Consider the following 121,896-nt stretch of genomic DNA (forward strand, 5'->3'; position numbering starts at 1 on the left):
TCATATTTTTATTTTAGAAAATGTAACAGAAAGCTAGCCAAATAAAAAAAAAATTAGATCTAATATAACATCAGGATCAGTTGTTTGAAACAACCGATCCTGATAGTTACTATCAGGATCGGTTGTTTCAAACAACCGAACCTGATAGTACTATTAGGATCGGTTATTTAACCGATCCAGATTAGTGTAGTATCAGTATCGTCTTCATCAGGATCGGTTGTATTCGGATACTAATATGCGTATATAATCGATCCTGATTCCATATTTTCCACTAGTGTTATAAATTAAAACTCTAATTACTAAACTGCATGTAAACATTTAATATTTTATGAAGAAAGTTAGATTATATAAAAAAGTTATAAAAAAAATTAATTCAATTAAATTTCTATATACATAATTAAATTTTTGAGTATGCTTTAAATCTGCTCCTCTAGGAGACAGCCAGGGAGTGCCGATTGTGCTTCCCGTAGCATATAAAAAAAATAAAACAAATTATTTCAGCCAAATTTCGGAATGTAAAATAAATAATATTGTTAATGACTGCATTATTTTTTTTTCACTGAATGAAACGTTATCATTTCTGTAAGATTGAAACTCTATCATTAATGGCGTTTTACAATTGTGTAGGGTGCAATATGTCAATATGGAGAAATAGTTACCGGAGGTCAATATGGAGAAATAGTTACCGGAGTGAGGAAGGGGATTGGTTTTAAGTTCGACAGAGTAATTAAAGAGGGAGGACAGAAATGAAAAGTATGACCTTCGGCCGAAATTTTTATTAATTAATATCCTCAATTAAAAAAAAAATTTGTTGTAAAATTAAGATAAAGTTACAACAAAAATAAAATAAATAACAAGAGAGATAAAGAGAGCAATAATATAATTTTATTTTCCACTATTGTATATAATATGTGTGTCAATTCTCTATTTACAAAGTCTCTATTTATAGGCTAGAAAGAGATGTTACAATAATAAAAGAGAAAATGAATGCCCATAGTAGTGGAGGTAGTGGGCAATAAAATGAGAATTAATATTGGAAGTTATAGAATGAACATCCACATATATATATTTTATATATTCATACTTAATTTACTTAATTTACTTAATTTTAAAAATCTCGAAATTTTAACGCGGTTTCGATTCATACTTAATTTACTTATTTCTAGGACCTTAATTAAGGTTTAAACTTCCATTTTGTTAACATGATTTATTGATTCTTTCTTTTAAATCATTTGAATTTAATTGTAAAAATTTCGTAACGTAACAACACTCTTCTAGAGTTTTTGACACATTATCTTCTTTGTTCATAACATTGTTTGCTATAGCGAATGCAAAGATTTCATCAACATGCGTTTTATTTCTATTTAATATAGTACAATTTATTGCATAATTTATAGAAATCTCATAATCATTTAGTACTTGAGTTTCTTCTGGAACTTCATCAACCTCTTCTGGGGTTTTATCAACTTCTTCATGAGTTCTACCATTAATCTCTTATGGGAATTTATATACTTCTTCAGGAGTTTTACTGTCAACCTCTTCTGGGGTTTTATTGACTTTTTTAGGAGATTTACCATCAACCTATTATGGAGTTGGACCAACTGTTTTATTATGCTCTTTCCTTTTACGTGGATTTACATCCTTAGAACCAAGTGGTCTTCCATGTTTTCTACGCACATTAGATTCATTAGATATTTTTGTAATGTCAATTCGAGCAGGTGCGTTTATAGCTGGAATATGTGATTTAGTAACAATATTCATATATGTGAATGCATCAGGCAATTCATTTGCAATTCTTTACATATTTATGATCTTTTGAACTTCGAGTTCACATTGATCACTTTAGGGGTCAAGATAAGATAACGATGAATTCCAAGTTACTTGTTTATCCAGCTTTTATTTTTCTTCCCCTAAATTTGGGAATATTGATTCATTAGAATGACAATCAGCAAATTTTGCTGTAAAAACATCTCCTGTTAATGGTTCTAAATATTTAATAATAGAAGGAGAGTTAAAACCAATATAAATTCCCAACCTTCTTTGAGGTACCATTTTTGTGCGTTGTGGAGGAGAAATTGGAACATATACTGCACAACCAAATATCTTTAGATGGGACAAATTTGGTTATCTTTTGGAGACCAATTGTAATGGAGAATATTTATGATAAGCAATTGGTCTTAATCTAATTAGTGCGGCGGCATATAATATGGCATGTCCCCAAGCGGAAGATAGTAAACTAGACCTCATGAGTAATGGTCTAGCAATTAATTGTAATATTTTAATCAACGATTCTACCAGACCATTTTGTGTATGAATAACCGTAATTTCAATAGACATGCAATAATCATTAAAATTTTGAAAAGTGAACTCACCTGCATTATCAAGCGGGATTCTTCTGATATGATAATCCGGAAAGTTAGCTCTCAATTGGATAATTTGTGCTAATAGTCTAGCAAATGCAACGTTTCTTGTTGCTAATAAACTCATATGTGACCAACGTGTTGATGCATCAATTAACACCATAAAATATCTAAACGGTCCACATGGAGGTGTAATAGGTCCACATATATCTCCTTGAATTCTTTCTAAAAATAAAGGAGCTTCAGGTCCAACTTTATTTGGAGATGGTCTAATAATTAGTTTTCCAAGAGAGCATGCTTTGCATGTCATATCTTTTGATAATATGATCTTCAAGTCCTTTAGGGGATGCCCATTTGCACTTTCAATTATTTTTCTCATCATTATATTTTCTGGATGACCCAATCTGTTATGCCATAATGTAAATAAATTTGGATCAACTAACTTCTGGTTAATAACAACTAACTTCTGGTTAATAGCAACTAACTTCAGGTTAGCAACCATATTTGATTCTATTCTACTTATATAAGTACTATATAATCCAGATGACATTGCTTGCATCTTTTCAATTATGATCTTCTGGCCATTCTTGATAGATGTGATATAAAGATACTCACAATTTTTCTCATTCATAGTTTCAATATGATAACCATTTTTTCGAATATCTTTAAAACTTAGTAGATTTTTTCTGGATCTACTTGAATATAATGCATCATCTATTATTAACTTTGTTCCTTCAGGTAACAAAATACAAGCTCTTCCAGAGCCTTCTATTAAATTACTTGTGTCAGATATAGTGTGAATATTATTCTCACCAAGATGCAATTGTGAAAAGTATTTCTTACTTTTCAATATAGTATTAGTTGTTCCACTGTCTACTAGACATGGATCTTCATTACTTATCATTGTATCAGTCATTTTCCTTTAAAATGTAAAAATAAATTACTTTTATTCATTAAACTTATTTACATATAAAAAATTAAAGTAAACTAAACTTTTATTAAACATAAATATAAACTTCTATACTTCATTTTTTCCCTAAGTAATAATATATATTTTTTCATTGACATTATGGAAGAAATTTGATACATCAAGATGTGTATCCATATAGCATCCATTTTGGGGTCATTTTCAATAAAATTAGTTTCCTCATTTTTTTTCTTAATTGAGGCTTGATAAATCTCTACAAAATACTTTGACGTACGACAGGTACGCGACCAATGATCTGTCATCCCACATCTGAAACAAACATCTTTAGGATGTTTTTCTTTCTCATTTTTCATTAATACGTATTTACAACGTTATGTTGTTACCACCATAACTTCGAGTTATGATAAATAAAAAAAAAAGATAAATTCAAATTTTGTGAGATTTGCCATATGTACTACAAAATAGATACAAATTAACTTGAGGTTATTAATGCCATAACTTCAGGTTATTAATATCATAACTTCGTATTATGAAAAATGAGATAAATGAATATAAAATAAAAGAATATGTAAATTGCATGAATAAATAAATAAATAAATTTAAATGTATTAATAACTTCAGGTTAATATTATATAACTTCAGGTTATAATAAAATATTTTATTTAATAACTTCTGGTTATTAAATTGCTTAGCTGTTCAATTGTATAATTTAATTTGAAATAACTTTGGGTTATATTTTCATCCAGTGACCTATAATAACTTCTGGTTATTATATTGATTTTATATGAAAATTTCTAATAAAACTTCAGGTTTTTATTTGAGAATAACTTCAGGTTATTATTCATCCAGTGGCCTATAATAACTGCTGATTATTATATTAATTTTATACTAAAATTTATAATTGAACTCCAAGTTCCAAACAAAAATAGTTCCCGGCCAAAACATATAGTTCCTGGCAGAAACAGAAAATGCAGAAAAACAGTGTGTTTGGCCAAGGCCAAAACTGAGGCCGAAACAGCTGCGCAGAAAAATATTTATAACAATAACTTCAAGTTATTATTTTATTCGGGTAATACGAACTTCGGGTTCTTGATAAACTTTTAGTTGTGATAATAACTTCAGGTTATTACTCTTATTATTATATTCAGGTAATACGAACTTCAGGTTCTTGATAAATATTTAGTTTTGACAATAACTTCAGGTTATTATTCTATCATTCACTTCAAGGAATGATTCTTATAAACTAAAAACAAATATAATCAAAAATTTAAATAAAATTTAAATTAATGAAAGATATAATAATTAATCAAACAAATTACTTACGTGATTACTTAGCAACTTCTTCCAAGCAAGTCATGCTAATAACGTGTTGTAAAATTAAGATAAAGTTGCAATAAAAGTAAAGTAAATAACAAGAGAGATAAAGAGAGCAATAATAGAATTCTATTCTCCACTATTGTATATAATATGTGTGTTCATTCTCTATTTATAAAGTCTCTATTTATAGGCTAGAAAGAGATGTTACAATAATAAAAGAGAAAATGAATGCCCATAGTAGTGCGGGTAGTGGGTAATAAAATGAGAATTAATATTGGAAGTTATAGAATGAACATCTACATAAATATATTTTATAACAAATTCCACATATGCTCTTCATTTTTTCACTTTTAAAAATGCCCAAACCATCAGCAATCCTGGTGGTTCTCGAAGAACCGCCAAAAGTTCGGACAACTCTGTTTTTTTTTTTTTTGAAAATTTCTAAAATAAAAACAATAAACTAAAGTTTTGATAAATCACTAAACTAAATCTTAGTGATTTTTTTATAGCATACTCTAGATCATCTGAATACCAAAAACATCAAACTAAATTTCAAAATAAAAATATTTACATGAAAAAATATTTGAACTAAAATAACAAAAAAAAACTCTAGATGTGAGACTTTATACAATTTACATGAACAAAATCTAAAAAAAAGTATCACACATTATTATTTACATTAATAACATTCTAACAACAAAAATGAAAATACAACAAAAAAAAACGTAGATATGATACTTTATACATTTCTATAAACAATCTCTAAAAAAAAGTAGTACAAAATAAATAACTTGGTAAAGGAGTACAAAATCATAAATTAGAAGGAATTAAATAAAAATTCAATTCTAGTTTTGAGAGGTTCTTCTCCTGGCAAAATTTTTGAAAAGTGGTCATATGCTAAAATTGGACACTCGAGCACCAAGATACATCTGTTTGAAGTTTCTTCATCAAAGATCACTTTCTCGGTGAAGATACCGACTCTCTTGTCTTATCCTTCGCCCTAGCATCGCATGTTTATGAGACACTACAACAGAATGGTTTATCAGCGACCGGTATCAGAGACCGGTGCTGACGCCGGTCGCTGATACTCAATTTTTTCCAAAAAAACAGAAAAAAGAAAAATCTGCGGCGACCAACACTTTCAGCGACCGGTATCAGCGACCGGCGCCATCACCGGTCGCTGAAAGTTTTTTTTTTTTAAAAAAAAAAATCGGTGAAATTTTTCGCTGAAAAAAAAGGCGCCCACGCCCTTCTTCTCCGCCAAAACCCTTCTTCTCCGCCAAAAAAATAGGCGCCAGCGCTGATACGAAATCTATCATCAAAACCCTTTGAAATCGATTGCCAAAACCTCAAACCTCTCTCTTCTAGAAAATCAATCGCTGAAATCGATCGCTAAAAAAGGCACCTCTTCCACTTCTCTTGTGATTGCGACTCCCCAGTAGAGATGGCATCTCTTCCACTTCTCTTCGCTCACTGGTATGATCTCTGTATAACGGGCTTTGATCAGTGGGTTCAGTTCAGCAACTTCAGCTAGCTGTGCTTCTTTTTTTACTTTTGTTTGTTAAGTGTTGAGTGCATATGAAATGATCAATCTTCGTTGTTTGTTAAGTGTTAAGTGTTTCTTCTCAAATTTCTCAATTTTGGGACCAATTTTAGTTTGATTTGGGTTTCTAAACAACTAGGTTGTTTAATTTCAGTGGAGCAAAGGAAAACCCTGACTTGATTTGGTAAGTCCCTGCCTCTAATTGTGCCAATTGCAAAAGCCCCCCCTAATTATTTCTTTATTTTGCAATTTCAGTCGAACCAAATACAAACATAAAATCTTTTATGAACAAGAGATACAAGAAGTCTTTCAATTCCCCATTAAAATTTAGGTATGTTGTGCTTCACCTTTAATTTATATCCTTTCATGTATCATATTGCATAAATTTAACTAATTATGTGCTTGTTGTAGGCCATTTCATTAATATATTTTAAGAGGTTCTACTTGCAGTGGTCGGTCATGCAACATCACCCTAAAAGTATCATGTAAGCTAATATATGGTATATTTATTTATGACATTAGGCTCAAATCCTTTACAAATCATGTCATGTAGAAAACTCAAGGCTTATCAATTTGACTTTTCTTGCATATTCCATCTATAAGAGTGTAATAGGTCATGACATTAGGCTCAAGCCCTTTAATGTACCTGCAAAGTGCAAAGTGCAATTTTACTTAATTTATTTGCTTGATTTTATTTGCTTGATTTTTTTTTTCTTTGTGTTTATCTTCCTCCTGGTAATAACTATAGATTGCAAGAAGCCATTCTTTCAATGATACTGGTCATGCAAACTCTTCCAATGAACTCACTGCACAGGTAATTAAACCATCTTATACTGAATTATTAATATGCATAAATTGTTTGGTATCCAAGAAATGCCCTCTATGAGAAAACAGACAAATCAGAGGGCATAGGCCATGTTTCTGTCAAATCCAAGTTCACAAACAGAAAGAAGACTCTTTTTCATGCAGTTTAGACCCAAATTTTGTATTATTTGGATTTTTATACTATTTTCTATGAATTTTTGAATCTCAGCTTTTCAAATTGCTTGATATATTTATAAAGAAAGGTCCATGAAGGAAGGCTCGGATCGTGAATCCGATGGTCGGATCGGGCTCAAAAGGAAGTTAGCTTGGATTTTGGGCTGTGGAGCTCCTGTCAAAATTTCAGCTCGATCCGACAGACGGATCAAAAGTTACGCCCCTTTTCGTGAAGCATGCACAAAAAAAATGCTGATATAAGTATCAGCGACCGGTATTTAGGTATCAGAGACCGGTTACACCAGTCTCTGATACCTTTTCATGACGTCAGTAAAAAACAACTGCGATCAAAAAATTTGGTCGCAGAAAAAGTATCAGCGACCGGTGACGTCATCAGAAGGGTATCTGCGACAATGCTTTCAGCGACCGGGGTATTAGCGACCGGATTGATTTTCTGAGACCGGCGCCAATACTTTCTGCGACCGGTTTTCCGGTCGCAGAAAGTGGGATTTGCTGTAGTGAGAGATGTCTTAGAGAGAAATACATGTACTACTTACTGGACTTTCAAAATGAGATAAATAACTTAGAAAAATAGATAAAGATATATTATAATAAGAAGGCATAGATCAATGACATGAAAAAGTTTATATTTCTTTATTACACACGGATCATACAGTAAAGTCATGTACAATTGTTGAAGAATTCATATATGCCCGTCTAAAATAATGATGCTCAATTTTTTCATTGACTAATACAGTGTTTCTGTTTCATTCTGTCATTTAGTTTGAACTTTATATTGTCAGGTTTATATTAATCATTAAAAATTTAATTGATGAACAATTTTACTCCTCAATTTTTCCAAAAAAAAACAAAAACAAAAACCAGAACTGTCAGGAATCTTGACGATTCGGACATTTTTAAAAATAAAAAATGGAGGGCATTTGTGTAATTATTTTAATTGATAATATTTTAAAGAATAATTATAATTATCCCCACACTTTTGTCCCCCCTCTATCCCCCAACAACATTAAAGAAAAATTGTACTATAGTCCCCACTAATTATATGGTTCTCTCTTTCAGTTAACACACTCATCTTGTATTAACTTTCATAAGTATAAATACTAAAATATAATAAATTAATCCTTGCAAAATAAAATATTAATACTTGCATGCATAACGATATGACCATCCTTTTTTAGACTTCAATGGTCCCGGGTCAACCTTCATCAAATGAAGTAGTGGGGACCTCGCATCCTCCGCGTCAACCTTCCCTATCCATGCATTAAAATTTCTCTAACAAAAATAGTTGACAAAATAAATATAAATACTCCAGTGCATAGGTATAAATACTTATAATACTTAATATTAATACTTTCAGATGTTAGCTAGTGTCATATGTAAAAAATACTTGCAAGTATAGATATAAATACTTTGTGACGACGAGTCCGAGAGTATGTCATCATGGATTTCATTTGAAAGATAAAATTGCATAGAAGACGTTCATGATTTTAGATTTGCAAAATTTCTTATAGATCATCAGAAATGTGAACGAAATTGAATGAATTAAAAAAAATTCACCTCTAAAAACTGTATGGTTCGCCATGTACTTTGAGATTTGGTTGGAGAGATAATTATTTATGTATAATTATTCACCTTATAGGTATAAATACTTATGTTCTTAGGTATAAATACTTCCCGGCATAAAGATTAATATTTTATAAAAAAAATTAGTACTAGAGTTTGTGATCTCTAAGACAATTATGAAAATTAAATACGGTGATAAATGAGAGATCGATAGAGGTTGGTAAACAATTATCAGAATTCTATTTTAAAATTTTCGCGACCTGTAGGCTTTTTTGTATTATTTAATATGACATTGCAAAGTGTGACTAACTAATTCTCTAAATTTGTTTACACAGATATCTGGAACTGAGGAATAGCATCGAACGGTTCATATATATTTTGTACGATTTTATTCAAGAAAATGTAGAGTAATATGGAGTGTCAAAACATATTAAGCAACAATTCCTTCACAAAATTCATCAAGTTTCATTTTTAGTACACAATTAAATTTTTTATTTGTTAAAAGTGGGAATAAAATCCACCGATCTCATTCAGATCAGAATCAAAAAGGGTCAGTACAAGCGTATCAGATGTACATTGAATGACTCCAATTTAATTTTAAAAAAAATGTTCTTATACATGAATTTTTATATAATTTATAGTAAAATGCTATATATGCAATTTCTAAAATTGACACTCATATAAAACATGAAAATTTTATATGATTGACATTCATTTATGTTTAAAAGTCTGACTCTATCATGACAGATGCTAAACCATCAAAACACATAAATTTAGTTCTGAAGAATAAACACTTCATCATAATTATTTTTATACGTTAAAATAATTAAATTTAAATATTTTTGCATTTTCCGCTCTTCACATATTACAGTTTCGATGATTTTGATATTATAAGTAATCAAATTCAATGATAAATTCAAATTTTGACAGATGTCTCATCATGAGAAAGGTAAGCTCAAGACCTTTTTGAAAGAAACGGTAGTACAGTTGGTTAAGGCAGTGCCAGTCTTGATTGAACAAACGCTATTACAAATGTATAACATAGTATCTACCCAAAAGATTATCCAATTATTGCCACCGGATAGGTGCCTAATAAAATGCTCATTTGATTTCTTATATTTATTATCTTTATTAAAAAGTTGTAATGAACTTAATTAAATTGTTTATTCTCAGTACAAAAATTGTGTGTATATTTTATCTACTGTTGTTTCTTTTTTCTTGTGCACATGCTTGATAAATATGTTTTGGAACTAGGATGCTAATGCTAAATATGTTTTGTGCATGTACACTATTTTAGTGTCATATTACAACTTTTGATGGATAACATAGTTGGCTAGAAGAATAAGTTCTAAGACTGTGATTATTTAAAAGTTAGAGAGTTCAAACGACTCCGTTTACAACTTTTCAGCTTTTACAAAGTTTTCAAAAAAACTAAATAATCATAATGAAAAACTCAAAATAAACTAAAGTCAATTGAAGGAAACAGAAGGAACTATATATCCTCGAAATTTTTATTAATATCCATAAAACTTATTAAATTTCACATTATACATACCTTCCAAGAAAATTTGGAAAATATAACAAATTTGTCAAATAATTTAGCGTGCTTTTCCGCTGAATTATTTGTTGAAGATTTTCTGCTATTATGTTAAATAATTCAATGGAAATATGATTTTCTAATTTTTTATTTTAATTAAATAGAAGATATTATGATTTTTTATATTTTTTTTATTGAAATATTAGAAAATAATTTTATATTTTTTTGAAAAATAGATGAAATACTATAAAATTTAATTTGTTAGAAAGACTTCGACAAATAATCTGGATCAGTATTTTTCAGGCCGAATTTTTGTGGCTGTAAAAAAAAATTAAAATATTTTTTTGTGTTATCAGAAAAAAAAAGTAAAAACATTTTCAATATCAGTTATTGATTTCAGTCCAAAAATTATTTCTGAATAAATAAAAAAATTATCATAATACTTCAGTACATTCAAATTCTAAAATACTCATCTATTTTTCTATAAGTAATTTTATAAAATTATCATCTCACATGGATGTGGTGTCGTAGTTCAGATCCAATGAAGTAATTCAATTTTTGAGTTTTAAATCGAGACCGTAAATTCGAATCCGTAATAATATAACAGGATTGAAGCACACACATTCCGAGAGATAAATTCGAATTTCGAAACAATCTCGAGCGACAGATTCGAATCGGATGGTCTTGATCCAAAACCCAAAGATTGAATTACTTTAGGAGATCCGGACACCATGGTCTCACGTCTCGATGGGAATTCGTATCCTCTGAGATACCACAAACTTTACGTGACTTTATGAAAAATCCCAACCGTTTAAATACGTTCTGCACGAATCTCAAAGAACACATAATACTGACCCCATACATCACCCCCGAAAAAGCACCGGACACGTCGGTCACGCAAAAGTTGAGATATCTCAGAGGATATGCACTCGTGGTCGGGTTTCATCCAAAGCGAACGGGATCAGCCACATTAGAATTTAAATGGTGTGGCCCTTGCGTAGTCGTGGTCCATGTGAGACGATAATGTTGATATCTGTCAGACCACGTCCATCCACCTTTCATTCTATTTATTCCAACGCTTTTCAATGTTTTAGTCACTGACTTGTGGTCCCCACATGTCAGGCATCCTGTTAGATGTTCCCAGATTGTACCCTGTTATCTGTTAGTGTTTTTCTAGGTGTACCCTATTTTGCGCACCCATAAATATCTCTTGAACTTATAAAATCAGATAGATTCATTTCTTTAGAAATATCAGGGTTTCTTTACATCAATCTGTGTTTTAAAATGCGGTCGCATAGGCCGCATATGCCTATGCAGTCGGCAGCCGTGTTCAGAATGGCGATGCGGTCCTCCCGTGTGGTTTTGAGCATGTGGCCGCATATGCGGTCCAAATATGCGGCCATGCGGACTGAAAACTGCCATGCGGTCCGAATATGCGGCATATGCTTGATTAATTTGATAATTTGATTGTATTTTAATTAGAATTTATGTGAAAAGACTATTGTTGGTTATGTTATTATGTGGAATATAAATTCAAATATATGAATATATATATGTGTGTGTGTGTGTGTGTGTGAATTTTTATTTTAAAATCCGCATGAAAATCCGCATATGCGGTAGCAGTGGCCTTCCGCATGCATGAACAAAACCGCATTTTAAAACACTGATATCAATATTCATGATTTTTCATGTAGAATTTTATCATGAATTTTATTTCATGAAAATCATTGTCTATTCTTAATGATTCTCAACAAGATGGGACTTTGGAGTATTTTCTTCATCAATTTCTAAGAAATTAATATGGTAAATTCCTTAGATTAAATCTCAAATATTTTAGGATCCAAAAATTGTATCGACACTTTCAAATAGGATGCGCGGACACAGTAGCCTCTTCTATAGTAGTGTTTAGTGTACAAATTTTTCAGTATATTGATCTTTCCGCAAATGAATCATAATATATTATAAAAATTTATATGACTCGATATTATTAAAGAAAAACTGAAAAACAAAATCAATCAAATTGGCCATTTGAATTTTGAATTCTGAAATACTAATTCATAAAAAGAGGTACGGTAAAATGTGGTGTCAGAATGCTCCCGTACCAAATGTACCAAATTTTAATAGCATAGCTACATTTTTAGCAAATTGCACAAACCAAATATGCAATTGCATTTTTTATGTGGAAACGCTAAGCATATGACTCCATGGTTATGAACACTTGATTTTCTTATGACAACAACATTTTTTGTTTTTAAATTCAATATATATGATCAGAGAACAACAAAAACTCTATGAAGTAACTACTATTTAACATAATCGATTGCATAAATAGAACTATTATTGTAACAAATTAAGACACATTTTCATGATTAAACTGCCCAGAATGGACCATCAAATTTGTGTGATCTTTTTTATATTTAACATGAGTCGTCTATTATCTTTCCAAGATATATAAGTTATGAAAAATTTGAAAATATAATATATCAACTACATCTTTCTTAAGCTTTATAAAAAATAAAAATTGTATTACAATAATTCAACTAATTAAATAGATTTAGTAGAATAAAATATTGGAAGAAATCAACATTAATAATATGAACTTGAAGATGTCATTAATCTATCAAAGTTTTCCTTTTTTTCTTATTCAAGTTTACAAAGTGCAAACAGGAGATAACATCCATTATAAACCTCTCACCAATAGTTTTGACATATAAATTTTCCAGTTTACATGAGAGAAAGAAGAAAATGGGCAAATGGGAAGGTGGAACACAACAACAGATAAAATCTAAGATAAGCTTGGACAAAACATTTTGTAAAATTAATGGGTCAGGTGCAACGATGTAATCGGACAAAACATTTTGCAAAATTAATGAGCTCAATGTGAAAAACATTTGAAGACATAGAAGAGGTTTCTTCTGTAACATTCAAATCTCTTCTGGTGAGAAGGATGTATTTGAGAAGGTAAAGGCCCCGTTATTGCGCCCAATTTAACGGACTTCAGCTCGAGACACTTTTGCCTGATCCGAAATTGCTAATTAATTGAAGAAGCATCACATCTAGTAACCGAACTTTTCTGATTTGAAGTAACTGAATTAGTTATAACAGAATATAGTTAGTGAATGTAATGGGTTGTTAGGACCATAGTTAGAAGATGTAATTCTGTTAGGACCATGGTTAAAGTTGTAATTAGAGATGGTTGGCTATCCGATTAGCCTATTGAGATTTGCTATATATAGACATCTATAAACGCAGTGTAATACACACAAGAATCAATAGAGATTTACAATTTCATTCTATCTCTTTCTCAAACTCTATGAGGGGGACATTGATCGTGAGAATTGAGGAGAAGACAGTGTCATCCTTTTGATGGTTTATTTAAATTTTCATTTGATTTTTCTTCTTCTTTGTGAACAGTTATAATCAACTTAATTAAATTGTTCATTCTCGGTACCAAAAACTATAGTGTATAATTTTATCTACAACTATTTCTTTTTCTTCTGCGCATGCATGCATGAAGGCCCGTCTTGAAGTTTCACTGTCTTTTTGAAATTAGGATCCTAACACTAAATATAGTTATTCCTGTGACATATCACAATTTTCTATGAGAACCAATTTAATTTTAAGAAGAACTCAAGAAAAATTAAAGTCGATCGAAGGAAACGGAAGGAACTTTTCTTCCGTTAATAATAAAAATTACATTCATTTAAAACAAAAATATATATTCCATTTAGGAAAAACGGATTAAGTTCAAAATAATATATGTCATACATGTATATAACAAAATTATAAAGAAGAATAACCTCAGTAGTAAATAAAAATTCTGAATATATATTGTCTTCTTAACAACAATTTGTCTTTCCTTATACGGGAGATATCTAATGAGATTAGATAGAAAAGTCTTTGATGATTAATTTGAAAGTTCTTTTAGGGTATTACTGAATAAGAAAATTATGCTTGCTTGCTTAATTTAATGATACAATTATATTAGCAATTACTTTTGTGTCAAAATTCAAAATCAATTAATTTTGAATCAATAACTTTTTTTTTTTTAAATGCAATATCTTCGTTTCCAAAGTTCTAACTATCGACTTGAATCATCCATCTTGATCTCAATGTGAAATTTACTTAGCAGACTAAAGTTCATATTTTGTTAATACATAATTTATTTCTAGATTATATTTTGAAAAATAGTTAAGTATATATGTTGGTAACTATACCTATATTAAAAGTGATTGTTGATTTATAAAAAAAATTGGGTCAAAAATTCAACAATTAAAAGAAAGCTACTTGATTTATTTTTTCTGTCGTCTTTTGATTTTTGAAGAGAGGACCTAGAAGAACTATTTCCACGCAAGGAAAGCAATTTGAGCACAAGCAAAAAAAAAGTTTTACTTTTAATTGAAGTTGGATGAAGCCCAAATGCTGCTGTATTGGTTTTGTTCATATTGTTTCTATATTAACTTTTTTGGATAGAAAACTAATGCTTAAAACACATACACAATAATATGCACTTCTAACTGCTTTCTTATGAAAAAAATGTGATGCATATGATATATACTCTACGGTGCTGAATACTTGATTTTTTTATAACAACATTTTATTTTTCTTTCTCAAATTCAATATGCATGACCAGAAAATAATTATATGTATTTTTTTGGCGTATTCCCTTCGTTAGCATATTTCTTAATTTAAAAAGTACATTATTCTCCAATACATATTTTTATTTCTGAAGCTTATTAAGGAAAATATTCCTAGTAATTATAATTTCTACAATGTACGATGCAAGCTACATTTTAGCAAATTACATAAATTAAATGGGCAATAATATGCAAATTTGGAAAAATAATACTTGTGACATATGCACATGATGCATATGAGATTTGATTCCATGATGATGAATACTTGTTTTTTTGTGGCAACAATTTTTTTTGTTTTCAAATTCAATATGTATGATCAGAGAACAACAACATTAGGTGAAGCAACTATCATCTAACATAGTTGATTGTGTAAATACAACTATTATCATTTAAAAGACACAAATTTCATGAGTAAACTACTAAGAATTGACAATCAAATTTGTATCATCTTTTTATCTTTAAAATTAGTTACTTATTATCTATCCAAAATATACATTGTCATAAAAATACAACAGATCAAATATTTTTGTTAATGAGCTATATATATTAGTAAAGATTGTAATATATACAACAATTAATTCAACTAATTGAACATATTTAGTAGCATAAAGTACTAGAGGAAATCAATGTTAATAATATTGATCTCCATTCCTTGCCTTTGCCTCCTCCACTAGCTGCAAGGAATGGATTTGTGAAATCTTTGCTTATATATATATATATATGTTTATTTAGGATAGAAAACTAGTGGCCAAACCAAATAGGCAAAAATATGCACTTCGATTGACAAGTGTTTCTATTGATTTTATATATGTTTATTTAGGATAGCAAATTAATGGCCAAACAAAATAGGCAAAACATGCACTTCAAACTGCTTCCTTATAAAAAAAATATCTTGCATATGACATTGACTCTAATACTTGATTTTTGTAGCACCAATTATATATATTTTCAAAGTTCAATATGCATGATCACATAACAACAAAACTCTATAAAGTAAGTACTATCTTACATAACTGATTGCGTAAATACAACTACCATTGTTTCAAAGACACAAAATTTTCATGATTAAACTACTAATAATGGACATCAAATTTGCAAGATTTTTTTTTATATTTAACATGAGTCATCTATATAATATATTATATGTCCAAAATATACAAATCATGAAAATACAATATATCAGGAACCTCTTTGTTTTGTTTTACTAAAAGTAAAGATGATATTACATCAATTGAACTAGTTAAACATATTTAGTAGAATAAAATATTAGAAGAAATCAATATTAATAACATGGACTTGCATAGTCCATTGCCTAACCTGAAATTGCTCATCAACGATGCAATTTAAAAGTTTGCAAGGTGTCATATCTGGCAGAGACGAAAATGGTGAAACTAGTGAGAATTAAGGAGAAGATGATGTCATCCTTTTGGACCAATTAACACTACTATATTGTAAGATTTTGCAAAATACGTATATGAAATTAATAATTGAAAATAATATACGAAACGTTTAAATATGTAGCATTAAACAAATAAATAGTATTTTCAAAACATATCAACAAGATAATTAAGTTAATTTAAATTGAAGTATATATGATAAATTAATTATCTGAAATTATATTTGACTGAAATAATAACGAGAGTTTTGAAATATTCATGTTAAAAACCGATATGGAAAATGTAAGAGATTATAATTTGCAAGAATCTGTAATTTAGGATAATTGCATTTTTTTTTATGATTTATGGATTGTTCTTCAAAATTAGAAAAATGAAGGGTTAAATTGTAAAAGAAGGAATTTTCAATGACAGGTGGGACCCGCACCCATCCTTCTCCCATATTCCCCTAGTAAGATTCGTGCAGACTAAATATGAAAGGAACTAAATGAATATTGATCATTCGATCTGCTTTAAGATTCGTGCAGACTAAATCTGCACTAATATTAAAGAGTCCTTTAAATCATAAGCAGAGACCAAATTGACTCTGTTTAAAATTAGACAGTTGAGATTTATTAACTAAAAATATTCCTTTTTGAGTTAATGCAGAGGATATGCATTCCTCTATTTTCTTTTTCCCCAAAGGCCAATGCCTACTCATTTCCACATTTGTTTCTTTCATATTTTCTCTCTTCGAAAAATAACAGAGAGATTCCATCTCTCTTACTGACTTGACTTTTGCTATTGAATCATTGGCCATGGTATTCTCTTCCAGAGAGCAGTGAAATTATTGGTAATCTCTTTCTACTCTCTTGGCTGTGGCTTCGGGTATGGACATGTTTGGCATAGTACTAGGATTTTTCTTTTTCCTACATAAACAGTAAAAAAAGTTCAAAAAACAGGCCAACCCATTTCTATTCCTATTCCATCAGATCCACTGAGCAGACCCTAAATGAATTAAAAGGGAATTATACTTGGACAGTTGGATTCGGACTTGATTGAACTTGATGATTAGACTGGAAATAGATTTGAACTGTCAACTGTTGAACAATTTAGTCATGTCGACAAAAGAATGGATGAAAATTTTAAATGGACTGTAGGATTGGACTCTTATTATTTGAGTTGTTTGCACTAAAAATAAACAAGACTGGTTTGGGATTTAATCTCAAACCGTAAAGATAATATTTTGAGTTGTTACAATATAGTGGTGTTAATTGGTCCAAAAGAATTACACCATCTTCTCCTAAATTCTCGCTAGTCTCACCACTTTCTTCTTGGCCAGAGATGGCACCTTGCAAACTTTTAAATTGTATCGTTGATGAGCAATTTCAGGAGAAGATAATATTTTTCCAGCATCATCTCCATTAAATGTCAGGTAATTCTTGCAAATTATTTGAGATGTACATGGCAAAAAATGTAGGACAGTGATAACAATTCCCGTAGGTTTATCCCCGCATTTATCCCCGCAGATACTGCCAAAAAAACATGGGGGGACCGCTCAATCATTAATGAGCGTTTAAAAAACTGCGGGTATTTAACTTGAAGCATTAAAGTATTTACCTTGAATTTCTCAGGTATTAAACCCTATGCAATGATCTCTATTTATGAAAGAATAAATCAATCGATTAATTGTCCCCGTACAAAATTTCCTTTTTTTTTGAATCGTCCCCGCACAACTGGGAACCATTAAACATGGGGGGACCGCTCAATCATTAATGAACGTTTAAAAAACTGTTAGTATTTAACTTGAAGCATCAAAGTATTTAACTTGAATTTATCAGGTATTAAACTCTATGCAATGATCTCTATTTATGAAAGAATAAATCAATCCATTAATTGTTCCCGCACAAAATTTCTTTTTTTTTGAATCGTCCCCGCACAACTGGAGACCATTAAATAAACAATCCTCTCACCCAATGATAAATACTCTGAGACATAATGATAAATACTTTATGTTACATGGGTAAATACTTGACATTATATGGATAAATATTTTATGTTACATGGATAAATATTTCTCAGGCATACTTGCAACTTTCAGTAAAACATCAATGATAAATACTCTCATGCATAATGATAAATACTTTATGTTACATGGATAAATACTTTGTATTGCATAGATAAATACTTCTCAGACATAATTGCAACTTACAGTAAAATATCAATGATAAATACTTTCAGACATAATGATAAATACTCTATGTTACATGGATAAATACTATATGTTACAAGGGTAAATACTTCTCAGAAATAATGATAAATATTTTTTTGAACATCAATTAACAGATAAGCATTTATTAACAGTGATTGTTATTAGATAACAGTATAATTAATGAGCATATTGTTTTTAAAGCAATAATTAACGCGGGAATTGTTATTAGAGGAATGCATAATTAATGCGGGGATGAGAGTGGGGGGGTTCTTATAATTAGTGGGGGGGATAAAAGGAAACTTTTAGGGAAATTAGTGGGGGGATATATGACAGTTAAGGAAGAGAGAGAGTGCAGGGAAAATGGGGGGATGGGAGTTGGGGGTTTGTTATAATTATTCAAAAATGTAATGAATGTTATTGGCTATGCATATAAAAAATCCGTATTTTACGTTATATATATTGAATGAAAAATTATATGCAGTAGGTTGTTACACTTCCGGCTTGGGGTGTGACATAAATGGATGATTTACGGTATTGCCACTGGATGGTTGCCTCAAATATTCATTAGATTATTTTCCTTTATTAACAGTTGTAATAATCTTAATTAAATTGTTCATTTTCGGTACAAATAAAAAACCATAATAGTGTATAATTTTATCTACAACTGTATTTAAGTGTTAGTATCCTAATTAAATTTAATTAAGATAATGAATATTAAAATCTTAAATAAATGAACAATTAAAAAAGATTTTTAATTAAATTTAATTAAGATTTAAATTTAATTAAGATTTTCCTTTATGAACAATTTTCCTTTATGAACAATTTTCCTTTATTTAAGTGTTAGTATCCTAATTAAATTTAATTAAGATTTTCCTTTATGAACAATTTTCCTTTCGGTACAAATTAGGATACTAACACTTAAATATATTTATTCGTGTGTCATATCATATTTTTTTATGAGTAAATATTTTAAATAAAAACTCAAGAAAAATTAAAGTCGATTGAAGGAAACAGAAGGAACTTTTCTTCCCGTTAATTAAAAAAAAAAGATTTAGATTCAGTTAAAACTTAAAACAAAAATATAAATTCTATTTAGGAAAAACGAATAAAGTTGAAAATATTTTTTTTTTCTTGATCATCATCGCTTAATTATTGAACTTGAGAACAATATTTGAGATTTGTCTTACATGTAAATGACAAAATTATATATAAAGAAAAATAACCTCAGTACTAGAAAACAAAAAAAATTCTGAATTGTCTTCTGAACAACAATTTGTATGTTTCCTTGTACGGGAGATATTTAACGAGATTAGATAAAATCGTTCATAATTAATTTGAAAGTTCTTTCAGGGTAAAACTGAATAAGTAAATTATGTTGTGTGTTCATTTTAATGATACAATTATATTAGCAATTACTTTATGCGTCCAAATTCATAATCAATTCATTTTGAATTTCGAAAAATAGTGAATTTGAATGTCGACTTGAACCGTTCATCAATGTGAATTTACTTAGCAGACTAAATTTCATATTTTGTTAATACATAATTTATTTATAGATTAAATTTCGAAAAATAGTACTTAAGTATGTTGGTAACTAATACCTATATTAAAGGTGATTGATTTATAAAAAGTTTAGGTCAAAAATTCAACCAATTAAAAGAAAGCTACTTGATTTATTTATTCTGATACTGTCGTGTTTTGATTTTTGAAGAGAGGACATAAAAGAAACTATTTCCACGAAAGAAAAGCAATTTGAGCAGAAGAAAAAATAAATGTTTTACTTTTGAATCTGGATGAAGCTCAAATGCTGTATTGCTTTTGTTCCTATTGTTTCTATTTTAATTATTTAGGATAGAAAAATAAGGACTAAATTATTTAACTTTTGAAGCTATTTGATTTAATTATTCTGATATTATTGCCTTTTTTTTATTTTTGAAGAGAGCACAAAGAAAATATATATGAAAGAAAAGCAATCTGTGCAGAAGCAAAAAATTATTTAACTTTTGAAGCTTAAATGTTGCTGTCTTTGCTTCTGTTTCAACTGATTCTATGTTAAGTAGAAAACTAATGTCCAAACCAATTAGGCAATAGTATGCACTTGGAACTGCTTTCTTATGAAAAAATATAATGCATGTGACATAGACTATGGTGATGAATACTTTATTTTTGTGGCACCAATTACATATAATATTATATTGTTTAATTTCTTTTCAAAATTCAATATGCATGATCAGATAAGGCAAAATTCTATGAAGTAAATCTAACATAATTGATTGTGTAAATACATGCAATTATTATTGTTTCAAAAGGACACAAAATTTCCATGATTAAACTACTAATAATGGACAATCAAATTTGTATGACATTTTTTATATTTAATATGAATCATCTATATAATGTATTATATATCTAAAATATACAAGTCATGAAAATTCAATATATCAGTTACATCTTTGTTTATTACTAAAAGTAAAGATAGTATATCATTTGAACTAGGTAAACAAATTTAGTAGAATAAAATATTAGAAGAAATCAATATTAATAATATGGACGTGCAGAATCCTTTGCATGATCCGAAATTGCTCATCGATAATTCAATTTAAAATTTTGCGAGGTGCCATCTCTCACTCTGACGAAAACGTACATGATGACTTGGTGAGAATGGTGAAAATTGAGGAGAAGACTATGTCATCTTTTAATTTGGATCAACACTATCATAAATGGATGATATACGACATTGTCACTTCATGGCTTTCTTTTCCTTTAATAACAGTTGTGTAATCAATTTTATCTACAACTGTTTCTTTCTTTTTTCTTGTGCGTACACATCAAAAATGCCTGTCTTGAAGTTTTTGCAAACTGTCCAATGTGCTTGGTAGGCCCGATGGAGACTTCTTTCCATTTGTTCTTCGAGTGTTCTTATGCAAGGCAGGTATGGGGATGTAGGGGCAGTTTGATTTAGATTTCGCACACAATTTTCAGCACTTGTGACTCTTCGTGGAGGCACTATAAATCAAGCATGCATGGTGACAAGAGAACGCGGGTGTCTTGTTTCGTGGGAGTGTTGTGGGAGATTTAGAAGCAACGAAATGAATTAATTTTCAGAGGTAAAAGAATGTCGCCGCAACGTTTGGCAGGGGAGGTAGGGGTAATAATTTTGCTAGTGGTGTTGTTCATTTTGTAGAAAAAATTGTATTAAACACATTTATATTTTTGTAACTTGGTAGTCACTACCAAGGATTTAAAAAAAAGTTTTTTTTTTTTTTTTTTTTTGTCTTTTGAAATTAGAACACTAACACCTAAATATATTTATTACTGTGTCATATCAAGAAAAAAATTAAAGCCGACTGAAAGAAACGGAAGGAACTTTTCTTCCATTGATTAAGTTTAAACTATTGTTTGTCTTTATAATCGCTCAATTATTAACTTGAGAACAACATTTCGGATATATATCTTAATTACATATTTTCTGAACAACAACTTTTGTTTCCTTATAGGGGAGATATATATCTAATGAGACTAGACAGAAAAGTTGTTGATAATTAATTTGAAAGCTCTTTCAGGGTAGTACTGAATAAAAACAAAATATGCTTGGCAGCTTGGGTGCTTAATTTAATGATAAAATTATATTAGTAATTACTTTTGGATCAATATTCTCGATTTGTTTTCAAAGTTTTAATAATCAAACAAAACCGTTCATCATGATCTCAATGTAAAAGTTTACTTGCAAACAAAAAAACCTATATAATTTTTAATTTTTTTAGATAGAAAATAAGATCTAGAATTTTTATAACAAATGATATTCTACTAATCTAAAAAATAGTAACAAAAAAAAGAAGTAAACTTGAATCTACAAAATTAGATAAATATATTTTTGTATAGAAATTATGTTAAACAGTTTAGATCAATTATATGATATTTAATAATAGATATATTGATCCATAATACCGACAATATGTGTTATGCATAGTACCATTACCACACTACTCTATTACTAGCTAGGGTATCCAAATGGTCGGTTGTGTTGAAATCGAAAAAATAGTCAAATCAATTTATTTTGGTTTTTAAAATCCAACAAAATAACCGAAACCAAACAAATAACAACAATACCATTTAAACCAATTAAATATTGATTTAATCGGTTGACCCGAGTAAGAAAAATTAAACTTCAAAAAATCAAAACTCATTACATATACAAATACATTAGTAATTTCATATAAATAAATATCAACATAACATTACAAACATTGTTTTATTTCATACAAAATATGAAAATATACTAACTAAAGAGAAAGGAAGAAAATAATAATTAAACCAAATAAAATATAAACAATTATAATTTGATATCAGTTCAGTTTAGTCAGTTTTGAAAAATCTAAACTGAACCAATCAATTTTAACCAAAATAATAGAAAAATTCAACCGAATCAATCCATTTAAATCAAAATTTTGTGATACGGTTATAATCCAAACAAACCGGACGTACCGTTTGAAGGCACACTATTAAAATGGTTTTCATTTTTTTTAATGGTTGACTTTAAGATCTCTATACATGTCAAGTCACTAAGTATTTATAATCGTCAGCCAACATTAATTATTGTTAAATTTCTGATGAGTTTGCCGATTTATATATATAGAAGAAAGGAGAAAAAGGCTCGTATATATGTCATTGGATCCGAACTAACGGACTTCGGCTCGCTGCCATCTAAACTATATTTACAACAAAACAAAATAATACTTAGAAAAATCTTTACAAAAGGGAAGTTCCAGAATAAAATTTAATTAGCATGCATGCGTTTCAAAAAAATCAATTTGGGCAATGGAACTTGCAGCCTCTCAGGAACAAGCAATATATGAACATGAACAAACAATGAAGTAGAAAAGGAGCATAGAAAAAAAAAAGTATGACATGTGGGCCTTAATTTGTATTCACTACAACAAAGTAGACATTTTTTTTGAGGAAAAAAACGTTTTTATGACGGTCGTCCGTCGCAAAAAGAAAAGGCTGAACAATGAGAGTAGTCCGTCGCAAAAAATCACTTTTTTATTTTCGCGAAAAGTGTCTCATTTTTGTTGTGATTGTTTAATATAATATTTGCTATGTGTCTCTTAAATATTTCTTTAAATTAGTTTTCTCACAAAACTGGAACAGAGAATTGTATCAAACGGTTCATATTTAATTTGCAAGATTTTATTTAAGAAAATATCCGACTAATGAATTTTCAAAACATATATTAAGCAAGTTCAGAATTCACTAGATTTTATAATCAGAACACAATAAATTAATTCAGAAAAAAAAGAAAGTGCTTTATCATAAGTTCTGTTTAACGCTCCAAGAATTGAACTTAAATACAGTTTTGGTCGTTTTCTGCTTTCACTTTACACAGATTATAATTTCGATAATTAATTTTATACGTAATCAAATATTTTGTCAGTAAGAAAATTCTTGCGAGAGGTGCTGGGAGAAAGCATGTATCTGTGTAACGCATGTGTTATTTTCAAATTAATTATTAATATATGTCAAATAAAATTAATGTCTCTAAAGCATTTTAATTTATTAATTAAGTATTTTGAATTATTATATCTACATTAATTATTAATAATTTTAAACAGATGACTAAAATTATTTATGCTTTTACTAATAAATATCATCAATATGTGGAGCATACCTAATTTGTATGTATGAAATTAGTTATCTCATATTAATTATGTGACATCTGGTAAGTTTTTATATATATTTTCATGTTGCATTATAGTTTATAGTATTTATCTCAATAAAAGAATTTCATTCTTTCTTAATATATAATTTGTTTCCAGAAAAGGACAAATTTCTATATTAAGTATGTTGGTAACTGATACCTATATAATTAAAGTTAGTTGATTTATAAAAAGTTTAGGTAAAAAATTCAACTAATTAACAGAAAGCTAATTGATTTATTTATTCTGATACTGTCGTCAATAAAAAGCAATTGGTGCAGAAGCAGAATTTCTTTTTTTACTTTTGAGGTGCAGGGTAAGAGCTGAAATGCTGGTGTGTGTATATATATCAGTATGTTCCTATTGTTTCTACAATTCTATATTTATTTAGGATAGAAAACTAATTCCCAAACCAAATAGACAATAATATGATGCATTTCTAACTGTTTTCTTATGAAAAAATGTCATATAATATTTATCCGTGGTGATGAAATACTTGATGTTTATTATAACAGTTTTATTCAATTTCAATATGCATGATCAGAGAACAAGAGAACAACATTAAAATTCTATGAAGTAACTACTGTGTAACATAATTGATTGTGTAAATACAAATATTATTGTTTGATAGACACACAAAATTTTCATGATTATACTACTAAGAACGAACAATCAAATTTGTATGATTTTTTTTATCTTTAGCATGAGTAGTCTATTATATATACATCCAAAATATATAAGTCATCAAAATACAATACATCAAATACATCATTAATTGTCAAGCTTTGGCAAAAATAAAGATTATATTACAACAATAATCAACTTATAAAACATATTTAGTCCAATAAAATATTGGAAGAAATCAATATTATTAATATGAACTTCCCAGTACTCGTTGAGATCTTTCCAAATTCAAATTACAAAATTATAAATTTTTAAAAAATAATTACTCAGTATGTACCATCTGTTTGTACAATCAAAATGCATCCAACATATATTATATAAATACCAATTTGCATTGTGATGACGAATCTGACTGAAAGCTTATAGCCACTGAATTAAAGTGGAAGAAACACAGAGATATTTCTCATCGATCCAACATTGAAGGTTTCTGAGAACAAACGCAGAGATATTTCTCATCGACCCAACATGGCAGGTTGCCGATTCAAAGGGTTCGATAGTTCTCCCTCCTCTTCAATGGATGACACTTTAGCAAGGATCAATTGATTTAAAAGTAGATTAGACAGAACATTAATTTGTTGATAATTAATTAGAAAATTAAGTTTACATGCTTACTTTGAAACAATTAAAGATAAAATTACACTGGTCATTACATTTGAGTCAATATTCATAATCAATACTTCTCAATAAAAATTCATAATTTCTTTTAATTATTTAATCAATCTCAGTTCCAAAATATCAGGGTGCGGTAATTTGTGTTAAATTTTATGGTATGACTCACATATTCATCAATATGTGGGGTCTAACTAATTTATAGGTACATAATTTGTTACTTCATTGTGTGACATCTATCAAAATTTCTGTATGTTTTAGTATCTTACACTCTATTTGATATAGTATGTTTCAATTTAAAATTTGATTTTTTTTTTCTCAATCCATATTATTTTTGACACGAATTCCGAAAAATAGTACATAAAGACGAAGTTATAAATTAATGAGATGCTCCCACTAGTAACTTTTATACATAAAGTAGGGATTTAGTCAATTTCTCAAATCATATATATATATATATATATATTAATACTCCATAGAGGTGGTTGGATTTTTAGAACACTAAAACAAGTCGAGTCGAGTCATTAAGTATTTTCAATGGTTAGATGAATCATTACTTACCATCAAAGTTAATTGTATGGGTGAAAATAACTCTTTACTAATAAATGTTTATCAATATATATGTGATTCAATGTATGGAATTAAATACTTTATTTTGTGATCATCTATCAAAAAATTTATATTTTTTTTTGTCGTATTCCTACCATATTTCTTAATTTAAAAAGTACATTATTCTCCAATACACTTTTTTTATGAAGCTAAATTAGAAAAATATTCCTAGTAATTATAATTTCTACAATATGTACGTGCAAGCTACATTTTAGCAAATTTGGAAAGAATACTAATAGAAGTGCTTTCCTATGAGGATATGTGATGCATATGACATATGACTCCATGATGATGAATACTTGTTTTTTGTGGCAACAACATTTTTGTTTCCGAATTCAATATGTACGATCAGAGAACAACAAAATAATGTAAAGAGATATCATCTAACATAATAGTTGATTGTGTAAATACAACTATTATCATTTCAATGACACAAATTTCGTGAGTAAACTACTAAGTTAGGGCAATCAAATTTGTATGATCGTTTTATCTTTAAAATGAGTTATTATCTATCCCAAATATACATTGTCATGAAAATACAACAGCTAGATCAAATAGATCTTTGTAAATACAACTATTATTGTTTTAAAGTCACAACTTTCATGAGTAAACTATTTAGAATGGACAATCAAATTTGTATGATATTTTAATCTTTTTGAAATGAGTCAACAATTACATATGGAATATATATATGTCATGAAAATACATTAGATCTAAGTACATTTTTTTAGATATATCAAAAGTTAAGAATATAATACAAGAATTCAACTAATTAAACAGATTTAGTAGAATAAAATATTAAAGGAAATCAATGTTAATAATATGAACTTTCACATATCTCGATCTAATCCATTTCATTTTTCATTTCTCCCTTGTTCAAGTATTTGAGAATGTAAAGACCTATTATTGGCACAAAATAACAGATTTTAGTACAAAAACTCCTTGCTTGACCACATGTTCTTCATCAACCATTGGACTTCTTTGATCCGCAAATGTTGAATCCGAAGTTCTTCAAAGTCTACGATGTTCTATATACAACAACAGATCTAAGTTAGAGGACGGTGAGGAATAGATCAATTAGGAAGAAATGCTATCATCTTTTTTAACCAACACTATTATAAATGGAGATCGTGATCAGTTCCACGACAATCCAAATATTTGCACTTGATCGATGTGTGCTTTCAATTTTAATTTGGTTTAATATTTACGGGCATTTTTAATCAATTTAAATAAATTGTTTATTCTCGGTATAAAAAATTGTAGTATATAATTTTATCAACTAATGTTGTTTCTTTTTTCTTGTGTTCATGTATGACAGCCAGTGCTATAAAGTTTCTCCTATCTTTTGGAACTAGGATCGCAATGCTAAATATGTTTTGTGCATGTACATTACTGCAATGTCATGTTACAAATATTGATGAGTATATAACTAATTAATTTTAATGAAAAATTCAAGACAAAATAAAGTCAATTTAATGAAACGGAAGGAACCTTACTTCCATTACAATAAAAAATAAAGATCTTACATACAATTATAAAACAAAAAGAAAAGAGAAAAGGTAATGTCCCCCTCCTTCCAGTCCCTGTAAAATCCGTCCAACTATTTTATCCACTATTTTATTCATTATTTAACAGAATTCTAACGGTATGTGAAATCATTGAGATTATTTTTTGTTTCGTTCCACGACTCCACAATTTAATTGCCAAATAAGAACGGAATCGTTTGTCCTTTTTACTTTTTTATATTAAAATAATATAAAGTTTATGGTTTGAGATGTTGAATCAATATTTTAACATAAAATTTCATCATGACATTTTGCTTTTTTTCACAGAACTGTTAACTTATTTGAAAGGTTGAATTATAATATTTTAATATAATAAATGTTAAAATATTAGAAAACGATTCAATAATACAACAAAACAATACAGCGAAACAATACGGCAATCCTTGTGTGTTCAACGAATTCATTTTGATGGTCAACGTTTGAAATAATACGGCAATCCTTTTTTTCAACGAAATCATTGAGATGGTCAACGCAATTTGGCCTTCATACCTTCTTCTAAGATACCTCACCTAGTGAGTAGAGAAGGTTAGTTTTGTAATTTTTCATTGTTTTGTATGTACAAAGGATTGCAGTACTGAACACCTCATGATTGAATATTATACTTAATTTATTTATTTTTTCATAAAAAATGTGACCATTTTAGGGTTTTAAATTCAATTATGTGCGGCCACTAGTGGAAAAACAGGAATCAGGATCGGTTATATACACATATCAGTATCGGAATCCAACCGATCCTGATGAAGGCGATACTGATACTATCAGGATCGGTTTTATATTTTTCAAGAACCGATCCAAATAGAAACTATTAGGATCGGTTTTTTAATAAAACCGATCTTAATAGTTGTTATCTAGATCGGTTTTTGACTAAGAACCGATCCCGATACGTACTATCAAGATCGGTTTTTATATAAGAACCGATCTTGATAGTATTTTCGAATTTTTTTTTTAAATTACATAACAACCGATCCTGATACGTACTATCAAGATCGGTTTTATATTAAAACCGATCTTGATTGTATTTCAGATCATAATTCCAAAAAAAAAAAAAAAAAACTTTTAGGATCGGTTTTTATTTAAATACCGATCCTAAAAGTTTTTTTTTTTTTTTTTTTTTTTTTTTTAATTATGATCTGATAAAAAAAAAAAACTTTTAGGATCGGTTTTTATTTAAAAACCGATCCTAAAAGTTTTTTTTTTTTTTTTTTAGAATTAGGATCGGTTATTTTAAACAACCGATCCTAATAGTAGTAATCTGGATCGGTTGTTTAAAATAACCGATCCTGATGTTTTATTGAAGCTAAAAAAAATATTTTTATTTATTTGACCAGCTTCCATATATATTTTGCTGGCCAGCATCCTAAATTTTTTTTTGTTGCACAGTAAGAAGCAATAATCAATTAAATATCATATACACATTCTAAATTAATTATCATACACATCTTAAACTATTACAAAAAATTCATGTACTTCATAAAAAGTTTTGTGAAGCATTACATGTTATAACAAGAAATTTAAATCCAAAAAAAAATTAATTAACAAACATACAATTGACTAATTGGGCTATTTCTTCAATTAACACACATTTATACAATATAAACATTTATGCAATTAATGTAAAGCACAACAATAAAAAAAATCAATAATTACCTCTTTTGCAATCACATCACTTGAGATTAAAAAAGACCCTAAAAACAAAAACAAAGGTAACAATTAGATGGAAAAATATTTTCCAATAAAAAATACAAAAAAATGTGTTTTAAAAGTATAATAATGAGAAAATTAGATAAAGCTAATACCATGATAGTTGATCGGCCGGATGATTAAGTAACTTGAGAGAGATGTCCTCAAAACTGTAAAACAATATACAAACACCATTAATTAATTTTTGAAACAATAAAACAAATTAAAAACTGGCACAATTGAGTCGGAGGTGCGAGAGGCTCGGATTTGAGAGGAAGAGACGGAGAGAAAGAGAGAGAGAGACACGGAGGAGAGGGAGAGACGGAGACGGAGACAGAGAGAGAGAGACAGAGTACTGAGGATTTGAGAGGAAGATACGGAGACAGAGACAGAGATGCTAAATTGAAAATGAGAGGCGCGAAATGAAAATAAGAAGAACCCTAGCTAAGCTGGTTATATAGAAATTATCATTAGGATCGGTTGTTTATAAAGAACCGATCCTAATAGTATCAGGATCGGTTTTATAATAAAAAAACCGATCCTGATACTAATTTTTTTGTATAAAAATAGTATCAGGATCGGTTTTTTATTATAAAAAACCGATCTTGATACAAATTTTTTTTTCAAAATTGATTCTGTAAAAAAAAAAAAAAAAAAAAAAAAAAAAAAAAAAAATCAGGGTCGGTTTTTTATAAAAAACCGATCCTAATAGTATCAGGATCAGTTTTTTATAAAAAACCGACCCTGATTTTTTTTTTTTTTTTTTTTTTTACAGAATCAATTTTGAAAAAAAAAATTTGTATCAGGATCGGTTTTATTGCTAAAAACCGATCCTGATAGTATCTGGATCGGTTTTTAGCAATAAAACCGATCCAAATAGTTTTTTTCTTTTATTTGGAAACTCTTTTCATATGGTTATGTTTAAATAAATATAAAAAATTACATATTAGAAATATAAGTTAATTATTTAATAGAAATTTTATTTAATTTTCAAATTCTACTTAAATAATATTAAACAGGAGATAGGTACTATTTGACATTGACATTTCATTAATGTAATTTTGATGAAAATTAATGTAATTTATATTATTAAAATTTATGTGATAATATAATTAATTATTTGACATTGATATTTCATTTTGAAGTCATTTTGACTATTGAATTTTTTTATACAATCATGCATGATGCATCAATGACTTGTGCCATATAATAATATACATAGGACTTGAACCCTTGTTGTGTGGGGTTGTGAAGGAACGAATACGAACATTAGCATTTGGTCGATCGGAACCGTTAAAATGAAAGAATGTCATATTAATTTCACCATTATAAAATTTGATACAATTCGGGATTCATTTACTAGTTCATCAAAGCAAAACAATATAGCAACATCGCACGGCCGTAAATAGTTTACGTTGGATCTTAATATTATTTAAGTAGAATTTGAAAATTAAATAAAATTTCTATTAAATAATTAACTTATATTTCTAATATGTAATTTTTTATATTTATTTAAACATAACCATATGAAAAGATTTTCCAAATAAAAGAAAAAAACTATCAGGATCGGTTTTATTGCTAAAAACCGATCCAGATACTATCAGGATCGGTTTTTAGCAATAAAACCGATCCTGATACAATTTTTTTTTTTTCAAAATTGGTTCTGTAAAAAAAAAAAAAAAAAAAAAAAAAAAAAAAAAAAAAATCAGGGTCGGTTTTTTATAAAAAACCGATCCTAATAGTATCAGGATCGGTTCTTTATAAAAAACCGACCCTGATTTTTTTTTTTTTTGCAGAACCAATTTTGAAAAAAAAAATTGTATCAGGATCAGTTGTTCTAAACAACCGATCCTAATAGTTTAACTATTAGGATTGGTTTTTTAGAACAACGGATCCTGATACTATCAGGATCGGTTTTTTAGAACAACCGATCCTAATAGTTTAACTATTAGGATCGGTTTTTTAGAACAACCGATCCTGATACTCGATCCTGATAGTATCAGGATCGGTTTTATAAAAAACTGATCCGGATAGTTCACAAATTAGGATCGGTTGACTAAAAAACCCGATCTAACTAGTTTTTAGGATCGGTTTTGTTCAGAAAACCGATCCAGATAGGTATTAGTATCGGTTGTTTCATATAACCGATCCAGATAGGCCGATCCTGATTCATGTTTTTCCACTAGTGGGCCTCGATTTGCTTTTCAGTGTTTTCATTTTGCATGTTTAACATGTCGTTTTCTCATCATTCTGAATTTTTTTCTTTTATATGTAATTATCGTCATCTTCATCATGATCATCGTCAGAGTTATTAATTTAATTTTGGAAAATAGGCCACTGGTGAAATACACTTTTGTTACGTTACGAAATTTTAAATAATTAAAGTCAAAGGATTTAAAAGCAAGAATCGAAAATTGTGCTAATAAAATGGAAGTTTAAACCTTAATTAAGGTTCCTCTAAATAAGTAAATTAAGTATGAATCAAAACCGCGTTGAAATTTCGAGATTTTGAGATTTTATAGGCTGAGTGCGGATGGGTTGACCCGCACTGCGGGTGGGTGCGTCCGCACTCATGCAAACATGTGTTGATTTGAAATTCTGAAAAATTGACTAAGTTCTGAGTGCGGGTGAGTGACCCGCACTGCGGATGGGTTCAGCCGCACTCATGAATTCCTGTATTGAACTGAATTTCCTGAAATCGGCTAAGTACTGAGTGCGGATGAGGTTGACCCGCACTGCGGGTGGAATTCATCCGCACTACGCTCGGACTTTTCCTGAACTCTTGCCTAAGTCCCGAGTGCGAGTGAGTGACCCGCACTGTGGATGAGTGCGTCCGCACTGTGTTAAATTTCATGTTCTGAAAACCGACTAAGTCCCGACTGCGGATGGGTTGACCCGCACTGCGGGTGAAGCCACCCGCACTGCGTATGATTTCTGTGTTAAATTTCACTTCCGAAAACGACCAAGTGCTGAGTGCGGGTCAAGCCACCCGCAGTGCGGATGGGTGCATCCGCATTCAGGGTAATTTTAACCCTAAAACTCAAATTGAAGCTTCTCTCTCTCTCTCACCTCACCATTTCCCCATTTCTTTGTGACTTTCGCCCTAGGAGAAGAAAAAAAGAGTGTGAGAACCTTTCGTTCTTTTCAAACCCCTGATTGTTGCGAGAAATCGAAATCGGAACCGAGTAAGCGCCCGTGGATCTCTCCTAGCTCTCCTATTTGGTATTTCTTTCTCTCTCCATTTCTCTCGAAAAACTCAGATTTCTCGATTTCTCAGATCTTCGTTTTAAACCCGAGATTTGTGTTCGAATTGCTTGTAAACTAACTCCTTGAACTTCTTTGACCGTTTGTTTGCCGATTCTTTCCCGATTTCGTCTCGATTTCGAATTTCTTATTTTAGGGTTTTCATGCCAAAACCTAAAATGAACATAATCGTGAATTGACTAGTTTAATCCAACTGATTAGACTTATAATCGGTAAGGTTACCTTTTGATCCTGAGTTTTAGAACGTTTAACGGTTAATTTGAGGTTTTGACCGAATTAGGGTTTAACCAATCGGTAAATTGAATTGATCCGAAAACCAAGGTAGTGAAACGGTGATGGATTGTTACCAAAGTGGAATTGTATATGGTCAAGAGGACCTAGAGGCAAATGTATGAGATTTTTAATAAGAAAGAAGGAACCGAAAAGAATCGATACCAAAACATAAGAATTGATTTAGGACCGTACAAACCATAAGTAAACGTATAGACCACTGAACCCGAATTAAACCAAGTAAACGTATAATATAGGTGTAGGCTCGGTCGAGCAAGATATCGCGAGGCAATTCGAGACGCCTGATCCGTAACTAAGCGGTACGCTCGTCTTAAACAGGTGCGGGATTCTTGGACTTGTTTGATACTTTATTTTCAGGAATTAAACTGTGTATTCGTTTGTCATGTTGAATATCATTGATTGCATCATTGAATTGTGTAGAGCATTTGCATAGCCCAATCAAATTAAACTCGAATTGATGTGACTTGAGTGATTTGCATGCTGGTATGGTTGTAGGTTGTGTCGATCTATTATGATCTGATTTGATTGAAAGTCACCACGATTGGATTGAATATGTTTGTGAATGGATTTACGAAGTTAAGCACTTGGATCCAATGAATTTGCCAAGTCGGGTTGTATGCTGGCTTGGATTCCCAGGATCCTAAATGGCCTTAGGTGAACGGCCCTCGATATTCCCAGTACCGGTTGGGACGAGGGAGGGTGATTATGTTATGAGATGTGATTGGAAATCGTGGGTGACTAGTGTGTAACGTCTATGGCTCGGTGGCATTCTCCTATGTGTTAATGCATTTGGAAGGTCAATTGAATATTACGACTATTGGAATGATTCCAAAGAGGATTTTCTTTATATGATTCGAACCAGACCTTAATAAACTGTTAAGCCAAGCGATTGCAGATGGGTGTCAGATAAAGGGTCCAGCGGTTGGCCATCTGTAGGTGTCAGTAACCCTACAGATGTGGGTTTGATAAAGGGTTCAGCTCGAAAGAACATCTGCAATTGCTACAAGCCCTAATGAATTGAGTTAAGCCAAAATATCTGTTGTGTTTGAAATTCATCTTGGAAATTCCGTGAACTGTGTTTCAGGTTGATTAATTGTTGTCGAGTATTGGCATTCTGTTATTTATGATTATATATATCTGTTTGCATTGCTATTGTTTGGGTTTCATTTTTGAATATAGAGTTTGATTGCAAGTCCAATAGTCTAAACTGTGGAAAATTCGCACTGAGAATTTATTCTCACCCCCACCCTCCCGGTTATTTTACAGGTACTGGTGCGACTGATTCCGGAGAGGCACGCGAGTAGTAGGCCATAGTAGCTTACCATCTCATGACCCTAGATATATTTTGGTGTATAGTTTTAGGGTAGGCCTCATGGTTGGTATCCGGATGAGATACTTTTGTTGTATTATTTACTGTCCAGACTGTGTACTCTGATTTTATATTAGAAACTTGTTTTTATTGCTTGTTATGTTGTATGAATTGTTAATTGCCTTGTAAGCATACACGGCGTTGTATGCTTACGGCGGGGGACTATTACGACCCGTGGCCGTGGGGTGTGACAACTTTGCATCAAAGTTTTTTATTTGCATTTGAGGCCTGAATTCATGCTATTTAGTCAGCTCGAACACCAGGAATATTTTGTAGTTCAGGAAAATAAAAAAAATTGTAAAAACAAATTGAATTTTTTTACGGGTTTATAGTATTCAATGAAGTTGTCTAGAGAGTCATGTGATAAGGTTTATAGAATTCCAAAAATATATAATTGAATTTTTTTATTGGTTTGTAGTATTCAATGAAAATGTTTACAGAATTATGTGATCAGGTTTACAGAATTCAAAACAATTGAAAGTATCAATTATATGCAAATTTGAAAAAATAAAATTTGAAAAATAAAATAAAATTTTGAAAAAAATTAAAATGTGAATTTTTTTTACCGGTTTACAGGATTAAAGAAACTATTTACAGAGTTATGTGATAAGGTTTACATAATTCAAAATAATTAAAAGTAGTATCTAGAAGGAGATTAGAAAAAAAAATTGCAAAAAAAAAATGTGAAATTTTTTTTACATTTTAAAAAAATAAAATTTGAAAAATAAAATAAAATTTTGAAAAAAATTAAAATTTGAATTTTTTGTTTACTGGTTTACAGGATTCAACGAAACTATCTACAGAGTTATGTGATAAGGTTTACAAAATTTAAAATAATTGAAAGTAGCATCTAGAAGGATATTTGAAAAATAAAACTCGAATTTATTATATAATTTTCTTAGATAATTTGACCTTGAGTAAATATCTGATTTATTTTATTTTATATGTAATATTCAGCATCATATAAGTAGTGTTATGCTATACTTTCTTAGGTGGGCTAGAAAATATCTGATTTATTTTATTTTCATAGGTGAATTTGAGTAAATGGAGGCATGCTACAAACATCATTCGAATATTATCCAATGATAAGCAGTGTTATGCTATACTTTTATAAGTAGTGTTATGTTAGATTTTTTTTGTTTTTCATGTTTTCTTTGATTTGTATGAAATGTTATATTTGGTGGAAACCATTTATGTTATTTATTTGTAATTAATTTTGTTTTGTGTAAGAATCATGTCTCATTGTTAGACATAATAGTATGTGTTTTTTGAGATTAGTTGTTATGTTTACAGTATTTAGAGTACCATTTTATAAAGTTTTACAGTAAGATTTACATAATTCAAAACATAAAATTTCTGTTTTTGGATGCAGAACATCAAACAAGATAAAATTCACAAATTACAATTTAGGTTTACATAATTCAACACTTAAATTTACAGAGTTATGTGATAAGATTTACATAATTCAAAATAATTGCTCCATTAGTTTACAAGATTTAGTATTGAAGTTTACCGAATTTGCTCCATTAGTTTACATGATCTTTGAAAATATCTGGGGAATTTTTGGGGGACTGGAGTTGGGGGATCTTTGAAAGGTAACGTCCCCCGGGCTACAGTCCCCCGAAAATCCCCGTTTATAAAAATCTTCCCTTTTAGCTTAGTTCTGACGCGCTTTCAACTATCATAATTTCAACTTCCATAATTTCAAGTACAATATGTATGTTCACATGATAATATGTGTATGTTTACAGGATAATATGTGTATGTTTACAGGATATTATGTGTATGTTCACAGGATAATATGTGTATGTTCACAGGATACTATGTGTATGTTCACAGGATAATATGTGTATGTTTACAAGATAAGATGTGTATCTAGAAGGAGATTTGAAAAAAAAATTGAATTCTTTTTTACATTTTTTAAAAAAATTTGAAAAATAAAATAAAATATTGAAAAATTTTAAAAATTAAATTTTTTTTACCGGTTTATAGGATTAAACGAAACTATTTACAGAGTTATGTAGTAAGATTTACATAATTCAAAATAATTAAAAGTAGTATCTAGAAGGAGAAAAAAAAATTTTGAAAAAAGTTTTGAAAAAAAAATTTGAAAAAAATTCCGAATAAAAATTTCGAAAATAAAAATTTGAAAAAAAAATTTGAAAAAAAATTCCGAATAAAAATTTCGAAAATAAATTTTTGAAAAAAAAACTCAAATATTTTTTACATATTTTTGTTTACAAAGTTTTAATGTAGTCATGGTTAGTTTTTAGTTTTGAAAAGCTGTTAGAGATCTTCTAGATGTGATCCTGATCAAAGGTTTAAGAGTGGTCTCAGTCAAAGTAGTTAAAGTGGTGGTTAAAGTGGTAGTTAAAGTGGAAGTTATTGGGGACCACACAGAATTGAAAGTTTTATGTTGACAGGATTTGTTGAATTAGTTTACAAGATTTAGTATTGATGTTTACATAACTAGTTGAAAATATCCGGGAATTTTTGGGGGACTGGAGTTGGGGGACTGTTAGCTGCTTCCAAAAGAAAATTCTTTTTAGAAAAACGAATTAAGTTCGAGAATTTTTTTTGGTGATAATTGCTCATGAATTATTTAACTTGAGAACAAACTTTGTGATATGTCATGTACATGTGTGTGTGTATAAAGAGGAGGTTTCAATTGCACTATAATTTTGTACTCCAATTATGCTCCACATACTTATGTTTTTAAAGACCAAATAGTAGATCTGAACTACTTAAATAATGTTCATAATAACATATGTTTGGAAATCAAATTTTCTATTTTTTGAAAACTCTTATTATTTTTTAGATAGATACACAATCACTAGGAGATTTTGGACCATAAAAAGTGATATTTTACCTATCTAAAAAAATAGTAAAAAAAACAAAAATATAAAATTTGGTCTCCAAGTATATTTTATTATGAAGATCATGTTGATCGGTTCGGATCAATTGTTCGGATGTTGATAATAAAATTAAAATGTTGAACATAATTAGAGCACAAAATCATGATGCATTTGAACCCTCCTTGTATATAAATATACCTTAATAGTAAAAAGAACAAAATTATGAATTCTCGCCAGAATAGCAATTTGTGTTTCCTTATACGGCAGAAATCTAACGACATAACAGAATATTCAATGAAAATTAATTTGAAAGTTCTTTTAGGGTACTACGGAATAATTAAGAAAATTAAGTTTGATTTGTTATATTGAAACAATTAAAAACGAAAATTATATTGGTCACTATTTTCAATAAAATGTCACAATCTTCTTTTAATTAATTTAATTAATTAATTCCAAAATATCAGTGTACGTACGGCATAAACAAGCTATGACAACCAAACAATTAATTAATGGCAGCCAAAATAGAGCACATCATTCATAACGAATATATATATGGTGAGCTTGTACGTACCAATAGGTCCAATACCGAGGTCCAATTATTTTATTATATTATAGTTTAATTACTAATGGAATAACGCAGTACAAGGAATTAGTGTAAATTTTATTTGGATTAATTCCTGATCAAAGTATAAACAATTAATGAAGTTATCCCGTGCAATTCAAACAATTAATGATCCGTTGTCATCATGCACAACTTAATGTCAAGAACAAAAACAACATGCTAAATGCAAAATACAATAGATCAAATTCAATTTTTTATGAAAATACAATTCGTGCAGTAATTACAATTATCTAGCTTTCTTATGAAAAATGTCATGGATATGACATATGACTCCATATGGTGATATCATCGATGAATACAATTTTTATGTCAATATTTTTTTTTCAAATTGAATATGCATGATCAGAGAACATCGAAACTCTATGATGTAACTATTATTTAGCATGATTCACACAACTTTTCATGATTAAACTACTAAGAACGAACAAGTAATGAAATTTGTATGATCTTTCATCTTTCACAAGAGTCATATATTTTATATCAAAAATATATAAGTCATATAAATACAATAGATCAAATACATCTTTGTTAGCTTTATTAAAAGTAAAGATGGTATTACAACAATTCAACTATTTGAACATATTTAGTGGAATAAGATATTAGAAGAAATCAATGTTAATAATATAGCTTCCCACAATTCTATAATAAATCATATTTTTCCTTTTTCTTTTGTTCAAGATTACTAAGTACTAACTGCAGAGAACATTTGTTATAAATTCCTCTATCACTATGTTCTCTTGTTGACATCTAAGTTTGCCGGTTTACATATAAAAAAGGAGAAAAATGGTAAACCTAGAGGTGGAAGAGACCGGAAGTGTAGTTGAAAAGAGCAACAGAAAACACAAAGATGCAAAGGGAGAAAAAAATCTGTTAAATTGAAAGGATCGGGCGAATAAAATCTTTGAAGACGAAGAAGCTACTTCTTCTAGAGCATTGAGACATTGCCCACTAGAATGACTCAGTTAGGATTGAAGCATTTGAAAATGCAAAAGCCCGTGATTGTCGCCATCATATCCATGTAAAAGTGTGCGAGGTTCTCTCCTCAGATGATCAAGTAGTACGTAGGAGAAGATCTATATGAGCTGGTTCAATTGAGAAGAATTGGGTGTAAACCTTCTATGGCCAAGGACCATCCAACTCTTGCCAATGGATGGTGACCTTAACCTTTTACTTGATGGTGACCTTAAACTTTTACTTGATATTTTCTATTTTTTTTCTTTATTGGCAGTTGTAAACAACTTGATTAAATTGATTATCCTCGGTACCAAAACTGTAGTGTATTATTTTATCTGCGTACTGTTTCTTTTTTTCTTGTGCACATGCAGTACGAAAGCCCGTGTTGAAATTTCATTTGCCTTTTTTAAACCGAAGTCCCAGAAATAATCATATTAATTACACGTCCTCTGATAAGTACAGTACGTGTCTAGCTGCATTTTAGCAAATTGCACAAACTAAATAGTCAATAATATAAACATATTGAATGAAAACTTCTAAATGTTTTCTTATGAGGAAATGCAAAGCAAATGACACACCTGACTCTATGGTGGTGAATACTTTACTTTTTTAAGAACAACCTTTTTTTTTCCAAAATATGTATGATTTGAGAACAACAAAACTTTATGAAGTAACAGCTATCTAACATAAATGTTAGCGTAAAATGGACAATCTTTTTTTTTGAAAAATAGTGGTATTTTACCACCGATTTTATTGAAATCAAGAATTATAGCATATTTGACCTAGTACTTAAAATTAGTACCAATATCAAATATGTCAAGTCTTTACAGCTGTTCAAAACATAAGCAAAAATAATAGAAAAAACCAAACATCTTATCATGACCACAACACAAGAAGGCAACAATCCTAAGAAAACACAAAAAACATCATAATATGCATAAAACTAAGTACTACAAATCTAATAAGTCTTCATCCTCTTCCTCGACGCCAAACATTGGAAATGGGGGGTTGCCACCCCCAGAAACCTGCACCAGGATGCCCAAAGTTTGGGTCGTGTCTGAGCTTCTTCCCTCCTCTAGCAGAAGGAGATCTGGAAGGTTCTTAACATCAAAATGCAATATAAGATTTAATTTAAAGAATGAATCATCATTTCTAGATTTACACCAAAATTGAGTCAAAGCTATAATCTTAGTACCAATAACCTTAATAGAATAAGGGGAACTAACATTAAAACATAATCTATTGCGTTCTAACCAAATAGTCCAAAGAACAGCACCGCGTAATAATTCAATTAATAATCTATCTTTTAAAGGAATAGAAGCATCAATCATCCATAAATCCTCCAAAGTGTGACAATCATAACTAAAGTTATTATAATCTGCTATCCAGTTCCAGATTAAGCTAATGAAAGAACATTGAACGAAAAGATGCTATGTACTCTCTATTTGATCACAAAACATACATTTCGTATCTCCTTGCCAACCTTTATTTACTAAGTTAGTTTTGGTCAAAATCTTGTCTTTTCGCACAAGCCACAAAAATATTTTAATTTTTAATGGAATATGAGATTTCCATATAGTGTTATATTCAGAATTAGGCATGCCCCCATATTCTAACCATTTATAAAAGGAATGAACAGTGAAGTTATCATCGGTGGACCATCTCCATATGATCATATCTTCTAATTGGTCAGATAGAGTAAAGTGAAAGAATCTATTTTGTAAAGCTAACCATTCAGTCATATATATACTAGTTAATTGTCTTCTAAAACTAAGTTGCAAATAAGAAGCAGCAAAAACCTCAGCCACAGACACAAATCTATTAGTAACAATGGAAAACAGATTTGGATACTGATGCTGTAGAGCATGTTCATTGCACCATCTATCTAACCAGAAAGCCGTAGACTTACCATTACCTATTTCTTTATTTAAACCTAAGTTAATCATTACATGGTCTTTTAAAATTGATCTCCAGAATGGAGAGCACACTGAAGGGTTGGTTCTACATCCATACTTACTGAAAAGAATTGACTTCCATGTACCATGAACAGAATTATCTAGAAATCTAATCCACCATTTAGCTAAAAGAGACTGATTCATTAACTTTAAATCCAATACACCTAAACCCCCTTGATCTTTACTTTTGCAAACTTCTCTCCAAGCTACCAAATGATATTTTTTTCCTTGTGGAATTTCCACCATGCCAAAGAAATTTGCGTCTAATTTTATCTATCCTATTCCTAATTTTAGCAGGTAATCTATACATGGACATCCAATATAAAGGGATTGCAGATAACACGGAGTTTAGGAGGGTGACTCTACCTCCTAAAGAGAGTAATGAGCCCTTCCAACTTTGAAGTTTTTTTTCAATCTTATCGATTAAAATTTGCCAATCTATATCAGTTAATGCTTTATTATTAATGGGTACCCCTAAATAAGTAAGTGGTAAAGAAGCTACTTTACATCCTAAAACAGTAGCCAATTCCTCACATTGAAGATCAGACAAATTGAGAGAGAACATTTCACTTTTGTCATAATTTATTTTGAGTCCGGAAACATTTTCAAAGGCAAGAAGAAGTCATTTAATATGAAATAGAATATCCTTATCAGCTTTAAGAAATAATAAAGTATCATCTGCAAAATGCAGATTCATAATATTACCTATATTACGGAAATCTCCTAATCCATCAACATATCCTCCCAATCTAGCTCGCTGTAAAATTTTATTAAGTACATCCGTAACTAAAATAAAAAGAAAAGGAGAGAGTGGGTCACCTTGTCGAACCCCCCTCTTACAGGAAAAATATTGACCTAAAGTACCATTTAAATTAACACATGTTCTGCTGCCTTCTAGAGTTAATCGAATCCATGTAATAAAACGTTGACCAAAGCCCCTAGCATGCATAACTTCTAAAAGAAAATCCCAATTAACATGATCAAAAGCCTTCTCAAAATCTAATTTAAACAAAACACTCTTCTGTTTTTTAATCTTAACTTGATGCAAAACTTCATGTGCACTAACTACATTATCAAGGATGAACCTTCCTTTAATGTATGCGGTCTGAGATGGATCAATAATAGAATCCATGACTAAGGCTAATCTATTAGCTAGTAACTTAGTAATGATCTTATAACTACAATTAATTAAACTAATAGGCCTAAAATTCCGCACAGTAACTGCATCATCTTTTTTTGGAATTAAACAAATAGTAGCTAGATTAAATTTGGATACATCTAACTCATGATTATAGAAAGCCGTGAATATTCTAAGTAAATCATCTTTAATGACTTCCCAAAAAGATTGATAAAATTGAAAAGACATGCCATCCGGGCCAGGTGCTTTTGAGGGATTACATTCAAAAACTACATGTTTAATCTCTTCTAATGTAAAGGGAGCTTCTAAAAAGATACGTTGTTCCATAGCTAAATTATCAGAAGCGGACCATAAATCCGCTTGTAAAGAAAATATCCTAGTGGAAGAAGAACCCATAAGGCTTTTATAATAATCTGTAATATGTCGTAAAAGTATAGATTGATCATATATCATAACTCCATTAATTTCTAAGGAACTAATAGTATTTTTCTTCTTTCGAGAAAAAGCAGTGACATGAAAAAATTTAGTATTAAGATCTCCTTCAAGAAACCATTTCAACCGAGATCGAAGTTGCCAATATTGCTCTTCTTCCAAATATATTTTATGTAACTCAGATTGACAGAAACGCCAATCATCAAGATCCAAATCTGAAATGGTATCATCATCTACTTTATGTTCATAATTGTCTATTTTATGAATTAAACTAGCCTTAAGTCTCCTTTTTTCACCTCTAATATTTGAACTCCAACCTCTTAATTTTCTCCTTAAAAATTGTAGTTTTAATTTCCAACTTAAACCAATATCATTTGTCAAAGGGCTATCGAACCACCAAGAAGAGAGCAATTCATAAAAACCCTCATGGTCTAACCAAGACTTATCAAATCTAATTAATTTTGAAGGAGGAAATAATATAGCTTGTGTATCTAGAATGATAGGATTATGATCGGAATATGTTCTAGGTAAAGAAGAAAGTCTAGCTGAATTAAAATGAGAATTCCAAGAAGTAGAACACAATACTCTATCTAATAAGGCTTGGGATGGTGAATTTAAAGACCGTGCCCAAGTAAATTTTCTATCCGATAAAGACAGCTCCATTAATTGATTATGTCTAATAAAAGAATTAAATCTACTACTAATTATATGATTAAAAGTGGAACCAGTCCTTTCAGACCTTCTTCTAATCATGTTAAAATCTCCCATAATAAGCCAAGCATCAATACCTAAATTACCTATGTCCTGCAATTCCAACAAAAAATCTCGTCTAGATGCAAAATTTAGAGGACCATAAACTGTAGTAAAACACCATTCAAAATTATCTAGCTTATTCTTAACATGCAAAGTAATAGAAAATTGTCTAACATGAGAGGCAATCAAAGTAAATAGATTATCATTATATCAAAAAAGCAAACCCCCAGATGCTCCCTCAGATGACTTAAATTCCCATTGATTTATAGAGGTACTTGAACCGGAAATGCCTGAGATGGTGGCTGAACCGGAAGTGCCTGAGATGGTGGTTGAATAGGATGTGGCTGTTTGAACCCTCCTTGACGACGCACAGACGGTTTCCGTCCCTCTCCCTCGACCACAAATTGGATCCAGTGATACCTAGAAACTCCACTCGGATCAGTAAACAACATTTTACGGCAAGGGGGAATATCTGCTCGATCTGAAACTCCTATCTTAAGTCGCAAATACTTGAAATTTTCCTTATTCATGGAAAGAGGATCAACTTGAAGTAGAAGCCCGCCAAACTCACTAATCAACCTCTTAGTCTCATCCCCTTGAAGTAATGGAAAAGGCAAGCCGTAAACTTTTATCCAGAAAGGCAATGGCTCCCATCCGCCATCAAACTTGTACGGATCAAAAGCTTCCAATGGAAAAACCACATCGCCCAATAGAATACGTCTTTCCTGAATGGCTATACGGTGCCACTCCAGGTCAGGAGGATTAATCAAGAAACACTCCTCAGATAAAGGGACAACCTTCCATGTAAAATCTTGGATCGGGAACCTCACTTGCAAACAAGAATTGATAAAAACAGCCCCTTTATGGTATGAATCTGTAATCACCACCCCTCGACGCAATAGCTCATCAAAATCTCTAATAGCTTGAGTACTGACAAAACGCATAATCGGCAACGAACTACCGACCCCTTTCATCTCATCTGTCAAGATCGGTTTAGACAGAACAGATCTCATTTTGAGAGAATGACAGGTATTCGAGCGATGGCCAATCCCTTTACAAACAAAACAGACCACAGCGTTATGGCAAGAACGAGCCAAATGACCTGTATCGCCACACCGAAAACATACGGGCATACCTTTTCTGGAAAGAGAATGAATAGAGCGCAATTTTGAATGGAGGCGAGAAGAAGAAGAATCTCGTGCGGCGGGATCTGATGAGGTAGCAAGAGGTCAAAAATTCTGTTTAGAGCGGGGAATATCAGATGGAAATGCCGCAACCTTCACAAAAGATCTAGGCCCAATTCGCCACTTGTGAAAAGCATCGGTGGAGGAGTCTTGAGCGGATGGCCCAGCAACAGGCACAGAAGGGAGAATTGGCGGCTGTGAAGAAATGGAGAGAAGGGGTTGGGTTAGAGGCTGTGCTGAGGGAATCTGAGAAGGGGTAGTACGGATAGATTCCTCAAAATGTTTAGCACAAGAAATGAATTGATGCATAGAAGACTCCATCGAGGCAAGGACCGAAGATAAAGCCATCGGAAGAAAGAAACCCAGATGCAAGATTGCACAATCTTGAATTTCCGACGGAAGCTGGCCCAAAGCTGGCCCAAAACTCAATATACTTTACTACCAGACTTGACCTTTACAAAACAATGCACGCATCGTTTGAAACGATAATGATGAAGATACATGTAAAATGGACAATCAATTTTGTATGATATCTTGATCTCTTTATCATGAGTCATATATCTATTATATATCCAAGATATATTAGTCAAGAAAATATAATAGATCAAATACATCTTTGTTTAGCTTCATTAAGATTAAAACATGTATTACAACAATTCCACTAATTAAACAGATTCAGTAGAATAGAATATTGAAAGAAATCAATATTAATTAATAATATGGACTTGCACAATTATTTAATCTATATTAAGTACAAACTGCAGAGACCATCCATCAGAAAACTCTCTCAGTGTGTACTCTCGCGCCAATTGATTTTCCATCTGAATTTGTCTATTTACATAAACAAAAAGATAATAAGGTTCGTAATTGGACCTAAATTAATTAGCAAACTTGAGCTCAAGACCTCCTTTGCTTACCCAAAATTTCTCTTTGAAGAGGTGGGCTTTGATGCGCTGCCATCAGATCCCAATTTTTATATAAGTGGATGAGTTTCATGTTTGACGAGGAGTATGAAGGAATGGCGATCGATGAGGATTGATTGGAATATTAAGGCAGTGTCATTCTATTGAACAAACGCTATTATAAAGGGAGATACCATATAAGATCTAGCCAATTATCCAATTATAGCCACCGGCAGGTTTTGCTAGATAGTTATGTTTCAAGGCGTCAAGGCAAGTAATCAAGTATTTTTATAGTTAGACGAATCATTAATTACTATCAAATTTAAGCATATGGCGGAAAATTATTTAAATCTTTATTAATAAAGGTTTATCAATGTTTGAGTATGTATAAATCAATCTATGAAATTAACTACTACATTTCGTGATCATCAAACAAAATTTGTAGATCTTATATTACGTTCCATTCTTTTTTATGGTATTTCTCTAATATATATATATATATATATATATAGAGAGAGAGAGAGAGAGAGAGGTTGGCTAAGATCAAAGTGATAGTTCCTGAGCTTTGGTGCTATCAATTCGTTTTTTAATTTTTAAAGTTCAAAATGTCGATCCGAACCGTTCAAGTTGTTCTCCATATTAAATTGTGCTTGGAGACCAAATTTCACATTTTTCTGAATTTTTTTACTATTTATTAAGCCACTTTGAAAACAGCTGATCCAACGGTGTCTTCTGATTTTACTGTTTTGTTAAGCCACCGTTGGATCAGTGATTTTCAAAGTGGCTTAATAAATACTAAAAAAATTCAGAAAAATGTAAAATTTGATCTCCAAGCACAATTTAATATGGAGAACAACTTGAACGGTTCGTATCGACGTTTGAACTTTGAAAATTGAAAAAAGAATTGGTAGCACCAAAGTTCAGGAACTACCACTTTGATCTTAGCCAACCTCTATATATATATATATAGAGAGAGAGAGAGAGAGAGAGAGAGAGAGTCAGAGAGACGACGGCTCAAATACTCCAATCATACCCCACATCTTTATCTCCGATTTCAAAATCTAAACAAACTATAGGAACCGCTCAACATGATATCTACATAACTACATTAAATAATGTTTGGGTTCCAAATTTTATATATTTTGAAACTTTTTTTACTATTTTTTAAGATAGGTACAAATTTATTGTTTTTAGATGGTTCAAAATTTTCTGAAAAACAATCATTTGTATTTATCTTATAAAATAGTACAAAAATTTCAATAGCATTCCTCTAAATTCAATAATTCTATCTAATTTCATTCTATCTAATAGCATTCCTCTAAATTCAATAATTATATTTATTTGTCCAATACATATTTCTATTTCTGAATCCAAGTCCGAAAAATAATCATATTATTACAATTATTGCACTATGTAGTGTCGATGTTCATTTTAGCAAATTGCACAAATCAAATAGGCAATAATATGCAAATTTTGAATGAAAACTTGTAAATGTTTTCTTATGAGGAAATACAAAGTATATGACATCTGACTCCACGGTGATGAATACTTGATTTTTGTAGCACGCAACAGCTTTTTGTTTTTGTTTTCAAATTCAATATGCATGTATGATATGGGAACCACAAAACTTTATGAAGTAACTACTACCTAACATAATTGATTGCATTAATGCTATTATTAATTGTTTCCATGATACAAGTTTTCATGATTAAATTATTAAGAATGGACATTCGATTTGTATGATCTTTCGATCTCTTTAACATGAGTCATCTATTATATATAGATCCAAAATATATAGGTCATGAAAATATAATACATCTTTATATAGTTTTTTAAAAGTAAAAATTGTATTACAACAATTCCACTAATTAAACGTAGAATTAAACAGGTTTAGTAGAATAGAATATTGGAAGAAATCAATATTAATAATATGGACTTTCATAATTGTCGAATCCATATCAAGTGCACTGTCCTTTGTAAACCTGAAATGAGTCAAGCCAATAAGAAAAGAACATAACAGTAAGATCTAAATGAGTAAACTTTTCTGACATGCTCTTCTTCTCTGTCTGGATTGTGTTTCACCCGAATTTCTCATTGGCGAGGGAAATTACCTGTCGTCAGATCAAAAGTTTATAGAAGTCGGCAACTTCTCATGTCAAATATTTGAGGAGTATGAAGGGAAGAGATTAGACTAAGGCAGTGTCATTCTTTTATAAATTAATATCATCTATACTATCTAGCCAAGGATTATCCAATTTTGTGATGTTGTTTTCTTTATTAGAAGTTGTAATGAGTTTATTGAAATTTTTGTTGTCAGTACAAAAAAATTGTTTGTAATTTACTAATTTTATCTACTGTTCATTCTTTTTTTATTGCGTGCACATGCATGATAATCCGTCCTGAATTTTTTTTCTGTCTTTTGGAACTAGTATACTAATAATAAATATGTTTTGTGCAAGGACATTGAGACATCGTCCACTAGAATGACTCAGTCTGAAGATTGAAGCATTTGAAAATGCAAAAGCCCGTTATTGTCGCCATCATATATATCCATGTGAAAGTGTGTGAGGTTTCCTTCTTTGACGATCGAGTAGTACGAACTAGGAAGGAGATGACTGACAAAATTACTTGTATGAAATTAAATAACACAGAACTCCCATGAATCACCCTTCCCTCTCATATTTTATTGATCAAACAATATTTGTTATTATTTTACACAGCACCAGCCAAGGGTATTAACATCAAGATTGAATCATATTACATCTTCTAATTTTAGAATATAAAGCTAGATAATACAACAAATCAAATCCTAAACCATCTAACACTACTACAGAAATGGTCATTGTACACTGCACATTCTACACGGATTTGAGAATTTTACCTGAAAACCGTGAATAAATTCTAATTTTTTGGAAGTCCGAAATATGTGTGGGATCTCTACACGGATGTTTACTAAAGAATCAGTGTAGAAAGCCGTGAGAGAGCTACACGGACGTTTATTAGGAAATGTACACGGATTATTATTTAAATAACAGTGTAGAAAGCCTTGAGAGAGCTCCACAGATATTTAATTAAAGACCCGTAAAGAAAGGTCGGGATTGTATACGGATGTTTGTTTAAATTAAAGTGTAGAAAGCTTGTGAGAGCTACACGGCCGTTTCATAAAATGCCGTGTAGAAAGGTGTCAATTATACACGGTTTTTTGTTTAATTAATAGTGTGGAAAGCTGTTAGAGAGCTACACGGACGTTTAATAAAAAAAGCCGTGTAGAAAGGTTATTTTAGGGTTTTGGAAAGCTGTTAGGCGCGTCTTTTCCATCACCAAGTTGGTTATATAAAAGGCCTTCTCCTTCCAGCGCCGATTTGATCAATTCTCTCTCTCTCTGTGATCTGATAATTTCAGAGGTGGATGAAAATCATGTTTTAATAAAGAAGGAGCTGATCATATAAAGAGTTGGATGAAGATCTTCGAAAAAAAAGGAAGAGGTGAGAGGAAGTACCTTCAGAGCCGGATGTAGAGTCGACTCTGAAAGTTCTTCCTCCATCTCTTTCCTTTTTTTCCGAAGATCCTTCATTCAACTTTTTATTTTCACCTAGCTCTTTTTTTATTAAAACATGTATCTTCATCCTCCAAAAGAAAAGAACCCTACTGGATAATTTCAGAGCCAGCCGGATGAAGAGTTGGAGAAGGACCTTCAAACCGGATGAAGAGGTGGATGACGAAGGACCGTCAGAATCGGATGAAGAGTCGAATGAAAAGTCGGATGGTCCTCATTTGGCTCTTTATTTGACTCTTTATCTGGCTCTGACGATCCTATTGATGAAGAGTTGGTTATATAAAAGGCCTTCTCCTTCCAGCGCCGATTTGATGAATTCTCTCTCTCTGTGATCTGATCATTTCAGAGGCGGATGAAGATCATGTTTTAATAAAGAAAGAGCTGATCGAATAAAGTGTCGGATGAAGATTTTAAAAAAAAAGGAAGAGGAGAGATGAAGGACCTTCAGAGCCAGACGAAGAACCGGATGAAGAGTCGAATGAAGAGTCGGACGACTCTTCATCTGACTCCGAAGGTTCTTCATCGACCTCTTCCCTTTTTTTTTGAAGGTCCATCTAACTTTTTATTTTAAGCTAGCTCTTTCTTTATTAAAATATGTATCTTCATCCTAAAGAAAAAGAACCCTACTGGATAATTTCAGAGCCGGCCGGATGAATAGTCGGATGAAGAGTTGGAGAAGGACCTTCAAACCGAATGAAGAGTGTCCTTCATATATCCACCTCTTCCAGTCCTTAATAGAATTTTTTAGTTTATATGGATTTAGCTTTTGTAATTAATGCTCAATAAGAATTTGTAATTTTTGTATAAATTAGTGTTATTGAATTTTTTGTTCAAATTGCTATGTATGTTTTGGAATTGTGGATTTTAAATGTTTTCCTCTGTTTTGGAAATTGTTTGTTTTGCTATCCGAAAAACATTTTTAAAAAAAAATACAATGCTACACGGATGTTTAATAAAGCGCCGTGTAGAAAGGTAGAATAAAAAAAAGTTTTTCGTTTTAATTAATAGTGTGAAAAACAATTCTACACGGCTGTTTATATAAAAGTCCGTGTAGTTCTCTCGACTTTCTACACACATTTATAGCTAAATGTCCGTGTAGAAAGGTTTAGGGTTACAAAAAGCTTCTTCGAGCAGTCTTCCAGCGCCGTTTTGATCAATAACTCTCTCTCTCTCTCTCTATATTGAATTGGTCTGATTTCTGCGCACAAGGATTGAGACCGGAGCTGAGATCTTTGAAGTTAATTTGCATTTCTCCTCTCTATCCTGCTAGGTTAGTCTTCCTCTTTTCTGTCGCTAATTTTCTGGTAGTTATTATTGCTTAATTATTTAGGTCAATTATTTATTAATGCATGCATGCTTGATCTGTTTAGGTAATGTCAATAATTAGTGTATTGTGATCCAATAACCGACCTATTGATGCTTTTAGGTCCATGCCCGTTCAAAATAAATCTAATAGAGATTAATTTTGGATAGTCCCCCGTTTGGGACTGCTCTTTGAATATTGTGTCTCATTTAGGATGTGAACACATATTAGCGGGATTTAATTAGTGTTTGAGAAAAATTCGTCAGCATTTCTCCTTATTGCTCCTACGAGTATGTGGTTTTTACGCATACTTGGGGAGTTAAGGGGAAATGCTGCCGAATTTTTCTCAAATACTAATTAAATCCCGCTAATGTGTTCACATATGAGGCATAATATTCAAGGAGTGGGTTAGGATTGTAAACCGGCCTCTTTGTAAGCAAATAATTTGTAACAATATATGTTGATCGACCACCATGATTAATTGGAACCATTATTTTAATTTAATTTACAGATGGATCGAAGTTGGATGTACGAATTGCGACGTGATAGTGCAGAATATGTGGCTCGTGTTGATGAGTTCATAAAATGTGCCGAGAGTTATAGAGCGAAGACAAAGGATAACGACATCTTGTGTCCTTGTAGAGATTGTAGCAATTTTAAAAGATTTGGGGACTTGGAAGAAATTAGAGCTCATTTGATTTGTCGGGGATTTCAGAAGAGATATACGTGTTGGTTTATGCATGGTGAGAAAATTGGGGAATGTAGTGCTACCAATAGAAATTTTGTTTTGGAAGACAATGTTGATATTAATGTAGAAGTTGATGATAATTTTGAGCTTCATTCCAACGATGATTTTGAGAATGTCGAAAATTTTGATAATCTACTTGAACTTAATTACAACGAGGATGATTGTGTGAATATTGATGAAAATGCAGAATACGATTTTATTGAAAATCTAGAAGACATGTTACGTGATGTGGAAGATGAAATTAGTGATAAAATTTATAAAAAATTTCAGTATATGTCTAATGAATCCAAAAGGCCGTTATATCCCGGGTGTACCAAATTTTCAAAACTGTCAGCTGTGTTGAAATTGTTGAACTTAAAAGCAGACAATGGTTGGAGCGACAAGAGTTTCACATCCTTATTAGAGCTCTTACGAGAAATGCTCCCAGATAACAACGAGTTACCCTGTACAATATATCAGGCGAAGAAGTTGATCTGTCCAATGGGCTTGAAGGTGGAAAAAATACATGCCTGTCCGAATGACTGTGTATTGTACCGTGGAGAGTACGAGGCCATGCATGTTTGTCCTAAATGCGGTGTTTCACGGTACAGACGTAAGAACCAGGACACTGACGATGGTAACGATGAAGGAAACAAGGGTCGGGCTCCGGCTAAGTCGGTGTGGTATTTTCCGATAATACCGAGATTCAAACGGTTATTTGCAAATCCCAAAGATGTGAAATTATTGCGTTGGCATGAAGACGAGCGCAAAAGGGACGGTAAACTAAGACACCCAGCTGATTCTCCTCAGTGGAGAAACATTGATAGAGATTTCACAGAATTTGGTGGCGAATCAAGAAACCTTAGGCTAGGGTTGAGCACAGACGGAATGAGTTCGTTTGGAAGCATAAGCAGTCGGCACAGTACTTGGCCAGTTCTTATATGCATCTACAATCTTCCTCCTTGGTTGTGCATGAAACGCAGGTATATAATGATGTCATTACTAATCCAAGGACCCAGACAACTCGGAAATGACATAGATGTATATCTCGCACCATTAATTGAGGACCTCCAAAAATTGTGGAGGGATGGCGTCCGGGTGTGGGATGCGTACGGTAAAGAGCAATTTGAGCTGCGGGCCATGGTATTTTGCACCATAAACAATTTTCCCACGTACGGAAATTTATCGGGCTATAGTACTAAAGGAGCAAAAGTGTGCCCTATCTGTGAAGATGACACGCAGGTGCTGAGGTTGAAAAATTGTAAAAAGAATGTTTTCATGGGGCACCGTAGGTTTCTTCCTATTAATCACCCATACCGTAAGAAGAAGAAAGAATTCAACGGGAACACTGAGCTTGGAGTGGCACGTCGTCCGTTAGACGGGAAGGGTGTCTTCCTGCTGGTTAAAAATCTTAAAGTTGTTTTCGGAAAATGTGCCAAAGCACCACAGAAAAATATTTGGAAAAAGAAGTCCATATTTTGGGAGCTACCGTACTGGGAATATTTAGAAGTGAGACACTGCCTAGATGTCATGCATATTGAGAAAAATGTCTGCGACAGTCTGATCGGCACATTGTTGAAATTGTTCAAACAGTGGAAAAAAAGAAAAAAAGGAAAAAAAAAACCAATGTATAATATTTATTTCGTTTAACCGTGAACAATTTCATATTTATATTCCAGAAAAAAACAATTTATAATATTTATTTCTTTTATAATATTTCAGAGATGAATAGCCGAATAGATAAGCATAGTTTATTTGCATTACTGATGAGATCTTTGGATGACTGTAAACCGATAATATTTTACTGTGTTTTTGTATTTTATATTTTATTTGTTTATTTATTCCTTTTAAATATAAATTTTATGAATATAGATATCTGATAAGCAGAACCGATGGTGAGAGAACCCATCGAACAGCCCCCTTTTCCTTTAAGAAGAGTCGTTTTAATGACTAATTGCTTTTCTACACGGACATGTAGTTAAATGTCCGTGTAGCTCTCTTTTAGCTCTGAATTTCTTTTTTTGAATATTTTAAAATGTTTAAAAACCTTTCTAAATGTTCGCAGCCATTTTGCATTTATTCTTAAGTTTTTACATTTATTATTTAAACTGGAAAAGGAAACTACGCTCCAAACTCAATATATTTGCGATCAAATAAAGAGAAATACACTTCTTATATACAAAATGGCTGCGAACAATGAAGAACCGGTGGCGGAAGCGAACAAAAAAGAACCAGCACCTGTATACGGATATTTCCCGAAAAGCTGGCCGTGGCCACCCCTGTCAAAGCCAAGGCGGAGCCCTAGGGGCCATCCTGAACCAAAGCCCTACATCCGTAGGGCCAAGCGTCAGCAAGCTCTTCTTCCATTCTAGCCTTGATGATTTTTTACCCTTTAGTAATTAGTTTTTACTGTTTAATATGGTTTTGTATGATCTGTTATTCAATATTATGATTTCGTATCATTGTTTATATGTAGTGTTTTTTTTTCAGTTGACATATTAAGTGCATCATTTAAGAATAAAAAAATAAAGGCAACTTATTATTTATGTAAGTACCAACAAAAATCCGTTTAGAAAGGTTTTCCACACGGACCTTTAATCCGTTTGGAAAACCTTTCTAAACGGATTTTTAATTAAAACTCCGTGTAGAAAGGTTTTTCACACAGACTTTTAACTAAAAATCCGTGTAGAAAGGTATTCCACACGGACTTTTAGCCCTACTCTTTATTAATTAGTTTTTACTCTTTTACATGTATTAATTATGAGCAGGCTTTTGCATCGTTGGAACTTATGACTATTAAATAAAAGAAAATTGAAAGGGCACCATATTCATTCCCTAACCCTTTAGTAATTAGAGCCATATTTATTGACCAAAACCATTAGAAAGAATCGTACACGGACGTTTAATCAAACGTCCGTGTAGAAATAGTTATGCATGAATCCTGTAAAATGTTGCATTTATTTTGAAGCGCGGAATTCGAATAGTTGCCTTTCTATTTAATTATCTGAGAAGACGATCAAAACAACTTCATAATTCTTTTGAACTTACTTCTTTAATTTGTTCCCAGGAAAAATGGATCCCTACTCATCCGATGACTCACAAAATAACAGTGACTACTCAAACTCTAACGATTCAAATAGTTCTGAGAGTGAGTTCTTCCAGCAAACTGAAGGTTCAGACTCAGATGACTCACAAAAGGACTTACCCACTGGAGGCATACAGTGCACAGTATGCGAAGAGGTCGGAAAATATGAGTGGTTGTTCCATTGCAACCACTGTGGAGACTCATACCACCCGTTATGCGTCTGCTCATCGTCTTACCAAGGCAGCAGAGATCCGAGATACAATTCATGGATCTGCCCTGGGTGCGAGAACGATGACCAAGAAGAAGAAGATGATGACGAAGACGACGATGAAGAAGAAGAGGAGGAAGAGGAAGAGGCTGCTGGAGAAGATGATGAGGAGGAAGGAGAAGAGGAAGACGAGGAGAAGAGAAGGGCGAGGAAGAAGCAGAAAAAAAAATGAAGAAGATCAAGAAAGCAATAAAGACAAAAAAGATGAATCTTCAAATAAAAACAAGAAATAGATTATTTTTATTTTTAATATAAAATAATTTATATTTCATTTGTCTATATTTTAATTGTTTATATTTTATTAATCTTTACTTAAATATTAATATTAATATGAGATTATTAATATAAAATATAAATATGAGATTATTAATATAAAATATAAATGTACTAATTTAAATATCAGATTATTTAAAAATATAAAAAATAAAGAGGCACTTTTTCGATGGATTCGTACGCGGACCTTTAATTAAACATCCGTGTAGAATACTTTTATACACGGTTTTTTAATTAAAAATCCGTGTATAAAGGTATTTTAACACTTTAATTAAATATCCATGTAGAAAGGTATTTTAACACTTTAATTTAACACGTTAATTTATATCTATAACATTATTAATTATTTAGATAGCATCATTTATTTAACAAAAAATAAAAAATTATAGAAAACAAAATGTTGATTAAATTAAAGCAAATATATTACATCAAAAAGGATCCTGGCTAATACATCATATAACACAAAAAAACTGATTAAACAAAATACAGAAGAAGAAAACAAAAAAAGCTAGCTAAATTAATGAAACATGCCTTCATAAAGGCCCTAGCGCGACCCCGGCCTCCTCCTAATCCAGGGGCTCTTTGGCCTGATCCAGTGATCGCCCCTCCTTATGTACGGCTTTGGTGGTGGGTGCTCCCTTCGACTTCGGCGTGGCACATTTGAAGGCGGCCACGGCCATGTCCTCCTGTAGTTGGGAGGAGGCCTGAGATAGCCGGGAGGGACTTCGAAACCGGGGGGGAGTTCCAAATTAACATCAACCTCTTCGGGCGGGACGTAGCCGGAGGGCAATGGCCACGGCACATTTGAGGGGTGAGCACTGCCGGCCGGAGGGACTTCGGCCATTTCTACTTGCAAATAAAATTTATATAAATATCTTGATCGAACTAGTTTTATATAGAATTTTGAAGAGCCGTTTCGTCTTCTAAGAATTTTAAATTAATAAATATTTGCACACGGACGTTTAATGAAATATCCGTGGAGACATTCTCTATCATTTCTAAACGGTTTTTTACTTAAACATCCATGTAGAAAGTTAAAAGCGTGCCCTATTTAAACTGAAAATGTGCTTTTTAAATAATTATCTAATCGAAGTCGGAACGACGTCGCTTCAAACTCTAAAATTTTATTATTTATAAATATTTGAGTTTAGATGAAAATTAAGTTTAAATATAAAAAAACATAAAAATATGTCTTTACATTTCGAACTTCCCAAGGCGCGAATTTGTTTCCGCGAACGCATAGAATTTATACACGGATTATTAATGAAATAACCGTCTAGAAATGTCTTCCTTCACGGATGTTTAATTAAATATCCGTGTATAAATGATTTGCGCGAAATAAAATGCGCGTTGGGTCGGCCTGGTCACTTTATTTTCAAAATCCCTTCGTCTCCTCTAAACCCTAAACCCACGTGTCTCCTCCTCTCTCTTTCCGTGGTTCCTCTCTCTTGGTGCTGCCACTGTTGGTGTTTCGCTCTGTCCTCCTGTAGTTGGTGAACCTCTAAGCTCATCTCGCTCGCTCGGTAGATTGTAGAAAGAACGATGACACATTCAGGTGAGGATAATGTAGAGAATGTAGCTGTGATGGATAATGTAGAAGGAGAGAATGTAGCTGTCATGGAAGAAGAGGTCTCGCAGGCTCGGCCTGAAAAAAGGAAAAGAGGTCCGACAACGTGCAAGAAGATCACTGAGCGAAAGGAAATATTGCCAATTGAATTCCACAAGAACGGCTGTGCGAAGGGTGATAATCGGGCAAAGTACTCAAATTTTTGCGCCTCCACGGTGAAGAAACATGCATCTATCCTGGTTGAGCGCTGGGATCAGTTTGATCAAAAGGAGGACAAGGACCAATGGTGGAACATTGTGAAGGTAAAGTACCTAACAATTCTATTTTTTTTTGGGGGGTAGATGAACTTACATGCAGTAGCTTCGTTGTCAATCAGGACCAGTGGAACATCGTGGACGACCCAAAAGGCAAGATAAAGGGAGTGTCTTTGAAGATAATGAATGAAGCTTGGAAGCAATTCAAGAGCAGGTTGAAAACAGTTTACATGGATCAAGGGAAAGATCCGTTGCCAGTGTATCCTTGGCTGACACAAGAGGTGTGGGAGGAGTTCCAAGCTTTGAAGAAAACAGAAGAATTCAAGGTATGTAAATTTAGGTAACTCATTAGAGCATCTCCAACAGTGATTGCTTATGGATTGCTTATGCTGATGTGTCAATTGTTTCTGTAATTGCTGGGTTGGAATTAATTTCATAATTGCTAATTTAGCAATTAATTTCAATTGCTGGATTGGAGATGCTCTTAGTTTTTGTTCTTTCTCAATCTGTACTCATCTTCCTTAAGTAATAGATTTACTTTGATGTTCGAAGAAAAAAAGTGAGAATGGCAGGAAGATTGCCAAAATGAACAAGTACCCGCACAAATTAGGGTCGGGTGGTTACGAGGGTAAGTCGAAAGAATGGGCAAAAGTTCTTTTGCAAAACCAACAGTCTGACTCACCCGTGGTTAAGATCAAAAATCCTAGGGGCCAAGATTAGCTCATGGGAAGATCTGAGGTAACCGTTGAGGGGCGGATAGTATTCCAAAAGACGTGGAGCCCGTTGCTCATAAAATGGTAAGAGCCTTTTGTTATAACTGTGTCATTCAAACAAAATCATAACTCTGTGTACATTACTTAGTGTTTTGTTATAACCAATTTTTTAATAAACAGTTGGAGGTGGAGGAGGAGGTCAATTCTGGTACCCGGACTGTCGCAAGACAAGAAGATTCCTTGTCCTTGGCGCTCCCGAATCCAGAACACACCGGTCGAGTTAGGGGCAGAGGGGTCTACACGGGCTGGAAGGAGGAATTCAATGGAGCAAAACCCCGGAGAAGACCTCGTGCCAAGGTCAACAAAGACGAGATGGAATCAAGGTTGGCACAGGTGCGCCAGGAGGTACGCGAGGAGCTTTCAATGGAGTACAACCAGAAGCTGGCTGAGCTGGAATCAAGGATGGTGAACCAAATGCACCAAATTAGGCAGCCATCCGAGGACCGACCTCCCGTTTCTCCGGGAGTTCGGCGAAGCAGTCAGGCATCCGGGACCAAAGTGATAGGCGGCTTGGACAATCTAAAGGTAACCACTACTTGTTCATAATCGAAAGGTATTGTTGATTCTCGCGGTTAATTCGCTAGACAATATTATTTCATTCTAAAGACAACTAATTGCTGATAATTATTGCAGGAGGCCACAGCATGCGACCTCGTCATGTATTTCGGTACTACTCCTCTGACCATTGCTAATTGTATATCCTCCTGTAGCCGGTGATCAGTTGAGGCCCAACTATCTCCGCGTAGCGATTGAGAAGATCACGCAGGATTGGGCTGTGAGAATACCTCTTCCTGTCCCTGTCGATGAAATGGTGGTGCTTGATGATGCCCGCTATTCGACAGTCCAATGGCCGAAAAATCAAATTATTTTGGACAATGTACGTAAACTCCAAATACAATAGGATATCTTATTCAAATCATTCTTTTTTAATACTTGAAAAAGACATATACAAAATTTGATACAGGCACGAAGAGGTGAAACAATCAATGAGGATGAAGCGTTGTCACCGGTACGGGACATGGAATTAGCCTTGGTGTCTGTTGCGCCAGAAGTGCCTGATGCGCCAGTGGATGCGCCAGTGGATGCGCCAGTGGATGCGCCAGTGGATGCGCCAGTAGATGCGCCACTAGACCGTACGGGGCTCACAGCAGAAGAGGTTAGCCGTTTGCCTGATCAGTTGCAGACTCTGCACGCCCACTTGATCAAGGCACCCAAGGACATGACGGCTGTTACCTTCAGTGTCCCCCCAGGTATGTTTCTACACGATGGTAGGGAGGTCGTGCTGCCTTTCACAGAATTCAACGACTTTCTACAGGGCGCCTCGTCAAGCGATAAATGGCTCGATGTGGGAGTCATCACCGTTTTCCTCATGTTAGTGACCAATCAATTATTTATATCATGTGTATAGCACTCAAATATATACTCTAATGTAAAATGATGATTTTTCAGGTTCCTAGTCCAGAAATGTCGTGAGACCGCATCGAAAGGTAAGGTGAACTTGTGTGCACTTTTGGACCCCGGCAGAATTAATGGAAACATGTTGGACTGGTATGAGGATGATTGTGTCGACTACTTGCGTAAAGCGATGCATCATGCTCGTGGGGATCAAAAGAAATTCCTTCTCCTGCCATACCACCAAAGGTAGGTTACTTGTAACCCTTAATTGTTTATATTTTCAGTTAAACAATTACACAATGAACCATAGCAAACACTTGTGTCACCATTACATGCTGAAATATATATGTCACCAATTTTATGCTAAAGTACTACAATTCTTCTCCCCCCACAGCTCCCACTGGTGTTTGTTGGTGATTGTGCCACTTGAAAATACGATTTATATCATGGATTCAAACTGGCCCGACGAATCCATCACCACTCAGCAGTCCAAAAGAGTCATGACTGCTATAATTAAGTAAGTTATATAAATATCACTTGGTTTGATTTTTTTTTTATAATTGTGGAATTGCTAATTACAGTCACTCAATTTTGTAAGGGCTTTTCGGCAATATCTTAAAGAGGGTGGAGTGCAGAGCACGGGTAAGAGCAGAAATAAAATGAATGGGAGGTGGATGGAGGTGAGCACACTATAATTTTATAATTTCATATTTTTGGGTTCAAAAATTTATTGTCATTCTGACATAGGCTGCTGAATGTAAATTTCAGTGCCCGCAACAGATTGGCGGTTGGGAATGCGGTTATTACACGATGATTTTTATGTTTCACTTTGTTGAGAGCATACAATTCAAATGGCCAGCATATCCGGTATGTAATTCATATGTTTTGCCTTGACTTGTCCATACAATTAATATTGATTTCCTCTAAACTTGTTTTATTAGTTGCATTGTTATAATTGTAATAATTTATTTCTATAAAGCAAAACAGAGATGTAGTTGCCATATTTTTGTAACTTGCATGTTTCGAATTTTTTGTAGTATTCACCAGAGTCAAAGAGTTACTCCAAGGAGCAGTTAGATCAGTTTAGATGTATGTGGGTAGATTTTTTTATAAAACAATTTTGTAAACCAGAATATGGATTTGTATGATCTTTGTATAATTTAGTGTACATGAATTTTGTATTAATTTTTGATATAATTTGGAAATTTCAAAAATTTAGGGGTTTTGGTATTCTTAATTTGGAAATTCTCTGTTCTGGAATTGATCTGATTTTAAATGGCTGGCAAAACTGGAGGCTAGCCAAAAAAAAAGCAAAAAATTTTTAAAAAAAAATAGTTCAATTATACACGGACATTTTAAAATTTATCCGTGTAGAAAGGTTTTTCCAAATTAAAAAAATAAAGAAGAAAATTAATACATAAAATTATATATTAAAAAAATATTAAAAAATAAGAGAGGTACACGGATATTTAATTATACATCCGTGTAGAAAGATATTTCCACAATAAAAAAATAAAGAAGAAAAATAATACATTAAATTATACATTAAAAAAATATTAAAAAATAAGAGAGCTACACGGATATTTAATTTTACATCTGTGCACAAAGGTCATTCAATATTAAAAAATATTAAAAAATAAGAGAGGTACACGGATATTTAATTATACATCCGTGTAGAAAGGTGTTTCCACAATAAAAAAATAAAGAAGAAAATTAATACATAAAACTATATATTAAAAAAATATTAAAAAATAAGAGAGCTACACGGATATTTAATTATACATCCGTGTAGAAAGGTCATTCATTATTAAAAAATATTAAAAAATAAGAGATGTACACGGATATTTAATTATACATCCGTGTAGAAAGATGTTTCCACAATAAAAAAATAAAGAAGAAAATTAATACATTAAATTATACATTAAAAAAATATTAAAAAATAAGAGAGCTACACGGATATTTAATTATACATCCGTGTAGAAAGATCATTCAATATTTAAAAAATATAAAAAATAAGAGAGCTACATGGATATTTAATTTTACATCCGTGTACAAAGGTCATTCAATATTAAAAAATATTAAAAAATAAGAGAGGTGCACGGATATTTAATTATACATCCGTGTAGAAAGGTGTTTCCACAATAAAAAATTAAAGAAGAAAATTAATACATAAAATTATACATTAAAAAAATATTAAAAAATAAGAAAGGTACACGGATATTTAATTATACATCCGTGTAGAAAGGTCATTCAATATTAAAAAATATTAAAAAATAAGAGAGGTACACGGATATTTAATTATACATCCGTGTAGAAAGGTGTTTCCACAATAAAAAAATAAAGAAGAAAATTAATACAAAAAATTATACATTAATAAAATATTAAAAAATAAGAGAGCCACACGGATATTTAATTATACATCCGTGTAGAAAGGTCATTCAATATTAAAAAAATATTAAAAAATAAGAGAGGTACACGGATATTTAATTATACATCCGTGTACAAAGATATTTCCACAATAAAAAAATAAAGAAGAAAAATAATACATTAAATTATACATTAAAAAAATATTAAAAAATAAGAGAGCTACACGGATATTTAATTTTACATCCGTGTACAAAGGTCATTCAATATTAAAAAATATTAAAAAATAAGAGAGGTACACGGATATTTAATTATACATCCGTGTAGAAAGGTGTTTCCACAATAAAAAAATAAAGAAGAAAATTAATACATAAAACTATATATTAAAAAAATATTAAAAAATAAGAGAGCTACACGGATATTTAATTATACATCCGTGTAGAAAGGTCATTCAATATTAAAAAATATTAAAAAATAAGAGATGTACACGGATATTTAATTATACATCCGTGTAGAAAGATGTTTCCACAATAAAAAAATAAAGAAGAAAATTAATACATTAAATTATACATTAAAAAAATATTAAAAAATAAGAGAGCTACACGGATATTTAATTATACATCCGTGTAGAAAGATCATTCAATATTTAAAAAATATAAAAAATAAGAGAGCTACATGGATATTTAATTTTACATCCGTGTACAAAGGTCATTCAATATTAAAAAATATTAAAAAATAAGAGAGGTGCACGGATATTTAATTATACATCCGTGTAGAAAGGTGTTTCCACAATAAAAAAATAAAGAAGAAAATTAATACATAAAATTATACATTAAAAAAATATTAAAAAATAAGAAAGGTACACGGATATTTAATTATACATCCGTGTAGAAAGGTCATTCAATATTAAAAAATATTAAAAAATAAGAGAGGTACACAGATATTTAATTATACATCCGTGTAGAAAGGTGTTTCCACAATAAAAAAATAAAGAAGAAAATTAATACATAAAATTATACATTAATAAAATATTAAAAAATAAGAGAGCCACACGGATATTTAATTATACATCCGTGTAGAAAGGTCATTCAATATTAAAAAAATATTAAAAAATAAGAGAGCTACACGGATATTTAATTATACATCCGTGTACAAAGATATTTCAATATTAAACAAAATTAAAAAATAAGAGAGTTACACGGATATTTAGATAAATAACCGTGTAGAAATCTAATTGTACACGGTTTTTTATGTAATAGTCCGTGAAGCTCGGTTATGGAGAGCGCCAGTGTCAAGTATTTGTAAACGGCTGTGTATGTAATAATCCGTGTAGCTATTCAGTAATTGTACGCGGTAAATATCCGTGTGTATATATACAAGGATTTCTAAACCTTGACAGCCTACGCGGCGGGAAATCCGTGTAGCTCGCTTGTTTATGTCCGTGTATAATCACTTATTCTGTAGTAGTGTAAGGAAGGTGGGCTAGGAAAAGGAGCTGCTGGATTGATTCTTTCCTTCTTTGCTTAATTGATTCTTTCCTTCTTTGCTTGATATCAATTTATTTTCCCTGCTGAATATTTTGTTTCCCTTGCTGATTATTACGATCTCATGTGATTATTTCACAATGACGATATGGACCGGATCAATTGAGAAGAATGCAGTGTAAACCTTATATCTGGCCGTGGACCATCCAACTCTTGCCAATGAATGGTGGCCTTGAACTTTTTCTTGATATTTTCTATTTTTTTTTCTTTATTGGCAGTTGTAATCAACTTAATTAAATTGGTTATCCTCGGTACACAAAACTGAAGTGTATAATTTTATCTACTACTGTTTCTTTTTTCTTCTGTACATGCACGAAATCCCGTGTTAATTCATTTTGCAACGTCTGAGATCCAAATCTATGAAATTAACTACTTTATTTTATGATCATCTATAAATATATATATATATATATATATATATATTTATTTTGCTTTTTATCTAGTAGCATTCCTCTCAATTCAAAAATTATATTCTTAAAAAAAGCCTCTGATTTAGTGGCAAAGACAATGCTCCATGTGGGAGGTCGTAGATTCGAAATCCAGACGTCGATCTTTTGTGGATATTAAAATAGTTTGGTGGTTTAACTTCCAACTTAAATAAAAAAAAATTATATTCTTTGTCCAATACATATTTTAATTTCTAAACCGAAGTCCAAATAATAATCATAGTAATTACAATTTCTCCAATATGTACAATGTCCAGCTAAATTTTTGCAAAATGCACAAACCAAAATAGTCAATAATATGTATAAATTTTGGTGAAAATTTCTAATGTTTTCTTATGAGAAAATGCAAAGCATATGACATCTGATATTATGCATGGTGATGAATAATTAATTTTTGTGACCTGGGAACAACAAAACTTTATGAAATAACATAATTGATTGCATAAATGCTATTATTGTTTCAAAGACACAAGTTTGCATGATTAAACTACTACGAATGACAATCGAATTTGTATGATCTTTTGATCTCTTTAACATGACTCGTCTATTATATATCCAAAATATATAGGTCATAACAATATAATATTAATATAATATTTCAAATACATCTTAGTTTAGCTATATCAAATGTAAAAATTGTTTTGCAACAATTCCACTAATTAAACATATTTAGTAGAATAAAATATTGGAGGAAACCAATTTTAATAATATGAACATGCAAATACTGTACTTGTCTCTTTCCCTGTTTTCAAGAGCAATGCTTAAAATGACATTTTCTGATTGCAGATACTGCACTTGTCCCTTTCCCTGGTTTCATGGACTTCTCCAATTCATTGATAATGATAACGCCTCTAATCTCCTTAATAGAAACCAACATCATTTCAGCCGAAGAATTTATATTCCACTGTCCTTTGCAAGCCTAAAATGAATCAGCCTGTCTATCATGGTCTTCCTTCTCTGTCTGAGTTGAGTTTGACCCCAATGTTTCTCAATGACGAGGCAGGCTACATATGATGCGCTTCTGTCGTATCCAAAGTTGTATAAAAGCCGGCGAATTCTCATGTCAAATGTTTGATGCGTATGAAGGAACGATGTTGCTTGGATGTTGCTTGGATTAAGGCGGTGTCATTCTTTTCAACAAAGGTTATTATAAATAGATATCATGCATAGTATCTAACCAACTATTATCCAATTATTGGTACTGGATAGGTGCCTAATTAAATTTTCATTTGATTTCTTTTTTTTTTATCAGAAAAGTTGTAATGAACTTAATTAAGTTGTTTATTCTTACTACCAAAAGATTGTGTTTACTATTTTTTTTCTGTTTTTTGGAACTAGGATTCTAATGCTAAATATGTTTTGAACATGTACATCATCGCAAGATGTAATAAAAAGAGAAGTTACATCATCAGGTTTTTACAAAACAGCCCCAGGACAGATATATACTAAATTCATTGGAGTATAACTATGAAACAAAAAATTGATTAAACCCACCAATGGTGGTCACAGTAAGAAAAGTCAAATTCAATAGGAAAAATCAAATTGTGACAGATGCCACATCAAAAGACAAGGGTCAAAAAGCATCTGCATAACTGAGCAGCCTAGACATTGCAATGCCTAATATCATTAATTATGATCATATTTTAAAATAATAACTTCTAGCTTCTTAATTTATTTCGTGAAAATGTCACACATATTACATCTAACTCCATAATGACGATGGCAGCAATTTTTATTTAAAATTAATATGTATGATCAGGTAACTACAAATCTCTATGAATTAACAACTATCTAACATGATTACGTGTATTCAACTGTTACTGTTAAAAAGAAAAATTTCCAAGAGTAGAGACTACTAAAGAAGGACAGTTAAATTTGTACATATGATCTTTTTATCTTTAACATGTTCATCAGTTCTAAATCAAAAATATATAAGTCATGAAAACACAACAGATCAAAGACACAAATTTCCATGAATGAACTACTAAAAATGGACAATCAAATTTGTATGAACTTCTCATCTTTAACATGTGTCATCTATTATATATATGAAGAAATACATTGTCATGAAAATACAATACATGAAATTCCTTTTTGTTTAGCTATTTTAAAAATAAAGATTGCAATACAACATTCAACTAATTGAACAGATTTAGTTGAATAAAATATCAGAGGAAATCAATCCTATTAATATGTACTTTTAGAATCCCAACCAAGAGCTAGTTCTTCCATCACTTAATTAGTTTAGAGAGATATCATGTTTAAGCCATTTCTTGAATGGGTGGAGAACAAATCCAAATCTTCTTGATCGGTCGGTGAGATACAGTCTTGAGTAGGTCTTGTTGAATATCTGTGACCTTGAATTTATAAAGGTCGGATTTATGTTGTCCGTGAGAGATTGAGTCAAGAATTCATGTGATAATTGTTTGAGGCAAGATGCTACATGGTTCTCTGTTGAAGAAGACTGGTCCATTGTTTCTTTTGAATGTACTCAAGGTTGGCGGCTTTGATAGCACACGAAGGTTTACAATGGCAGGATCTTTCAAACTGCACAAGTGTACGAGTGATTTGTATAATTTAAAACGAAATGAATCATTTGGTTATATTTTGGATTTTTTTTTTACGTATAACTAGAATGTATGAAAGAATAAAAGATTGAAAAAAATCAAGTTTCAAATTTTCAATTCATTTTAAATTTGTAATTACAAAAGTAGAATGAACTTATATATATAAATAATCATCTCTTTCTATGTTTCTAAACTTCCTCGACTACTTACATTGTTAATTGAAATATCCCACCTAATTATATAATTATTCTAAACGCTGCCAAAGTGCCAATTAATAACTACTTATAACAAACCTTTCATTATTTATTCTAATTACAATTATCTTCAGTTTATTTCATCTACAATTACGTTCCAAGGGCATTACAAATGCTAAAAATATATTACATTTTAGGTCCTGAATCGTACCAGAATATTCGACTTTAGCATAAAACAATATAGTCATTGTTTATCCGATGAAAGTATTTTGTTCTTATTTAGAGAAAATTATAATTTTTTGTCTAATATTCGTTGGAATACAACTACGAAACAAAAAATCGATGACCTTAAAATGGAAAGCCCAGCAAACTTGTCCAAAGAGATAAAACAATCAATGGTGGTCTCAATTTAGAGTGTATTAGGCCATGGCTTGGCTCCCTGTCTCTTTTGAAACCAATATTGCAGCCTTGCGGGGCCACAAGTCCGCAACCTCTCCCTTCTCCCGCTGTGGTATAATGAGGTGCAACAACTCTGACAGAAAGAGGCCCACCATTCAGATTCCCTTCTATGTGGTGTTAAAACATAATAAGCAATAATTCCTTCACATAATTCATCAGATTTATCATAACTAATTAATTATATCTGTTCATACGCTAGAAGAATTAAATTAAATACACTTTTAGTTTTGTTAATAAGAAAATTCAAATTGTAACAGATGTCAAATCGAACGACAAGGATGAAAAATTAATATGTAGCTTTTAACTGACAGTGATAACAATTGGAGTTGCGACTTATCAGAGAGAGATCGATCGTTGAGAAACGTTAGATACAGATCAGACAGAGAAAAACAGTAAAATATATGTGAGGTATTTCAAATTTATATATAAAGAATTATATATATCTATATTCATTCATTCTATTTGATATATATCTCAATTATTTTTTACAATATGTAATTTTATTTCCAGGACAAATGCAAAAAATAATCCTACTGAAAAATGTTATCAATATGTAAGTATATATTCTAATTCAATGTAAGAAATCATATAAATATACTTTATTTTGTGATTATTTATTAAAATTTGTAGATTCTTTTATATATATGTTGTATACTATTTGATAGCATTTCTGTTAATTTAAAAATTATTATTTTTCTTCGATATATATTTTTATTTCCCAAGTGATGTCCAAAAAGAAGCCCTAGCCAATTTGCACAATCTAAATCGGTAATACTATGAAAATTTGGTAAGAGACTTCTAACTGCATTTTTGTGAAGATTTGTCATGCATATGACATAAGACATATGACGTACTGTATGGCATTAAATACTTGCTTTTTGTGGCAACAACCTATTTTATTTTTTGTTTTCCAGTTCAATATGTATTAGCAGAAATTATTTTGTAGATACCACTATTATTGTTTCAAAGACACAAAATTTGCATGGTTTAACTACTAATTAAGAAGGAACAATCAAATTTGTATGATTTTTTTTTGCCTTTAACACGAGTCATCTATTATAAATGCAGAATATATAAGTCATGAAAATTGACAATACAATAGATCAAATACGTCTTTGTTTAACTTATTAAAAGTAAAGATGGTATTACAACAATTCAAATAATTGAACAGATTTTGTAAAACAAGGTATTAGAAGAAATCAATATAAATAATATGTCTTTGCACAATTCTCTAATACATCATCCATTTTCCTTTTCTCTTGTTCAAGCTTCCCAAGTGCAAGCTGCAGACAACATCCACTAGAAAACCATCTCTCTTTGTATTATCTCATTAATTGATTTCAAATTTGAGCTTTCCAGCATATATAGGAGAAAGGAGAAAAGTCGCATATCGGGAGGTAATAGAGATACAATGAAGAAAGACAAACAACCGTAAAAAAAAAAAAAAAAATTATGTAGACCGAGAAACAGATTCTTTTAGAATATATTCACACATCATCGGCTGAAATGTGTCAACCAAGAGCATTTGAGAATGAATAGGCATGTTATTCGGCATAGATTAACAGATTTGTGCCCAAAACCTCTTTTCCTGACCCGAACTTGCTCATTTAAAAGTGTGCAAATTTAAAAGTATGAAGGAGAGGACAACTGGGTTTTGATCAATTGGGAAGAAGGCAATGTCCGAAGACTATTATTAATAAATACCGTGGTATATTGCCACTACCATCCAATAATGGCCATCGGATAGATACCAATTTTTTATTTCATTTATTCTAATGTATTTATTGCTAGTTGTAATTAATCATGCACAGCTAAATGTATAAAAAAGATAAACATTTATAATGCAAAAGAATGAACAACTTAATTTAGACAAAAGATCCACATGACCCTCACCTGCACACAATAATACAACTCTAGTGATGATCATCACTCTCCAACTCTCTCGACTCGTCAATAATTCTTTAAATCTAAACTAAAAGAACATGATGATATTTTACATTGTCATTGGTAAGAAACTACTTGGCCCAAATTCTGGGCATACCAACTCTTTCGGCCGACTCATCTGGCATGGCTATTCTTTCAAACACTTGGATTGCAGACTCCTAATTTTTTTCTATATATAGCTTGTCAATCTATGCATATCAACATAGTTCAGCAAAAATTATCCACACATCTGATTTTGCAATAATTGTAGTTTCTACACAGCTTGTCTCAGCCAAAAAAAAAAGGAGGAGAATTGTGATAGGCGTAGCGAGTCCATGTAAAATGCAGCTTATTTATGGAGATGTAACCGTCACGACTCTGGTAGGGTTATATTTCAAGCCTATCCCAATTTGTTTGGGATTAAAGGCTTGATTGTCGTTGTACTTTTGACTTGTCAGGTAAAAATGGCTTCGAGGAAAACATATCTGTGTGTTTTATCAATGACATTTGTGGTTCAAATAGCAATGGGTGTAGGTTACCTTGTAGGAGGAAGAGCAGGAGGATGGGATATAAACATTGATCTCAGTACATGGGCCACCAGCCAAACGTTCGTGCCTGGTGACAGATTGAGTAAGTATTCAATTCCTGTTCTCTATACATTGGCTTTACAAAGACAAAAAGAAAAAGAGTAGTAATAATAATAATATATAAAATTGAAAGAAAAATATCCTGATTAATATTTGGTGGCGTCTTCAGCATTCAAATATGCATCATTCCACAACGTGGCCGAGGTAACAAAGGCCGACTATGACACATGCTCTGGAAGCAACCCATTACACACATACACAGATGGAAGTACCACCATCAAGCTCACCAAGGCAGGAAAGAGGTATTTCATCTGCACCTCACCAGGACACTGTGACGCAGGCATGAAACTTGAAGTTGACATTGCTTCCACCGCTGGCACAACCACACCTACTCCTGCTCCAGTTGCCCAACCACCAAAGAGTGTTGCACCATCTCTGGCCCCAGTGGAAGGACCAACAGCAAATGATACAAATGCGACTGACATGCCAATTGTATCAACGCCTGCTCCGTCCTTGGTGCCGATGTCAAGAGCTGTTAAAAGTGTAAGGTGGGCCCATGTCGCTCTGGGTCTTGGTTTCGGGTTGTATATAGTTTTGAACATTTGAGAATGAAAGGTAGTTATTGTTGAGATGATCAGTTGGTTCATTGTTAATTTCTGTGTTTGGGAGAGGCTTTCTTTAAAAGGATGATATGTTAATATTGGGTAGGCATATCGTCACACCCATTTATATTAACACAACATCTTTAAAAATATTTAATGTATGAGAAATTTTTAACTCTCTTTAAATATATTTCTAACTACTGTATTTGTTCATAATGTAATTAATACAGTGATAATTTAATAATTGTTTGATTTCCACAATTGCTAGATACTCTTTTATTTTCTTTTTTATTCTACATTGATGTAACTAAAATTTTGAACAATTTTGATATGATTTAAATTTGTTTCTCACTTATTTAACTTGTTGTATATATTGTTTAAAGTTTGATTTCAATCATCATAATTTTCAAAACGGCATATTGAATTCAAGTTTCAAGCAAACAAGATATGTATTTAAATTTCTTTATATAAATTTTAAAAGTTTTGATATTATGATACACTCGCTTTAATATGTAAAATGATCAAACAATTGTCTTTTTCTTTTCTTTTTCTTTTTTTTTTTTGAAAGCTTGATAGATGCTACCAAGTGGTTTAGGCATCAAATGTCCAGGATAACAAGTGCCCCATTAGCCAAGAAAAATAGTCCTTGTATAATCGTCATTCCTACACAATTGCACACAGGGTTAAGCTACATTTTAGCAAATTGCAAGAACCAAATAGATAATAATATGTAAATTTGGGGAAAAAAACTTACAAGTTCTTTCTTACGAGGAAATGCCATGCATATGACATATGACTCCAAGGTGATAATTAAGTGCTTGATTTTTGTGGCAACAACTTATTTTTCAAATTCAATCCGTGTGAGCAGAGAACAACAAAATTCTATGAAATAACATTGTTGTTTCAAAGAGACAGATTTTCATGAGTAAACTACTAAGAATGGACAATCAAATTTGCATGATTTGTTATCTTTAACATGAGTCATTAATTATATATCCAATATATATAGATACAAGTCATGAAAATACTAGCATATCATATACATCTTTGTTTAACTATGTCAGAAGTAAAAATTGTTCCATTACAACTTTTTTTTTAAGAAGAAGAAATGTAAAGGTCACGCCTCAAAATAACTAAACAGATTTACTAGAATAAATTATTAGAGGAAATCAAAATTAATAACATAGTCTTGTACCATCTCTGCAAGGAGATAGTTTTTCCATTACTATGGTAGTGCAGGGAAATAGTCCAAAGAGATAGTTTTTCCATAACTAGTAGTTCAGGTAGATATATATCCTGATGATGTCCTTTCACTTAAATTATGAAAGAATCATTCCAACTTTATACATACCTTAATTTGTATTCTGAGTCGCTTTCAAAATAAAAATTTCTTAATTGATGTATGATGATCACCACCAATATGCCAATTTTGGTCTGAACAATGGGAACTGGCCAAGTTTGAGTCAGAACTACAGTGGGAACTACTGCAACAGAGCTGTTTGAATGCTGAAATTACTATGGGGAACATAGGAGTAAGAATAATTGGAATAGCAACAGAGCTTGTCGGTTTGGTTGGACTAAAAATTGTAGTATGAACTAAGCAAGCATGCATCACAGAAATGCTAGGATGCAGTGGTTTTATAATTTTGTAGGCGTATTGAATAATAAATTAAAAAAAATTGTTTAATTTTTTGAATTTTTTTGTTTTCTATGTGTTTAATGCAAATTAATCAGAACAAATTATAATGTTCGAAAAGCTAGGGTTTTAGAAAGGAGAGCAGCAGCAACGAGAAAGATAATTTGTCAATTTTCTCTCACTATTATTTTACTCTGAAAATAGAGTTTGTAGTGAAATGTAAAACTTACAATACAACCCTAAAGAAATAGCAAATTGTGAATGGTGAGATAAAAGACATATATAACAATCTCGACCTTGTATTGAAATCTCACCTAAAGAGAAAAAACAGAAATTAAATTTTCACAGTAGTTGAATTTCATGGTCGGTATATGGTGAGCATATTGGTTGAATTTCACAGTGGAATAATAGGTGAAAGCAGAGAAGCAATTAAGCATGGAAATTAGTCATATACAGTTTGTGTTTTTACACCATAAAATTGTTTTGCTTCCAAATGTACTGACTTTTTTTTTTTCTTTTAAACTGATCAGTTAACTACATGTACTATTATATCAGTTTGTATTATTTCAATATGAAAATTTGATTTTGTTTGTATACATTTTGTGATGGTTGAATTGATGTGTGTTATAATGTTATTGCATAGCATATATGTCTACTTGTGTGATATTATATGCATGATCATGTTCCTAACAGAATCAACACAAATTGCATTTTCTGAACTTATATTATTTCAATTAGCTCTATGATTGTATTCAGTTGCTATTAAAATCATTTTTTTTTTCAATCCAAACAAGTACAATCCGCTCATTTATCTGATTTCATTTCTGGTGCAATTATGGTACAAATTCTGGAATAAAGTTAGAATTCTGATTTTATTTCATGACAGTAAGTTCGATCTCATGATGTGTTTTTTGCTGTACAATGACTAGTTTTTTATGCTTTCTCGTGATGTACATCCAAGTTAACCATTAAATTTCACAAGCTCCTGAGACTGACACGTGCATGTATGACCTGAGAACAACAAAACATGAAGCTTGTCAATGTATATATGTACACATGCATATGAGAGTCACCTCATGTTATTTAACTCAATAATAAATATCTAATTCAATATATGAAATAATCTACTTTATTTAGTGATCATCTATTAAATTTTTTATTTTTTTATAGAATGAAATGCCAAGCATATGAGTATATGACATCTTGACATCTTATGAGGAAATGTCAAACATATGACATCTCACCTCATGGTAATAACTACTTAATTGTTGTGGCAACAACTTTTTCTTAATTTTGTTTTCAAATTCAGCATGTATGATCTGAGAATAGCAAAACCTTTATGGAGTAACTATTATCTAAAAAATTGATTTCGTAAATACAACTATTATTGTTTCAAAGACACGCAATTTTCATGATTAAACTGCCAAGGAACAAGCAAATTTGTATGATTTGTTTTTTTTAATCTTTAACATGAGTCATATATTATAAATCTCAAATCTAAATATATAAGTCATGAAAACACAATAGATAAAATACATCTTTGTTTATTAGCTTTATTAAAAACAAAGATGGTATTACAACAATTCAACCAATTGAACAGATTTAGTAAAATAAGATATTAGAAGAAATCATTGTTAACGATGTGGCTTTGCACAATTTTTTTTTACATCATTATCTTTCCTTCTCTCTTCTTCAAGCTTACCAAGTGCAAGCTACCGAGAACAACTATTATAAACTCATCTCTCTATGTATTATCTCGCTAACTGATTTGGCATCTGAGTTTACTGGTACATATAAGATAAATGAGTAAAATGGTAATTGGAAAGGTGGAAGAGACCGGAGGTGTAGTCGAAGGTGGTTGTTGGAAAAACAAAGAAGCACATTGTTTTTTTTTTTTGTCAAACAGATATATCCTCCATATTTTGTCTCTCTTGATAAATAATGACTAAGCTAGCACTTAGTTTCTCTCTCCCCGGACTTGTCAATGATTCCTTAAAAAAACAAAATTTAGTAAAGTCAATGATTCTTTAAATTAATCTAAGCTAAATTTCCAGTAAAACAAATAATATTTGGGAAAATGTTTAGATAGATGGAAGTTCTTATACATTTTAGAAAATGGAAGTTTAAAATTATACTTGGGGAAATCAGAAATGTTTAGAAGAAGGGGGATTGGTTTCAGTACAGTAAAGAGGAAGAGAAAGAGGAAGAAATACAAAGTATGACATGTGGGCCTTCTGTATTATTAAATACGACATATGCCAAGTGTTTCTAAATATATTTTTTTTTTTCAATTTGTTCTCTCAGGAATCTGTAAACTGAGATTATTTTAATCCAAACGGTTTATATTTTTACACGGTTTTATATATTATTCAAGAAAATGTGCAACTAATGGAGTGCCAAAACATATATATTTAGCAACAATTCCTTCACATAATTCTTCAGATTTTATTATCAGAATACAACAAATTAATTAAAAAAAAAACGCTTCACCATAAGTTCCGTTCATACGCTCAACAAACTAAATAAACTTTTTTTTCCTTTCAGTTTAAACATATTATACTTTTGATGATTTAATTATATACGTAATCAAATACTTAATTTGTCAATAATCAATTCAATGTATAAACTTTTTACTCTTTGCTAAATATTTATCAGTGTGTAGACAATTTAATGTACAATTATCTACTTTATTTTTTATGATCATGTATAAATATTTTTATATCTTTTTATGTTACCTTCTATTTGATAGTGTTTTCTTAATTCAGAAATTAATTTTTTTATACATATTTTTATTTCCGAAGAGAAGCCAAAAAAAAATAGTCCTAGCTAGTAATTGTCATTCCAACAATTGTACGGGGTCAAGCTACATTTTATTAAATTGCACAAATCAAATAAACAATAGTTTGGAAATTTGGAAAGAAAACTTATAATTACGAGAAAGGCCATGCATATGACCTATGACTCCACCGTGATAAGTCCGATTTTTTTATTTATATCCAAAAAAATATATAAATTTAAAAAACTAATCAAACCGCTTGTTTTTTTTCCAAAACTACCCAAACCGGAAAAACAATTTCCGGTTTCAATACCAATTTTCGGAAAAAAAATTTTCAGAAATTGGATCCTAAATCCGGAATAATTTTTTCCGGATTTAGGATTTCTTTTTCTTTTTTTTTGCTAAATCCGGAATAATTTTTTCCGGATTAAGGTTTTTTTTTTTTTTTTTAGGAAAATTTTTTTTTCCGAAATTTTTTTCAGTTTTTATTTATAATTTATTTATTTTTTGTATTGAAGTATTACAAAGACTGCTACAAATAATCCGGATCAACATTTTTCATGCCGGATTTTTTACGGCCGTAAAAAAAATAATATAATATAATATATGTATATGTATATGTATATGTATATGTATATATAATATAATATATGTATATGTATATATAATATAATATATATGAAAATGAAGATATAAAATATGAGGTATGATGAGGTATTGGAACCCTCGTTTATTGCCTTAAAAATTCAGTTTAAGTTTTCGTTCAACGATCGGTATTTTTCAAAGTTTTCAAAGTCCAAACAGTCGATCCAAACCGTTCAACATGATGGATATTTTAAAATGTACTTACAGATCATTCTAAACAATTTTACTATTTATTAAGATGGATACAAAAATTCAATGGTATGAATATAGCGATTTTGTTAAATACTTAATAAATAGTAAAAAAATTCAAAAAAATATAAAATTTGATATGCATGCACATTTTAACATATATATTATATTATATATACATATACATATATTATATTATATATACATATACATATATTGAGTTAGGCTGGGGTGCTATGGATAGCATAGTGGCCTCTATGCTACGGCTCAATATTCAAGTATTCAAAATCCAAACGGTTGATCCGAACCGTTCATCTTATTCTCCATATTAATATCTGCTTGGAGACCAAATTTTACATTTTTCTGAATTTTTTTACTATTTATTAAGTATTTTACAAAATTGTTGATCCAACGGTGGCTGCACAAAACAGTAAAACCGTTGGATTAGCGATTTTCAAAGTGGCTTAATAAATAGTAAAAAAATTCAGAAAATTATAAAATTTGGTCTCCAAGCAGATATTAATATGGAGAATAAGATGAACGGTTCGGATCGACCGTTTGGATTTTGAAAACTCGAATATTGAGCCGTAGCATAGAGGCCACTATGTTATCCATAGCACCCCAGCCTAACTCTACATATATTATATACATATATTATATTATATTAATTTTTCTTACGGTCATAAAAAATCCGGCATGAAAAATGTTGATCCGGATTATTTGTAGCAGTCTTTCGAATAAATCAAATTATATAGTATTCCATCTATTTTTTTTTAAATATATTAAATATTTGTAATACTTCAATACAAAAAATAAATAAATTATAAATAAAAAATGAAAAAAAAATTCCTAAAAAAAAAATTTCCTAAAAAAAAAAAATCCTAAATCCGGAAAAAATTATTCCGGATTTAGCAAAAAAAAAAAAAAAGAAATCCTAAATCTGGAAAAAATTATTCTGGATTTAGGATCCAATTTCCGGAAATTGGTATTGAAACCGGAAAAAAAAATTCCGGTTTGAGTAGTTTTGGAAAAAACTAAGTGGTTTGGTTAATTTTTTAAATTTATATTTTTTTTTGGATATAAATAAAAAAATCGGGTGATAAGTACTTGATTTTGTAGTCAACAATTTTTTTTTCAAATTCAATCCATGTGAGCAGAGAACAACAAAATTTTACGAAATAACTTTATTGTTTCAATAAATGCAATTTGTATTAAGAGACAAATTTTCATGAGTAAACTACTAAGAATGGACAATCAAATTTGTATGATTTTTTTTTATCTTTAACATGAGTCAACGATTATATATCCATTATATATAATTCATGAAAATAAATTAGATCAAATTCATTAGCTATATCAAAAGTAAAAATTGTATAACAATAATTCAACCAATTAAACAGATTTAGTATAATAAAATTTTGGAGGAAATCAAACTTAATAATATGAGCTTCTACAATCCCAACAAGGAGATACTGTTTCCATCGCTAGGGTAGTTCAGGTAGATATCCTGAAGATGTTGACATTGATACCTTATTTGTTAAATAAGAGTACTCTTTAATTTCACGGTGATCTTCTAATAAATCATACTCATCAGGTTCATTTTATAAAACTATTTTCACCTTTCTGGTCTTAGAAAATAGAATTCTGATCCATGATTTGATGTTGAGAAGGGAGATGGTGTGTGAGATGAGATGCTTCTTGTGTAATAGTTGTTTAATGGGAAATTTTACAAAATGAGCCACCTCTGAAAAAATTCAGACAAAATACCCACTCTTCAAATTTCTTGACAAAATAACCCTGTGGGTCCCATACATATTCCTTTTTCCTCCCTTCCCTCTATAAATAGGTATCTTCTGAGATGAGTTGATTAATCTTCAACATCCGTATAATCTAACGAATAATAATGTTTTCACTCTTTTCTCTATTAGACTTATTTCTTCTTCCTTCGTCAGAAACTCAGACTGCTTCTCTCTGATAAGAGTTAGAGACAACAATGGAAGACCGCACCCTTTCTCTCCTTATCGCCTCCTCTCTATCTCTCCATGGTGATTTCTCTTGCATATACTTGTTCCCCTCTCCCTCTAGATCCTGTTGTCTCTGTCGTTTCTCTCGGTCTCACACACGACAAGTCTAACAAAACCTTTATCGATGAGTTATGTCAAATTTCACATCATGTGTCCTTCAGTTATTTTCTAGCATCAAATTGTGTTACTGAATTTCGGATTGTGATATCATAGATTATTTTCGAGTTACAAGCTGTTGGGGTTCAAGTTAGCTTAGATTTGATTTCTAATCAGGTTGGAAGAGTTTTCAAGTTTGCACTAGAATTTGGTGAAGTTTCGAATTTCCAGCATCTGGTCTCAAATTATATTCGGATTTCTCATCACATTAGATTTAAATTATTCAACTTTAGATCATTTTTGTACTTCAGATACAAGTTGGATTCGATGAGGCAGTTTTGGATAGATATGGATTTGAGTCAATCTCAGGTTGGATTGGATTCATATTAATTTGATTTTTTAAATATGTATGATCTTGTCTTGTTTGAGTCTAGTTTAGATAGAATTTTACTATATTGATAAAATATCACTTCTTAAATAAACAATATTGTAGTATAAATTCACTAATTGTTAAGTTCAAATTACCATTAATACTGACATGCGAAAACTTGAGAAGAAGGGGTAGGTTCTGCCAGCAAATGCGTGATCTATCAGAATAATGCTGAATCGACGAGCCACTTCGTATTTAATTTTTCTCACAAAAAAAAAATACCATTAATAAGGCAATTTTGTGAGATCGAAAATTATGGTATCTCTCAGTTATACTTCTATTTTTCATATCTAGTTATATTTTCATGAAACCTAGCCTTAATCACTTGCGAATGGAAGAAACGACTGTAAACGACTGTAAAAAGGGCAAAGAGGGTCCCACGGGTGAAAAGACTGGGCAAGGAGGAGTAAACTGAGGGGAGCATTTTTTTTTACTTTGGTGGATTTCACAAGGTCATTTTATCAAAAAACTTAAAAGAGAGGTTATTTTGTCCGATTTTTTTTAGAAATAGGTAATTTTGTAAAATTCCCTGATGTTTAATGGACACAACTTTACATTTGTTGTGTCATTGCACGTATGCAACCCAAGTCTGAAATCGGGTACAAGCTCGAAGTGGTGAGACTTTGTTGACAAGGGAAGACTTTGTTATGCAAACATGACTTCTTTCCTCACGTACGGGAATGGGAGGGGCAAGAGGAAAGCAGGAGCGGGCAAGAAAATTCATGGCGGTGCTGTGGCATGTGTGGAAACAGAGGAAACGAGGTTATCTTTAGAGATTCGGCAATACCTCCGACGCTACTAGCATCTTATAAGATCATTAAGTGATTTTCTACCTATCTAAAAAATAGTAAAAAAATTCTAAAAAATGTAAAATTTGTTGTTTTGTAAGTACATATTCATATGGAGATCATGTTGAACGGTTCGGATCGACCGTTAGAATTTTGAAAACTCAAATATTAAGCCATTGGATGGAGACCTTCTATGCTACGCGTAGCATATTAGCATTTTTTGTTGGTCCCCAAGGCACTTAGAGGGAGGTGAATAAGGCATTTTTAAATTTTTAATCTAAGTAATAAAGTTCTAGTGTGTTTATAAGTTATTCTTGGCGGAAACTAGAATAACTTTATCCTAAACTAAAATATAAAATAAATAAAGTAAATAGTAGAGTTTATAAACACTTGACATGAGAGTTGTTTACGTAGTTCGGTACTAACGCCTATGTATCCGGGGCCCGCAACCTTTGAGATGGCGCTCCTTTTTTACCCAATTAGAAAAGAATACAAAGTAAAACTAGTGAGCCCTTACAATCTTCTAGGAAGTCACACGGCCCGAACATGAGCATAAAGGCTCAAAGGAGAATCTGATTCGCGAGGATTCAAGGATTGCAAGATGAGCACAAGGCTCGAAGTAGTAATTGATTTGATCACGCAGGATTACTCTAGGAGTTGTTGAATTGATTGAATAAACTTGAGATTGATTGAATAAACTTGAGATTGATTGTGAGTATTAAAGTTTAAGTGCATAAGCAACAACGGCTTTCTCTAGATCTGATAATACAAATTATTGAAGTTGGGGGCGGCTAGAGTAATACTCCAAACCTTGGTATAGCTTCTATTTATAGAGAGCTAAGAAAAAGGAAGTAACTGGTGCTAACCGTTGTAACGGTACAGGGACCGTTGTAACGGTACAGGGACCGTTACAACGGTAGGATAATTCGAGCTGGTTTGGAGTGCAACAGTTGAGAACCGTTGTGACGGTCCTCATGACGGAAGTCTCTGACTCATCAACCGTTGGGCATCGGTTCTGATCGATTTAAACTGGTGCAGCACATCTAGGGATTTTATTTATTTCTTTGTAATGGTTTCTGGACCGTTGCAACGGTAGGCCTCACTTAGGTACGTCTCAAGCTTATTTTACCAATTTTACATATTAATTGTCCTTAATCTTGAGTTAATTCTTCTGCTATCCAAATCATGTGCTTCACGACTACATCCTTGATGTTATATTGCAGTTCATTAATTCATCATTAATGTGTATTTATTGAATCTTCAGTTGTCATGACCCTGCACAAATTCTCAAGAAGGAAAACTGTAAAATGCAATTTATGTATGTTTTGTAAATCTAGTCAAACGGACAAGTCGAGAGCTCCAAAAGCCAACATTTTACTATATATATATAGAGAGAGAGAGAGAGAGAGAGAGAGAGAGTGACTAATGTGCATTCGTATGCATATGGGCCGATATGCATACGGTCAAATTTGAGTTTTCAAAATCCTAACGGTCGATCCGAACCGTTCATCTTGTTCTCCATATTAATATGTGCTTGGAGACCAAATTTTACATTTTTCTGAATTTCTTTACTATTTATTAAGCCACTTTGAAAATTGTTGATCCAACGGTGGCTGCTGATTTTACTGTTTTGTTAAGCCACCGTTGAATCAACAATTTTCAAAGTGGCTTAATAAATAGTAAATAAATTCAGAAAAATGTAAAATTTGCTCACCAAGCACATATTAATATGGAGAACAAGATGAACGATTCGGATCGACCGTTAGGATTTTGAAAACTCAAATTTGAACCGTATGCATATCGGCCCATATGCATACGAATGCACATTATTCACTATATATATATATATATATAGAGAGAGAGAGAGAGAGAGAGATGGGCTACGGTGAGTTGCGAAGTAAAACGCGTTTCTACTTCACGCCGTATTTTTATTTTGAAAGTCCAAACGATCGATCTGAACCGTTAGATGTTTAATCCATATTGAAATGTGCTTGGAGACCAAATTTTACATTTTTTGGAATTGTTTTACTATTTATTAAGCATTTTTTTAAATTGCTGTTTTGCTGTGAACAGTAAAAAAACAGTAAAATTTTCTGGACCATCAGATCAGCGACTTTCAAAATTACTTAATAAATAGTAAAAAAATTCCAAAAAATGTAAAATTTGGTCTCCAAGCACATTTCAATATGGAAAACAAGATGAACGGTTCGGATCGACGTTTTGAACTTTAAAATTGCAAAATATGAGCGTGAAGTAAAATAGTCGCTTTACTTCGCAACTCACCGTAGCCCATCTCTATATATATATATGTGTGTGTGTGTGTGTGTGTGTGTGTGTGTGTATGTATATATAGAGAGAGAGGGGTTGGCTAATATAAAAACGTTTGCACGATGGTTGCCGTGCAACCAAGTCGTTTTCGGATTTTTAAAGTCCAAATGATCGATCCAAACCGTTAGATTTGATCTTTATATTAAAATGTGCTTGGAAACCAAATTTTACATTTTTTTTGGAATTTTTTTACTATTTATTAAGCCACTTTGAAAATCGTTGATCCAACGGTGGCTTAACCAAACAGTAAAACCAGAAGGCACCGTTGAATGAGCGATCTTCAAAGTGGCTTAATAAATAGTAAAAAATTCCAAAAAATGTAAAATTTGGTCTCCAAGAATATTTTAATATAAAGATCACATCTAACGGTTTAGATCGATCATTTAGTCTTTAAAAATCCGAAAATGACTCGGTTGCACGAGAACTGTAGTGCAAACGTTTTGATATTAGTCAACTTCTATATACATATTATGTTGAGTTCTATTTGTTTGTCTCAATTTAAAAATTCTTTCTTAATAAGATATTTTTTTTCTAGAACAAACTCCGAAAAAATATTCCTAATTAATTTATACATCAATTAGTTAAATGGGTTGATCCACAATAGTAATTGTTTTTCCGAAATTAGAGATTTAGTAAAGTTCTGAAATCACATATATTAATACTTTATAGAGATGGTTGTGTTTCAAGGCAAGTTAGTAATCAAGTATATATTCAGTTGTTCGATGATTCATTGATTATTATTAACTTTTTATATTGTTGAAAATTATTTAACTTTTTGTTAATAAATATTTATCAATGTGTGGGTATATCTAATTCAATATATGATATTAAGATACTTTATATTGTGATCATTTTCAAAATTTGTAGATATTATTTTATGCTGCATTCTTTTATATAGTATTTTGTTTTCAAAACAAAGTCCAAAAATTAAGATAGTCATAGTAAAAACTATTCCAATAATATGTAAAGTGATCAATCTACATTTAGTAAATGGGACAAACAAAAAAGGCAATATTATGCAAATTTGGAAAGAAAACTTGTAACATCTTTCTTATGAGAAAATGTCATGCATACAACAAATGATGAAAACTTGATTTATGTGATAAGTACTTTTTTCGATTTTAAATTCAATAAGTATGATCACAGAATTCTATAAAAGTAACTACAATCTAACATGATTGATTGTATAAACACAATTATTATTGTTTCAAAGACAAATTTGCATGACTAAACTACTAAGAATGGACAATAAAATTTGCATGATCTTTTTATATTTAACATGCTATATATCCAAAATATACTAGTCATGAAAATACAGTAGATCAAATACATCGATCTTTGTTTAGCTATATCAAAAGTAAATATTGTATTACAATAATTCAACTAATTAAACAGATTTATTAGAATAAAATATCAGATAAAATCAAAGTTAATAACATGGACTGGCTTCAACTCTACAAGGAGATAGTTGTTCTATCACTACAAAACTCATTATGCACTTTTTTGATACATTATCTTTAGATGGTTGTTGTCATTAACCTCAGACTTGTCCAACATGGCTATCCAAGCTTTCTCCAAATTCAATAATGTCAAGCTACGGTTAATCACAGAAAATGCTCCATTGCTTTTCTGAGCACATGCCATTGACGACACCTATGTATGATATTTGGAAGAACCTTCCTAAGCTTGTTGGATGCTGATCTGTAATTGTAGTTGTTGGATGCTTCCCATACATTGCCGTGATCCATGTTCTAAACAACCAAGTAAGAAAGTTTTCTTTCTCTGATCTATGAAGTGACATGTCAAAAAAACAAGTGTGGATGATGGTTTACCCCTAATAAATGGCGCTAATGGCAAGCTATATCTATTGGTGTTGTAGGTGGTGTCACTGTGTCAAACGTGACATCTCCAAACTCTAATTATGCCCTTTTTTCCTTACTGTGAACGCAGAAAAGATATATCGGTGTTGATTGATAAGCATAAATTATATACACATTTGATCTAGATTTTATCATAAAAAGACCTTAAATATCTTGTATTTTTAATATAAAGTGATTTAAATACACCTAGAATCAAGCTACTGCGGTTGTTTGGATTTTTATTGTAGGAAATGATGAAAAATGACGAAAATACCCTCCAGTGCGGATCAAATCACCCGCAGTGCGGATCAGAGCAGCCGCACTGAGTACTTAGCCGCATTTCCAACATTCAAGTGCTGCGCAGGAAAAAGTCCGAGCCTAGTGCGGATGAACTTCCATCCGCAGTGCGGATGAGCCCAGCCGCACTCAATACTTGGCCGATTTCAGGACCTTCAGGAAAGCAGAAACCACCCGCAGTGTGGATGAGCCATCCGCACTGTAATCCGCATTCAACTAATTCCCAGAAGTTAAATAAGGAAACTCATAGCCAATGCGGATGAGACCACCCGCAGTGCGGATCATCCATCCGCACTGGAGCCGCAGAAAGCCAAATTTACACAGTTTCAACGCGGTTTCTATTTTTGGCACTTCATGGACGCGTTTTACAGTCAAATATGGACAAGGCATCCTGGGAAATAATCCAATTATAACACCCACTAACTCCACTTCCTAGGCTTTTAATTGGGCATGATCCTTGGCTATAAAAGAGGGGGTTTATTCTCCATTCAAGGATCTCTCTCACATCATCCCTTCCTCTTTCATTCTCTCTCTATACACAATACTTAGCGATAAATTCTGGAGAAAAGGAAAGCTTTCAAGCAAGGAGAAGAAGGGTTTCCTGAGCAAGAAGTCGGCAAGATAGAGGTTTTTGATTTGTTAAAGGGTGTAATTACTTCCTTTATTTCATTTCTTCTTACTTTGCCAATTTTTGTAATGGATCTCTCCATGAGGGAGTAGTTCTCTCTCTAGGGGTTTAGGTCAATGCATGAACTTGTTTAATTGTATCTTATTCGGTTATTTGTCTTTGTTATGATTGTTTTATTGGGATTTGATGTTAATTTCTGTGATTTATCATTTGTGTTAATTACATAATTAGTACTTGAAATCACTGTAGTCCCGCTTTAGTATCTCTTTGTCAAAGGATCCAAAGAAGTTAGGACGAGAGGAGAGTACCAATTATGAATGCAAATACCCTAGGTTTAGATTAGGATTGTAACCAATTTGTAATCTAAGCCGGAACTATAGAAATTAAGGTTAGGAATTTGGTGAAGAACCTAACCGTGAAGGCAAACCCTAATTAGGACATCTCAAATCGAATCGGGTATTGGTATGAAGGACTTAATCGTGAAGTATCAATATTTGAGGAGAGGAGAGACTAACAAGAGCTTATGGTCTAAGTAGCTAGGGTGAAGGACCTAACCGTGAAGTCCGAATTACTTAGACACGTTATTAATTCACGAAAGTGACCCTTAATGACATATTAGGTTAGAAACCTCATCAAATCATACATGAACTTAAACAAATACCGAATAGATATAGTTAGCAAGGGAATGTAGACCAAAGACCCCTAGATCTTCTCATCTAGAAAGCAATCCAATCTCATTCATTTACTCTTATTGTTTTAAAAACTCTCTATTCGGGTATTGAACCCAAATTTAGGAATTGTTAGAACAACCCCCCCCCCCCCAATTTACTTTTATTGCACTTTACTTTCCTTTATTTTCTGAAATTAATTAGTAAAGTTTAAACTAAGTTTTTTATCGTACTCCCTGCGGTTCGATACCTCAAATACTACTTTGATATAATTGTGCAATTGCAATTCAACTCAAACACATATTAAAGGTTTAAAAAGTACATCGTTGTACTGAAGCTTTTTACCATACCATTTGGACGCATCATTGATAGCATTGCAGCATATATAATGAAATGTTTGGATGCAGTTCTCTTATAATTTTGTAGGAACATATAGTAATTAATTAAAAGAAAATTTGTTTTTCTGAGGTTTTTGTTTTCTTTGTAATTTTCTGTCTGGTCAAATATTGAATTCATGTGCTGAGGTTTCGACTGAATTTGGGTACCAGAATCCTATCCTAATGTTTTGGTTCCTACAAATAATGTGTGATCACTTGAATACTTATTGTATAACTCTATAGACGTATGAGCTTTACTCACCATAATTGCTACAGTTGTTCTTACATTTATAATTCAAAAATACAAAGTATTCATTTCGGTAATATACAATTATAATTTTGATACTATAATTGTATACGAAGGGAGAAAGAGAGCCGAGTGTATAAAGAAATTATATGCTACTCGAAATACAAATGATCCAAATTATACTTCCCATGTTTGAAAGGTCGAGTCAAATCGCACAATGTATTATGCATTTAGAAAATTGTAGGACACTAAATTTTACTATTTTTTATTATTTTTATTATTTTTTGAATTTTTAAGAAATGGCCAAATTTAATATTCAATCATTTTTATATTTTTATTATTTTTTGTTGGTCTGTCTTTTAAAATTCTAAAAGCCAGGAAAAATATTGTAGTAAGATTTGACATCCTACAAGATTTTGATGAGTAATTATTTTCATTGCTTCTTGAATTGAATAGTTTGCCTGTAAACGGTATAATAATCTTCTCAAAGAGGAGTCGGTCACCGACAAGGGCAGACTGGAATATAAACACATTGAACAAGTTGCTCAACATAATTAGAGCGACACACCATCATTTATCACATAGTATTATCTAAAGGAATTCCTAGAACATCACAGAGAAACATCAAAAGCGCATTCAGATAGCACCAGTGACTGCGAGGGAATGCGTTCTATACTTTTTTTTTTCTTCTTGATTGGCATTCACAGATCTTTAGTTTCGCTGCTTTTTTTTTTTTTTTTCTTTTTTTTCATAGACTGAGAGAAGAGGAATACTCTCATTCTCTTCGGTTTCATACACGAAAAAAAAAACAGTAGCCAAAATATCATGTTAGTAAACTATTACTCGTGAAATTATGCATGTAAATAAAAAGCATGTAATTCAACAACCCTAGTTAAGAAGCATTTTGAAAAAAATAACGACAAAAGTATAAAAAATAACATAGAAAACACCATTGTATACAGAAATCATATTACTAAACTGCATGAACCATACAATGTAAATAACGTTAACTATCATGGTAAGCTTGATAATTGTTTGACAAGGCCTCGTAGTATTCTCTTTGCTGAAAAAAATAAAGGGAAAAATACAGATAATATTAGAAAACAACCATGGTATTCTAGACGAAACAAACAGGACACCAAGTACAAAAGAATCAAATCCCCACTGCAAAATTGGAAAAGAGAATAGCAAAGTTCATACCTCGTTGGTGACAGATGGGGTTATTTTAGATAAAGCAAGCTCAAAATGAGATGCCTTAATAGGCCATTCATATGAGATACTGGTTTCATTTGCCAAGTTCTCTCGTATTGCAAACCTAGCTGCTTCATCCACCTAAAACCGAGAAAAACAAAGAAGGAAAAAAAAAATCTAAAAACACAGAAAGGGACAACAATAATTATAATATGTCATGCTGGTTTTAGATTTTGGCCAAGATAGATATAGCCCCATTCCTCCTTTTTTTTTTAAATTTTACCCGGATTTAAAAATGATATGGATTTGTTTTAATTAGGAAAATATAAAGCAATTGGAACTAAATTTTTGTCTGAGATGAGCTATAAGCATTTAAATGAAAAAAAAAAATCATAGTATACTCCGCCTGTGTAGTTTTATACACATGCCTATCCCAAGCCAAGTCAGGAAAAATGAGAAGGGTTCGTGATAGGTTTGGCGAGACAGCAGTAAAAAAACTTCTTTATGGAAATGAAACCCTCACGAATTGGGCAGTAGTAGTACTAGGATGGGTAACCTCCTAGGAAGTTCCTGTGTTGCTGATTCCGATTGAATTTCATTCCTAGCCGACTCAAACTTGATTAAGAATAAAAGCTTTGAAGAAGGAAAAGAGGCTTAAGGAGATCCTAGGAAACCATTCAAGGAGAGAGAAGAAATGACAGAAAAACAATTAAATAATGAAAAGTTGCTCAAGGAACACCTCAGCTGAGGGTAGAATCATAAAAGAAAGGACCTTTTTGAGCTCTAAGGAGACCCTAAGGAGGGCTGATTCTTAAGGAGAAGGGAAGGCTGCCCTAAGTTTTGACATTGAGGGATGCTTAATCTTCTCTAAGGAAGGGTTGTTCGTTGGAATTAAGGGGGATTAAGAGTCTAAGGAGCTCTAAGGAGCCCAGCTGAACAGGTACACTGAGCCTAAATATATTTTAGAAATCGACATCCCAGTGAGGGAGACAGGGAGAGAGATTTTACCAGAGAGGCAAGGTCTGCACCCGATAGGTTGTTGCACCGCTCCATTCGGGCCAGAGCATCAAGGTCCACACCAGCATCAATGGGCCTCTCACGTGCAAGGGCCTTCATGATAGCCACTCGCTCATCTGCACTAGGAAGTGGAACATATAGTATCTTTCCAAGTCTTCCTGGCCTCAGTAGTGCCTGATCCATCACCTCTATCCTGTCATACAACAATATATAAGCTAAGATTGATTTCACCTCTATCCTATCATATGACGATATATAAAGCTAAGAATGATTCTTAGCTAACAGGTTGGATTTTTGTGGAATACAATACCCATTTTAATCTTTTATGCAATAAGATTTAGGTCTTTAATTTTCACATTACACTCCATATATTGAATACAGATAAAGATCACCTTTTTAAACAAGTAAACTAACCCAAAATAGCTAAAAACTGATGGTTATTTCAAAACAATGGAAAAATGAAAAAAGAAAACAAAGGTATCTATCCATCCTACTGTCAAAAGTGGCCAATTTTGTTCATTATATCAATTTATGTTAGCAAGAACAGGACATGAAGCAGGGTCTGGGAATTATTAACAAAAAAACTCCCATATGATAATTTGTTATGCTTCATACTATTTCTGCGCATTAAACTAATATCAGAGCAGATATCAACATTAGTTTTTGAAAGCAACTCAATAAAAATGTAATTTGTCTGGTAGTTGTATGACGAATCTGTGTATGCGACCACCTATCAGATGTAACAACAAATTAAAGTGGGACCTCGTACCTGTTGGTGGCTCCAATAACAAAAACACTTTGACGGTCCTCAGCCCCATGAATCTCTATCAGAAGCTGATAACCAAATTAAACAAATGAATAAATAACCAAATTAAACTCCCATATGAAAGAGTATTTTAGGTGTCACAAAGCATACCTGGTTCACTACACGATCTGCTACCAATCCTCCCTCTGTGCCTCTCCTTGCAGTAAGAGCATCTATCTGAAGAAATTAACAAAAGATGAAATTTGTTGGGAATATTAACGGGAAAATAATGTACCTACTATTCTATGGCTTTATATAGAAAGAAAATACTTGTCATGCATTCTATGGCTTTAACTTTCTCATGCTACACGTGTGTTGCCAAGGAATAGCAACTACTATGCTCAGTTTTGTACCAGTCCGGTGCTGTCTTTCTGATATTACCGTAATATAAAACTATATACACATTACCTCATCAAAGAAGAGAATGCAAGGGGAATTAGTACGTGCACGCACAAATAACTTTCTAACTTCAGATTCGCTTTCACCTACATATTTACTCAATAGCTCCGGGCCCTGAAACAGAGAAAAAATGATGAATCCTAGCATATTTTAAAATTTAAACAATGCACAACAAAAAACATCTTCAAGAAATGAGGAAACATGTTCTAATATATGAACTGTCAGGAAGCATCAGAATGTACTGCACGGATCTTAAAGAGCAATATAAGATTAGATATTTTGTAGAAGTGTGTGCCTTTTGATGTGTACCTTAAGAAAGAAAGAGCTAAAGCATATCCAAAATTAATGGGAAGAATGAAAGCCATCATTCAACTAAACTCCCCCCCCCCCCCCCTCACACACACACAAACAAAATGAAGTAAAACCCAGTAACTGAAAATGTCTGGAGGAACAAAACCTCAATATAAGAAATGAAAAACTCATAGTACCTTTATGTGTATAAAATTAGCACCTGCCTCATTTGCAACTGCTTTAGCAATCAGGGTTTTGCCACAGCCAGGAGGGCCAAAAAGCAAAACTCCTGCTTCAAATTTTAATCTCATTTTCTTGAAAAACACATCAAATAATACATGGTCAGAACGGTTCAAAGAAAAACTTTAACATTCTTACAAAAAGAAAGTAGTCTACCTCATGAATTTCAGGAATTTTTATTCTTTGAACAATGCATTCATTGAACACATTTTTTATAAAACTAAGCCCCCCCACATCATTCCATGTCACATTAGGTATTGAAGTAAATCCTTCTCTTCTTAAAGAAGGTTGTATTATTTTAGCTGCTTCCTGAAAAATAATAAAAGAAAACAAGTGCTAAGCTGATAGAAATCCAGATACAACTTGAGCAGTACGCTAAATTGATTTTGTCAGTATTTGTAACTGTACATCTTTTATCATCGGTAAGGGCCGATATCACTTGAACTTACTTACATGAATGGTAACATGTACTGTAACATATTAAAAGCTTAACAAAAAGTCTTTTCACTCTCAGAGTATACTACCAGTAAGAAAGTATGATGATTGATCAACATCTGTCATGTGCACCTAAACTCCCTTGCTGTTGGAAGCGAAGCCGAAACAAAAATATTTCTCCATATTTAGGGTATATAAAACATGCAGCATTTAGGGGTAAGATGAAGAAAATTACCACAATACTAAAGCAGAAAAAGGAAGTCCCAAAAAAGAAACTAATCTTCATCAAAATGACATGTGTTCATAAGGCTCACAACACCTCAAAAAACAATCTAAATTTTCAAACGGTCACAAAATTAATCTTTAGAAATAATTTGTATATAGAAGAGACAATCAGCAATGAAGAAGAGTTGATTTAGGCATTCTTTTATGATTTTCTAAATAAAGAACCACTGCATTAAAAGAAACAAAAAAAAAATTACCTCATAGTCGGCCATAGTGATGCTAAGGCTTTCCAACTCAGTTTCATCCCAAGGTTGCGTCCACAAATCTCCCAGATTCAACCTGTATTGTCTCTCATAAAATATCCTATTGATGGCCAGATTCCCGGCCTCGTTCACCAATGATTGCAGATCAGCACCAACAAACCCAGGTGTTAATTTTGCAATCTTGATAAGGTCAAATTTGCCCTCCAATCTCACCCTGTACAAACAGCGTGTCAATTACATAAATTTATGGGGGTCAGAGTGAGTTTGAACCAGCATGAACTATCTTGTTTGGTCCAAGTACATACAGCATGGAAATTGCATATATAGATATATATGCATATATATACATATATATCAATATATGTATATACATGTGTGTGTGTGTGTGTGTGTGTGTGTGTGGGTCAGACTGAGATTGATCCAGCATGAACTAGCTTGTTCGACAAGCACTGACTTAATCAACTTGTATCCCACAGATGCTTCTTTTTTGCCCTAATGCATGATTGGCCAATTGCCAAGTTATCACTTATCAGCTGATAGCAGTAAATAGTAAATATCACAGATGATAGCAGTAAATATCATCCCCAAGTCACAAAGTTGAAATCCTAGGAACATAAAAGTTACCATATGTAAACAACATTGACGCAAACACAACTAATTCACAATTCTCTTACCATCTGTTACAAAATACTAAAACATAAAAGAGGTACAGGATAATGAGCTTAATTGGGTTACCAAATGGATTCTTAAGACCTACCCTTGTGTCAACGTGGACAATATCTCTGCACGTGCACCTTCATCTGGTACACTCAGTGCTATTTCCTTGTTGAACCTTCCTGCCCGTCTAAGTGCTTCGTCAACGGCATCAGGTCTATTTGTCGCTCCAATGACAAGCACATAACCAGGTGGTTTATCCTGTGACAGGTCTGGTTTTTGAACTTTCACAGCCTGGTGGAACGTGTCCATGCAAGTTATCAGCTGGGTCACGATTCGTTGCTCCATCCCTCTCTGGAGGTTCTCTCTCTTTGATCCAATGGCATCTATTTCGTCTATGAAGATTATGGAAGGTGCAGTTCGGTATGCCTTTTCAAATAAGCTTCTTATGTTCTTTTCAGAGGCACCTGATATGAAAGGATCCAAATAAATGAAAATTGTGCAATGAGTTGATCAGCTCATAATTTGCAGCTTAAGTAAGCAAAATAAGTTATAACATAGCATCTTAATCAAGTTTCTGAGAAATGCTCACAAGTATTTACTTTTGTGACATCAAAGCACAGTATTAGAATTTTCTAGGGTTTTCATTCAAGAATAAGCACCCATGTAAGGGGAATTTATAAATCAATAAAGCAATCCTCATTTCAATTAAAGCTTACACGCCTTCTCTTTCAAAGAAAAAAGGGAACAAAGCCTTACATTATAGTTCTTTAAAAACTATTAACATTCTTTAGAAATAAAATGAAATCTAATAGCTCTGTAGAGAGACAAAAAAAGAAAGTGCAATTAGCATAAAATTACCAGAACTAAAAAAAATTAACTTCATACCCGAAACACCAGAGACGACCTCTGGGGCAGAGATCTGATAAAATGGGACTCCCGTCTCATTTGCAATTGCATGAGCCAAAGTAGTCTTTCCACACCCAGGTGGACCATGCAATAACAACCCTTTCAAAGGCTTGACGCCAAGATGACTAAGCAACCGAGGATGTAGAAGGGGCAGGATCACCTTCATCCTCAGCTCCTCTATCACTCCATTCATCCCTCCCAAATCCGCAAACCTCGGCCACACCATTCTTTCATGTCCCCCACTATTACCACTATACCCCTCACCAACAGGCCTATTATTAGTTGCCATTTCTGTTGCCACATCAATCTCCATATTATTCTCCCGTCTGCTTTTCCCTGATGATTTGGCCATGGTGGCACACTCATCCGACACCTGTGGTTGTGGACGATCCTGAACTATTTTCACCGGTTGCTTTGGTGTTGATTTTCTTAGGTAACTGTCTCTGAGAATGGATTTGGTGACATCAGAATCAGGTTCAGGATTGGGATCATCGGCTTCTGAGGTGGAGGTGTATTGGGACCCACCAGATTCTTCATCAGACATAGTGACGCTGAAGTTGCGACGAAGATGGTTAGATTCTAGCTGGAGGAGACGAGATTCTGATATGGAGAGCGAGGGACGACAAATTTGGCGCTTGTGTGAGGTGGTAGGAGAGGCGGTGTAATCGCTGTTCAAAGCATCATAGAGGGAATTGACAGAAGTGGGGGCAGGATGGTGAAGGGATGTTAGGACTTCGCTGACCTGGAGAGAGAATTTGTTTAACTAAAAAAATAATAACAATAAGATAATATAAGATTTCAGATGTGCACACAAAGGCAATTATGTTTTTCCTTTTTTATCTTGTGATCTAAGGGGTTTTTATTTTTCTTCTTTTTATCACTCAGTTTGATAGTCAACATAAGGATCTGAACATGTATTTTTGGCCAATAAAAAGGGCCAAACTGGGAGAACTGTAGACAAATTTTGGTTAGCATTATGATTTAAAAACCTTATTTTTTTTTCAGTAACTAAACTATATTGTGCTCTCCACACCATATTGGACAACTCTGTTTTGGTTTACGCACTTTCTATGCTTCTTTTATGATAAATTGGGGTCCATGAAAGACCTTGTACTTAATTAAATATAAAAATGAAATACTGTGATTAAACTCCAGCATCAAACCCTAAACCCCAAACAGACTCGCAGAAAAATATTTCTCTTGATAACTTTCTTGCATAGTACCGATTAATATATCAACTCTCATCCATATTAAATCATGACTAATCTCTCAACCAAACGAGTACTATGCTAGGAAGAAAGGAAGAAAAATGTTGAAAAAACCTGACGAGAGAATGGCTGAAGCTTATAGCGGCGATACTCCGGGTGACGGTTTCGGAGGCTCAATGCTACTGACTCTGCATCGAGAGAGGTGTTCAGTTTCGACTAGACGATGCGCTGTCGAAGAAGGGGTCCGTTGGAGAGCAACAGTCCTCTGCCGCGGCCTCTCTTTTCCATCTCTCTCTGGCGTCTCATCTGGTTTCTCGTCAGCCGTCTAGGTTTACCAATTCCTTCGGCGGCTGCGGCTGTTTGAGAATTGCGGGGCAATCTCTACTTTTGATAAAGAGCAAAAATGGCATGTCTAATAATATCATGTCACACGATCAATTTTTTCAACATTCGCACATCTCTACTTTTGGAAAAAGAAAAAATGGTACGACATGCAAACTGATATGATAATATCATGCCACGCGATCAATTTTTTCAGCATCTTATATATTATCGAAATAAATCTGCTGTGATTCTTCACGAATCAGAGGACCCTGCTTTTCCAAATCCAATCCTTTATTTTATGAAATATACAAATCTCAAAATCTGTAATTTTCTGTGCACGAATTTCGAAATAAATGAAGGTATGGATTTGAAATAGCAGGGTTCTGTGATTCCTGAAGAATCACAGCAGATTTAGTTCCATATATTATATTCAAAAACCGAAGACAATAATACAACTACTGACACGGTTCAAGTGGGGCAGCTGTCTTCCTTAATTTTGAATTTTAGTGGTGATTTATTGGTCCGATCGATTATTAGACCTATTATTTCGACTTGTTTCCATACAAAAATCTATGTTTTGAACCAACAAATGATGTCTTTTTACATTGAATATCCATAGAATGTGGTACTGCTATGTTTTGGTTCTTATTTTGCAGAAATCAGGCGAAATCGGGCAAAATCAGGCGAATGGCAGACTTCAGGAAGATCTGATGCGAGTCGCATCACCCATGATGCGGGTCGCATCAAAGCCCAAAGAGACCTGCGATGCGACCCTCACTCCTCTCTTGAAGACCAGATGATGCTTGTCGCATCTACCTGATACGAGTCGCATCAACTGTTGCCGCCCAATTCAAATTCAACCCGATAAGCCCCAAGTCAGATCCGTTGCCTATATAAGCAGGTCCTATGCCAGAATTTCGGGAGCTTTTTCCCCCTTTACATTTCAGATCACTTAGAGAGCAGAGATCAAGAGAGAAGAAGGAGATTGGAGCTTGCTTGAAGAAGAGGAGAAGAGAAGATTGCAAGATCCTCTCCAATCCACCTTGGATCTTCGAGCTTCATCATGATCTGCCTATTCTCTCTCTCTTTTATGCTTTCTTTTACTATGCTTGAGTAGATCTCTAGTTCCTAGGGTTAGGATGTAGTCTCTAAACTTTGTCTTTGAGTTGCATGTTGTTTTGATCTAAGTTTGAACTTGTGTGATTCTTTATTTGAGTATTCATTGATTGCTTGATTGATTCTTGATTGTCTACTGTTAAATGTCTATAGCATCTCTTCTAGTAATTTGACCTTGATGTTTCTTGCAATTGTGATTGAGTATTTGAAGTAGATTTATGATCAATAGTAGCCGAGAGGTGAACTTTCCATTATCGAAAGGTTGTGGATACTTCTAGCAAACCAGACAATCAATTTAGGTTAGATACCAGTAGGTGAGAGCTACAGGTTGAAGCCTCGCACAAGAAATCAACTTAGATACGAACACATGTCAGCTCTGCTCGAGGGCCATGCGACCCGCATCAGAGATGATGCGAGTCGCATCATACGGGTCGCATCAGAGATGATGCGAGTCGCATGATAGGTCCAGAGAAGGCAAAGTTTGGGATGAAACCTGAGACCCTGGGAACGCCTTTTATCATTGTTCAAAACCAAAACCTTTAATTGCTTTCATTTACCGTTAATAGAATTGACACTCGAAATTAGGAAATATAAACAAACCAAACTCAACTTTTCACACTTCTAGTACCTAACTCGGATTAGTAAGAATTTAGAACTCGAATTGTACCGTCCCTGAGGATCGATACCTTATTATATTATACGGATAGGACTGTGCACTTGCAGTCTTAGACGAGAGTAGATCCAAGGTTTAAACTGGTACAGCTAGCTGTACCTGAAACTTTGTAGCATACTTTTGTAAGCGAACAAGTTTTTGGCGCCGTTGCCGGGGACGGCTATCAATTCTTTTCTAGATTTTTGTTTTTCTTAGTTAATCTAGATTTTAATTTGTATCTTTTCTTTTGCTCTACTTCCTTATTACTAAAAACTGGCTTTCATTCCCCCTCCTGCAGGTAAATACAAGCTGACTTACCAACTGAGGAGCAGAGGGCCACTTTTTGATGACACACCTCCAGATGACACAGTTCCTGCTCAGACATCAACTGAAGCGACCCGCATCGAAGTTGACGCGACCCGCATCACAACTGAAGCGACTTGCATCACAACTGAAGCGACTCGCATCACAGAAACAATGTCAGAACATCCGAGCAGGGAGGACAGGGATGCAGAAGCCAGAGATAGAGAAAGAGAAGACTTGACCGACCAGTCTGACGACGACATGGATGTCTTCATGCCGAGGACCTTGCGAGAGTTTAACGTGCCAAGGGCCGGAGATGTCCGAGGTGCGATCAGACTACCAAGGATTCCCGGACAACAACCGAACTTCAACCCATGAGTTGTCAACATGGTTCAACAGAACGTCTTCAATGGCATGGATCACGAGGATCCACATGCTCATCTCCAAACCTTCCTTGAATGTATCACAACCATCAAGACCAATGGGGCGACAGCTGATTACACCAAACTTGCTTTATTTCCTTTTACTCTTAGGGACAAGGCCAAGAAATGGTTAGGGTCGTTACCAAGGGATTCCATTACCAATTGGAAGGAATTATCTAAGTTGTTTCTCACTAGGTTTTTCCCCCACAAAAGAACTGCCAAGGTAAGGAACCAACTGACCAGCTTTAGGCAAAGGTCTGATGAACCCCTTAATGAGGCATGGGAAAGGTTTAGGGAGTTGCAGTACTCATGTCCCCACCATGGCATTCCTGATTGGTTGTTGATTCAGACCTTCTATGATGGTTTAACCGAAAGTACTCGTACCACTGTTGATGCAGTTGCAGGTGGAGCGCTAATGTGAAGGGAACCTCTGGAGGCCATGAACTTGACAACATGGCGCAAAACCAACAGTGGTCTGGCCGAGACAATACCCGACCTGGAGGTGGAGGCAGGCACGAAGTTGATCAAATCACTGCTCTAACCGCCAAATTGGATGCCATGCAACGAGCGATGGATAAGTTGAGTGTGAAGGCAGTCGAGCAACAGCCGCAAGCATGTGTCATGTGCGGTGACGAGAGGCACGCTTACGAGCAGTGTCCATTGGTGCAGGATGAAGAAGAGGCTGAGCAGGTCAACTCCATCAACAATGAACCTTCCTTCTTTCCGAGACCTCCCTTCAACCGATCGTACTCCAAGGATCCAATGGAACAACAGAATTGGAATAGGAATCAAACCAACCCTGCACCTCTCAACAATGCTCCCAGACCCCCTTTCACCAACCTCACCAACAACAACAACACCTTCATCAATCCTTCATCTGGCAACAACTGGAACAATTCTTCTGGGGGAGGTAGAGGTGCTATCGGGTCGGGTCGGGTCCGGGTACTATTATATTTGGACCCGGACCCTAAAAGTGTTCGGGTCCAAATTTCGATCCATATACTTATTTGTTTCAAATCGGGTCGGGTCCGGATCCGGATACCTATCTACCCGTAGATATTTCGGGTCCAGTCTTTCGGTTCTGGGTAGATAGATACCCGTTACTTGTTTGTGGATTATCGGGTCCGGTTCGAATACGGGGCGGTTCTGGATCCAGAGCGGGTATAGGTCACAACTCCAAAGTATTCGAGAAATTATTTACATTTAAATATAATTATAATTTCTTAAACATCTCATATAATAAATCATTACAATATAAATTAAAAACTACTGCAAAATAAAAATTATACTATTAATCATGTTTATAAATAATAAAATATATCATGCTACATAGCAAAATAAAAATAATAACTCTAAATTATTAGTTGGTTGTTGGTTGTTTGGAGTACTCATGGTGTAACAAAAAATATTGAATTCAGTTTTTTGTTAATAGCTTTTGAATTCAGGAGGATGGAGGAGATATAATTTTTAGAAAGTAAAATATTAGAGATGATGATTTTCTTTTCTATAATTCAAAAAAATCTATGAATTGAATGTAATAGAAGAAAAAAGGTATAAAATAAGCTGGTTATGGAAGAATAAATTTGACAATCATGTGTCATGTGTCACATGTGTATAATATAGAACAAAAATTAAAGGGCATAATTAAAGGGCTAGTTAAGGATGTAATTAAAGGGTAGTGTAAAACAATAGCATAAATTTGGTTAAGTTTTATCAAATTATAGCTCAGCTGAAATATATTATCTAACACAAAAACTTGATGCAGAGTTATTAATATATATTTTATCGGGTATTTATACGGGTATCGGGTCAGGTCAGGTTATGGGTCGGATAATTAAATGATACCCATATCCTACCCATTACAGTATCGGTTCCGGTTCGGATCTGGATCGGATATTAAATTATTAATTTTGTACCCATACCCATAATTTAATCGGTTATATTTTTTAAACCATACCCTATCCAAATTAATCGGATCCGGGTCGGTTCCGGTCGGATCTGGTTCGGTTCCGGATCGGATCCGGGTAATCGGGTAAAAGTAGCACCTCTAGGGGGAGGCAACAACAGGAACTTCTACCAAAACGCCTCCTTCCCCAATCAGAACAACCGAGCACCTCAAGCTGGCCCTTCCAGACCATATGTGCCTCCCTATGCGACAAACTTCACACACGAGCAAGGGAAGATGAACCAAATGATTTGGGAGCAAATACAATCGATGGCAACTCAAATGGCCGCCCAAAGCAAATTGTTGGAGCAACTGAGTCATATCGTCACTTCTAGCCAACCTCAACCTGGCAAGCTACCCGCGCAGCCAGAACCAAACCCCAGAGGAGAAGCTAAGGCGATCACACTGAGGAGTGGGACCCAGTACGATGAACCAGCTTTCCCAACTGATCAGATTCCAACTGATGCGACTGGCACCACCACTGATGCGACTGGCACCACCATTGATGCAACCGGCACCACCACAGTGCGACTCGCATCAACACCAGAAGAACCTGTGGATGCGACCCGCAATGGTACAGTGCGACCCACATCAAAAGAGTCTGACAAGTATGACAAAGAGAAAGGGAAAGGAGTTGAGAAATTGGCACCTTACAGACCACCTGTGCCCTGGAGCATGCCATGGTCTAAAGGCCTTGGAGCTGGTGGAATCGAGTCGAGTCCACCCGATGTGACCCTCTTAGAACAAGATGCGACCCGCATCAAGGACCAGACAGAGAAACCCACTCTAGAGCTCAAGCCTCTACCAGCCAACCTCAGGTACGAGTACCTTGGACCAGATCAATCTCTCCCGGTTATAGTGAACGCAGAATTGAATCCCGAACAAACCGCCAAGCTTTTGGAGAAATTGAGGCTTCATCGAGGCGCGATTGGGTATTCGATCAACGACTTGAAGGGGATCAGCCCGTCCATCTGCTCACACTGAATCTTCTTGGAGGATGATCACAAGCCATCTGTTGAACACCAAAGACGGCTCAACCCGAACCTGAAGGAGGTAGTCAAGAAAGAGATTTTCAAGCTTCTGGACGCCGGTATCATATACCCTATCTCTGACAGTAAGTGGGTGAGCCCAGTCCACGTGGTGCCAAAGAAAGGAGGGGCAACAGTGGTAAGAAATGAGAAGAACGAGCTGGTCCAAACCCGTGTGGTGACAGGGCATCGCATGTGCATCGACTACAGGAAGTTGAATGCGGCCACACACAAGGACCATTTTCCTTTGCCATTCGTTGACCAACTCCTCGAACGACTTGAAGATCACTCCTATTTTTGCTATCTGGATGGTTACTCTGGTTTCTTCCAGATACCGATTCACCCACAAGACCAAGAAATGACCACTTTTACCTGTCCTTACGGTACGTACGCGTACCGTAGGATGCCATTTGGTCTGTGCAATGCACCAGCAACCTTTCAAAGAGCCATGATGGCCATCTTTTCAGACTTCATTGAGAAAGAGGTTGAAATTTTCATGGATGACTTCTCGGTGTATGGGGCATGTTTCGACTCTTGTCTGACTAACCTGTGCAAGATCTTGCAGAGATGTGAGGAAGTCCATCTCATTCTGAACTGGGAGAAATGCCACTTCATGGTCCAGTCAGGAGTCGTCCTGGGAAATGTCGTGACCTCCAAGGGCATAGAAGTCGACAAGGCAAAGATTGAGGTGATCGAGAAACTAGAGATTCCGACGTGCGTCAAAGGAGTTCGAAGCTTTCTGGGACATGCTGGATTCTACCGTCGGTTCATCAAGGATTTCTCCAAGATTGCTAAACCATTGACCAATCTGCTCATCAAAGAGTCTGACTTTGTCTTCACTGACGAATGCGTCCAATCTTTTTGCAGCTTGAAGGAAGCTCTCATCTCGGCACCTATCCTGCAACCTCCTGACTGGTCTCTTCCCTTTGAGATCATGTGCGATGCGAGCGACTACACAGTAGGAGCAGTTCTTGGGCAGAGGAAAGGAACGATGCCGTGTGCCATCTACTACGCTAGCAAGGTGCTAGATCCTGCCCAAATGAACTACACGACTACCGAGAAAGAACTTCTTGCCGTTGTGTTTGCTCTTTACAAGTTCAGGTCGTATCTGGTCGGTTCAAAGATCATCGTCTACACCGACCATGCCGCACTCAGGTACTTGTTGAAAAAGCAGGACGCAAAGCCTCGACTGATAAGATGGATTCTTCTCTTGCAAGAATTTGATCTTGAGATCAGAGACAAGAAGGGAGTCGAGAACACCGTAGCCGACCATCTGTCCAGACTTCGCTTGGATGACGAGAGCTCTGCCAACTTGCCAATCGATGATTCCTTCCCTGACGAGCAGCTCTTCTCAGCTTCAGCCTTGGATCACCTTGATGCGACTCGCATGGAGTGTCTTGCGACTCGCATCCATCATGATGAGACTCGCATGGGAGTCATTGCGACCCGCATGAGCAGGTATTCAGACCCTTGGTATGCAGACATGGCCAATTACTTTGCCTCTGGGATTCTCCCAAACACCATGATTTACCAACAGAGGAAAAAGCTAAAATCTGACGCAAAGTTCTATTTCTGGGACGAACCCTTTCTTTTCAAGTTAGGGATCGACAGCATTTTCCGACGCTGTGTACCACATGAAGAGACACGCTCCATTCTTGAGCACTGCCATTCATCCGCTTATGGAGGACATGCCTCGTTCTCCAAGACAGCCGCCAAGGTTTTGCAATGTGGTTTCTTCTGGCCATCTCTCTTTAAAGATGCGAAAGCCTTGGTGATGTCGTGTGACAAGTGTCAGCGCACTGGGAACATTACCAATCGAAATGAGATGCCTCTCAACTCCATTCTTGAGGTCGAGGTCTTCGACGTGTGGGGCATAGATTTCATGGGACCATTTTCAGCTTCATGTGGGAATGAGTACATCCTAGTTGCAGTTGACTACGTGTCAAAATGGGTCGAGGCAGTAGCTTGTCGAAGAGCTGACTCAGACGCGGTGAAGCGATTATTCAATGATGTCATTTTTCCTCGCTTTGGAGTGCCAAGAGCTGTCATCAGTGATGGAGGGAAGCATTTCATAAACCATCAATTCAACAATCTCCTGCGGCGACATGGAGTGACGCACAAGGTCTCCACCTCTTACCATCCTCAGTCGAATGGCCAAGCTGAAATCTCCAACAGGGAAATCAAATCTATCTTGGAGAAGACCGTGGCAAGAACAAGGAAGGATTGGTCTCTAAAGTTGAGTGACGCACTCTGGGCCTACCGTACCGCATTCAAAACGCCGATTGGGATGAGCCCTTTCAAACTGGTGTATGGGAAACCGTGTCATCTGCCAGTTGAGATTGAGCACAAGGCGTTCTGGGCCACTCGGGCTATCAACATGGACTTGTTGGCAGCTGGAGAGAAGCGTATCCTCGACTTGCATGAATTGGAGGAGATGCGTCAGCACTCATATGAGAATGCGAGAATCTACAAAGACAAGACCAAACGGATTCATGACAAGCGCATCATGTCTCGCGACTTCAAAGAAGGCGATCTGGTCCTTTTGTTCAATTCCAGGTTGCGACTCTTTCCTGGGAAATTGAAATCCAGATGGTCAGGTCCATTTGTTGTACGAAAGGTACATCATTTCGGTGCAATTGAAATTGGGAATGACGCATGTGGGAATTTCAAGGTGAACGGTCAGCGTCTCAAGCACTATGTGGCTGATCATGCCTATCAGGAGCGGTTTGTTCAGGACCTCTCCGATCCCGTCTCACCAAAGGATTAGCACAAAGGAGGTCGAGCTTGAGACCTAAAACAAGCGCTTCTTGGGAGGCAACCCAACCCCTTTCAGTTTACTTTTAGTTAGATTAGTTAAACATTCTTTTCTGTTTACTTGTCGTTTCAATTTGCCGTTTCAATTTGTTTCATCTTTTTTAAAGAAAATAATAATAATTTCCAGTCCATGCTTGATGCGACTCGCATCTCACTTGATGCGACTCGCAGTCCCCTCGATGCGACTCGCAGTCCCCTCGATGCGACTCGCATCCCCCTTGATGCGACTCGCATCACTGCGAACCGTCGCAGCATTGAAGGGGTGCTTCGAAACGATGCGAGTCTCACCATATAATCCTCACACCCGCACTCCCCTCTCCTCTCTTCTCCTCTCCTCAGCGAAAACCTTAAACCCTCTTCTCCGTTGCGACTCGAACCACCTCTGTGCGAGCCTCAACCAAGCCCTCAACCAAAACCCTAAATTCTTCTTCTTCCCCTACCCACCGGCCTTCACCACCTCTCCGCCGATCACCTCTCCATCTATCCCTGCCGAAAACTTCTTCTTCTCCCTTCTCCACCTTCTTCTACACTCACCACCACCATTGTTCTGCACCTTCTTTCTCTGTCGGATCGCCTCTACCATTAGAACCATCTCAGTGCGACTCGCATCACCAGGTTGCGACTCGCATCATCAGTCAGTGCGACCCGCATCATCAACAGTGCGACTCGCATCGCAGCCTTGTCAGACGCACCAGATCTACCAACGTTCAACGAGCGTCGCACCAAGCATAACTTTGAGCGCCGTCAAGCCGAGCTCCGCCGACAGATGGATCTCCGTATCCAACAGGGGATACCAGACCCCACTCCCTCTCCTTCTGAGTCTTCTGAGCAGCCCGACTGGTCTCAGCAAGACTCGGGTTCGGCTGGTAACAATAGTAACTCCTCACACTCTTCTTCTTCTCATTCTTCTTATCATCCATCTTCTTCTTCTCATTCAGGGGCAGGGTCTATGACCGTGGAGTACAATTCTGATGACTCTGACCCCGTTTCGGGTCAGTACACCCCTCGAGCAGCAGAGTACCCACCCCCTCACTTCACTCTCTCCAGCCATGGCATGATGGAGCGCTTTCTCATCCTCCGTCAGCGCACATATGAGAACACGCGCCGAGTTGATTTTGACACTCTCGATGCCTTTGGGGTTCGGGAGGACTTTCTCCGTCTCACCGGGAGGATCGGGTTTACTCCCGCCTTCTGGAATATCGACCGTGCCTGCTACACAGAGATTACCCTCGAGTTCCTCTCCTCTCTCAAGCTTCGACAGGACGTGCGTGGCCGCTACTACATCAAGTTCCAGATGCTCAATGAGACGCGCCGGATCACTCTGGTCAGACTTTGCGAGTGGTTCGGTTTTGAGCGCGACCCCGATACTGATTTCCTTGACCATCGCGTGGGGTTCGACAAAGCTCATTTCTGGCGTTTGATCACTGGGATGATGAGCGCCACCAGCGCCCAGTACCGCAGCATTGCCATTTCTCACCCGGTACTGCGGTGCATTCAGCGGACCCTAGGCTGTTCCATCTTCGCACGCGGCGAGACTGCAGCCCGTGTCAATGAGGAGGATCTCTGTCTGCTGGACCACATGCTCCGTCCTGAGGCCGAGTTGGCATGACCAGACCTAATGCTGTTCATGGTCCGTCACTGGCTGGATATCCAGCGCAACACAAAGGTAGGTGGCGCTGTTCGCATTGGCGCCTACGTCACCCTGATCGCTGACCGGCTTGGCGTCTCGACCGCAGGCCTCACTCTCTCTACTGGCCATCTCACCCTGGATGCCAAGGCATACGAGCGGGCAACTTTCATCAAGATCGAGCGCGGCCCTGCCGGCCACCGTTCTCGCTACTTCTGGGCTTTGAAGGGTCATGGCTTGCATCTGATGCCCCTCCGTCTTACACCCCTGTCTTTTGATGATGAGAGCACCTGGTTTTTCACCGAGCCTCTGCCAGATGAGCCGGCACCACCTTCTCCTCCTATCCAGCCTCACTCTCCCACCCATGGTGATGTGCCCATGACCGATGCTCATGTCTCTCCTGCACACCCTCATGTATCTCCTGTGCATTTCCATGACTCCACCTTCCATGCTGGCCCATCCACTTCATATGCTGGCACTTCCTATCCACCTCCCATTCCCTCACCTACTATCCAGGATGTCTATAGCCTCGTCTATGACATGAGGTGTGAGCAGGGTGCCATTCTCTATGATCTACAGCGCCGGGTGGGTGACATTGAGGATGTTTTGCGCGATTGGAGGTTCGATCCCTCCGATGACTGAGCAGGTTTGTTTTTCTTCTCCCCTTCCTTTGCTTTATCTTAGAGTCTCGAAGCATTGAGGACAATGCTCAGACTAAGCTTGGAGGGGTGATTTTAGGATTTATTTATTTTTACTTAGGCCATGTTTACTTGTTTATTGCATTTGTAGGTAGGAATTTGTGTGACTGTTTAGATTGGAGACTTTTCGAAAATTGTTGGTGTTGATTAGGATGACCCTAGGAGATTAGAACTATTCCATAATTGACCAACGAACTGATGAGGACGAATGTTTTGAGCATTTGTAACAATGAAAACTTGAAATGTATTGAGAAACTCATTTAGAAATTGACTTGTGCCTTTTCAATTAGGGAAATGGGGATTATTGATAAAGAAAGATTTGGGATACCTATTGGTATGAAGGAATATTAGTGGGTGCGTGTATTCATGATATGTGCAAAAAAAAATATATATATATCAAATTGAAAAGACGGAGAACATAAGAGTACTGGCAATAAGTCCTTTTAGAACGCCTTTGAGCTCGTCTCCCACTTAGAAAAGAAAGGAATTTTTTTGCACATATCAACATGCGAAGTCCGCAACTTTCTGACCTAACCTTGTTCCAAGCTTGGGGGGGTAAAAATGGAAAAATCTCCATAAATGAGGGCAATGGTTAAATTGATACATGACAACTTGATCAATTCAAGTACTCAGTTTTACAAGTATTCAAATATTTCAGAATTTGAAGTTTGGTTGGTTGGTTCGTGTGGAGAATCAAGGTTAAATAGGGAAAGTCCAAATTATACCAACATGATTCTTGAAGTTTCTAATTGAAACAACTCATGTAAATTCTTACACTTAGGAAACTTGCATTTAGAGTCCAAACCGGTACCAATGTTTAGATCTCTGCTTGAGGACAAGCAAAGGTTAAGCTTGGGGGAATTTGATATCACTTTATTAGACCTATTATTTCGACTTGTTTCCATACAAAAATCTATGTTTTGAACCAACAAATGGTGCCTTTTTACATTGAATATCCATAGAATGTGGTACTGCTATGTTTTGGTTCTTATTTTGCAGAAATCAAGCGAAATCGGGCAAAATCAGGCGAATGGCAGACTTCAGGAAGATCTGATGTGAGTCGCATCACCCATGATGCGGGTCGCATCAAAGCCCAAAGAGACCTGCGATGCGACCCTCACTCCTCTCTTGAAGACCAGATGATGCGAGTCGCATCTACCTGATGCGAGTCGCATCTACCTGATGCGAGTCGCATCTACCTGATGCGAGTCGCATCTACCTGATGCGAGTCGCATCTACCTGATGCGAGTCGCATCTACCTGATACGAGTCGCATCAACTGTTGCCGCCCAATTCAAATTCAACCCGATAAGCCCCAAGTCAGATCCGTTGCCTATATAAGCAGGTCCTATGCTAGAATTTCGGGAGCTTTTTCCCCCTTTACATTCCAGATCACTTAGAGAGCAGAGATCAAGAGAGAAGAAGGAGATTGGAGCTTGCTTGAAGAAGAGGAGAAGAGAAGATTGCAAGATCCTCTCCAATCCACCTTGGATCTTCGAGCTTCATCATGATCTGCCTATTCTCTCTCTCTTTTATGCTTTCTTTTACTATGCTTGAGTAGATCTCTAGTTCCTAGGGTTAGGATGTAGTCTCTAAACTTTGTCTTTGAGTTGCATGTTGTTTTGATCTAAGTTTGAACTTGTGTGATTCTTTATTTGAGTATTCATTGATTGTTTGATTGATTCTTGATTGTCTACTGTTAGATGTCTATAGCATCTCTTCTAGTAATTTGACCTTGATGTTTCTTGCAATTGTGATTGAGTATTTGAAGTAGATTTATGATCAATAGTAGCCGAGAGGTGAACTTTCCATTATCGAAAGGTTGTGGATACTTCTAGCAAACCAGACAATCAATTTAGTTTAGATACCAGTAGGTGAGAGCTACAGGTTGAAGCCTCGCACAAGAAATCAACTTAGATACGAACACATGTCAGCTCTGCTCGAGGGCCATGCGACCCGCATCAGAGATGATGCGAGTCGCATCATACGGGTCGCATCAGAGATGATGCGAGTCGCATGATAGGTCCAGAGAAGGCAAAGTTTGGGATGAAACCTGAGACCCTGGGAACGCCTTTTATCATTGTTCAAAACCAAAACCTTTAATTTCTTTCATTTACCGTTAATAGAATTGACACTCGAAATTAGGAAATATAAACAAACCAAACTCAACTTTTCACACTTCTAGTACCTAACTCGGATTAGTAAGAATTTAGAACTCGAATTGTACCGTCCCTGAGGATCGATACCTTATTATACTATACGGATAGGACTGTGCACTTGCAGTCTTAGACGAGAGTAGATTCAAGGTTTAAACTGGTACAGCTAGCTGTACCTGAAACTTTGTAGCATACTTTTGTAAGCGAACAATCTCCTCCTCGAATTTTTTTTTTGCCCCTCTCTAAATGTTTAATTGGTAATTCGGATTAAATTTAGTACTAAAATTAAAATAAATTTTTTGAATTATAATTGATAATTAGAATTATAAGTTAGAGCATCATAATAAATAACAAGTCAGGGCGTTGAAACGTATAACTCAAAGCATTATTTTTTTTTTATCGAGTACCTAATTAGTTAATGGGTTTAAATCTGATTCGATATTTATTTTCCCCCCTCTGATGAAAATTCTAGATTTGTCACGGTTAATATAGATGCATATATATATGAGCAAAGCTAAGGTGTGATGTGCTCACCAAAAAGATTTGGTGAGCACAAGTTCAAAAGTATATCGGGTCGATTTCAAATGCTGAATTCAAACCGTTAAAATTCATGTACTTCATAACTGATGCATATACATACAAATTTAAAAAAAAAAATCAAATTTCTTTTCTACAAGATCAAGCAATCAAATAAATGATAAAAATTGCTTATATAAAACAACTTATAAATTAACTTATAAAAAATGTTTATTCCTTTGACCGCTTGACCTTATAGCAAATATTTTGAAAAATAGTGGTATTTATCACCGATTTTATTTGAAATCAAAAACCATTACATATCTGACCTAGTACCTAAAATTGGTACCAAAATCAAATACGGCAAGTCTGTACAGCTGTTCAGAACAAAAGCAGAAACAAAGGAAAACAAAAACAACATAACATGCCCACAACTAAGACAACATCATAAGAAAACACAAAAACATCATAACATGCATAAAACTAAGTACTACATATCTAATAAGTCTTCATCCTCCTCGTCGCCAGACATTGGATATGGGGGGTTGTCATCTGTAGAACCCTACACCAGGAGGTCCAAAGCTTGAATCGGTTTTGGACTTCTTTCCTCTTTCAATAGAAGGAGATCTGGGAGATTCTTAATATCAAATAAACAATTTATATAATGTTTATCTGTATTTAAAGTCCATCCGATATATTTTTGAAGTTGTGATTACTAAATGCTGGACCATAAAAGGGGAATAAGCATTTCGTTTCCTCCGAGGATGAAAATTGATTGGGTTTCCTCCGAGGATGAAAATTGATTGGGTACTGGGTGCATTTCCTATTTCAATTTTTATTTTATTTTAGAAAAAATACGAAAGAGATTTTTTAAAAGAATGTCATCAAGTACGAGTAAAATAGATTAAAACATATACTAATCTTCTAATATATATTTTGAGATTTTGGTTTTTCTCCTTGTTTGTTCTTTTTTCTTAATTTTTAATTTGTATCTAATCTTAAAATTCATATAACTCAATTATCTCACAATTATTTATTTTGTATCCGTATTTGAATTCGTATTCATGGATTATATGCTATGTACCCTTACCCATTTAAAGCAGATTTTATTTTAAATTTTGAAATATGTTTATTGTCTGTTTTTGTATTTGTATTTGTATTTGTATTCGTATTCTCTCAGTGAAAGATAGATATAAATTTAGTATTAACATTATCCGCTCCGAATTTGCTCTGTTTACATTTTTAATCACGTCACTTCACATCACTTGAAAAAAAAAATCATGTAAATAAATATTTATTTTGTCAATGTGAAAATTCAAATTGTGACAGATATGTTGGAAGATAGCATCTGTGTAACTGAACAGCCTGATATTGCAATATGGAATTACCGTGTTATATTTAATAAATAAATCAGAGAACTCATGAAGGTCATGTTTTATTAATCGATACACCGTAATTGGTGGGAATATGTCTCTGAATCATCTTTTAAGTTATCAAGTATTTTTTTAATTATTAAATCAGCATTAATTATTATTAAATTTATCATGTGTTGCATTTTATTTGTTAATAAATGTCTATCAATGTGTGAGTATATCTAATTCAATATATGATATTAAATACTTTATTTTGTGATCACTTTTCAAAATTTGTAGATACTATTTTATGCTGCATTCTTTTTTATATATAGTATTTTGTTTTCAAAACAAAGTCCAAAAAGATAGCCATAGTAATTATTATTCCAATAATTTGTAAAGTCACAATCTACATTTAGTAAATTGCACAAACAAAATAGGCAATATTATGAAAATTTGGAAAGAAAACTTGTAACGTCTTTCTAATGAGAAAATGCTATGCATACAACTTCCGACTCTTCAATGATGAATACTTAAATTTAATATGTATGATCAGATAATAACAAACTATAAAGTAACTACAACCTAAATGTAATTGATTGTATAAACACAATTATTATTGTTTCAACAAATTTGCATGACTAAACTACTAAGAATGGACAATCAAATTTGCATGATCTTTTCATCCTTAACATGATATATATATCCAAAATATACTAGTCATGAAAATACAGCAAATCAAATACATCGATCTTTGTTTAGCTATATCAAAAGTAAATATTGTATTACAATAATTCAACTAATTAAACAGATTTATTAGAATAAAATATCAGAGAAAATCAAAGTTAATAACATGGACTAGCATCATCTCTAAAAGGAGATAGTTTTTCCTTCACTACAAAACTCATTCTGCACTTTTTTGATACATTTTCTTGAGATGGTAGTTGTCATTAACCTCGTACTTGTCCAACATGGCTATTCAAGCTTTCTCGAAATCCAATAATGTCAAGTTACGGTTAATCACAGAAAATGCTCCATTGCTTTTCTGAGCACGTGCCATTGACAACACCTATGTACGATATTTGGAAGAACCTTCCTAATGGTCACCCTCATTTCGGGATCCTGATCGGCAATTGTAGTTGTTGGATGCTTCCCGTACATTGCCGTGGTCCATGTTCTGAATAACCAAGTAAGAAAGTTTTCTTTCTCTGATCTAAGAAGTGACATGTCAAAAAAACAAGTGTTGATGATGGTTTACCCCTAATAAATGGCGCTCATGGCAAGCTATATCTATTGGTATTGTAGGTGGTGTCACTATCAAATGTGACAACATCTCCAAACTCTAATTATGCCCTTTTTCCCTACTATTAACGCAGAAAAGATATATTGGTGTTGATAGCATTGCAGCATATATAATGAAATATTGTTTGGATGCAGTTCTCTTGTCATTTTGTAGGAATATAGAGTAATGAATTAAAAGAAAATTTCTTTTTCTGAGGTTTTTGTTTTCTTTGTAATTTTCTCTATTTGGTCAAATATTAAATTCATGTGCTGATCAGGTTTCGACTGAATTTGGATACCAGAATCCAAATCCTAATGTTTTGGTTCCTACAAATAATGCATCACTTGAATACTTGATGTATAACTCTATAGACGTATAAGCTTTACTCACCATAATTCAAAAATGCAAATAATAATACAAGCTTTTATATATTTTGAGTTTGTTCACATGCAAGCCAATGAGTCAATTTTCCAGCATATTGATCTTTGCGCAAATGAATCATAATAATTAAATTATAAAATTGTACATGAGTCGTTATTATTAAAGAAGAACAAAATCAATCAAATTGGCCATTTGAAATTTTGAATTCTATAATACTAATTCTGGAAAAAAAAAAATTACGGTATAATGTGGCGTCAGAATGCTCCCCTACCAATTATTTGAAGAGTTCTAAGCAATCCTAGTTTTAGAAACTAGAACTATTGACTTGAAAAAGAAGACAGAAGTAAAGATGGATCCGTATCTTCCCATACCTGATTCAACACAATTGAAATGGACGGTCCAGATTTACTCTCAGCTGGTCCTTGCTAGGGATGACAGAGGGAGCAGTATTATTTGTGCTTTGAGATTCATGCCAAATTAAAAAGAATAATTTTGGATGATCCGATTCAATTGTACTCAGTCTGGTAACCTAAGAGGATGTGAATTCAGAGAAAATGGGGGTTGGTTTCAGCAGAGTAAAGAGGAAGAGGAATCAATGAAGAGTATGACATGTGGGCCATTTTATGATAAAAAAATCTCTAAATTTGTTTTTTAACTGAGAACAATTTAAATTCTACAATGCATTGCTTCGGAACTTGAATAAACCTATCCTACAATTCCTACAATTCCAACAGAGAACAATCACATAAAAGAAGCTGTGAGACGTTGTAAGAGTTACATGAACGGGTTTGAACTCAGCATGAGTTTCAATATTTTTGAATCTGTACTCAGATAATGGGCTTGGATTCAGTATGAGTTTTAATTTAAATTTGTTCGGATCTCAATCCGGATTTTTTTTTTTAATAAATCAAATATTTTAAATGGGCTGCCGTTTTGGTTAATTCTAAAACAAAATCTGTATATTAAATTTGCATAGTTAGGATTTATGCGACCGAGCACCTCAAATGCATATGCACAGTGTAAAACTGTATTTTATTACACTGCATATATCCATGCAACATAGGTGCCCATTGTGTTAAATTGAAAATTTCAGAGAATGAGACGCGTGGGATGATCGAAGAACATGCGAATTCTAGTTTCAGAGGTAAATGTAGCGCTGGGTAGATTGAGAAAAAGTAAAATTTGTGGGTGAGTATGAAAAATTGTCCATCAGATGTTCAGATGTAACTAGGTGTTCAGATGTAACTAGGTGCTTAACGTTGCCGCAACCTGTTATGGTGCTCATGTGTAGGGATGTCAGTTTGATGTTGATACTTTTGTTAACGGAAAAGTACATATATGTATGTGTAAAAAAACTTCGTCAATTATTATTCTGATAGCCAATCTTTAGAAATTCATTGGGAAATATAATTTCTACTTAAACAATCTACATTTTCCTTTGCATGCATTTAAGAATATAATTGGTAGTTAAACATCCGAAGCTACCACTTATTCATAATAGATGTTGCAACTATCTGGAAATAGAGAAGGCAATTTCAGATATATGCGCTATACTGGAACTACTCTGTTTTTTTTTTTTTTTGAAACCTATACTGGAACTACTCTCTGAGGAATCATCTTGTGTACTAATATTGTAGTGCCAGGAAAAAAATTGAAGAAAATAGTAGTTATAATGAAATAAAATTAAGTACCGTACTTGAAAGTCAAATAGGCCCATCTCTGAAAAGTACAATTCCGAAACTATAATTAATATGTTACAAATAGGACTGGTTGCTTCTGATTCATGCATCTGCGTGGTGCACATAGGTGTCGACTTAAAAAGCATTGTACAAATCACGATGAGGTGCACTCTTCTGTGGAAGTTCCTTAGCAGCATTCACCACCAGGTGGAGATTAAAATTTCTGTTCCAAATATAAACAAATAATTATTCCAACTATCATCTTAGGGAAGTAATTAAGTGTGTTTATGGACTCAGTTCATCAAATAATTGTTCTAGGAGAGTCAATTCAGTGTGACATACAATTCAACTGTTACTATCAGCAAGTACACGAAGAAGTAAATGTAAATAAGTGGAAAATGTGGTTGCATCAGAAACCAGAAAAAAGTATCTACACGGATACTCCTGATTTGGATATATATGATTAACACCATCAATCATCTTCAACTTATACTGGCTAAAAAGAAACTAATCCATTAGCAACAAAAACAAAGATGGAAGAGTATTAGAGCATCAATTATAAGCATCCTTACATTAGCTTCTGTCTCAGGTTCGTAGACAAATGGGATTGGATTCGGGTTGGGAGTGGTAGGATCTGTTATTATTTTCTTCTATCATGGAGCAACCTATCTAGCTCTCAAGCATTGCAACGCATCGCTGTTCAACTCGGAACACATCAATTTCATCTGATGTCGGCATCCTAATTAAGACATCATCCTAATTAATTGTTTCAGATGTCTCCCCATCGAAATATCATAATTATTTATCTCCCCATGTAAGCTAACTTTATTTATTAATATACACATTTGTTAATATTATCATTTAAGAATAGAAATTAATATTATTTAAAAAATTAGGGAGACAAATCTTTTAATCTATATTGTTTCGCTAACTTTTCGCCCTTTTCCATAAGACAATGTCTGTAGTGAATCATATTGAGACAAACACTAATGTGGATTGGAATATAAGTAGCCTTATTCCCTTGCTCTATATGGAAGCACATGTGATACAAATTTGTTGCACTGTACCAGTGCATCTGGTGCAATATATACGGGTACAGAAAGATAAAAGACTCCTTGATTCAGATTTACCTGGATCATGCAAACGGGTTGGTGTTCTCCTTTGTAAGCGCTAGTACGTTTGCCTCGCTTTCTCCTCTCTGGGCTAACCTTTCGCATAAGATGAGGTCAGTTAAGAAACGTGAGGTCATGATATACAGTGTTGGTAGAGATTCACCATGATGAAAAGGCATCCCATTTACACAAAATACTGTCTCTGCATTGCTGGAGTCGATGAAAGCTTCAGTATAGAAAAGCATGCGAAAAAATCTGAAAAAAAAAAGATGAAAATATCAATGTAATTTAAAAAAAAAAACTGTAGGCGATACATCAGGTTATGTAGGGTCAACATGAAATCAAATTTAAGACTTATTGATTTACCCGTGCGATTCTGGTAGTTCAATCTGTGTACCAGTGCATAGGATAGACTGGTACAGACTAGTACCAGTGCTCAGAACAGCATCAAATTGCTATACCAAGGCCAGGCAACATCAGGGGTTCAACAGAGAAGTTTTTGAATCAGTTTATTTTGCTTAAAAGCACTAATTTTTTAATTCATCAGTTTTAATTCAGAAATAAACTGATGAATTAAAAAATATTGAAATGCTTTTAAATCAGTTTATTTAAGAGTACTCTTAAATCTTAAGAACTGAATTTATTTTGAAATTCTGTCATGGTTAGATGTCCTTGCATGTGTGAAATTCTATTGTTAAAACAGGAACATGAATAAGGAGCATTCAAAGTGACAAACATGTATGTTGTCTGGTAGGAACAGCTGATGTAAACTGAAATAACCGGCAGTGTAAAATTTGAAATTAGTAACTTTGTACAGCGCAGCAATGGTATACAATGCTATTTTTTATTCTATAGTCCATGCACCTAACCAACCTAAATTTGCTATGCTAATATCTGTTACTATTATTTCTTCAGTAAGCAAAAAATGCAAATTGAGGGGTAAATCTATAAATAAATCAGCTGTTATTCCAACAGGGACCTCGTATTTCAATAAGAATCGTTCAAATTTTTTCCAATACGCAAATCATAGAGAAAGGCAATCTGTAGTGCAAAAATTGACAACGGAAAAATGTAAGGCAATCGATAACTTCACCTTGTATGCGAAATTGTTGAAGCCAACAATGTCTTCCTCACTGTGAACAATCTGTTTGGATTAAAGAAATGGGAGAAAGCAAAATAAATTAAGTTTTAATTAGTGGAAAATCAAATCGTCTGAGATTCTTTGGTGGGGAGGAACCCACGTGAGGTTCAGGGAAGAAAGATTAATAAACAGATTCTTTTTCGTAAAGGTAAAATGGGTATCTCGTAAATTAAAAATAATTTTTAATAGGAAAAATAACAAAATGATTAAATTTTTTAGCAATTCGTACCAGCGGAAGCAATTTGTACCGACAGAAGCAACCCAAGTGAGATTGACGGGGGAGAAAATTGAGCTAAACCACAGAGGAAATAGATGAGCAGTACAATCAATTGACTAAAAGGAGGTACACTGACCAAAGAAGAAACTGGTAGGCGTGGATCGCGGGAGAAGCAACACGTATCTGGAGGAAGGCAATGTGGATACTTTGCAAGGAAAGGAAGCGGCAGCTGGATCTTATGGATTTTAGGGCAAAATCACGGGTGCCACGTTTTTTCTGGGGAAAAATCACGGGTGCCACGTTTTTTCTGGGGAAAAATCGCGGGTGCCGCGAAGCTTTGTTCAGTGGTTTGGAGGTGATGCAATGGAGCGTCAGCAAAAATGAATCTGCCCCGTCGAAGCCGCATCGGACGGAGATGAGATGGAGAGGCACTGTTCATTGATGGCGTCATCGAACATCCAAAATTAAGATTTTATAATGTACATATATTTCCCAAATTGAACTTTCCGAGAAACTTAAATTGATTAGAAGGCCAGTGGCAAATAACCCAAACACGTTAAGTCGACGCGTGTCACTAGAGAGATCCATTGACTATAAGTCTACGAGCTCCACTAGAGATCCATTGACTATTTGTCTTTACACTTCTGAGTATAACTTTAGTGTAGTGAGTTATTATCCTTCTGGTCATTCACTACTGACACAACCCGTTTCACAAAAAACAGTTACAGCAAACCCGTAACACTAGCTTTTTTCTCTCTCCCCAGGAATTCGTATTCTCTGAGATATCTCAAACTTTGCGTGACTCTATGGAAAATCTCAACCGTTTAAATACGTTCTGCACGAATCTCAAAGCTCACATAATATTGACCCCTACATCACCCCCGAATAGGCACCGGACACATCGGTCACGCAAAAGTTGAGATATCTCAGAGGACACGCACTCTCTTCCCAGAGTGAACTCGATCAAGCACATCTCCCCCAATTGCAATTTTTCATACCAGAGTAAGAGTAGCATGGATCCTGTGTCAATGACCTTTACAGCAGTGAGCTGGCTGATGAGTTCTCTGGTAAAAAAGGCTGTAACTGTGTTGTTGGAAGCATGGGCAAAGCGCATCGGCCTTGGAAAAGAGTTCAAATCTCTCAAGGACCAGCTGCTGCAGCTTAGTGCTCTGCTTACAAGCGCTCACAGCCTTCGTACCAACAATAGTTTCCTCGAGGAGTTGGTTCAGAATCTTCAGCAATTGGCGTATCAAGCTGAAAACTTACTTGACGAATTGGACTATTACCGGCTTGAGGACCAAATTCACCAGACAGGTACCTGAGAAAAGTTATTGTTATTTTATAATTCAAATATGTATGCTTTTTCATGATTGAAATGATATATATAAAATTAAACCAAAATCTAGCTAAATTATGTCAACCAATTGATGATATATGTTGAATATCTATCGATCGATCACTCAATAAAGGATATGGCTGGGGAAGAAAGGATATGGATGGGGAATGCGGGTCCCACCTGCCTCATTAAAATTTTCTTTTTTACAATTTCAACCTTTAAATTTTAAGATTTTGTAAATCAGTCATAATAATAATTAAAAGAAGATTTAAGTATTATCAAGTATATATTTTCTACTATCCCTATTTCGTATAAATTCTAACTTTCAACATTCATTACTAACTATTTCATATAATATATTTATCGTATTTAATTTTAAATTAATTAAATTTTCTTCTCCATCTGTCTAGAAAATCACTATTTGCTCGTTAAATGTTACCTATGTTAGTTATCATGCTTATATTATATTATCTTAGTGGATTAATTAAGTGTAATTATTTGTTTAAACAAAAAAAATTTGACAAATTAATCTTTTATCAATAAAAATAGTACAAAAAATAACCAGCTATGGGACTTGGCGCAATACGGGCTGATCAAGTGGGCCTGCATCCAAACAAAATTTAATTATTCCTTAAATACCCAGTATCTCTCTTTGATCTAAAATCAACAAATTTCCCACCGTTCCTGGAAGAAAAATGGAGACAGGGGAAGCGAAAGCTCTGGTTTGGGATAATCCTCTGTTGAGGAAGTTGGAGAAGAAAGTGATGTGCTGTCCATTTATTGGAGAAATGGACATCACCATTACATCCTTAACATGTCTTATTATCCCATAATTAGATGACCATTCCTTTATTATACGGTCACATATTACAATTCAATAAGTTTATGTAATTGGTATAATTTTCTAATAGGTACCCAAGAGAAAGTAAACAGCAGTAATAAATCATCAACTGCATCCTCTTCTTCTAGTTTTCAGCTCGCAAACCGTTCCATCCGTTCAACTTTGAAGGGGATGTCTTGTTGCTCTGCACAAGATGCGCTAATATCCCTACCCGAAACCTTCTCTTCCAGAAATCTGAGGAGAAATCTGTCCCGAATGATGAATGAGTTAGCAGAGCAGTTGCATAAATTTGAGGAGAAAGTCCGCAATGCTGTGCAAACAGAATCTCTAGTTATAACTGCCAGGAATAATGAAATAAGTCAAATTGAAGCAACAAACTTACGCCAAACATCATCATTTCTTACTGAACCTAGAGTTTTTGGGAGAGACCAAGAGTGTGCCCAACTAATGAACCTATTAACAAATGAAGAATCTACCATAGTGGGCAAGGTCCCTATACTAGCAATAGTTGGTAGTGGTGGTGTGGGGAAGACTACCATTGCTCGAATAGTTTTCAATGATCCAAAAGTTGATAGCTACTTTGAGGTTAGAATCTGGATTTGTGTGTCTACTTGGTTTGATGTTGACAGACTTACACGCGAGATGCTAGAAGGTGCATGTGGCAACAGATATGATGAACTTCGTAACCTCAATAAGCTCCAAAGTAATCTTAAGGATGAATTGGTCTCCAAGAGATTCCTACTTGTTTTGGATGACATGTGGGAAGATGACGATAAGAGCCAATGGGATTCAATGGTAGCTCCATTACATAATTGTGCGGTGAAAGGGAGTATAATCTTAGTGACAACTAGAAAACAATCTGTTGCCAAATTGGTCGATGCAAGAGATACTATTTATTTGAAGGGTCTAGATGATAATGCATTTTCATCATTCTTTAGTACATGTATATTCAATGATCCAAACTATGGAGGAAATTGGAGGTTAAGAAATATCGGGCAGCAAATTGCCAATAAGTTGAAGGGTAACCCACTAGCAACAAAAACTGTAACTGCTCTGTTAAAAGAAAAGGTTGATGAGAGATATTGGATGAAAATCAGGAATAGTGAAGAGTGGAAATCTCAGAGTGGTCCAAATGATATTATGCCCGCACTTCAGTTAAGTTATGATCATATGCCCTTTCATCTCCAAAGGTGTTTCTCATATTGTGCTATTTTTCCAGAGGATCATGCTTTTACATGTGAGGAGTTGGTATATTTATGGATGGCTCAAGGTTTTCTCGATGTAAGATCTGAAGGCAAAAGGATGGAGGATATTGGGAGTGCTTACTTCTATGATCTATTTGATCGTGGCTTCTTCCAAACTAAACAATCAACATATGGTGGTTTAGTGTATGATCATGGTTTCTTCCAAACCAAAAAATCAACATACGATGGTTTAGTGTATTATACGTTTCATGACTTGATTAATGATTTGGCACGTATAGTTGCCTCCAAACAATGTTTAACCATTAATGGTCCTGAACCTCGACAAATTCCAGCAACCATATGTCATTTGTCAATTTATAATTGTAGAAAAAGTGGTGAAGAAGAAATAGTCAGGGCATTGGTGTGTTTGGAAGGACAGAATCTAAGAACAATAATTAATTGGGATGAGTTGCCTTCAGGTAATTCAGGAAGTATTTCAAACCTGATCAAAATAACTAAATTTCTTCGTGCAATGAGATTAAATCTATGTTTCCTAGTACACCCACATAATGTCAACTTTCAGAAATTTGTTAGCCTCCGGTATCTAAGATTAATTATCTCGAATGACAACACATGCATGACTCTTCCACGAGAAATATGTATGCTATATCACCTAGAAGTGTTTGAAATTAAAATTGAACATGGGTGGTTTCCCATACTAAAGTTGCCAAGTAATTTTAGTGACCTTATTAGCCTGCGGCATTTTATTGTTGAGGGGGAAATTGACATGCACTCTAAGATTCGGGGTGTAGGGAAACTTACTTCTCTCCAAGAGCTGAATTATTTTGATGTTCAACAACAGAAAGGCTTTGAGATAGAACAATTAGGCTCTCTTAAAGAAATTGGAGGATCACTCCACATCTCGAATCTTGAGAATGTGAAATCTAAGGCAGAGGCAAGCAAGGCTAGACTAGCAGAGAAAAATAAGCTTGACCCTGTATTTACAATGGAATTATGGTGAACAAGAGAACGAAAATGTCCTCGAGGGCCTTAAACCAAACACCAACCTCAAATCGCTTAGTATAGAAGGATATGGCGGTGTGGCTTTTCCCACGTGGTTAGAGCCCTCTCTCATTTTTCTTGAGTCTCTAATTCTAGTGAATTGTAAAGCATGGGAGTTGCTTCCACCTATAGGGGAGTTGGAGTTTCTCAAGCATTTGAAGTTGTCTGGATTGCCTTTGAGGGAAATTGGACCTCAGTGTTATGGTACTCGTCAAAGCATAAAATTTCCATCCTTGGAAAAGTTGAGCATAATAGATATGCCAAATCTTGAAAAATGGGTGTGGAATGACCAACTTCAACTATCTCTTTGCTTCAAAACACTAAAAAAACTCAAAATTCGAGGTTGCACTAAATTAATGGATCTTCCTCTCTCAGGATGTGTCACATCTGAGCTATTGGAGAGGTTTCCTTCCCTAGAGAGTCTCAAAATTGAAGATTATCCACCATTGGGTTTCCATGAATTTAGCTTTCTGCGAGTTCTAGAGATATCCTACATCTCCAGTTTGGAATCTTTGGACTTGCATTCTTTTATGGCCTTAGAGAATTTAGTAATAAATGGGTGTCAGTCACTCACTTCCCTTACATTTGGGGTGCATTTGGTCTGTTTGAGGATTGTCGAAATTGTATCTTGTAAAACACTAAGCTCAATTAAAGATCTAAAGTCCTGGGTCAACCTGGAAGGCTTGCGTTTTAACAATTGCCCTAGTTTCATTGTAGCTTGGGACTCTGCATCAAAAGAAATAGAGAGGACAGAGCCAGACTTCTCCTTGTCTCTAAAAGAAATCAATGGCGACTCTCTTGCCCTTTTAACCTTGCCTATCTGCAAGCAGCTCACTTCCCTTCAAATTTTGTACTTGGAAGTTTACACCACTGAAGAACACGAACTTTCTCTGCAACTCCTTACCTCTATCGACTTAGTCGATATCAGGAGTTGTAAAAATCTTCAGTCATTTCCTTTTGATTTTTTCCCTTCCCTCAAGACAATCACGATTAAGTTCCCTCGCATTCAATCACTACCAACAAACAGCCGTATTGATATAATTGAAGGATGTTTGACACTAAGACGCATCAAAGAAGTACGTGTCTTACTTTTTCCTGTTCAGGTAATACTTTAAATATTCCACTATATATAGCTTAATGCTGACACTTTTAATACAAGTACTTGCCATTATGAGTAGGCTTGCGAGTTCAGCAAATTCAAGTCAATTCAATCATTTCTGCTTGAAACATATCAATACATTGAAAATGGACTTTACTGTTCAATTTGATATGTTCTAGCACTAGGCATATATGCCTGGCAAACCTTATTATGTATCTGATGATTTAATATCTATTTGTTTAATTTGTCAATTATCATTCTTTCCTTCTTTTGTTGCTTATACAGTTGTAGTGCATTGCAATCCCTAAATTATCTTGCTAGTTATCTAACAATTAACTTTTCTTTCAATATCTGAAACTAGATTACTTTTGAACTGAGCTGAGAGGAAATGATATGCCAGCAGATTGATGGATGTAGTTAATTAACAGCAAAGATGTCAAGGTTAAGGAATTAGGTGAGCATCACTTCTTAAGTAGATACAAGTATTAATTAGTAAGCTTCGATAAACATGAGCTGTTCATATGCAAACTTCACTGCAATTGCAAGGGTATAGTTCAAAACATCTCACGATATTGTACAAAAATGGACTTAGCAAACTTCCTATATTTTTTTTTTTTTTTTTTTGGAAAACTTGTTAGCACAGTCAACAGTAATTTTTACTAGCGAAACAGCCTATTTTTAATTTCTTCATAGAAGTTCATTCTCGTTTATAGGTTTTTTCAATATCATGTTTTGTATTCCTATTTCCTTCACGTTAAAATCATCGGTATAAAAGAGTATGTAATATACAAATATGTTATGTATGTGGGCCTGATTCTAGAAGTATGCGGGGGGTGGCAGGGGGGCGACAGCTCCCTGCGAGTGGTGTCTGAGGTTACGGAGCACCTTTCTGTTGAGCCCGGAGAATTTTATTTTCAGAGAAGTCAATTACATGAAAATCCTTTAACCGACGGCCCAGATTAGTCAAGTTACCCATCAAGATGTGCGGTCCGGATTAATCTGTTTTCACGCCCTTTCAGTGGGTTTTGTATTTTATATATGCATTAAATCTCTCTGTAATTTATTGTAACTGGCTTTGAGAAATAGTGGATTTGTTTTAGCGAGCGGCCGTGGGTTTTCTTCCCCTAGAGGGTTTTCCACGTAAAATCTGTGTGTTCTGATTGTGATTTTTTTTCTCAATTCTCTTTCTTTCTGTGTTGTGTGATTGCTCTCAACTACTCATATTCTCAACAAAATATGCATTATTATTTGATTTGATATTTCATTTTTATATACTAATTAATATTTTATTTTGTTTACTAGTGTAATTTATAATTGATTTTATTGGGCATTCTGGTCAGTTTTGCCTGCTGTGTTTCATTATAAGTACAAAAATAAATGAATGTTTAATTTGTTTTTATTTACTTTTCTTTGTACACTTACTTTTTATTTTGTGAATACAAAGTTTTTTATTCAACTAATTGCACAACACGCTTCATGAATAGTTACAGATACCCAGAGCACTGGCATGCTCCTCATAACTCCTCCCTAAGTTAACCAGTAGTAAAAGTTCTCTTGAAACCTCCATCTCATCTCTGATCCAGTTGGAATTTTTCATTCTTGTTCTTATATTTTCCTGACTGATTACCTGAGTAGCATGGATCTTTTGTCAATTGAGGCAGTGGGCTGGCTGATGAGCTGTCTGGTCATAAAGGCTGTAACAGCGTTATTGGAAGCAAGGGAAAAGCGCATCGGCCTCGGAAATGAGTTCGAAACCCTCAAGAATCAGCTGCTACTGCGGCCTTCGTACTAACAATAGTTGCCTGAAGGAGTTGGTTCAGAACCTTCAGCAACACGCGTATTAAACTGAAAACTTGCTTGATGAATTGGACAACTACCAGTTGGAGGGGGAGATTCAGCATAGAGGTACCTGAGAACAGTTATTCTTCTCTCATATTTACATAATCATAATATTGAGATGTATACCTATTTCATGATGGAAACGAAATATATAAAATTAAACCAACATCTCCTTGCCTTTTACTTTTCATGATTTGTAAAGTCCCATGTCAAAAATCGACAATTAACAAACAATAATTACGAACGTATTAAACAAAAAAATTAGACAAAAACCAAATAATGCACGTATTACCTTTCTTTCGGTAACCGGCAAGTATCAGAAGAAGCAAAGACGAGAAAAACCAGGGTATTGTTAGCAAAAGTACCAAATTGGTTATGCTACATACACCCAAGTTTGTCATATCCAACAGATTCCATTCTAATTAAATTTCCATCTTAAAAATAGAACTTGAAGATCTAAACAATAAATTAGTAGAGCAAATTATATTTGCGTGCATTGCACTTCCTCATATATGGAGTAAGCATATATACAAACAAAAGATCTGGTCATCTTAATCGTAACTGGTATGTATGTACAGTATGCCGAACTGAACTCAAGATTGTAAATTTGTAACATATATTAGCTAGCCTGAGACTTCTGGTAAAAGTAACATTTATTGTAGTTGTATGTGTTATTTCATATACCTGTGGAGATGATCATACTATCATGCAAACATTATAGATATTCATCTTGCAATTACAATCAAGAAAGCAGTTGTTGTTAAAAATTTAACTCTTTATTATAAATGTTTATCAATGTGTGAGTATATCTAATTCAACATATGAAATTAACTACTTTACTTTATGATCATCTATCGAATTTTTTTGTAGATACTATTTAATGTTGCATTTTTATAGCATTTATCTTGATTTAATAGATAAATTTATTTTTCCATATATTTTTGTTTTCAAAGCAAAGTCCCAAAAATAGTCATAGTAATTACAATTCCAATAATATGTAAAGTCTCAAGCTATATTTAGTAAATTGCACAAACCAAATAGGCAATAGTATGCAAATTTGGAAAGAAAACTTCTTATTTTTTTCTCATGAGGAAATATCATCCATATGACATCTGACTCAACAACTTTTTTTTTTTTTGTAAATTCAATATGTATGACCAGAGAACAACAAAACTCTATGAAATAACTACTATCTAGCACAATTGTTTGCATAAACACAACTACTATTGCTTCAAAGATAAATTTTCATGACCCAACTACTAACAATGGACAATCAAATTTGCATGATCTTTTTATCATTAACACATTATATATCCAAAATATACAAGTTATGAAAATACAATAGATCAAATACATCAATCTTTATTTAGCTCTATCAAAAGTAAATATTGTATTACAACAATTCAACTAATTAAACAGATTTACTAGAATAAAATATCAGAGAAAATCAAAGTTAATAACATGGAATTGTACAATTCCTGCAAGGAGATGGTCTTTCTATCACAACCATAGTTCTGGATGATATGCTGATGATACCACTTGTTTTAATTCTGTAGGGAATAATTCCAACTTTATACAAACCTCCATTTGCATTGGAGTCATTCTGAAAACAAAATTTTCTTAATTGATGTATGCTCATCATCATGGTCGTCGGGAATTGGCCAAGTTGGAGTCGGAATAATGGTTATTATTATGATATGTTTCAGGCAACGCGAATCATAACAGCAGGGATTACTACGGGGAACATGGATATAGAAAACTGGAATAGGAACAGAGCTGTTGTCAACTTGGAATGGTAATAAGAACTATAACAAAGTGGAACCAGTGGAATGGGAATAGGTGTAATTGGATCCCTCTTATTTAGAAATATATTTGAAGCTTGGTTTGTAAGTATAGAAGCTAAGATTTTGCTGAACTATTGAAGAGCATTGGATTAAATATTTAATAGCATATATAGCAGCATAGGAAATGTTTGGATGCAGTGGTCTTATAATTTCGTAGGAATAATTAATTAAAGGGGGAATTTCATATATCCCCCTCAAAAACTTCAATATTACGTATTTCCCCCTCAAAAAACTATAATAACATATTTACCCTTCAAAAGATGAGAAACTCACATATTTACCCAAAATCACTAAACCAGTCAAATTTAATACTTAAAATTAAATAAACAATAGTAATTAATGAAATAGGACCATTTTACCCCTCTTCTTTCTATCTTCTCTCTA

General features: G+C 33.6%; 2 protein-coding genes, 1 long non-coding RNA gene, 1 other non-coding gene and 1 pseudogene across 6 annotated transcripts; 2 read left to right on the plus strand and 3 right to left on the minus strand.

Moving 5' to 3' along the window:
* Positions 1 to 68,113: 68,113 nt before the first annotated feature.
* LOC144553859 (uclacyanin 1-like) lies at positions 68,114 to 68,922 on the plus strand. Its single transcript, XM_078302052.1, has 2 exons — positions 68,114 to 68,359; positions 68,486 to 68,922. Exons 1-2 carry the CDS (start codon positions 68,194 to 68,196, stop codon positions 68,920 to 68,922), a joined length of 603 nt encoding a protein of 200 aa, XP_078158178.1. The 5' UTR covers positions 68,114 to 68,193.
* Positions 68,923 to 84,757: 15,835 nt separating this feature from the next.
* LOC144554476 (cell division control protein 48 homolog C-like) lies at positions 84,758 to 91,903 on the minus strand. 2 transcript variants are annotated; one of them, XM_078302792.1, is made up of 12 exons: positions 91,658 to 91,903; positions 90,315 to 91,077; positions 89,530 to 89,893; positions 88,767 to 88,986; positions 88,006 to 88,158; positions 87,807 to 87,923; positions 87,328 to 87,432; positions 87,031 to 87,096; positions 86,884 to 86,948; positions 86,106 to 86,307; positions 85,107 to 85,238; positions 84,758 to 84,969 (listed from the first exon to the last, which is right to left on the minus strand). In XM_078302792.1, the coding sequence occupies exons 2-12, from the start codon at positions 90,877 to 90,879 to the stop codon at positions 84,913 to 84,915; spliced, it is 2,046 nt and encodes a 681-aa protein (XP_078158918.1). In that variant the 5' UTR covers positions 90,880 to 91,077; positions 91,658 to 91,903; the 3' UTR covers positions 84,758 to 84,912. The 2 variants fall into 2 exon arrangements, with proteins under 2 accessions (XP_078158918.1, XP_078158919.1); XM_078302793.1 differs by having other exon boundaries at positions 90,315 to 91,098.
* A 2,677-nt stretch (positions 91,904 to 94,580) lies between these two features.
* Positions 94,581 to 94,687, minus strand: LOC144555014 (small nucleolar RNA R71). The gene has a single exon (XR_013511934.1). It is a non-coding gene; the product is annotated as a small nucleolar RNA R71 (small nucleolar RNA).
* A 15,135-nt stretch (positions 94,688 to 109,822) lies between these two features.
* Positions 109,823 to 113,112, minus strand: LOC144554296 (uncharacterized). Its single transcript, XR_013511594.1, has 5 exons — positions 112,320 to 113,112; positions 112,043 to 112,093; positions 110,968 to 111,204; positions 110,410 to 110,576; positions 109,823 to 110,060 (listed from the first exon to the last, which is right to left on the minus strand). It is a non-coding gene; the product is annotated as an uncharacterized LOC144554296 (long non-coding RNA).
* Positions 113,113 to 113,239: 127 nt separating this feature from the next.
* LOC144554294 (putative disease resistance protein RGA4) lies at positions 113,240 to 118,629 on the plus strand (annotated as a pseudogene). Its single transcript, XR_013511593.1, has 3 exons — positions 113,240 to 113,621; positions 114,555 to 117,833; positions 118,191 to 118,629. The product of XR_013511593.1 is annotated as a putative disease resistance protein RGA4 (transcript).
* The last annotated feature ends 3,267 nt before the right edge of the window (positions 118,630 to 121,896 follow it).

Source organism: Carex rostrata, chromosome 5, assembly GCF_964058835.1.
Source record: "Carex rostrata chromosome 5, lpCarRost1.2, whole genome shotgun sequence".
Lineage (NCBI taxonomy): Eukaryota > Viridiplantae > Streptophyta > Magnoliopsida > Poales > Cyperaceae > Carex > Carex rostrata.

Coding starts and splice junctions, on each gene's coding strand:
- LOC144553859 (XM_078302052.1), top strand. CDS start 68,194: ATGGCTTCGAGGAAAACATATCTGTGTGTTTTATCAATGACATTTGTG. Junction 68,360..68,485: donor CGTGCCTGGTGACAGATTGA/GTAAGTATTCAA, acceptor TGGCGTCTTCAG/CATTCAAATATGCATCATTC.
- LOC144554476 (XM_078302792.1), bottom strand. CDS start 90,879: ATGTCTGATGAAGAATCTGGTGGGTCCCAATACACCTCCACCTCAGAA. Junction 86,949..87,030: donor CAGATCGTGTAGTGAACCAG/GTATGCTTTGTG, acceptor TTTGGTTATCAG/CTTCTGATAGAGATTCATGG. Junction 86,308..86,883: donor GTTATTGGAGCCACCAACAG/GTACGAGGTCCC, acceptor GTTGTATGACAG/GATAGAGGTGATGGATCAGG.